Raw genomic sequence first — 144179 nt, forward strand, 5'->3', positions numbered from 1 at the left:
TGGATCATTTGGGGCTTTTTTTTGAAATATATATAAAAAGCAGCTATTATTTCTGTTCTGAACTTTTGACTCAAACCCGAGTATTTATAGTTAAGGCTGGAGCAAATCAATGGACTAGCTGATCTGCAATGATGTTGGCTTGGTGCCACATGTCTCCAGAAGTGTGTCCAAATGAAAAATCAGTTTCTCAATCCAAGTGTATCTAAAATACTTTTTTTAATTTTGCTTAAATTCACAAATAATACAATACTGAAGTGATTTCTTTTTTTTTTTAAACATATGTACAATCAGGATAGTTAAGTGTTTTACATCAAGGCACAGCACACTGTATAATACACATATGCCTTGCCAGGCAGCAGTTTAGTATAATCCCCGAGATTTGGCAGTAGGGCCAGGATAAGTAGCATGGATCACATAAGCTGGAAGATAAATAAATAATAGATGCTGTCACATTTTATTTGAAATAGAGTTGCATATAAAAAGAATATACAATAATTTAACTTTAATAACTAGATTCTCTTTTACTATACATAACAGAAGTGTTTTCATTTGTATTAAATAAAACATTTTAAATAGTAGGATGAAAAATTAATCTTTTTGGTGGTCTTGGTTTATGAAGACGACTTGCTTCCATTAGAAATTAAAGTTGAGTTTTCAGTTTCATTGCAATCTGTAAGAAAGAACACCAGAGTTACTGATACATTGATAATGAAATGTTGGTGGTAAAACAAGCAAACAATTCCAACCAAATTGCTGTGTTTAGATAATGCACTGTGAAAGTGGTTACCCAAGCAGAACATCTCCAAAAGCCCTTGTGCATGTGTCTTTGTTCCATTTGTAACATCTTTTTTCTTTTTACACTCTTACTCCCCCTGTCTTCTCAGACCACTGCAGGTCTGTTATTCCCCCCACACAACTAAAATGTTGGTGATGCCCAGGTTCTGTCTGGTGCCGTGCATTTACCATGTTCACATCACCATTCACCTCTCATATCTGCACGCTTCTTCTCCGCCTGCCGAAGGCCTTGGAGCCCACGTTGGTGGGGACAAAGTTGTTCTTGCCCACTGCCCCTGACCTGCTCAGGAAGTCTGCCAGGCGGTGGGTCACACAGGTGGCTGTGTTGCAGGCCCTCTTCTGTGCTGTTACACTGCTTTTCAGGAGGAAAAGGAAGAGTTAGTTCCTGCAGCACGAACCCTGCATGCAGTGAGACATCACCATGACTAGCAAAGGCCCTGCTGCAGGATTAAAAGTAGGCTGGCTGTGCAGCAGGCATTTGCACCTTCTGTGCATGGCTTTTAACTGCTAAAAGAAGCCTCTTTATGGCTTTCTCAATGTCAGGCTCACTTTATAAAAGCAGCTGCACTGAAGACTAAATCCAGGCCAGATTTTCAGCTACACCTGGGTTACTGTCTGCCTCCAGCCAGGCATTACGGCCATGAAAAGGAGCTGAGGAGGTTCAGATCTGGAGAACTTAAACAATCCCCTCTTCCTCCAAAAACCCACATTTGTATTTTGCTTGAGGTGTTCCTGAAAGGCAGTAGCCAACACAGATTTTTCACTTCTCACTCCAACACCTGTACTCCCTAACAGCCAGAAGAGACATGGAATTGCAGCATCACTGATCACTACAGGAGCTCTGTCAGTGACTCTGACCAGCTGCCTTCAGAGCTGAACCACACATAGACACTGCTTCCAGGTGCTTAGTGGGAATGGGAGAACCTCTCTTTACCCCAGCTAGACCTCTGTCTACCACAGAACTTCTCCATGGGGCAGTTCAGACTTTGACAGTATTAACTCTCTGCTCACAATCCAGCTTACAGCTAAGAGTTGTGCTAGATGGGGAGCTTCAAGGAAAATGCATTCACACAATCCCCACTTGAAGAATTTTCTACTAAAGCAATGAGTTTTTCTTGCAGTAGGAGGGATTTTTCTCAGCTAAGCATCACAAGGCAGTTTACTAATTTTAACAATGAAGAGTTGTTTTTACAACCAATGCCAAGTTTTTGAAAGAGGCCTCTAAATTCCAAGACAGATGCAGTGTTGCAACAGAACTGTAAAGAAATCTGGGTTTGGCTCCTAATGCAAGATAACCTAAGGCAGGTGAATTGTAAATCAACACAAATATTTTAAAGGTACGTAAGTTTAAAATATAGTGCAAAGGCCTAGTGTAAAATAAGAAAAGAAAAAGACCACAAAATTCTTACCTGGACATGTTCAGCACCAAGTTTTAAACAGGATTACATTTCTAGTTTGTTAGAATGAATATGTATGAGCCTCGCGTTTCTTTGCTGCTCAGGGTCCCTACCAAAGGATTGCATGCATGCCTGATTACAGCAGTACATAACAATTTATATGTATTTTGACATCTAAGTTCTCTTTGAACTTTTCTAGAAGTTACTAGCATTACTTCTCTTGAACATCAAGACAAGTTGCAAAAGGCTTCTAACCTCTTCTAGAAATCTCACATTCTAAAACAAAATGTTAAACCAAGCAGATCTAACCCTTATAGAAAAATAGGTTTATTGAACAAGTGCATGGGTAAGCACAAAAGAAAGAATCTAATTGTATATTTAGCAGCCAGAAATGATTTTTTTTTTTTAATCAACATCTAAGAAAATCATTTGGAATGTCAAGGCAGTGCTGATCATTTTTATTTATTTTTTCCCCTAGTTTGGTATGCATGTTATATTCTTGGTCTTCCTAACATTAGGTCCATCTCAAACATTCTCTGTCAAAAACAGAATCAAAAGAAGACAGCAAAGTTAGCAATCAAAGTTATATCCACATGCATCAGGTCAAAAAAGGGAAAGGGGGAGAAATAAGCATGTCTAGTTGTTTCCTAGGGGTTCCCCATAGTTTGCATAGCGTTCATGTTCCAGGTCACTCAGCACACTCCGTTTCTTGCCAGGAGTTCCAGCCCCGACGTCAGTGCGAGGGTAAGTTTGCAATTTGTGCAATTCTTGAGACAGTTTGCCCAGCACACAAGTACTCAGACTGGCACAGCGTTTGGAAATGGGTTTATCCAGGCTGCAGGGGGGAAAAAAAATAAAAACATGCCCAAAGGAAGAGTAACCTCAAGCATGCACATTCATGCATTTCTTCCCTGCACAAAAGATCTACTGTTAGGAAACTTAAATTCATTCAAAATAAATCCAAACCCTCCACATCACATTCCATGCAAGGCAAGTCCATACAGAAGCAGTCCGAAGGAAAACACCATTTGTTAATGAATCCAATTCTGTTGACAAGCAAGTCCATTAGCCTTTTTGGATACTCATACAGTCAGAGGTCAGGAAGTTAACTTCCCCCATATCCAGCATGCTGTTCAGTGTCTCATCCATCCCCATGCACTGCAATGCAAATCCTGTTAGGATAATGCAAATGCTCCTGCATGCCTTTGGTCCCAGGAGAGTGGCGCTGCGTGCATCAGGAGGAAAACATCCCTCCTGCCAGGGACTTTCCATGCCTTACAACAGCATGCACTTGCACGACAGAGAATCCAAGAGTGACTGAGAAGTGCCCTAACACTCCCACTGGGAAGACATACCTTTTGCTGCTATATTTTAACACAACCTATTCATTCAAGATCAAGTTGCCCTCCACTTTCAGACGTAAGAGATAGATAAGAGGCAGGTTAACTAGGTGGAAGCCATTCCCTTGACACCAACACTAGGACATCTCTGCAATATCATACTTTACCATTTAGCCATAACCTCAAGACAACAAAAAGATCTTGACCTGCAGAGGATCTGCTCAAATGGTTTTTGCTAAATATCAAACATATAACACTCCCACATTGCTTTTCTGCTGCCCAGGACTGCAGTCCTTACCTGTTCCCCTCGGAGGCTTGCTCCATCTCTTCTGCTGTCATCTGTATGAACTCTTTCACCAGCGCATTTAATAACCTCCGAGCTTCGTACTCATTGAGAGTCACTCGATCCGTTATGGACTCCAAGCCAGGTCTGGGCAGAGGCAAGGGAAACAGGGTGAGCAAAGGCCAGACTGCTGCAGGGAGAGGGGTTTGGCAGGCTGTGTGTCATTGACAGTGCCTTTCAGGGGCTGAATGAGCAAAGCCCGATGCGCTCTCCTCACGCGCAGCGTTGTGAGGTTTAAAGATGGAATCAAAACGCCCCAGCACAAAAAGCAGCCACCTTTCTCCTTCACCGTGGTCTGTTTCCCTCCTGGACCTCTCAAGAATATTAAGTATTTTCATACCATTCAGACAGAACACTCAGCAACAGGACCAGCTTCTTACCTGACTGGGGCTGCCTGGAAGCTGTCCATCTGGCACACAACCAAGGCATAAACAGCAAGGAAAGATGAAATCTTCAGCATAACCATGATTTCCTCTCTACAACAAAGAGGTACATCAAGCAATGGCTGTTTTCCAACTCTCTCAATCCTGCAAGTTCCACTAAAGAGGTCATTGCTTCCTAACCACAAGCAGCACAAATATGAGCCACTTTATATTTTAAATCCACCTTTTTGTTTATTGTTATTATTGCTACTGTGCTTTAGTTTTCTCAAAATTTTATTATAGCTTGGCTCTATTACAGGGCAGAAAAACGTGGCTTTTAAGAGCTTCAGTTATTTGCATTCAACTTAAAGCAGTTTTCCTCAAACTGGCAGAAAACGCGTTCCTGTGACTACTGCACACAATGTCACAGACCATGTCCGACACGGACAGATACAAATCACAAGGCAAAACAATAAGTGTTTAACATTTTTGAGAACAAAGTGCCCTTGTCAGCACTTTACCTGAAGCTGCTTGCCTCTTGCCAGCCAGCACACTAACACCCCCGTTCAGATTACACTAAGAATTAAGTGGTTTAATTTCAATAAATACTTCTACACTGAAGCCAGGGAAGAGAATAAGTTAAAAATCAGTCGTAAGCACAAAACCTGTAAAAATAGCTATTATTGAAAACATGATATACACCTCTCTCACAACATCAGTATCTCGGACTCCAAGAAGCACATCACAACCACCACATCATCCTCATGTCTGCCAGCTCCCAGCACTCGACGGGGACTATGAGCCAGCTTCCAAAGGATTCCCCTCTTCCCCGCGGCGCCCCGGCCGTGACCTTTGCCGCAGCACTTAGTCCTGGCCGGACACGCCACGCCGCATCGGCGGGAGAGGAAGCGACCGAGCGGGGAAGGACCGACCCCGCTGCCCCGCGTACACGAGCCCACCACCGGCGGCTCCAAAGCCCCCGGCAGAGACGCGGGGCTGCCGCCCCCGGCCCGCCCGGCGCGGGGAGGCGCGGCGCGGCGCTTACCGGGGTGCGGAGCGGAGCGCGGGCGGAGGAGCGGGCGCGGTGCCGGTGTCGCCGCCGAGCCGCGGTGTCACGCACTGCCCGCCGCCCCCTTTTATACCTGCCGCCGCCGCCGCCTGCGTGGGCGCCCGCGCGCGCCCGCCAGCCAATCACCGCGCCGGGGCCCGCCCCTCCATTGGGCGCCGATTGGGCCCGGCGGTGACGTCATGGCCCGCTCCTTGAGAGTCCCATTCACAAAAAACGCGGCGCGGGGCGAGGCGCGGCCCGGGCGCTGCGCAGGGCGGGGCGGGGGGGCCGCTGCCGCCGCTGCACCGCTCACGCGTGGCGACCTCTGCAGCGGTGGGACCGCATTGCAGAGCGGGGCCGCTCCCTCCCCGGGAATTCCCGCCCCTGCCGGCGCCCCGACAGCCGCCGCGTGTGGCTGGCGGGGGTTCCGCACCGGCGGGATGTGCAGCGGGGCAGGGACAGGGCGGGCGGCAGCGCCGATCGCTGCCCGAAGGGAGCACACCGCGGCCCCCTCAGCTCCTCGGCAGAGGGAGCGCTGGCGGCGGCACCCGCCGCTCCGCACCGGGGCAAGGGACAAGCGGCACCTGCGAGATGCCCCGTGGCGGCAGCGAGCGGCTCCCGTGCTCTGTCTTACCGGGCCCGGGGCGGCGGAGTAACTCCGCGCTCCGAGAGGAAACTATCAGCAACACCAGCATCTCCGCCGCACAACTTCAGGGGCAGGTGCGGCGCCTTTCCGCGCACGGAAGAGGCGCCCGGGAAGGGGGGCTCGCCCCCGCGCCGCCGGCGGGGATTAGCGGGCAGCTGCGCGCCGCCCATGCATCACCCGCCGAGGACCCTCTGTCACGGCAGCACCTGCCCGCTCAGGATGTTTGCCCGCCCGGGTGTTTGCCCAGGCGCAGCGAGCACCGGCCCGGCGGGGGCGGGGAGACTCGGCACGGGGGCGGGGGGGACACAACCGTGCTGCCGCCGGAGCGAGAACGGGGAGGGGGAGAAGCGGCGCGGGAGAGATGCTCCGCAGCGCCTGGGCGCAGAGAGCGCTTCCAGCGCCCCCCGACAGGCCGGGAGCGCCTTTCCTGCCCGCCCCAAGGCGCTGCCGTCTGCCGCGCACGGCGGCCCGCCGGCACACGGGCTGCCCGGCGCCGGGCGGGGATGCGCAGGGTCCCCGACCGTCCTCGGGACCCCCGGTGTGACGGGGCCAGTCCCCGCCCCTGCCTCGCTGCCCTGCAGCGCTTCCCAGCTCCCGGCGGCTGCGGTGGGAGGAGACGCCTGTGCCGCTGTCGCGGGCCCCGGCGGCGAGCGGAGCCCCGCGCACGCTGCGCGCACTGCGCGGCCGCAGGGAGCGGGTGACCGGCGCGGCTGGATGGCGCTTTCGCCGTTCCTATGGATGGGGAGCGTTCCTGGGAACATCCCGGCCGCTCCTCGTTTATGTCTCTGCAGCCGCCGATGACAGGGTCACTCCCGGCGGCAGGAGCGCTGTGTTCACCGGGAGATGGATCAACCTGGGGAGAACCGCGGGGCGGGTGATGTTCTGTTGATGAGATTTGAGCTGGGAAGTTTAGAGAAAAACCCACCAACATACAGAAACCACTGGCGAGCGGCTGCCGTCCGGGGAGGGATGGCTGTGTCCCTCGCCATCCGCCTTTTGGGGTGCCCCGGCCCCCTCCCCTCCCAGCGTGGGGGCGGCCGCCGCGCCGCTTCGGCCCCATCGTTTTGCAGAACGACGATTGCAAAACCCTCTCGGGTTTTGGGGTCTGGCTTCTGCTTTTTTTTCCAAGTGACAACCCAAACCACTTTTGGGTCTGGGTTGATTTCTTCCCCCCGTCCCCCCCCTCTTCACGAGCGGCAGCTCTCGAGGGGGTGGCAGAGGGGATGCTGCCTGGAAGGTTGTCTCCTCCCGCCCCCTCTCCGCCAAATTTGAAAGTTCGTTTTAAATAGCAGCCCCCTCGCACGTATGCTCACCACGGGAATCCCCCGGGAGAAGAAGTCTAAGTATTTGATTTAAAATCTATTCCGTTTCCACGACTTCTGGTTTTAAGGTAGTTTTTCTGAGGATGTATTTACAAGATTTAGGCAGCACCTAAAGGAATGGGTCGATTTTGGTTTTGCTGTTTTAATATGATTTATACAGGTACACCAACGGAAATAAAGTGCAGAAATTTAAATTACTGGGCTGCCAGTTTGATATTTCTCTCTAACTCCACTCTTCCTCTTGTCTTCCTATGCTAACAGCTAATTGTTCCCATTTCCTTTGGGGAATTATTTACTCCTTGTCCACATTGAATATCCCCGGGATTAAAGTTAAAACAATAAAATTCCAGACGATTCTTTTGTAAAAGCATATTTCAGTTTCCTCCTTCTTGGAGGAAAAAGCTAAATTTTGCCTTGTGGCTGATTGCAGACAGTTCAAGCCCTTCTCCTGCCAGTGTGGCTCGGTCCGGGGCTGGAGGATTTCAGGTGCCAACATTTCTACTTTCAGCTTTCACAGGAAGGAGTGTAAATTTCAACCAACAGGTACGAATGCCAATAGATCCACTCCTGTGCACGCAGAGATGATGTAGCACTTGGATGTTGGCAGGCACTTGGGCTGCTCCTTGCCAGCGCTAATGGAGGGACTCCCAGCTGGAACGTTTGTCCTATTTCCCCCCTCCCCCTTAGCTATATGTTATCCGGTCTCCCCAAACGTATTTTCTTTTTGCAAATTTCTCTTGGAGGTGAGATGCAGAAGAAGGGCAGTTGAGCGGTTTGTCTGTTTTTGAAGCTGGAAAAAAGAGACAGGATTTTCACAGGATGACATTCTTCTGTTGCTTGATAAATCCAAAGCTAGAGGTGAAGTGTTCGTGCAAAATCTAGCAGAGAAGGGTACTCGGCAGCACTGCCTAAGAAAGTGAGGCATTTACTGAAACAATCTGTTCTGCCTTTTTCCATGCTGGATATAGATTCAAAGCAGATTAAATAAAAACCAACAGAATTATGGGATTTATTTGTTTGTTTGTTTCAAGAAATCAGATTATCTAATACAACCCCCAGCTCAAAATAAAATAAATTTCATCTTCAAATAAATTTGTTTTAATCTGTAGACAATAAGAAAAAAACTGGGCTATTTTATAGTGACTATCTCTACACTAGATGCTACTTTTTACATTATACTCTTTAATATAATTTAACCAATACATTTAGAAGTGTGACCATTTTTTTCTACCATAAATATTGCCATTAAGTTGAGAAGCCACAGACACTGTAGTGAATTTCTGAGATGCTAGCAGATGGCATGCTGGTAAACAAAAATATCACATTTATATATTATGGTGCAATTTTTGGTCAATACTAAAATGTAATTCTTCAATAAAGATAAGACTGTGAGCTAAACAAGTAAAATCTTCATTCCCATGATTGGTTCATATCAAAGTGGACCCTACAAAAATGAAAGGGGAGACAGTGATGAGGTGACAGTGATCCTCAAGCAGAGTAAGTTCTCCACGAGGGAGGTGAGTGTGATTGAGGTCTCTGCTCTCTCTAAGTTTGTTCTTCATAACAGCTAATCGAGATTTTTCAGGTAAGGACAAGTTATGGTAAAGCCAGCTGTAAAAATCACATGCTCTTTCTTTACAAGGAGAACATGGGGAGTCACTTCTCTGAGTTTTTGGTGGATGCTTCTTCTTTGTGGTCCAGGATCCTGCCTCATGAACAGCCAGCAAACACTGCTCCTTAAAAAGACTCCACAAGCCATGTGGGGCAAGGTGCACAGGGCTAACATTCTAATGTTTCATTGTAACTCATTCTGCAGAAAATGAAAATAGCTTAGCCAGAGTTCATGGGGTTGTGCTGCTGTAAAAGCAAGCTGTCTGTTAGCAGGAGCATCTTGTTTGAGTCCTGGGAGGTAACCCTTACACTTTGCTTTTTGCTAAGAAGATCTAGATCAAAAATACTTGGGCAAGTTGGAGAAAGTCCAGGAAAATGCCAGTAGGGATTATTAGAGATCCCATATAAGGATTTAGGGAAACAAGCTCAAAGACCAGGGAAAGGTAACAGAAGGAAAGACCATGGAGAAAGATTATAACAAAAATATAAATACTTGTCCTGAAACAATAACAACCTGCAATCTGCTACTATATTATATATATGTATATATATATAGTGTCTTGAAGGGCAACAAAGGAGACAGGAGAGACATCACACATGAGAAAAGCTTTCTACAGCTTTTTTTAATGACAGGCAAGACTAGGCTGCATTTCAGTTATGGCCCTGAAACCTTCTTCAGTGGAGGAATTCATGGCGTGTTACTCTTAACATCTGTCAGGAGTGACATATATGGGTGAGATGCTCTGGGAAAGGAACATAATCCCTTACATTTGTTCTCTTCATGTCTTTCTCTTCCAATTTCTGTGACACCATAATTTGATAAACTGGAGAATGGCCTAAACTCTGAAACCAACACCAAAACTTTTGTAGGCATTTTGTTTTGCAAAAGTTGCATCCCTAATTGGTCAAATTATTTCCTCAGTCATGCTCCCATAGTCTCTGAAAAACCATATTCAGATTTAGCATAAGCTCACATCAAGCTTATCCACATAAATAATATTGTACCATACTATCTTGTGGTTTGGTTTGAATTTGGCCCAAAAAAAAGAGCTTCTTTTTTATAAAAATGCAGTACTTTCCTGAGAACCAGAACACTGATATAAATCCCAACACTAAAGCATTTCCTTTTTAATGGACATTAAATCTGGATTTAGGCTGCTTCAGTGCCTGCTTTTGAGAAAGTGGAACTGCTGTTGAGCTAATTAGTGAAAAATCTATGAATCACTGTGGAAGCAAATTTTCCTCCAAAATGCCTTAGAAAACACCAAGACTGATTTATGAAAGACATTTTCCACAGAAGATCAGGGTTGCATTGGTTTAATCTCCTTGAAATCTTCTTATCGCACAAAAACCCCCAAAGATTCTGTAGGTTCTGTGGCAATTTTCCTGGATATATTCAAAATCCAGTTTGGAATAATCCTTTAAAGCAGACTGGACCACACTGTCCTGCCCTGAGGTTGGCTTGGCCAGGCAGCAGGGGCAGACCACAGGGACTTTTGCTATGGCTTTGTCATCTTCTGTGCTGCCTTAGCACAGCTCAGCCTCCAAGCTGGTTACTCCAGTCCCCTCCTGCCACCTGGAAACTCATTCCCTGCCTCTGACACCTGGCACAATTCCAGTTCTGTCCCCAGCTACACCTCCAGCAGGCTGACAAGGAGAACCTCTCACACTCAGCTGAGCCAAGGTCAGACTTGCAGCAATTACCAGGGTAGCATTGAGGGGATGCACTACAGAAGAATATCTCACTCTGAAAATGTTTCAAAATCAGCACCTACTTGCACTATTTTTTTTTTTTTTTTGCATTGAGCAGGTAAAATGAGAGTTGAAAAAACAACCTAGAACAGAAAACTAATCCTGTTAAACAACAGCATGGTTATAAAACTTTGATTTCATTGCTCGCACAAGTTCTGTGATACTATCTTATATATTGTCAGAGCATGTCAGCGAAAATAGGGTGAGAAACTTTCTCAAGCCCTCATGTTAATCCTTGCTTGTTGTTTACAGGATCTTAGAAGAGTGGAACTCCTCCTGTCATCATTTCAGCCTTTGTCTTGCCAGTACTGAGGGCTGATGAAGCCACAGGGTAACTAAAGAGTTTTCCTCAGTCCCTCCCAGAGCTATGCAGTTCTCCTGACAATGTTAGGTCCTACAGCACTGATTTAGCCTCTGCTTTCAGTGAAATTTGGGGCTAAAAAGACCTCTCTCCTTTCAGTGCTGGTAAATAGTATGTGAAGGCAAAGGCTATTACAACATAATATTTGCTAATCTACTTTCAGCAGAGTTTCTCGGAACCCATAGTCATATGAGACCATCAATTAAAAAGATGAATTTCTAAATTTATGCATAGAATTGACCTAAGTAATACTCTGAAAGAACCAGAAAATACAACAAGCCAAAACTATTTTTCAACTTAAGCCAGTCTCCAGCCTTCTGAGTCTGCTTGACAGACATGAAATGTTTAGGCACAGTAGGACTGTGATGAATAAAAAGGATGTGACTAAAGGAAAAGGTGGGGATTTTCCCAGTAAACAATCACCAAATTCACAAGGGAAAACATCAGCTGTGGTTTTCTGTTTTAGATAATATGTAAAACACCAGCTTCATTGCAGGCTTGGCTCAGGAGATAATTGTGACATGGAAGTTGATCATTCACTGTGATGACACAGGTTAAAAAGAACTTTGTGAGTGTGACAGATAACATCTGCACACTAATCTAAACTTGTCAGTGGGCTTGTGAAATCAGTTGCTTTCATGACAAGCATGCTTGTTTTACATACATCTGTAAATATCTCTCTCTTTTCCCCAATCCACCATCAAAGGCAAGCAGCAAAATCTTTACACATCTGTCTATAAAGTTGTTTTCCTGCACTTTATAAATCATGTCATGATTTCACTGAACAAGAGACATTACTATAAGGATGGAAAACACTTTAACCTGATAAAGGTTTACCTTGCTCCAGCTACAATGTCAGCTCTGAAGAACAAGAAAACCAGAGCTTGTTTCAAAGTTGTCACTAAATAAAATTTTGTGAGATTTTTAATGGAACTTGGAAACAACTTAATTTTTCTCCCCAGAGTTATCACCAAGATCTTAACATTGCTATTCAGAGGACAGCCACACCTGGCTGTATATTTCTTCAAAAGTCAATGTATACATACATATATAAGTATGCATAGTCAAAGAATACAAAGCCAAATAATTGCTCTCTGATTTCCTGAGAAGACAGAAACACAATAATTTCCTGTTACTCCAACTTCTGCTTATAGAATTTCCAGTGCAAAGTAATTGTAAAACTTGATGACTAGAATGTTTTAGAATTTAATAAAGATACATGCTTTAATGGGTTTCTTTACTCAGCCGTCATTTTTATAATTGAAATAAAAAAACCTTTATTCATCCTATGAGTTTGCTCATTTGATCATCCATGATTAAGATGAGTAAAACGTTCCCAAAGAAACGATTCAGCACAAACTGCCCACACACTTCTGAAGGAAAGAATGAATGAATGAATGAAAAAAAAATTGAAAATAAAAAGATCAATCAGAAACTGGCAAGGAATCCTATGCTTGGACAGCAATTGGAGTCTTGCATCCCTAAACCTGCATCCTTAAGTGATTTCATCTGTCTACAAGAGTTTATTTATCACTTAGTTTTGACAAGTTTCAGTCATCTTTGTCCATGCTGCTGCTTTTTACTTTCATTTAATCATGCATCCTTTAGAGGTTCTTGGATCTTTAATCTTGGTTGACTCACTATCTTTTAGCATTTGGCTTGACCAAAATGGATTTTATTTTTCTAATCATGCTCTTCAGTTTCCCTTCCTCTGTTACAGTGGTTAATATCACTGTCTCTTCTCCTTCCCCACGGCTCAGACACTGTGGTAAGGTCAGTTTTGATTGTTCTCTTCTCTGCTTGAAGAGAATTGTCAAATATTGTTGGCTTTCCCTCCACTACGTCTATTCCTCTATTTTTTTGTAAAATATTTGGACTTTTCTTCTGTATCTTTTTTTCCCCCTCTTCTTGGGCCCTTCCTATACTATTTTTTTCCCTTTTCCCCCCTTCAAAATGCTTGCTGCCAAAACTGTTAATTACCTTTCTTTTCTTACACAGATGCAGTGGAAATCATGATCATCTAAAACTTTGAGTATTTAACACTTAAATAGCAGAGCATTGAAGATAAGCTGTAAAAATAAATCAAAGCAATAGCACATCTTCCTATGTTTTCTCAGATACTTAAGCACGTGCACATCTTACTGAATCCCTTGGCAATTTCTCTTCATTCTTCCTCTGACTGGAGCCAAGCTGAGTTCCTGAATATTTGGTGAGAATTCTTTAGGCACTGAAAATACTGTTTTTTTCTGCAAATATGACCCAAATATCACCATTATTAAGACATCAGCCGGTATCACACTGAAATAAAGGATGAAGAAATAATTTGGAAGAAGAATGAAAAAAAGAAACCTCCAGTAGGACTGAAGCCACTTTGTATTCTGACAAACTTGGTAAGATTTTGATGCAGGATGCTGGCATTGACACAGATTATTAATGAGCTCCATCAGCATAAATTCCTCATCTGTTTAGATCTTATCAATGTTCTTAAAAATCTATGTACAGCTATTAAGATGAATTCAACAAGAAAGACATCTGAGCTTAGAAATACATGGCACAGAAAATTGTAATGGGCCAGGAATGCTCCTGTTATTCCTAAAATTGCCTGTAAGATAGTAGTAACGTAATAACAAACCCAATGTGAATGGAAACAAATCTGGGTTTGTTTATGAAGTGTTCTGCCAAGAATATCACATGGCATAGCAACATTGCTCTCTGACCTCTGCCTTACCAATCTTGGCCTCTTCTGAAGCTCAAGCGCTCGCTCCTGAGCCATCATCCCACTGGGTAACAACAACCTTTGCACACTCACAGAATCACAGAATCACAGAATCACAGAATAAGGAGGTTGGAAGAGACCTCTAAGATCATAAAGTCCAACCTGTGCCCTAACACCACAACTAGACTATAGCACTGAGTGCCGAGTCCAGTCTTTTTTTTAAACGTATCCACAGATGGTGATTCCACCACCTCCCTAGGAAGACAATTCCAGTATTTTATTATTCTTTCAGTGAAAATTTTTTCCTAATATCCAACCTAAACCTTCCCTGACGTAGCTTGAGACTTTATGTCAGTCAATGGATGCCAGTCATTGTATGTGTGATCTCCGCGCTGCTTGGTCCCACGGGCTGGGGACATTCACACATCCCTCCGTGCTGCCTGCGAGGGCAGGGACCCTTTCCTGCTGCTGTCCGGCGGGGCCGTGGCCGGGTCAGGGAGCCCGGGTGAGGCTGTGCAGCACGGGGAGCCACGGGCAGGCCAGCGGGAGATGCGCGCAGCCAGCTGCTGCCCCAAACCCGTGCGCTGCACATCTGCCGGGGCAATCACTGCGGGCTTCACCGGCCCAAGGCTCCTCAAGCCCGAAGTGCGTCCGGGAAAGACACCTGGAAAGTGCGCGTCGGAGATTCTACACAGACTTAACAAGGAGCAAAGAACTGCTGGTTCCTGTCTCCGCTCGTCTGCCATGGTCGGCGTGCGGGGCGCGCAGCCAGCGGTGCGCTCCGACACTGCGTAAACCCCGAGCGACCAGCCCCGTGTTATTCCAAGGGAAAAAAAAAAATAAAATAAATAAATAAATAATTAAAAAAAAAAAGAGAAGCGCTCCTGACGCGGCGGGCGGAGCCTCCGCGGGCCAATGCTCGGCGGCGGGACGGGGCGAGAGGAGGAAGCGGCGGCGGCGGCGGGGCCGATGCGGGTGGCGGCGGCGGAGCCGGGGGCGCGCCCGGGCGCGGCGGCGGCGGCAGCGGGCAGCGGCGCCTGGCTGCTGCCGCTGGCGGCGGGGCTGGCGCTGCTGCTGGCGCTGGTGGTGCGGCAGCTGCTGAAGCAGCGGCGGCCGCCCGGCTTCCCGCCCGGCCCCGCGGGGCTGCCGCTGCTCGGCAACATCCCCGCGCTGGGCTCCGAGCAGCCGCACGTCTACCTGCGGCGGCAGAGCCAGATCCACGGGCAGGTACCGCCGCCCCGGGGCCCGCGGGAGCGGGGAGGGCCGGCCCGGGCGGCCGGCACGGGAACCGCCCGCGGAGCTGCCGCCCTGCCCGGATGCGGCGGGCGCAGCGCCCCGCCGGCAGCGGAGCGCCGGCTCTGGCGGAACCGCGCCTCGAAGCACCGGCGGCGCGGTAGTTGAGATGCTGACAGCCCTGTAGCGAAACTATGTAAAAACTAACCCTTTTCTTTTCCTTTGTTTCTTTTTTTTTTTTTTTTTTTTTTTTGTACTTCTATATCGGGCGTTTCTTTCCTTCACCCAATTTTAACCGGCCAATCTCCTCTTTCGAGCTTCGTAAAAGTTAACTCCGAACTAGATCTAACATGTATTTTGGTGACTAAAAAAAAAAAAAAAAATGTTCTTCAAGCAAAGTACTAGGGTAAGTAAAATGGAAATAGGAAGGAAAATGTGCTGTCGAATTAAGCAAGATTTCTACTTGCCTGGAATGCTGTATGGAGTTTCAGTCATCTGCTGTCAGAAACAATCCTGTAGAATTTGAGGGAAGCAGCATATTAGGATTTGGAGGGCTCTGGAAAATTATCTGGGGACTCTGAAAAAATACAGTCAAAGGTTTTTGTTCGGTTTTTTTTAATCATGTATGATATAAGAACAAAGATCACTAAGTTAGACCAAAGTATACCAAACTTACAGATGGTTTGCAGAAATACACTGGGACTGTCTTCTTGACACATAAAAAACAAGGGCCATTATAATAGTGAAAATACCAAGTTTTCTAAAATAAAATAGACTCGTAGAATCATTTAGGTTAGAAAAGACCCTTAAGACCATAGAGTCCAACTGTTAACCCAGCATTGCCAAGTCAGGCACTAAACCATGTCCCCACATGCTACATCAGCTTTTAAATGCCTCCAGGGATGATGACTGCACCACTTCCCTGGGCAGCCTGCTCCAGTGCCTGACAACCCTTTGGGTGACAACCCAGCTGTCACAGAATGTATAATTAGGTTAACACAGTTTCATATTGTGGAGGTCACCAGCTTTGACATGGAAAAAAAAGATCTAAATATTTGTAATGGTAAAAATACAGATTTCTAATGCTGAGGGAATGTATGGAAAGGAATCTAAGGTTTCAGTCTTAACTTTAAGATCAGTTTTAATTTTTAAAATGTAGATTCAGATTTAATTTTTTTTATCCTGTATGTGCCTTCTGCAGGCTGTATTGTGCCTTTCTCCAAAGCACCTTGTGCTAACCACTTGTGGAAAAGGAAGCTGGGCCTAGCTGAGCTCTGCTCTCAGTTGTTGGCTGTCACCTTGGCTCTCACTCCTCTCTAGGGACTACATGAAGGTGTCCCCAGTCCTTAATTTGGAGGGCTGGTTTCTTTAGCAGCACAGAAAAGCACAGAATGTAGTGTGGGCTAATTAATTTTATCTTTTATCAAAGCAAATGAACTTACCACAGATTCTCCTGTTCAGTGCCACAGCTGTCCCACCTCTGGTCACCTGTGTGCCCTGCTGAAGGTTATTCAGCTCTGCATTTCACATTGACTTTGGTTTAGTGTCATTTCACTTTTTCATTCCTCGTTCTCCAGACTGGGGTGTAATAGCATTTGACACTTTTTATTCCTTTTTTTGCCCCACCTCAAAGATCTTCAGCCTTGATCTCGGGGGTATATCTGCCGTTGTGCTGAATGGCTACGATGCAGTGAAGGAATGCCTTGTCCACCAAAGTGAAATTTTTGCAGACAGACCATCTCTCCCCTTGTTCAAGAAGCTGACAAACATGGGAGGTGAGTGCTAATCTCTTTTGTATAAAAGCGTAATTTTTTGTCCCATAGATGAACAAATCACATGAAGCATCTGCTTTAGCCATTTTCTTTACTTGATGTCCTTTCTTAAAGTACTTGATGCTTCCTTAAAGATATTATTTGGAAAGGAATGTCACTCATGGACTGTGTTCCATAGCAAGACGTCCAAAATATTTTGTCTCATTTTTTGTCTTGTTGAATAATTTTATTATCTTATGGGGGAAGAAAAATAAAGCATTGCATAAAATACTGTGTCAAAATATTTTTTCAGGCTTACTGAACAGTAAATATGGCAGAGGATGGACAGAACACCGCAAATTAGCTGTAAATACCTTTCGAGTTTTTGGATATGGTCAAAAGTCCTTTGAACACAAAATTTCAGAAGAATCTCTGTTTTTTCTTGATGCCATTGATACATACAAAGGCAGACCCTTTGATCTTAAGCACTTGATAACAAATGCTGTTTCAAACATTACTAATTTGATTATTTTTGGAGAACGTTTCACATACGAAGATACAGAATTTCAGCACATGATTGAGATTTTTAGTGAAAACATTGAATTAGCTGCTAGTGCTTCTGTATTTTTATATAATGCTTTTCCTTGGATTGGTATCTTGCCATTTGGGAAACACCAGCAGCTGTTTAAAAATGCAGCTGAAGTCTATGAGTTTCTTCATGAGCTTATTGAACGTGTCTCTGAAAATAGGAAGCCTCAGTCACCTCGACATTTCGTAGATGCATATTTAGATGAGATGGATTGCAATGGAAATGACCCAGAATCTACATATTCAAGAGAAAATTTAATTTTCTCCGTTGGAGAACTCATCATAGCTGGGACAGAAACCACAACAAATGTTTTAAGATGGGCAGTGTTATTTATGGCTCTTTATCCAAACATTCAAGGTAAGAATTTTGACATTTTGAGGAACTGATTCACTTTCCTATTGCAAATTTAAAATGCTTTTTCAAAGTGGTGCATTGATCCATAATCATAACCAAAAAAAGCTTTACATATATATATTATTATATTACTAAACATACTATGGACAGAGGTGGAAAACTTGTTTTAAATGCAGACAAAGAGGATATCAAAAGTCAAGTGTAATGACAAAATTTTACACATATTATTTTGTGAATATGCTTTTATGAAGCTTTAATACTTTTAAGTATTTCTAATATATTTAGGTTTAGCATTGTGATGCATGATCTGTTGTTGGCAGATGTACTAATCTATGTAGTTAATAAATAATAAGAAAATGTAATTAAATATGAAAGTAATAAACTAAATTAAAAATGTACAAGTGCCAGCAAAAATGTAGATCACGTTGTGGCTAACAAGTTAGGTATAATTCTTTTTATCTTAAGTGCCCCAGTTCACAACAGATTTACATATGGTAGACAGGAATACTTATACTTTTGGAAGAACAGAAATGGCACTTAAAAATAAAAAGATGTGTTACAATCATTGTGAAGTAAGACAGCAATAGATGTCTGAGTGTTAGCCCAGACACTGAGGAGAAGTTTGGATTCTAGAAGTGAAGAGTCATGTTTCTGGTTTCACTGCCTGCACTTCACTTTTCCTGCCAAAACCTTAGCAGTGCTTGGTTCAGTGCTTGGGGCTTCCAGGAGTTGGAGGAAGAGAGGCTCAGGTAACTTAGAAAATTACTGCTGGTACTTGGACCAAAAAATATCACTCTAATATCAATTTCACCATTGCTTCAGAATGGGAATAATAGCAGTAACCATGGATAGGAATATAGAGTCTAAATTTAAAAGCTTTGCTACTGGTTTTTATATAAGGTATACCATGTTTCAGTATTCTTTTAAAATGTGTTTATATACAAATATACTTTAGCATAAATTAAAACGTAAAGGCAATTACAAAATAAACCTCACCTTTTATTCCTAACAGGGCAAGTCCAGAAAGAAATCGACCTTGTCATTGGCCCAATCAAAATGCCCACCTTGGAAGAGAAGTGCAAGATGCCCTACACGGAGGCTGTCCTGCACGAGGTGCTGAGGTTCTGTAACATTGTCCCCCTGGGGATTTTCCACGCCACTTCCAAAGACACTGTTGTGCGTGGGTACACGATCCCTGCAGGCACCACGGTCATTACAAACCTCTACTCTGTCCACTTTGATGAAAAATACTGGAGCAATCCAGAAGTGTTTTTTCCTGAGAGGTTCTTGGACAGTAATGGACAGTTTGTCAAGAAAGATGCGTTTATTCCTTTTTCCCTAGGTAAGAGCAATTCCTTCCACTGTTCTTTTTCACAAATCCAGAGATGTGTAAAGTGTAAGGGATGGCAATACATGGACAGAATGATATCCTCAGTTCTGATTTAAAGATATCCAATATAATTCAATTTAAAGATATTCCACATAATGTGCTCTGGCGAGAACAAATTTTAACATAACATCTTTTATATAGATGAGCTCAGTTTTATATGTAAACTAATAAAAACCCTGCTTACAAAATTCTAATAATTGCCAGTTAATAATGACTGGCAGTAGATTTAATTAAGAAAATAGTAGGGGGCAAAGGCTAAAATTCACAATGTCATTTTTTAAAGCATTTTCCATCTAGATTGACACTTCAAGACAAGATATAGTAAGTAACAAGTGTATCTAAATCAATTTGACAGAATTGGTGTGAATGGCATTTGTGAGCAACAAATTCTCTAAAATCAGTTTCTCAGGGTAAGTTATCACCTATCCTTCTTACAAAATACTGCCAAGAGGTTCACACAGCACTCCTAGAACACCGAAATGAGCATTCCTATTCATCATAGGAGCAGAAATGTGACTGAAGATACCTTAAACCTTTTTAGAACCTTTTTTTTTTTTTTAAATTCAGGAAGAAGACATTGCCTCGGAGAGCAGCTGGCTCGAATGGAAATGTTTTTGTTTTTCACCTCGTTGCTACAACGATTTCACCTGCATTTCCCCCACGGGGCGATCCCGGAGCTGAAGCCCAGGTTAGGGATGACCCTGCAGCCGCAGCCGTACCTGGTCTGTGCCGAGAGGCGCTGAGGGCTGAGCTGGGCGGGTGGGCACAGCGCCCCAGGCTGCAGCCCAGCACCCACTGTGCCTTCCATTCCGAAACGTCTTCCAGCCAACATGATGACAATTGAAAGGACTAGTTGATTTTTTTTACTTGGTTTTCACAGGAAAGAAAAAAAAAGGAGCTGTCGGTCTCAGATTCAAAGAGAGAAACTGAGAGTTTCTAACCAGGCAGAAGCCTGGGAAAGAGGTGGAGAAGAATGTAAATAATTCTTTATCTCTCTTGCTGTTCACATTGTTTATAGTTAAGTTCTATCACTGTGCGTCAAGCACTCTACACCAATGGTGTGGGTTTTCACTTCACAACCAATGGAGTTGGTCTTTATGAAGCTCTGTATAAAAGAGTGGTGTATTTTGAATAAATCAGAGTTTTACTCTCAGCAGCCTTCTCTGAGTCAGTCTTCTCATTCCTGTCCTGCCTCAACAGCGACATCGAACCAAAGGTGTGGAACACAGCCTGATGTTTTCACTCCAGAACACTGTATTGACTCTAACTACTGATACGGTTTTTAAATATTTAATTACTTAGCAAGCCATTTTACTTTGAGAGGATGTTTTCATAAGCATGGAGAATATGGTTCAAAATGTTTATGCTTGAATTCATCCATGGAAATAATCATTTGCATTATTCCAGCTAAGCCATTCTTTATAATTATCCACTAAATTTTCATAGCTAAATGGGCCCTAATATGTATCTATTTAAATACCTGTAACCAAGAATAAACTATATTTTCCAGCCTTGAAAAACAGATTGTCTTTTAAAGCTTTTTATCCTTCTTTCTCCTTGCCCTGTCTTCCCAGTTGGTCATAATTTTCCAGTGAATCAGGTAACCGTGAAGTCACTTTTAGGACCTTTTATGGCTTGCTTCTCACTTAGCAGCATACACAAAGTGTTCAGTTATTGCCATACTCCTGACAATAACAGGGCTTTTTTTCTTCAGTAGATTGCATTTCCAGACCCTGTCCTCCACTGCCTCCCAATACAAAGTACTCTGTAATGATTAATCTCTGCTTAAATAGTCTGAAAAAGTATTTGTGTTACCAGAGTCACATGCAACTATACTATGAATAAAGGAAAATAAACTGCTCACCCTTCTGACCAGAGGAGAGACTTTCTGGGGAGGGCAAGTGCAATAGGATGGGGAGAAACAGATTTTAAATTAATTTTAAGCACAAATCTTAGGTGTAAGGGCTACACTTGACTTCTGCCAGCTTCATTTATTATTCTTGCCAGCTCTTGCTTTGTGGTTATTGGTAGATAAAGATTTGTGTCTGCAGACCATGCAGGAGCAGGTGAAACTCCAAACACAGTATTAGGTCCCTCTGTATGGGGAGAGGGGGCCTCAGGACAGGGTTCAGAGCAAAGCAAGCAAGCAGCTGTTGAGTGAGTGTTTGACCTGGCTTTTTATACAGATTATTTTACCCACAGGTCCAGATTATTTTACCCACAGAGAGCAGCTCTAACACGAGTTCCTGTTTCTCTGAAGAGGCTGGGCAGGCTACTTCCTGAAAAAGTGCCTTTTGTAGAGAAGATTTAAAACTCAAAAAATAGAGGAAGGAGGCAAATCTGATTGCTGTGCATTGGGCACACCATGAAAACTGAATGAACCACTGGCAAGCAGTGGGGTTAGGAGTCATGATCAAGGTTTTTCTGGATGATGCCAAGTAGATGTGTGCTTGTAGAATGCCTAAGGAGAAATTGTAGAATCTACTGAATTTAGGAGCTTTCAGCATGAGGCAGCCCTGAGGAGTTCAGCTCTAGTTTTGGACTCATGGCAATTCTTCCTGTTCCCAGCCTTGTGCTCTCAGATCAGACAGCCTGAGTTTGTTTAGTCTTGCTTTTTGGGTTGCAAGAACTCCAGGCCATCCTTTGGTTACAACATGGCTCAAATAATGCTAGTTGAAGTGGAGGGAGGAATAAAAACCATCAAGAACCAGTTCCTGCAGGGACCCATGCTCAAAATGCAGCTAACCAGTTATAATTCCCTTTAGCTGAGGTATTTTGAGATCTAACTCCTGGCTAGTCTTTAATCCATTTAATGAGAACCATATTGATTATATGTCATTCTGGTTTCTAAATCAAAATGCCTTATAAAAGCCTCAGAATATCAATCCAAACTTTTACCATTATCTGCCAACTTATGGTCTCATTTAAGCAATCAAATACGTTTGACAAACTGTCTTTTCTCTAAATCTGTATCAGTATTAGTCATATTTACATGTTCCATTCTCTATCAACTTTTTTATTTTTTTCCCTCTGACTTAGAATTATCCTAATGATCCAATTTAATAATTTGAAACATTGGCATAACTGTAGTTTTTTCTAGTCCTCCAGAATTCCTCCACTATATCAACATTGATTACAGTAGCCAGCCAGATATTCAGAATTTCCTGGTGGGATGTTCAGATAATTCCAGCTGAAATAGCTAGGATAGATAGCAGCTGGCTGCTATTTAACATTGTTTGGGGATTAAGGGTTGATACATTAACCAGTGTATCTTCATAACACTGCTGCAAGACTTGCAGTCAGAACCACCATAGTGTTAAATCCTCCTTTCCCAATCCCTATAATTACATTTAAGTTTTTGGGTTGTTTTTGGCCATAGCAGCATCCCCAGAGACTGGAAAGGGAACAGTACAAGCATGTCATATATGACACTGAAAAAGTGCTGAGAAGAAATCTCACTCATTAGCACTTAATTTCCTGAACTTCCAGCAGTTTCACTGGTACTGATGAACACATCCTTAGTATGAACCTAATAAATGCAGGAAGGTTCATTAATTAATTAATTCCGAGATTAACTACATGAAGGAAGATTTCATCAAAGTTCAAGGATCATTACTGCTTCTCTGAAAATAAATAATATGAACTTTCTGTGATATATTTTTTATGTATCTGGAATGTGTTCAGCCTGAATTGAGCTTAAGGGTTTGTGCAAGCACTAGAGAGTAGATGAGGCAGATTATGGCATCATGAAGAGAGCAAGTTCATGAGAAAAGCAGCAAGCTCAGAGAAAAACACAATAAAAAATAGTGAAATCACTTAGAAAAAATGAATGAAAATTAGATTGTGTAAATTTCATAATAATGCATTGGATATGAAAACATAAAGACTAAGGATAAATGAGGGGAGGGTAAAATCATAATGGGGAATATGCCAGATCAGAATTTGCCTTTGGTTGACAGAGATGGACGGATGAAAACACATGAAAACATGGCCAAGATCAGAGGACCAGTAAGATTTTGAAAGGAACTAAATATTCCCAGTACAAATTGCTCTGGGAAGGTACACACAGAATACACAGAAGGTTGGTATGTATTTTCATAGCATTGAGTTGTCCCAGGTGTTTTTTTGGCATTGGGCCTGACAATTCAAACCCTCTGTCTAATAAAGATCAAATTAAACTACACCTCTGGAAATCTGCCTTCTTCTGTCCTTTTACAACAATGTAAATTGGGCATCAGCAGATTCTCCCCATTCTAAATCATCCCTTCAGGCATTTTTGAAGGCTGTCAACTCTTTCCATGTCATTGGAATTAGGCAGAACCCACACTCGGAGTAGTTATTCCTTAGGAAGACTGCCAGGCTTCAGGAGATGCTACATTTGTTACATTCTTCAGAATAAGTAACATTCCAAATAGATTAAACCCATTAAAATAATGGGAGCATATCAGGAATGTGCAATCTAATCCAATATCTTGCTATTACTGCAGCAGATGGCTGCTTGCCAAAAATTTTACATGTGATGTAGACCAGCCTATAGCAATATTCCAGAAAACAGAATAAACTTACTGTTCTTTCTGCTGCTGGTTTCAAGTGATGACTTCCTTTTCTACACTAATAAAAAAAAAAAAAAGGAAGGGAAATATTTTTAATTTGTGTAAACTATGATTTATCAGAAGCATGGAAAAATATTGTGTATTAAAAAGCTTTTTTTGATATAGATTAGGAAGTTAATTTATTTTTTTTTGGAAGTATAAAAATTGCTTTATAAAGCCACTTCAGGGCATTTTCAGATCTTCTTCCATTTTATTGTACATTCTCTAAAGACACATATGTACAAGGAATGTACAGTATAAACTGCCACACTATAGAGAGAAATGCAACACAGCTTAATATTGCATTTATTTTACAATTTGTAGGTGTAATCTATAAAATGCTCAAGCTCTTTGTGCCATAATGAACTTCATGATTATATAGAGACAGTAAGAATAATTGTTGATGGGAACAAAATTTAGTGCTAACAGCTAAAATTTGTCTAAAAATCCCTACTCACTTATACTAATTTTTTTGCTAAGTATATGAATTACATCATCTTCTGAATCATCCAACACCTCTCAATGTCTCAAGTATGCACTTTTTTAAAATCTAGAAAGGCCCAAATAGCTTGAAAAATATTTAAAATACAATTATCTTTAGCAAAATTAATTTAAGATAATCATATTTCTAAAAAAATATTTATTCACATTCTGACAATTAGTCAGATTCTTATCTCTGGCTGAGGTTCAAATTTTGTCTAGTTTTTCAAAAGGATTCTAGCTCTCTCAACAAATAAAAAGACTCTTTCTGGTGGGAGATGAATTATGGGTCAAACACATTTAAAATAAAAAGGTTTTAATATTTACTGAAATAAATGAGTTGATGTCTCCAGTTCTTATTGTTTGAATGTTTCTATTATTTCTATAACTGTGCACATTTTCTTCCTGGTATTTAAAGTTTCCATATCAGACCTCTACTCTACTCCTAGCATTTAAAAAATAGGTTCAGAAAGGATCTCAGTAAGTTCTGCAGTTCACTCATCTCGGCCACTAACAGTTTTACTAAAAGCTGTTTTTCAGACTTTTTTGTTTGTTTTTTTTTTCAGAGACTTTCTTAATAGCCCAAGACAATCTATTTCAGTGAGTCAGAGCCCTCTCAATCCTTAGACAATCAGTCATGTTTGAGCCTTGCCACCTAAAGGTGTTACTTCTTGTCCTAAACACTATAAGGCACTTGTCCTAAACACTGAAAGCATTATTCTGATTACTCTTTGAAACAGTCTCACAAGGTAACCTGAGAACATCTCACTAGAGACTCACTTTCTCTCGACTAGGAAAAAATCTTTGTAATTAATTTTATCTTTCTCCTTTTCCTTCTCTTCAGGCCACGTCGTCAGCCTCACTGATCTGTACTGCAATTCTGTAAATCTGTCTAAAGGACAGGTATTTTTCCTGGGGTGTGGCATCTGAAATTAGAAACAGTATTTTGGTAATGACTTAGTTATGATGAATTGAATTGAATGATTACAAACCCATTCTCAAAGATAGAGCTGCTTACTTATCCACTTTTTTTGACTGAAAGAATGCTTAGTTCATATGAGTCAGATAAACTGGCAACACTACAGATTAATAAATTCTACTAGGATGAATGTCATGAAAAAAGAAAGGGGCATGCTAAGCCCATTTGAATGACTATATATAGGAGCAAGTTTTCACATCTGTGTGGCACAGGGGACAAAATCTGCACTCTGCTCCTCATGTGCAATAATTAATGTCAACCCTATCCTCAGTTTTTTTGGTACAACACCTGCATTTTAAGCTAAGCATTACCTTTTGCTTTATATGCAATTAAAATGAAGATATTTTGATCTCACTCAAGGTGCAAAGGGTTCTGCTGATCCAGAGAGATGAGTCAGAAGTGACTCATCACCTGTTTTTTGGCAGGATGTTTAGAACATGGACAAATCACAAGGTGAATGGTAGGGATCATTTGAAACACCGTGGTCTCTCACCAGTACTTAAAGGCTGGTTTGGTTAAACATGACCTTTTATTTCCCTTCTGAAACCTCACAGATAAACCAGCAGACAGAAGGTTTCAGCTCACTAGACTTTTACTCTATGAGATTCCACAGATGGCAACATTCTGCCAGGTAGCACAACCTACCACAGACACCAGCAGCTGCCACCTGTGATCTCCTGAAGTCCAGAAATCAGAAGATGACTCATGGTATACAGATACCAAAAGAAACCTTCCTGTCAAACATTTCTGGTTGTGTTGTGCCCTTTTTAAAGGGTGTCTGAAGTGTCACACAGAACCAAGTAAGTGTCAGTCACATACCTAAAGACAAGTGCAATGCAATGTTCACCCTGTAGCAGCTTAGTCCACCAGCTTTCTTTCCTCTAAAATTGTGTTATTCCTTCTCATTAAGCAGAGGACAAATAAACTCATTGCTTATAGCCCTATTAAACTAAGATCAGATAGAGAGCAGTTAAAAATTGTGTCCTTTTCTCAGCTTCATTCCTGAGAATCCACAGTATAATTTTATAGCAAGTTAAAGACTTACTTTGGAAGATATTGAAAGGAAAATTCCTCATTGGAAAAGTGAAAGTAATTAATTACCTCATTTACCTTAACATAGACATGTCAGAAGTAGCACATTGTCCAGAGTCACAATTCTGAAGAAAGCTGGAAGAAAAAAGGCAAAACAAATACTGTCTTGATCATGTTTCTTGTACCTCATTTAATCAACTTTGTATATTTGTTTTCTCTCATCTAATCTTTATTGGCCACTAAAGGATCAATTTCCTAAAACTTGTACCACAGCCGTGATAATTGCATCATTATTTCCATTATTATTTTAATTTCTAAAAATCCAAGTATTTTTACTTGATAAAGACATACTGTTTCTATAATATTTTGAACACAAACTGGCCTGAGACAATAAACAGTATCTCTCTTCTGAATATTTTGGTATATTTTTAGGTCTGTGCCATCCTTACCTCTTCTTTGTAGTTCTCATTTTCCAAGTTAATTCCATCCTTTTAGTCTAAAACATCTCTCAGGCTGGAATTCCTGCTCTCACACTCGCCAGTGTATGAGACACTTAAAATTCTGCACATCTCAAATGGTTGTTTGGACAAAAGGGGAAGCGCTGCCAAGGGAGTGTAGGAATTACGGGATGGGTCAGGCTGGGAGGGACCATAGGGGTCATTGCTGTGCTCCAGCAGGGCCATCCCAGAGCACATGGCACAGGATTGTGTCCAGGTGGTTCTGGAATATCTCCAGTGAGAGGGACCCCACACCCTCTATGGGCAATAACACACTCTGGATTACCTCAAACTCTGTCTGTGCTTTCAAAGGATCCAGAAGCTAAGATTCAACTACATCTACACCAGGAGCAAACACCAAAGCTAAAACTCTGAGCTCTTGAATTCTGCTAACTCCTTTTGCCGATTCACCTGTCCCTGGCTGTGGTTAAAACTGGATGCAAACAACAAGAAATGTTTCTATGCACAGCACAAATGAAGTCTTACACAAACTTTGTTAGTCTGGACTTACCTTGAGCAATGCTACACCGTTCCTTTCATGTTGAACCTTACACTCACCATTTAACTTTGTCATGGAGGAAGAACTCACAGAAAGAGATTCCAAGTTATTAATTTTGACTGGTTTAGCACCTCCTTCACATCCAGAGGACTCCAGAAAGCACAGAGAGAATTTTGTCGTTATAGAAAACTTGGTAGGTCTAGTTCTGTGTGCAAGTAATCCAACACATGTTGGAAAAGAAGGCACTGAGAACATGGGAGACTCAAACCTGAGAATATTATACATAAAAATTGTATTTCTGAGTGGCATAAACTTCAGTGCAGGTTAATTTCATCCACTTCTTGGGAAAAAAAAAAAAAAAGGAAAAAGAAAAAAAGAGGTAGTATTGCAGTAGAAAGTGTTTTAAATGCATTCCTTTGTGTGGTTTTCAGAACTACTTAGTATCCCCTGGTAGTTGTGAATTCCTGAAGTGTGATCACAGATTTAAGAGTGATATGCCTTATATGGAGGGATGTTATTTTGGACAACACCTCAATCAACATTCAGAGAACCCTCCATTCCCATTTTTGGAAGATTTAAGACACCTTCAGTTACAGCCACATCCACTTCTGCAAACATTCCCTGAACCTGTTAACTTTTCCCCAGTCTTTTCCCTTTGCTCTTAGAGTAACAATTAGTCACATACTGCACACACATTTTTAAAAAGGCACTTTTAAGTGGATTTAGGACACATTCATAATTAAACATGTCTTTGAAGCAAGCAATTGTAACTTGGAAATGTCTAACTGGAAATACATCTTAACATTATAGTTTATTAAACACTGGGGTTTGCTGCTTGTTACTGGATTTTAAAATTGCTTCAGTATTCCTAAAGAGTTCAAAAGAAACCTGAGATTAGAAAGTTACTGGCAAAGATGTCACCACATATAAATCCTGCCAGTGCTCTAATTTTTACCTTGTTATACATTTGTTATTTTTTAAATAATGACATTTTTAGGGAAACTAGAAATGGAAACTTGTCATGTAAAATAACAGAACAGTAACTTTAGACAAACTAATTAGTATCATTTTTCAGACAAAGCAAAATGATATTAAACAATATTAAAATGATATTTTATGTACACAAACACACTAAACACAGAATGCTGAGAATACAGCAAGCTGAAAGAATCAGAATTTTTCTAGTCTTCACATTATGTGTAAGAAGAATATATGACCAAAGAAATGTCAAATACAGGTGTATGACCAGTGAGTGCCAGCTTCAATAGTGCAACATTTTATTAATGACAGAAATATCTGGTTTAACACTGCTCATGTTACAAAAAAACTGCAGTGACAGTGAGAATGGCAGCAAAGGGGAATTTGTCACTGAAGATATAGCAAAAGCTCATTTCAGTGGTCTTTTAAGTGCATCAACAAAAGGCTTATTAGTGAAAAAAGCAAAAAGAAAAAAAAAACCAAACCTTTCAGTTATTTAAACTGGCCAATGAAATAGCCGAATGAAAATCTGTGTAAAATTGTGTAATACAGTTTACACAGGGTTATCTTTTTTTTTTTTTCAAGTCAATTGATGCAAACACAAATATGCTGAGACACATTTAGAAATAGCACACGTGCATTTGGGTTTTATTCGGTTCAACTACACAGCATTTAAAGGTTTAGTACTAAAAGGAGCACTTTTAAAACTAGGCTTATCTGTCTTGCTTACCTGTAGCCTGATTTATGACTTTTTTGTTTGTTTGTTTAAAAATTAGACCTACAATGGTAGTGTTTCTAAAAATACATTGGGGTGGAATGTGTAAGTTTGTTATTTTAAAACTCAACAATCTATAATGTGGTACAGTACAGTGATTTTTATCTTATATCAGGTTTTACACCAAGTTTACACCTTCTGGTTTCCGTATTTGTATTTCAGGATGTACGTCAAACTTGAGGGCAAAAAAAGCTGTGTCTGTGATGAAAAAAAAAATGTGTGGGGCAAATTAAAATAGCCATTTTGCAACAGCAGTTTATGTCTTTAAAAAAAATCTTTAATTCTCCTAAAGATTTACATACAAAGAATAAATGAGATACGATCTTATTTCCTTAAAATTTAATATGGGAAATGGGTGCAAGATAAAAATCTATGATGTGGTTGACTTGTTTTTAAAGTGAACCTGAGTAAGGGCAGGAAATATAACATTACTTATGACTAAAAGAATAAAATTCCTTCATAATTTAAGTAGCTGAACAGGTTTTTAATGTTCTACCACAAAACAGCAAGGCAACAGATGAGAATGGCCTTGTATTCAATGAATTATCATGAACATCCACTGCAAACCTGAATATTTTCTGCAAAAATAAAACATCAGATTATGCACAATAATAAAAAGCATCAGAAATAGATGCACCTGGATTTTCTTTCCTCTTTTTAAACCACAAATATCAGAATTCAGCATTTATGTCACAGTCCTCGAACAGTTGCTCTGAGATGACTACATGAAGCACACTACTGCACTAAGTAGACACCCCACAACAGGCTTGTACTGCAGCAGTAACATAGCTTTCATGTAGGCACAGACTTTTTTCTCATTCATGTTCAAAAACAACATGAAATAAGCAACTCAAGACGACATTAGGATTCATCCCGCGGTTCCTTGTTAGCAAAAAGTTCTTGCCACTTTGGTAATCAAAGTCACTGAATGTTTTTTTTAAAAACTGCAGGTACCTCAAGGAAAAGAAGAGTTCCATATTCAGCAAGGCAGCATTATATCAGGATATTTTATACCAACTAAGGCATAAAGAACTTTGCATCAGGGTATACAATATACTCAATCTCTGAATAAAGTTCCGTATTCTGTGTGGCAAAAGTGCATAGGAGTGGGATTCCACCAGAGCAAAAAGAATCCTCTCACAGTATTAAGGCCTTTCGATTTTATGTGAGCTGAAGTCAGCACAGTGGAAAGAAAACATAGGCTGTCATCACACTGGACACCACTGGAATTCCCTTAGCACGCCTTCTCTTCTCCCAGTTGTCGTTCATCATCTTCATCAGCTTCCTCAATAACCTGAATGTCATCTGCTTGAGGTAAAGATGAGATTTCAGTCAGCAGTTTGGCTCCTTCTGCTTTGCTCTTCTCTTCCTCTTCGATCACTTTCTTCCATATTTTGTGATTTTCACTGAGGTGGTGTATTAGCTGGCAAAATATCCGTCTACCTTTTTTTCTTTGAGTTTCTGTGAAATTATAAGCACATTGGATTGTTTGGCATTCTGAGTAATTGTATTTTACAGGTACAAAACCAATGGCACACTGCAAGCGAGATGTAAATTCCAGCAAGGCACATGGATGATTATTCTGAATGTTTAAACAGTGACATGGCAAAGAATATCAGCAAGTTTCTGTTTTAAATTGCAAGTTTTCTGGTAGAAACAAAATTTTTGTTAAAAGAGGGAAAAGTTATGAAGCAGCATAATAGGAAAATCTACAAGATTTGTACTGCACAATTTCAACTCTCACTGCTACGTCTGAAGCTACTGAAGGATAACTAAGCACCAGCTGAAACACAGAAACTTACTTAAAATAAGATCATCTTCCATTTCTTCATCATCACTCTCTAACTGTGCACCATCATCATCTTCAGTGCTTTCTGCATCCTCCTCCTCTTCATCAACCCACTGCCCTGGTAGCAACCCAGCTGCATTATAGGAATTACAAAGGGGGCCAACTATGTGAGTGATGAAAGATTCCTGCAGTTTTGCAAGCTGGGGAGAAGAACGATCCATGAAGGGGCTTATAGGCAATCCAAGACTTGCTTCCTCATCGCCCTGAAAAAGAAATGAAAAAACTTATCAGAATTTCTCACAAAATTAACTTTAAATTCTTATTTTTAAAATTACTTTTAATGAACAAGTAACCTCCAGCTTCCTCACCAGGGGAAGCACATGGCAAGGCACTGATTTCTTCCCTCCAGTGAGCAGTGAGAAAATCCAATGGAATGACATAAAACTCTGTCAGGGGAGGTTTAGGTTGGATATCAGGAAAAGGTTCTTTACCCAGAGAGCGTTTGGGCACTCAAACAGTTCCCCAGGGCAGTGGTCACAGCACCAGCCTGACAGAGCCCAGGAAGCTTTTGGACAATGCTCTGAGGCACATGATGTGATTTTTGGGGTGTCCTGTGAAAGGCTAGGGGTTACACTTTGATGAGCCCTCTGGTTCCTTCCAACTCAGGATATTCTGTGATTCCATGAACCATTACATGGATTGTATATTTTTATTGGGGAGAATAATTGTATGGACTAAGTGAATGAAAATGTAATTAGGCTGATTTAAAATAAAGACACATAATGGCTCAGACTTGCACAGTCCATAATCCTCCCTCCAGCTTTGCTTGTGTCTGGATGGAGAACTAGTACTACTGGAGCTTCTGGTCCTCTACCTTTACAGGACAGATTCAGAGCAGGCAGAGACTCAACTTCAATTGCTGAGATGATGAACAGGGAAAGTGGCACAGTAATCAGCCATAGCAAGGCATGCTGGTAATGGCATCCCCTGCAAGGCCACAGAAGAATGAACTGAGCTATGACATACAGAGTACAGTAGTTTGTTTTGCTGTTTTGTTGTTTGTTTTTTTTTTTTCCCACCATTTTATCATTTTATAAACTGGAGAAGATAAACATTGAACAGTTGCTCATTGAAAAATCTGAGCTGTAATTACTTATCTCAGCACTTCCATGGACCTGAGAGCTTTAGAGCTAAGCATACACTTTCAGTCTTGTGGATTTTGTACATATTTTTTCACCTAGAAACACATCTGTGAACTCAACTTCTGAAAGGGAAAGAAGTTATTTTGATTTGTCAGCATCATCCTAAAGAAAGAAGTTCTCCCGGTCAAGAATCCCCTGATATCTGAAAAATTGATAACACTGGCTGGGCGTTTGTTTTCTAACACAGTTATTAGAAACTAAAAGATCATGCTAATAAGTTACATTTCAGTATTCAGAATGAGAAGATGGAAATACCTTACCTGAATATTTAAAACAAGGAATAAAGCTTAATTTAGTTAAACCACTGGCAAAACAAAGAATCAATCATCTGCCCATCATTAAACAAAAAGAAAATTGCTCTTTCCATACCCACCTGCTCATAAAATTCGTTGACAATGCCTTCAGTCCATTTCAGATGCAGGTCTCTGACTTTGGCTGGGCCATTGATATCAGCCAGTTTGATGCATATTTGACAGGCCAGCAGGCGATCGTTCTCATTGCTCCATTCTATGCCATTGCTGTTCATGTCATTGACCTGGGGTAGGCACAGACATCCAGTTCAAACTCTTCAGCCATGGGTTCATTAGGCAACCTACAAACCATCTACAGCTGATTTGTACAAAGGAAATACTCTATTTGCATTTTTAATAGCTTAAATTTTAATAATATAAAACTTTAAATGCAAGTCATTAAAACTAACAATTACTGAGAAACAATGATAAAATCGGTATGTCAAGATCAGATCAGTGCAGACATGAAACTGGATGGAACAAACCTTGGCATTAAATTCTGCAAGGAAATCAAAATGTTTCTTGAGGTCTGTGGCAAGGATTGCTTCAATCACTAAGAAACGAAAGCGCTTGAATTCCACGTGATCAAGGTTTGATAAAAAGTTGTATTCTGGTCGTGATAAAAAAAGATTCCAGGCAGATGCAGCATGGTGATTTTCTAAGACTGATCTGTCATTGTAGAGAACAGCCTACAGGAAAAAAAAAACAAGTAAAGAATCGTAAATGACACAGGGAAGTTTTAAAGTTATCATTAAATATTCTCAAGTTAAAGGGTTAGTCAGAAACAACACTAGGTAAAAATAAAAAAAAATAAGTTTTGTCTTCTAGTTTTGGGGTTAAAGTGACATAAAAATTACAGATGAGGGAAATAGCCCCCAAAGCTAACAATTAGCAAGGTTCTTTTTTTCTTTAAAAGTCCTTAATGATGTCTTAGTGAAGCTACATTCAGACCATAGGCACACACATAAAAACCACTTAAGACTTTGCACAGTGTATGTGTGGAGCACTGTGTGTTTTATGTCACACAGTTATGTAAAAAAGAAAGCAAGAAATAAAATAAATCTAAGTATATGTTTTTAATTACTCTTAATTGTGTTGGAAAAGCAAAAACAACAAAACCCCCAACCAAACAAAAACAAAGAAATAAACAAAATCCCCATAACAAATAAAAAAAACCATCACAAAAAAGACTCCAAAACACATAAGAACTGTTATAATGGCTAATGCTGCAAAATATTGCTGGTTTTCAAAGGGCTATGTTTAATGCTGATGCAGAAATTTTAACTGTAAATGAGCTAACTAAATAAAAAAACAGTAGCAGATTTTACTCTCAGCTTCCATGATTATAAAAAACACCCTAGAAAATAATTAGTCCAATATAGATTAAACAGAACCTGAAAAAACTCCATTTTGCCAATGTTTTTGCAGTTTTTTGAAGAATGATTATTTTTGAAACTTAGTGATGGATGTCTGTGTAGTTTGGTTTTCTTCCTCCTTGTATGCTGTTTTCAGCAGAAATATGTGAGTGCCTACATACTAAACTCCCTTTGTAATAAGGACATAAGGAATTGTTGAAAACTGATTAGAAAGTTTATTTGCAAAGTCTTTATCTCCTAACAAGCTGTACCAGTTGTTGTTGTTGATGTTGTTTTTATTATTTAAGTTTTTCTTCTGCAGCTTACTGCGAGATCCAAACAGCCATCATAGTTGATTAGAAAGACCTAGGGCCAGCTTTCTGTGAAATAATCCTTTGCCTTATCCTGCACTGGTTAATGGTGCTGTTTTCAGTTTTGCAAATTGAAAGTTGTTTCTGCATGCATACACAACCAGTACATACAAAACACATCAGAATTTGACAGGCAAAAAAACCAAGAATATTACACAAGTATAGTACATGTCCATTTCCCCATTTCTTAAATCAGGCCTTAAATACTTCAATCCTAAACAACTTACTTTATGGATCTAGAACATAAAAAAATTCTTTATACTGATTTCAGACAGAAAGAAGTGATTTTCTGTGTGAAGAGGTTTGTACCTGAGGTGCATTTGTGGCCACTAGAAAAGCATTTGTACGTCCAGGATGATCATAGTCGTGCATGGCAGCTGCTACATACAAAGCCATCAATTCCAAAGCAGGAATGTTTGATGCCAGACAACCATAACTGTCATCTGTAATAGGACAGCTTTTTGAAGAGGTGTAGCTGACTTGAACTGGGGCAATAGCACTGGCTTCATCTAAAAAACAAAAAAAAAAATTCAAAGTACAAAACCAGAATATTTTTTTAGAACAACATTTCATTCATATTTGTAATGCATTATAAATATGTATAAACAGCCAAACACTGTTGCAAACACAGTATAGTTATGCTGTCATGAAGCTGAATAATTGTCAAGGACTTATATTTTAAAAAAGACAAATCAATGGTAATTTTTACAGATTAACAATTTTGAAGAAAAGTTGTAGTGCCGTTGAGTTGCAAATTTGTAGCACTAACAGAGCATTCTACTATTTGGCTCCAAAATGAATTTGTATAAGAAAAGATTAATCAGAACCTTCCTTAGTATTTCTATAATTTTCCCCTTTCTTGAACTTGCAAACCTACAGGACAACCTGGAGGGGGGCAGTGGAAACTACTGCAAAAGGAATTAACTCCATTAATTTAGAAATATTTGCATGATAAGAAGATTCACAGTTTTATTATCCTCTTTTCCATGGACAAAGTCACTACTTTTAAAAATAAGGGAAAGGAATAGCACTTATTTCATCCTTGCATAATATAAAGTGAACTCCTTTGCCTTAATAGAATAAGCAAGGATTAAAAGCCTGAAAGTATTTATACTGGGAGAGTTTCCAAGCAATAAGATTATAATTTCTTATTTTAATTTTTCTTTTTTTTTGTAGAGGAGAATAAAATTATTGTTATCGCTTTTCTCCAGTTAAGTCTCCAGTCCCAACCCATTTAACACTTGGAGAAAGAAAAGGCAATAGGGTACAATCAAGAGATAGGGACAAACATGGAAAAAAGAGAAAATTCCAGCCCTTTAAAAGCCCCATGACTTGTGTCTTGTCTTTTTCTTCTACACATAAAAAACAGAGTTCTTGGAGAGTCCTTGATACCCATTTTCATTTTTCTGAAATACAAACCATTTAGCATCTAAGTTTATGTTTACAATATTTTTTTTTATTCTTTACTTGCAGGATACAATTTGGTAAAAATTAGAAATTCTAAATTTAAAAGTTAGTTCTATGAAGTCACAGACAACACAAAAGCAAGCTTCACTGCAAGGAGCTTCACACAGGAGGTATAATTAATTTGGAGGTATTATTTCCTTTTCAGAGATGCTCTTATGCAGTTATTGTTGGGGTGGTCACTTCACTGTTTGAAAGTCTGCATGTAATACCTAACTGAAAATTCTAAAATATTAATTTTTATACTAAAGCCATTAAGGAGAACTTCAATTAAGTTAAATACTTTGGTATTTTTTCTTCGGTCTATTTAACTTTGCAATAAAGTTAAGAAATATTATCCTAATGTACTTCAAATGCTAAAAATAGCCTGACTATGGCAGAATACAGAGGTTTCATTCAGCACAGAAAATTTATTAAGTGAACCGGTTTTCTTGGCTAACAAACTAACCATTACTCATCTACTAATTTTTCTAAAAGTCAGTTGCATGATATTTCTGAACGTTATGTGCTTTGTGATATTTCTGTACTGCCTTATATTAAAGTAAAAAAAAAAAAAAAAATTAGTCATAAGAATAATTAGATATTTTCTTCCAGAGTAATTTGTTTTACCTGCTGTAGGTTCATTATAACATTCTTCAGCAAAACAAAAATAACCTGGCTGAATACACACCTATATCACTCTCCATCAGGTGCTCACTACGGATTTGCTGAAATCCAGGAATGGGCCGTGTGGTCAGGTACCACACTGCATGGAGAACATCCGTGGCATGGATACGATTGTGATCTGAAAATCAGGCAAGATACAAGAAAAAAGTTGTTATCTGAAGTGGCATAAAAAGGAATAATAAAAAACAACAACAAAAAAAGAAATGTACAAAATGTATTGTAAGTGAGATCTTGATTAAATATAAAAGGAAAAATAGAATTTAAAATTTTAGTGGTAGGTCTATGTATCACTGAACATTTTTAAGAAGGCAGTTAGATAAACATCAAACAGTGTCTATGTACACTTCATCCTACCTGGGCCTCAGGAAGGGATTAAATGGCCTTTTAAATCAATAATGGGGAGAAACAAGCATGGCCTGCAATCTGATACCTACAAGCACCCGGGTTGGGCAAACAGCTGTGGAGTGGGGAAGTGTGGTTTTTGTTTTGTTTTCCAATAAACTTGGCTGGCCCGCACAGCGAGGTGAATAACTACTATCAAAATGCTCTATTTTCTTCTCATTTTTTTAAGGACCTGACCCAAAATTCTGTTAAATCAACAACTATTTGATCAGAGTGTTTGATTCAACCACTAATTCAAATTCTCTAAGATTATCTTCAAACTCCAAATTAACAAATTCAGTCTTAGAGACCACCCACTTTGTCCTGCAATTCATCAGCCCTGTTCTAAGCTCTGCCAAGTGCATTCACTAAAAACACACTAAGCTGCCCACAAACACAAAAGCCCACACCAAAGGAGAGCCACTGACATCAAAATTCCAGATGTAACCATGGAGCACTTACAGGGAATATCCCGGTAGCCGTTTTCTAGCGCACGGAAGTAATTCATGAATTCTTGAGTGGGGATTTTGAAAATTTCAAACAAGCCAGTGTCTTGAAACAAGGCATAAGTAACCTAAAAAAAGATTAAAATTAATTTAAAACTGAAAGACATACTAGTTTGTATGTTCTGTTTTTTCAACTTTAAAAATATTCTTGCTTTTTAAAATTTTACTTGCCGACAGACAGGGAAACCACTGAAATTGCACAAAATAATTATTGGAATGGTATTGTCATAGAGATATATTTAATACCATTTTAGCACAAAAATGTGGATTTTTATGATAATAAAAGCTTTTATTTCATTACAGCTAATTCTATGCACAACTGATTTTTAGTAATATACCCCCAAATTTTTTATAAGGCTAAATAAGTAATCTATTCCATTAGTGACCTAAAAAGTAGAAATTTATTTTCAGACTCATTATTCAAAACTTCAAGTTATTTACTTATAACAGCAAAGCCATTAATAACAAAACAAAACAAAGACAAACAAACAACACCAGCTCCCCAAGTTGTTTCTGAGACTTTGGCAAAAAGATGCTATTTCTCGTATTTATTATGATTTCTCCTGAGTGTTCTAACAAAACGAGCTGCTAAATGAAGAAGTATCTCAAAAAGATACTGAGAACTTCCATATATGTATATAAACCATATATTATGGTTTATATGTAGAACTTAGTGTACTTCAAGGCCTAATCGCCCCCACCCAAGGCTGCAGATATTAAAAAAATAATTTAAAACAAGTCATTTCTAGTCATTTTTATAACTTTTTTTCCTAGACACAAGAGAGGAACAAGAAGTTCTGAAGCGTGGGAGGTGCTCAGAGGAACAGGAGCTGCAAAATTAGGGGGCATCACTCCAGGGTGGAAAACTAAGATACTGGAAATAAAACTGTTTAGCGGTCAGATCAGAAGATCCATGATTGCTAAATCCACTCTAAAGAAGGAGGCAGAAGCTTCCGGACGACCTTGATAAATGGGAGAAGCTGGGGAAGAACAAACAGAATCCTACTCTTGCACCTGCCAGCAGGTTTGGCTTCAGCAAACATGAAACTGCACGGAAATTAGTCAGAAAGAGATAAAAGGGACACTGTGTGCAGAAAGCATCATGGAAAAAAATCCCACTGTTTGTAGGATCAAGGGGGAAAACACTGCCTAAAAGATCTCTGCCCCCATAGGTGGAGTAGAAATATTTTACTGAAATAAAGAAAAAAGCAATGGTTGTCTAACAGAGTAGTAATTCTGAAAGCAGGAGATCATTCTGCAAAGGAAATGGTAGATTATGGCAAAACCTAGTTAGTCAGTGTGGGTTTAACCTATTTATATTGAGAAAAATATTCAGAAAATCTGGAGCATGTTCTCTATAGATAAACCATTTTTATGGTTAACAATGACATGGAGTTCATGAGAAGTCATACTTCTGCTTTTGAAAATATTCACATAAATGTAATTTCAAGTATTCACATGAATGTTGATTGCAAAACTTCTTCATGGTTTAAATAAAGGACAGCTTTACCTACTGTCTCTCCTATAATAAAGGACAACAAACCTGGCTGAGGATCCTTCCAGACTGATCTCCCATTTCTTTTACAAGGTCAAAAACTTGGAAATTCCAATTGTTCATCTTCTCCATTAGTGAATCATGGTCTAATAACATTGTTTCTAATGTAGAACTCTGTTCCACCTGTATGAGATTAAGATACTTTATCATCTCTAAAATAACAATGAAAATTAATTTATCAGTTGTGTTGGCAAAAAAAGCCTTGAAAATGATAAATCATTAATGAATTTATTGAATGGTGTTGCAACTATGGCTATGAGAAAATCATAAATCAATATCACAAATAGCACACTTAAAGTCTTGAGTTTTCCTGTTTTGGGCAGCAGATTCCAGGGCTGTCTAAGATGGTGCTAAATTTTCCTTCTCATTTATTTTTAGACAAGATGAGTTAATAAAACAAAGCTAAAATATGCATAGGCTAAAACGAAAGATTTACTGAGCTTTAAGAATAGGTTAATTGGACAAGTTTTAAAAACACCTGATGCATAAACCCAAAATTTTAATAGCACTGTACTGAACATTTGTCTGTCTCACTGCCACTCCTGCATCTTTCATGAAGTTCCAAAAGAAAATAATAGTCAGTGTTTGAGCATACCCTCTTCAACATTAAATCTACACAAATCAATATTGATCAACAAAATCAATACAACCACAACCTTTCCTGTCATTTGCTGCTGACATTTATGCAAGACAAACAATTGTTAAAAGAAAATTTGAATTCCAACCATGCACCATGACCCTTTAGAAATTACTGTTTTAGCAACATAAAGGCCTCTTCACAGCAAGTTAGAAATGATAAAGAAATACTGAATTGAGAAAAGTTATTGCAGGTTTGTTTTTTTATTGTTGTTTTTTTTGTTTGGTTGGTTGGTTTTGGTTTTTTTTGTTTTTTTTTTTGCAATTACATGCTTACAAGCAGTGTATCTTGTGTTTGATCAATCATTTCCTTCCTTTCATCTTTCCTCTTCTCTGTATGGTGGAAAGATTCTTTGGAGACATTAGCACTTGCAATTTCACCTTAAAGAAAACACACAGAGAAATACTATATCAGTAACTGATTTGTAAATTACTACTGTCTAATAATTTTTTAACTGATCATACATATTTGTCACAGAAATACAAGTAATAGCTTGTTTCTAACACATTTTATTTAAGAAATATGCAAAAATTCATAGAGGAAAAAATTTATTAGAGAAGACCTATTTGAAGATTAAGAGAAGCTAAAAGCATAGTTTTTATTAGGAAAAATAAAAGGTTCAGTGATTAGTTTAGCTTAGTTGGTAGAGCACTTGTTTAGTGCATGGAGTACAGAACTAGAAATGTATTAGTGGAAGCCTGTTTCCTTACTATGAAGCAGGAAATATTTAATCTAATTTTGATTATTCTAAAACACAAAACAAAGTAAAATACATACATAGGTTAAAATATAGGAACAATTATGTAGAAATAGTGAAATTTTAATTAAACCGGCTTGAAAAAAGAGCAGTAAGTTGATATCAAGTATTTGTCTATTTTGAAATCCCACCTGATTTTCTGTCTCTGTATTCTGCAATGTCTGGTTCTGGTATTGGAACAGGCTTGAGTATCTGACGTCCACAGCTTACAGAATACATGAAAAATATTGACAACATTCAGTAACTTTCTTCTTTTGCTACTGCTGTCTTCTACTGAAAAATATCTGTAGATTACTTTTTTTAAAAAGGCTCGTAAAGGTTCCTCCAGCAACTGACCTGAGTATTTTCTCCTAAATTTGGCACACATAGATTTAGTCTGTCCTTAGATAATAATCAACCATCACCTCCCCCCAAAGTTAGACCCCTGAATTATTAAAGTAGGGCTCATAGCTGAGAAAGTATTCAGAAAGACAGAATCCAATTCCCAAGTAAGAAACCCTCCTTTTCTAAAATTCCACAAAATATTGCTCCTCTACAATAACAGCTGGTGAGAAAGATGGACCATGTCAAACTAGTGACATACATTCAGCATTCTTTATTCTGCCCTGAGTAACACAGTTACAGATGAGATTTATGCCCTTTTTCCATCCTAGTAGGGGAACAGGACTTGATTTTTTGTTGTTGTTGTCGTTGTTTTTATTTTAATTGCATTCTTTTCATCCCATATGAAGCAACCAAAATTATAACAGAGTTTACAGTACCTGCTACACATATAACCTACAGATGTTTTAACTGGCTGCTGGAAATCTGGAGAGCTAGGTGTGTGTCCTGGAGGCTTGTGTATATTAATGCTTGGTTTTGTGAGGAAATCAGCAGTGTCAGGGAACTCTACAGGTGACCAGTTGCTGAAAGCCCCGCTGGACACAGATCCATGGCTTGGTGAACCCACGGGACTCAGGCCAGGAGAAGCACCTTCCAAAACAAACATGACATGGGGCTCAGATGACAATAACGTCTTTGCTGTTTACAAAGAGAGGATTTAAACAACGAGGGACATGCTGATGTTATTTTAGTTCTATGTTTACATAAAAAGCACTGTGATGTTGTCAGAACTCAAAATGTCCCTCAGACATTTTTGGAGGTTCCGGGCCCAGGTCAGAAGCATTTGAGACCCTGGCAGGCAGCTGGAAACAGCTGTGATTTTGGATTTGAACCATGGAATGATTTACCAACCTTGCAGGAAGAACAAGAAGTCAAAAAAGTTGAGATATTATAGTAGAAGTAGTCCCAAAGGGAAGAATTTTTGAGTGCTGTACAGGGGAATTTTAGGTCTTGTACATGGGGGTCAGAGGTTTTAAGATAGAGGGATTTGGACCTGCCCTGTCCTCCCTCTTTCTTCTTCCTTACCTCCATGTTCTTGATGATGTTGGCACTCACAGATTGGTTTAGAGTAGAAAGGCACCATTTAATATAGGCAATAGGCATTGGGGAAAAACTATAAACATGTAACACATAATGTACCATATGAAAGACAGCAGCAGCCCTTGGCAGGGAGAGAGAAGAAGCAGTCAGGAGTCAGAGAGGATGTCAGGGTGTGTGTGTGCCTCTGCCTGAGCTGCTGAGCAAACCACAGCAGCTCAAGAAGAGAATCTTTTAGATAACTTGCAATAAACTACCCTGAGACCGGACAACAGAAGAACTGAGCCTTTCTTTGGAAGCTCGGGTTGGAGGAGAGACTTTTCCACCACATGGAGCCACCCGTGACCTAGGGTGAGCTCTGGCATGATGTGCCATCGTGTTACTGTACAAATTGCAGGATCCTACCTGCTCGTCTGGGAGCCATGTGATGAGCCAAGGTCACAGAGGATGATCTTTGCTTTGGTATTGTCAGCAAGTTTGCACCAAAAGACCCATTTGAGTGAGATCCTTGGCTGAAAAGAAAACAGTAAGGATTTCTTTTTGTTAGTTTCCTAGTTTGTCTTCCACTTGTATTAATTAAAATGCTTTTAAAATAACTACACAGCCCTGTGACAGGTCCACCACAATTCAAGAAAAATACTACTTAACCACTGAATGCAAAACCAGCTAGAAAATATATGTTAATTAAGTGAAATAAAAACTGCTGTGTACTGATTGAAAGCAACAATACTTAACACAATCCTAAAATGATGCAGTAAATATAGTCAGACTAGGTATGATAGGTTTACTTTTTAACATGCTACTTTCCTTGAGCATTTGAGGCAGGCTGTTTCCTAACAGATGTGAGGATTTATTACTTTAGAAATACAATTAATTAAAATAAAATTAAAACCTTACACAGCCACATAAATTTAACCTATTTACACTTTTTAATATATACATATAAATAATTTATTATGTAATTATTTACAAATGCTTTATTTAATATAAACTTAAAACTAAAGCTGTTTTGGACATCAAAGCGTGTTTTGCTTCAGTGGCCAAGTCCTTAAACTCAATTGCTCAATCCTGCCATCTGCTGTTCCAGAGACAAAATTTCACTCCATGATTTAAAATTATATTTCCTTTAGGGAACAAAAATGAAATGCAATTAAAAATAACTGTATGCGTTTACTTCAGAGTGAAAATAGTTAATGTAAAACTATTTTGCTTCAGGAGGGGAAAGTAGTATTTACCAAAACATCTTAAGCTGATGGCAACAAAAGACTAATACAGAAATAATACTTGATCTCCTATCTCTAGTTTAAATACATGAATATGAAAAACGAGTTCAAGAATAAACATGGATTTATTTCTGTGTATCTCCAGCTACTGGAAAGGGTCCAGTGGAGGCCATAAAAATGATGAGGGATCTGGAGCATCTCCCATATAAGGAGGGGCTGCAGGAGCTGGGCCTGGTTAGTTGAGAGAAGGCTGAGAGGGGATCTCATCAATGTATATAAATAACTCCAAGGTGGGCTAAGAGGATGGTGCCAGACCCTTTTCAGTGGTGCCCTGCAAGAGGAGAAGGAGCAATGGCCATAAACTTGAGAAACATGAGAAACTTCACTTCAACATGAGGAAGAACTTTACGTTTTGAGCTAGCGTTGGAATGAGAAACCAAATTAAAAATCTGCATACACCTAGAACAGAAGTTCCCCAGAGCTGATTTTGAATAGTAAGGAAAGTGAGGAAACCCTCTTTAAATGTATACTGAGACTGCAGCAGGAGGGCTGAGCCTCAAATTGGAATCCCAAGGTTGGTAAGGTCAAAGCAATTTCTCTGGTCCCTGGTTATTTCCAGTGGATACAACTGGGGAGGTTCATCTGGACACCAGCAACCAGGTCAGCATGAAAATATAATCTTTTAATGATTACTACTGTTCATATCAGAATCTTCAATTATAATTCATTGTAATTGTAATTAATAAACCACAATTAAGTTTTACAATGTAGAAACTTAAAGATCATGTTTTATCCAAGGGGGGAAAATCACTGAAAGGGCAAAATTATTCAAGTAGTTAATTTATTCAATATAATACTGATAAGTAAATTACTGGACATGTGTATATAAATTTCCAACTACTATTAATAATTACCACTTATCAGCATAACTCATGTTTTCTTTTTTAAGAATGCATCTGTTATACTTTCCTTTGACCTATGTTAGAACCACTTAAAGAAAACAAACAAACAAAAAACCAAAGAACCAGACAAAAACCTAAACAAACAAAACCAACAAAACAAGAAGAGCAAAACCACAAACATTTTTACAGATTTCAGAAGCAAAGGCATACTCATCTATACATTTAAATAAAATTAAATGTGTGAATTTTCACTAATATACAACATTATACAAAAGGAAAAAAAACATTAGTTTTAATCTTAATTCAGGATGTTATCATCTTAATTCTGGAAATAAAAGCTCTATTTGCATCATATTTACTAACAAGCAGAGAAGAGATTACTACCTCAATGTAACTTAAAACTTGCTTGATGACTGGAGGAATAATAAACATTATAATACCCACAAGAGCAGCTACCAACCACAAGAAAATTGTCTCACCTTTTTAGTTATGCATGGGTATATGGAAGTTGGCAAGTGATACATATATTAAACAAAAATAAAGAGGCAGCCAGTACAAGTCTAGAGACTAAACTAGTTTGTTTTGCAATCATGTATGCTGGACTTTTTTTTCATTTCCTACTCAAGCTTGTATCGAGGCCTACTTATTATGACAGAGCACATTATTTAACCTCAGAATGACCTGATTTCTACTTAAGATCAACCTGAGTTACACAGCATAGTACATAATTAACTTTTCCAGTTTATGCTGGCAGAATTTGGAGACTTAATTCCCAAGACTTTACATCCAATACTTCTGCCGCCAAGTTCCAGCATTATTATTGTCCTTAAAACTCTGTTTAGTGCTTACCTTGCTGTGTTATATTCCTGATGGGATCTCTTGCTAATGCTACTCCTTTCCCATCTAGATGATGTTGATTCCATGGGTGACAAGCCAGAAACTCCTGAGGATCGTCTCAGCTGTGGGGTTGGCAGGCTGCTCCTGCTACTTAATCCCTGTTGAGTAATTTGACCATGGTTAAAGTCCATGGAAGGAAAAGCAGATGTTAAAATTTTATTTATGGTTTTTAAGGGCTATTTATTGCTAATCTTCATAGATAAACAGTTGATGTGGTACCTTACCACGGGTATGGTCTCTTTCTCCAAGTGGAGGTCTCCCAAGGCAAGAAGGCCAGGACATAAGAGATGTGCACACACAGGGGTTTGCCTAGACAACTTTTACTTGCCTCAACTGTGAAATCTTTTAAAATCATGACTGTTAATAACAGCAGAAATCCACCCATCTGGCAAGCATTCTACTGTCAGACACTGGGAGATCTGGGGACAGTCCTAGGGACAGTCCTGATGGAAGTGGAAAGTGTTTCTGTTGCAGAGTAGCCTTGCAATGCTTTTTGTCTCATATTTAATTTTTTTTTTCTGAATACTGGGAAGTTCGCACTTCCAAGAAACCCAGGTGGAAGGGCTAGCATTAGATAGGCAGTTATGACTAGCCCAAGGTCTGAAGCCCAGTTTCATTCTTTTCCCTGTTTTTAATTCCTTTCCTATAGAGGAGAGCAGGCAGCTTCACCACTGAATCATGGAATGGTCTGGGTTGGAAGGGACCTTAAAGATCCTCTAGTTCCAACCCACCCTGCAGTGGAGAGGGACACCTTTCCCTAGACCAGACTGGTCACAGCCTCATCCAGCCTGGCCTAATACCCAACCTAACCCTGGCCTCATTCACTTTGAAGCCATTCCCCCCCGTCCTGTCACCACATCCTTGTGTAAATAATCCCTCTCCACCTTTCCTACAGGCTCCCTTCAGGTACTGGGAGACCACAATTAGGTAACTCTAAGGCATTCTCTTCTCCAGGCTGAACAATCACTGTAGGAGAGGTGCTTTAACCCTCTAATCAACTTGATGACCCCCTAATCAACTTGAAAATTATAACTGAACACACTTTGGAAGCCAGTTAGGGAAGAGAAATTAAAATGTACATAATCCACAGCAAAAAACTACAGAGGAGATCTTTTATATTTTATATTCCAAGTCAGGGAAAGAGAGTGTGGGAACCTTTTTAAATCATCCTTTTTGAAGAAATACTTTCATAATATTTTTTTTTGCTGTGTTATAACCTGGAATTTTTGCTCACTTACCTGGTTTTTAAAAGCAAAAGAATTCTCTTGCAGTAACATACATAGAGGCAAATATTTGGCCTTACTCTTAAACATACCAAAGCCAAAGCATTACTGAATGCTAGTGGCAAGCACTGGGGAAATTTCTATACAGAAAATCTCCAAAATTTGAGGAAAAAGTTACTTTTTAGAAAGGAGAAAAAGAGATCAGCTGTGAAAAACCATATTTCAATCTCACATACTCTTTATAACTGGTCTCCAGCAATGAGTATTTGTCATTTCATACTATTTTGATTGCCTATAAAGAAAATTTAAAAACCCAAAGGTATGCCAATCCTTAGAAGCTTTTAAAGAAATCCACAAAGAAAAATATGCTGAATGACTGTGATCCCTGCCCATCTGATTTCTGCAGGTATCCAATGTGACATTACAAGGAATTTCATACTGCAGTGGTTCTGCAGGATCATCCACAGAGTAACCTGGTTAGTAGACACTGAGTTTTTCCCCAAAAAATATGGTTCCAAACAGATATTTCATAAACTGAATGAGGCTCCAAAATACTAAGCTAACCAGATGATCAGTTTGGGACAAGTTGCCCACTTCCTGGAAATGTAAACACCTACAGGGCACGTCCCAGAGTAGCCTCCACAATAATCAGCCTCAAGCTGTAAATACTGGTCTGGAATTATTAGCTCTGGTGCAGCTGAGTTTCTATACTGTAATTTTTTTCCCAGTACATTCCTTAGCATTTCATATAGTAACTACACTCTTGCTTTCACCTATTAACCCTGAGTAATGGAGAAATGATAACTGGTCTCATAAAGTGATTTGCTGAAGAAAAAGAAGGGATATTTTTCCTTTTACATAGCTGATTTGTTTCTTTGTGATGGCTGGTTTCCTGTCCACAAAAGTAAATTTCATGGGGAAAAAAAGTCAATTAAAAAGCCACACTGACAGTAATAGTTAGATAAAGAATATGGAAGAATCCTCTAGAATTCTTTATCTACAGCAACTGGCAGAACAAGAGGACACAGTCTCAAGCTACATCAGGGAAGGTTTAGGTTGAATATTAGGAAAAAAATTTTCACTGAAAGAATAATAAAATACTGGAATTGTCTTCCTAGGGAGGTGGTGGAATCACCATCTCTGGATATGTTTAAAAATAGACTGGACTCGGCACTTGGTGCTATAGTCTAGTTGTGGTGTTAGGGCACAGGTTGGACTTGATGATCTTAGAGGTCACTTCCAACCTCATTATTCTGTGATTCTGTGAATCAAGAACAGCCCTGCTCGTCCCATATCATGAGACTATAAAACCTTCAGTTTATATTTGCTGTTATTTTCAGGAATGTTGTGGTCAGGGTGCAGACCAGTACTTGTATCTGTCTATCCATCAACCACTTGAATTTGCATTTTAGTATCTATCTCCATTTAATTCAATGTTTTTTCACAGCTGCTCCCTTTTGACCTTAAACATTGTCCACAGGTACTCACTAGAGAACCTGCTATGCACACAGGAGCATTCCTTATCTAGGAGAATTTATCCTTTATTTTTTTTTAACTGCAGCACACACGCAAATGCAAAGAAAAGCCATTAGACCTTGAGCAGCTTCCGATCTTTTTCAGCAGGATCCTCAATTTCAGGACAGGGGAAGAAACCAGGGAAGGGTGTGAATGGGCTGGCCTTTGGCCTGCAGGCTCCTGAGAAAGCACCAATGAGGCTGTTAATGCTTCGAAGGGAAGAGATCACATGTGGTGGGAGACATGGATCACTCAGGAGCTCCGTCAGCATGTTCCGAGCCTCGTTCAGCACGGAGAGATCAACTCCGCTCCCACTGCCGGCACTCTGGAATAGATGGAAATGTTGCAAACTATTAACACGTCAAAACACTTCATGGTGTTCTCTGTTTCAAGTAAGTACCCTACGCATTGCAAATTTAACAAAAATAAATTTTAAAAAATCAAGGCAACATGATTTCTTTGAAAGAAAATATATATAGGTGTTCAGACAGCGGTGTCTGCAGGTTTTTGTCACACAATAATAAGTAATTCACAATTCAACATTAACTTTCAGTCTTTTTCTCTATTTAAAATCTGTTGGCAATTTTAAAATTTCTATTTTCATTACTTTGTCTCAGCATTAAACTTACTATTCTTTCTCTTCCAACAATATCAACAAATTTTGACAGTCAAATTGTTAGAGCCCCTTACAGAGGTACCATTTCCACAACCTCATAATTTTTATTAACCCTTATTCTACTGAAAGAAATTATAAAAAATTTGTCCAAACAAAAGTGATTAGTTTTCATTTTGCATAATTCTCTGTACTACAATATAAGAGACAGAGGGAAAAATAGACAAATACAGCATCAACAGAAGAACTGAAATTTTATCGTTTTGAAATCTGTACTCAATCACATTTCACAAAAAAAAAAAAAAAAAAAAAGACAATTAAATTCACAAAATACTGACCTGGTAATAGGGCTTGTACCATTGCTTCAAATCCCAATCCCAAAGTATCATCTGTAAAGACAAAAAAAAGAATAAAATATTAATAAAAGGTAATGTGTTAATGGTAATTAATGTCTAAAGGTAATTAATAAAAGGTTATAATATGTTCATGTTGAAAAACAGCAGTGACATAAATTTTGATTATGTGATGCAATGAAAAATGCATCACATAATCAAATCCCTTTGTTTTTTCAAATGTACTTTGGGCCATATTCTCAGTTAATGCTACCCAGCAAGAGCCCTAAAGAAAAGTTTAAATAAATTGCATGCAACAGAGATAGCATGACGAGAGAATAATATGGCCTTATTTCAATATTTTAGGATTGCTTATAAATCATTCAACATACACTTTAAATCTGATGGTGATGCTGCTTTCCTGCTCCTATTCACTTCAACATACAAAAGCAAATCTAGCCTAAAACCTCCAAAATATTTTTTCTTTCAGAATTATGCAAACAGAAGCAATTTTTGTGAAGAAAACAATACATTAAATCACGTACTTTTAAAGGGGGCAAAAATCTCTCCAAAGAGAGGTTAAAATTTGGTATTTTTAAAAAGATTTCCTTCAGGAGGTTTTGTTAGGCTTTGCTTGAACATGGCTACAAAGCCCCATATTCTGAATAAGCTCACTAAACCCACCAAACCCACAAAAGAACGTCAGCAACACAATCTGAAGATGCTATCAGCTTCAAGTACGTCAACAGCACTCACTTAATTTGTCTTCTATACTGACAAAAACTGAAAACAACATACAAGAAATGAAATTCAGATGTCTGTTCTGTTTCAAAAGCTTTCAGTCTTCGTGACTTCTCAACAGATTCTAATTATTCTCTGATAAATTAATCCATTTGCAAAATGTGTATTCACAAATTAAACATAGCTTTTCACTCTTTTACATCGCTACAGAGCACAGTTAACATGCCAATACCCCACTTGGCAATTAATATTTTGCAATCCTGGGAGCTGCTCTTCTTAATTTTTTAGGTGAGAACTAGGTATGTTTTTGTTCCTCTGGGACTAACAGCACTTCCATAGAGAAAACACAATGTTCCAGTCTGGTGCTTGTCCAGAGGAAAGTGCAGAAATGTCAAAAAAAATCACAGGTGGGGACGTGTCAGCAGTGCCTAGGCAAGGGAGGCACTTAAAGGCTCTTTTTCTCTTCAGTTGTCTTCACAGAGATGCCACTTAACCCTGTTTAAAGTTAATAGTTATGACATCTACTTGCTAGGAAAAATGAAGAGATCTACCATGAAGCATGTGCTTGAACTGGGAGTAAGTTGTGCTCTATCAGAAAATTGTACTGGGTAATACTGGGCAAAGCAAGCAGATCAAAATCAAGAATTAAGAATTTAGGTATTTGAGAGTTTGGGGGATTTTTTAAAGTGAGTAATCTAGCTACCATGTATTTTTTTTTTTTTTTAACTATCACTGACAAACAGTAAGATAATGACCAACATTCTGTGCCCATACTCATTTTGCCATGATGTGTTTAGTTTTAGCAACATCTTGCCCAACCGGGCTACTTCTTTTCATTTGTTTGTTTGTTTGAGTGGTTTGATTAAATTTTCTTCATTGTGAAGCATCTCTTTCTAGATTGACGTTTCCTTACTGTATTGAACATCAGTAAATCTTTTGGTTTCATTCTGTCCCCGCACACAGGGACTGCATTAATCTGCTTCATTAACTTTTGCCTCAATCAGCAGCAAAGATCAGCTGTCCACATGGGTTTTGTTAGTTGTATTAGTAACCTTTGATACTAATGGGCCACAGAGTTGCGTCAGCTCGCTCGTAATCTTGCAGCCTCCATTAGGGGACACAAAAGAGGTTTTTCTCTCAGAGTAATTTATTTTTCTTTTGAATATGTGGTATGTTAACTGATTTTATTTATTTGCTACAAATGAGCTCACAATGATAATTTAAAAAAAACACACAACTAACAAACGAAATACCAAACCCATAAACATCTTGCTTACTCCAGAAAATTTCTGAACCAAACTATTTACTGCAACTTCTTTATTCATCCTTTAAGCCTCATGTACACGTACACATGCTCACATGAGCTACAATTTTGGGGCTCAATCTTGGTGACTGAAAAGGTTCAAAACCGTCCTTTTGGTTTTAGCCGTGCTATGGTAAATAAATAGGTTCTAGTGACCCATGCTCACCCAGTAAGCACAAGGCAGAAAAATCTTCCTAACTATTTTCATAATTGTTTGATATTTTAAATGGCGGAGCATCATTTTATGCAGAGTTTTATTTAAATTAAAAATTTCACAGCTTGAACTTATCACTGAAAATTTTCTGTTGTCATTTAAACCAGAAGATTTAAGCTTCTCCACTGATACCAATTTTACAGCAGTGAAACAAACAGTTTTGAAAGGAATAGAACTTCAGTTTACATGTACTTTGCTATCAGATTTTTCTTTAATTCATTATAAATCACAATGAATTAGAAACCATATCTCCTGAGAGAAGACAAGGCAATATATTAACACAGCCAGCAGGCTACCACAGTCTGTCACATTTTCAGGGGTCATTCCCTGTGCTACACATCAAAATAATTAAAATGAACTGATGATAATTTTAGGTACAAAGTAGCAATTTCTGCTGCTAAGCACCACTGGGGGAAAAAAAATACATCTCTATGAACAATTACTATTTTTCTATGGTAAATCCAACTTGGTACAGCTCTGCACTAAGTAAATCCTCGCAGGTTAGAAGTGAAAGGGGGATTACCTTTCCTTAGGTGCTTAGAATGCACCACAAGATGGCACTCAAAATCCAGAAAGCCTCTCCTACAAAAACAATTTCTGGAGAAAGCAGCAGGATATTCCTTAACACACCTTCTGCAGAATGGCCAGGGCTTGAAAGACAAGCAGGGTGATGATTTTAAAGGTTAACAGCTGATAAATTCTATTTCTCCCTTTAAAGAAAAATTTTCTCCTTTGCACCAAGAAAATTCTATTCTTTCTCTCACTACCTACCAGACTTAGTTTAATTAGCCTAACTCCTTGTTTTGCAAGTTAAATCTGGAATACTAAACAAGCAGCATTTCTGGCATGATTTTTTGTTGAGAGCTTAGTAGTTAAAGTTTTATTTAGTTACTGTGCATCAAAAAAACTTACAAAATATTCCCAGAGTCACACTAATCTTACAACAGGAGTGAAAAGACACCATTTATTTTGACCTACTGTGAACAGACCAAGAAAACTTAAAATAGGTCTTAGGCACAGCCTCAGCAATTTCTGATTTTGCAACCATGAGACTTGTTGCAGAAAGATCTGTACTCTGTAATACTAAGATTTTGTAATCCATTGCACATAACGTTCTTCCCTCACCTCCTCCATCAAGAAACACCTTATCTAGGATGGACTTGAGTCATAAAAGTTCCAAGCTTCAACTTAGACTTCTGCTTAGTAACCCACATGCTTCAGCTTTGAGCGTCCATGGGCAGCAGCAACAAAACAGCAATCTCCCATATCGGAGCTCCTCTGAAAATCCAACTTCAGTGGGTTCTGATATTGCAGATGAACTTCTGAAAAGTGGCAAATCTACAGCCATTCCCTCCAGAAATGTGTGTAGGACATTACCAGTCAGACTGGAGAAGTTCTCCTATCAGCCTGACTCCAACCCCAGAGTTTTCCCAGTTCACCCAGAGAGCCATGAACCTCTTTCCTGGTCTTGTATAATTGCCTGACAAGCAGATCAGGGGTTTGAAGGACAGCTTCAATAAAAAATAGCTTCAAATAGAAAAAAAACTAACCAAAACAAAAACCCACACATACACCGTGCCTTGTTCTGTAACATCAGGGTCTGTATTACTTTGAACTATAACAATTGATTCTATTTGGTCTCTGAAATAAATTTCAAGGTGGTTAAAAGAAGACAAGCCAGCTTACAGAACCCGTTTAAGTACAAGTGACTTTTTTGGCCATCATCAGCCAGTGTAGGTCAAACTGAAACTCGTCACTCAAAACAGGCTAAGAGCCTCAAGAGAATGAATTTGCATCTCTGAAAATAAGTTTTTTAAGGCTAAAAAGGTTGTTAAAGCTCAACAAATTCTTCCCAAAGTTGCTGTTTTGAACAATGAACACTACATATATGCAGAAAAATTGACAGTAGGCATCAGGCCTATGTTTTCTCAGACAATAAAAGCAATATTCCCATGTAGTTCAGAAGAGATCCCATGCTAGCTGAACACAAGGATATCAACCTAACCATCACCAACGCTTAAGGACAGAACTTTGGCAAAGCACACATTGTTAGCAACATCAGAAACACGCTAAAAAAAATAAAAAATGGTAACAGAGGCCTTCCCTAAACCAGCTTTGAGCTCCAACAGCAGCAGCAAGGCAACACTGTTCTTCACAGAATAAAAGGCAGTAAGTGCTCCTCTGAGAAGTTTATAGTCTAAGTAAAGTAAAAACAGATGAGAAATGGGAGAAGACAATCAAGGCGAACCAGCAGGGCTTCAGGGGGTGGTTTGGGTTTTAATTCCTTTTCCATAGGAAAGGTTATCTTTCCTGTGGCAGTGCACCCAGTGGTTCCAGGGCCAGGAATAGATGTGTCTGTCAGAATAGTTGATGCCATGGAGGGCGGAGGCTTTTTAGACCTTCTTTGTACAAATACCACAACTCCATTTGTCTAAAGACCTGTTTGAGGAGTATTTTCAACTTCCAAAGGCTTAAGCATGATAAAAGAGTATGGATTTTACTTTTGTCAAGCTATAAACCACTGAAATTGCTGTACACTAAGCATTTTTAAACCCTTTCTAAAAAATTTTAATCTTAAAATATATTTGACTAGACAATTGTACAGTGATTTTTCTTAATAGTTTAACTTATAAAATACAAAAACATATCAGTTTAGTTACTCTAAAATTATTTGCTAGTAAAAAGTTATAGTAAGAACAATACTAATGCTTATGCAGAGATTTAAAATACACAGCTGCAAGAAAAAAAAAGTGTTTCAGAGCTTTAGAAATCTAAAAATCAATTTTAAAAGCTGAATAAAACCAACACTATTCTTCTTTTCCCAAGCTGAAGCATGCACACTGTCTAAAGCCACACACAGTGTTAAAATTTGTATCATTGCTGTATGATTCCCTAAACCTAAAATAGGATTTTGTTTCACTGATTACACTTTTTGGGAGATTCAATGTGTGCTTTAATGCTTATAAAGAAAATAAACTTGTCCTATTTGAGAACATCCATTCCATTCCATGCTCCAAAATTTTAATGGAGAAAAATGAGCACAAAATTGAGTTTCTACTTCTGAGTCTTTCATTGATCAAATAGAAAGGATTCTTAGTTGCCAGTAGCATCTGTTTGACACCATTAAGCATTAGCTCCGTAAATAAGTATTTCCATAGCAACCAAGCATAGAATTAACTAAACAATGAAACGAACACCACAGCAACTTGATTCAGAAATCAACTCTAAGAAAAATCACCTCATTCAAAAGCCAAATTCTACAACTAGATGAGAAATAAATTTATTGCAAAATATGAAAAAGGATGCGTTACATACCCATTTCTTCTCATGGCTGTCTTTCAAACAAGACTGATCCATTATTTTTATTTCTAGGTTAGTCTTCTGTAGCAGCTTACAATCAATTACTGTTTTTCTCCATGTAATTTAATAACACAAAAAAAACCCAAAAAAATCCTAGAGCACTATATGATCTTGAAGTTTTAGGGTCTTATTATTATTAGAGGTCTTTTCCCTCTCTGTAGAAAAGGTAGATTTTGAAAAACAGTATGTTATTAAGTAGTTGAATTTTATTCAGTACGAACTAAAGGTGATGCAACCAAAGAATGACTCTCAAAGTAGAGGCAGCATTATTTAGATAACAAAGGCAACGTTCTGTTGTGAAATCTTGCAGGCCAAAACAGCAGCCACTTGTGTAGATTGTTGTGATCAAGACAAAATACAGCCCTCAGTACCATACCCTGGGCATTTAGAATCATCATGGTATTTCTCCACTCCCTAAACCTTCCCATGAAAATAAACGGAAGAGGGGAAAAAAAAACTATGGTATTTTTGGAACCCTAATACTTATCACTTCCTGACTCTATGCACAATTTATTTATCCAAGGGTGTAAAATGGTCAATGGGTTGTGAAGCCTGCAGATAGCCACAATCTTTGAACAGAAGCTATGTGTGCTTTCATGGTTCTGAGGTTTGGACACATATCCTGACGGAAACAGTCACATCCCGTATCCAACGACTCGCTTGTTGACTCTGCTGCACTCTTTTATGAAAGACACTACTTTTGCTCTTTCAAGAGCCCTAAAATCTTCCTTCAATGAAAAGAGATTAATTTCTCCTTAATTGCTCTAATTAACACTTTTCTATTCACTAAGTAGGACCTGCAATATATTTGGCTGGACATGTAAGAACAACACTGGATCATGCAGGTGTCTCGCCACCATAACATTTCCAGCAGACTCCAAGTATCCTGATCTCCCCTGCAAATACACATCTTTGACAAGAGCTGCACCTAAGTAAGCTTTAATAAGTCACTTTAGAGTTTCACAAGCTTAGTTACTATTTTCAGTAACTTTGCCCTCAGCACAGATACAAAAACAGAGCAAAAATGCTCTAGTGTATGCTAAAGTTTAAAAAAAGCCTTCAGCAAGCTCATTCTTACAGCTAATACTACTCCCTGCAAGCAGAATTTTTTTTTTTTTTTTTTTTTTGTTTGGCTGGGGTTTTGTTTCTTTTTTTACATGTTTGTTTCATTTGGTTGTTTTTTAAAAAGACATGTTACTTCTGCTTTTGTACCCAGGAGTATCAGCACGACAGTGTCTACTTTGTCTGCTGGAGAAAGTTCTCAGTTCTTATTGCTTGTTTTATTTGATATGATCTTCCTTTTAGATATTTTTTTTTTTAAGATCTTTAAATGTTTCCAAAAGGTTCTAAAAGGTAGAAAGTAGAGAGTTTTTTTTCTTATTATGTAGGTAATGAAAAAAAACTGTCTAAAACCACACTTAGATCATTTCCTGTTCCTTCTAGGTTTTGTCAGACTTGCACGTCAGAGTAAAGGCCAACCAGTAATTTATGACAACTGGGGGAGGGAAAGCAGAGGGGAGAAAAAAAGCCTGCTATGTGCAGATCCTTTAATTGCCCATTATAAGCATTTTCCTTTGGAGCATGTGGTTCTAATCACCATCAAAGGAAAGCAATAGTGCTAGGTGGATTACTGCTCTGCTCCGGTGCAGTTGCTTTGGTGTTCTGGCATCCTGCACCACTTTTACTGTCATCCAAAACCCAAAGCCCTTTTTTTTTTTTAAAGTGGTGTTTATTTTGCAGAAAGCAAGATCTAGAAATTGCTCCCCAAACATCCTTTTCCCATTTACCTATTGGCATTATTTTACAATTATACACAGTAAAAGCCTTTACTGCTGTGTTGACACTGTTAATGCATCATGTTGGAACAGACAGAGGGAACAACCTTACCTTTTATCTTCCTTCAATAGAAGGATGTGCAAAAATCTTATGCTGAAATGTTTCACTGTATGCTGATGCATTCTTAATGCAGTAACTAGAAACACTTAGAGATTGTACAATTTCTCCTTCTTATTACTTACATTTTTCAATCAATTCATGTCTTTCCACCTATTACCCTGAAATGCAGGTATGGATCTTGGAATTTTTCTTATCAGCAAAGAGAAACTATTCCATATGAACACCAGTGGGGTTTTCAGAAATGAGCTGGAAAATGGGGATACTGAATTTTTTCTCTTTAAAATCTCACACATGTATAAAAATACTCATATTTTCATCTTTCCCTCTCTAAAACAAGAAGCATAAAATAAAACTTACAACTCTCTTAGTCAAAAATTACCATGAATCTGAGAACGGTTAGCATCAAATTAATTAGACCAAATGATCACCTAGTCCAGTATCTTGTCATAAGCAACAGCAGCCACCTCAAGATAAGGATATTCTTAAGTAAACAGTAACACAGGCCAAGAAGCCATAAATTACAACGTATATTGCATGTATATTGCAGAAGTCACTGAATTGTTCACCTTTGTCTTTCTGAGATCTAACATAACATTCCAGCATCACAGACAAAGGCATTTCAGAAGTTAAACACAGACTGTGCGAAGTCCCCTTTCCTTCTGGATCCGTCGTACAGTGAGGAAGCAACCAACCAGCAGCACTTTCATGCAGTTCACCCACTGAACAATTTGTTTTTGCAAAAGCTCTGAGTTGTTCTCCAGCTGAGCTCAGGCACAAGACAAATTTTTTCAGACTATGAGGCTGCATTTTCATATCCCTCAGGCTACTTCAGAGACACAGCACCTTCAGCAGGACAAATCTCTAAATCACCGAACACTTTTCATTTGATTGTGTTAATTGCAGTTTTAGGGTTGGTTTTTTGGGGTTTTTTTTTTTGGCAAAATTGCCACAGGGTACAGGCTTTACACAAATGAGTGTTTTCTTTCAATGATTTGAGGGTGACCCAAAAAGAAATATTACAGGGACTGGAGTTAGAGAAGTAAGCTGAAAGAAGCTGGTCAAGATGCCAAAGAAGATATTATGTCATAAAGGAAAGCAAATATTGCTGCAGTGCTTTGGTTGGAAGTTATACACTGGAGCTGAACTGACTCCATCTTCAGTTGCTGAAGCTAAAGCCTTAAAAGCAATAATTTAAAGCCAGATGAGAATATAATTATGAGGCTGATTACAAGAGCAAATACGTTAGTGAAAGTTAAATCAGTATTAAGAAAAATATCTTAATGGACAAGTTTCTGGCTGAAGTGCCAGGAAATACAAGATGATATCTCTTAGCGGGAGAAAAATATTGAAACTCTGAAGAATGTAATACAGATTGCACTCTGAAAGAGAGGGGAATGCAAATTGCTGCATTCTACAGAAAGTGCCAATTTACTTTTCTCTAATGTATTCATGGTAAGTAGTACTTTAGTTGGCAGCTTCGTAAGCAGCTGAGAAAAGAATCAAATGACAGCAGATTTGAAAGAAAGCAGATTCTTTTTCCCCACATAGTAACATTGTGATGCTGTTCTAAATGAAAAATAACAATGACGCCTTCCCACTTGTTGTAGCATTGGTGAGTAACTTAAACAAAATGACTTGGGAAGATCCACTTTGTGCCCAAAATGCAAATCTTGCATAGACATTTGTTTATCTTGCACGTGCAATGTGAACAAAGGAATTACCACCAGCAGTATGGGAGGGTCACAAACATCATTGCACCTTGCCTCATGATCAATTCATCGAAGAAAATATGCAGTCAGACTGCTCTGGTAGTGGTTCCCATTTACTCACATGGTGAAAGAGTTCTCTGTGAAAATACTGAGGGATGAATGGGCTCAGATTTCAGCTAAAAGAGGGAAAAAGAATCCCAACCAGCCTCAAACTCCAGAAGTCATTGTGAAATACTCTGAGTTTAATAAGGTTTAGTAGCACATCCTTCTTACTGCAATCCCCTTTCCAGAGATGTAAACTGAATTTCACATTCGGCTAAAGTGGTAACTAAAGGTGCCTTCCACAATTTTTATTTCCTAAATCAGGCATTCTTTTCTTTGCTGGCTTTTTACATATTATGTTCCATTCTGCTGTTTCACATTCTCCTGTATCACAGGACTCTCACACATTTGAAGAAGACACAGCTGTGCAACCTACTAAACAAAAAGGTAGTGGAAAATTGCATCCAAAAGCCTGTTTCCAGTCCATTGTTTTGATTTACTCTCCAAGCTACTTTGCTACCCTATTTGTAGAGCACAAGTTAAAAAAAAAAAAAAAAAAGTGATGCTGGCTCATTCCCTAGTTTTGTTTATATGTTTTCCCACAATTTTGATGAGTAAAATCCTAATCCAGTCTCCTCTCCATTAAAATATTTTTTTTTTAAATCAAACTTTTGTCTCTATAACATATCTTACTTAGGATTTTAGTAAGTAAAATCATTACCCAAACCTCCCACTCCCCTCCAAAAAAATAAACATTTTATAAATGCCCAGTCTCAATGAATCTTTTTTTTTTTTCCCCTTTCATTTTGGTAGCATGACTCAGATGGAGAAACTAATATAAAAGGAAGAGGTCAAGATGGGTCAAGTGTCTTCCAGTGACTGTAAGATAATGAGGAAAGCTTGCCAGTTTTTTCTATACAAGCAGAAAAGCATTGGAATCTTCTTTTAAACTGCAAGACATTTTTAGCAAAATCATCACAACAGTGAAAGTTACATAAACATCTACAGAGAACAACATTGGCAGTGAGAATATAATTTGCCATTTGGGACAAGTATTACTTACAATAAAGTTGCAGTGTAGCATGCCCAATAAATCTATCAAATTTTATAAATGCATGCAAAGGAACTCCTCCTTGGGGAACAACATTAATTTTTTCATTTCTCAGCCTTTTTTTCAACAGTGTTTAATGTGTTTGCTCTGAAATCTCTTTCAGACTGTGTTTTCAAAATACTTACTAACAAGATTAACCTACAAAAAAAGAAGTCTATACTCATCTGTGACTAATTCTATGTTCTTATCAACAATTTCATCTCTCAACCAGCATCTCATAGAACTTGCATATGTTTTGACTTATTTTCTCTAAAGCAGAAAAGGGGAAAATACCAAGAACTGTAACCATAGAAAAACAATGGGATGCCAAGACTCCCAACAATATCTGACTAGAAAAATACTGTCCCAGTGAGAAAAGCAGGAAAGCTTTGACAAAACTTATCAGACCATTCTAATTTGCCATTCCACCAAAAAAAAAAAAAAAAAAAAAAAAAAAAAAATCCCCAAACCCTCATATTCTCTATTAAAAAGGCAAATATTTACGTAGCTTGGGGTTTTTTAACTGAAAGCTGTGCACCTCATGATTTATAAACAAATTATTTTTTCATTTCAGGAATTATAATTTTGCTCTCAAATTAATACATATACAAATATCTTCTACAGCATTTCATTACTAAATTTAAACTGATATAAGCAATTAGAATTTTTTCTCTATTTGATGTTTCAACATATGAGTTAATTTATGATGTCCAAAATACATATGTTAATCAAATATTCTTGCAAAACACATACAAATTAAAGTAGGAGAATGTCTGGACAAAACAAATAATCAGGTATTTAGTCATTCAAGTAAGATTAGATATTTTCTAGGAACCTTCAAAGGAATAAAATCTGTACATTGTGTCAAAATCAATCACAGACTATGTCTTGTATCATAGCAGCAGAAAATGGCAGCTACACCATCAGCTTTTAAAAGGATCCAGAGAAATGTGATGAAAAGGTCAGAAAAACTGGATAGAAACTGGGGAGGTGAGATAGGGACAGAACCCTACAAAATTAATTTCTAGCTACACCATGTAAATGTAATATTGACAAAAACCAGTAGGGTTTTCTACACTAATACCTTGCCAAACAAAACTACTGGACTTTTTTAAACAGACTGCAGACCCCAATAAAAGTGGACCAGCCAGTCAGTGTGGTTTGATTTAAAAAACACAAACACAAAAAACCCACAATGAACAACTTTGATATGGTCTCCCTTTAATGATCCTAAAGAAATGACATTTACATGGGAAGAAAGGAATGGGTCTCCTCAGGATGAGTGATTTGTTAAAACATAAAAAATAAAGAATGAAAGTAGAATGTTCACAAAAAATACAAATAAATTCCCAATAGGTACTTCCTCCAAGATTCAAGCTGGGATCTATCCTATGAGCCCACTCAAAATTAATTTAAAGAGCAATAGATGTCTAAAGTGTCAATATGCATTGACAACACAAAATTCCTTAGGATATTCAGAAATAGAGTTGATTGTGAAAAAACAGCAATACGCCTTAATATAGTGATTAAATAGGAATAAAACATTGCTAAAATTCTGCACTAATGAGTAAATGTTAAGAACAAAAATTAATTTAAAAATATTTATATAAAAAGCTGGGCTTATATTACAGCAATAACAACCAGAAAAGAGATCTTTGAGTCAATTGCTTCAGCCCAATCCTCAAAGATGCTAAATGAGATATTAGAAAAGGAACATCAGACAATACAGTCAAAACAACGCCACTGCACAGATCTGAGCAACGCCCACAGTCCGAGCTGCAGAGAGACAGAAGTACTGAAGAAATAAAAGAGGGCAGGCTAATAATGAGAGAAATCAAAGGGATGGAGCAGTTTCTACTGTGAGGAGCTGCAGAGGCTGTGAGACTGGGATCCCTGAAGCGTGAGGAAAACAGGGATTATTACAATGCTCTCTAGTTACCAGTGGCATGGAATGGTTGGTCTGTGCTGTTCACAGGCACTAGAATGGGGGCCATGTAATTAGACCATCTGGCAGCAGGCTTAAAACAAGCCTAAGGAGGTATTTCTCACACACTACATAAATAAATTATTGCACTAATTGCTGCTGGTTTTTACAGAAAAAAATGTAACCAAAGATGTTAAAAAATTTCACACATACTCATCAATCCATGGCTACTCACCACGGCCCAGATGTATCCTCTAGCTAAAGATGGCCCAAACTGTGATTTGACAGAACATGGCAGAGAACCCAAGAAGGGAAAGGGCCACTTCAGAAAGAAGTGCCACTACTGACTATTGCTAAAGATAAAAAGCCTGGGCTGAGCAGGCCAGTTTGCTATTATCTCCAATGTAAATGCAAAGAAATTAATTATAATGTAAAGTGATTAAATATAATGTAAAATGTAAATGTAATGTAAATAAATTAATTATAAAAATAGGCCCATGTTAGAAATCTTCCTAGTTGCATGAAACTGGACTGTTCTTTATATCCTTGGGAAGTTTCCTACTGAGGCCTGCTGATAGAATTGCTCCTCTCATCCATTTCTGTCTGCAACAGAGGTCTCCAGCCTCTTTCTGTAAATCTCCCAGACTCACAGAATAGTTGGGTTGGAAGGGACCTCTGGAGAATGTCCAGGCCAACCCTACCAAGGCAGGGTCACAGGAGCAGTGACACAGGAGCTCATCCAGGTGGGTTTGAATGTCTCCAGAGATGGAGACTCCACGGCCCCCCTGGGCAGCACTCCCAGTGCTCTGTAACCTCAGTGTGAAGAAGTTCTTCATTTTGAGGTGGAACTTCCTTTGTTTCAGTTTATGGCCATTGCTCCTCATCCTGTCGCTGGGGACAACAAAAAGGGTCTGGCACCATCCTCTTGACATCCACCTTGGAGATATTTGTACACATTGATGTGATCCCCTCTTAGTATTCTGTTCTCCTGACTAAATAGGCACAGCACTGTTCCTCCACTCTTGTAGTTTGGAATATTCTTCCCTTCTCCCCACCCAATATGCTGCCAAAGGCAGCAGCAGTCTCCTGCTCCACCCAGAGAGTTCCACATGACCCAGTCATTCACTGTAAAAGAAATATACTTTTATAAAATATATATTATCCACCTGATTTGTTTATATTATGGCTCAGATATTATTTAAACCATTTGTCCATTTGTTCCTTTTGCAGAATAAGTGACACTAATGATCTAGCCTTCCTCCAGCAATAACTAAGTATGTCGCTTCTTCAAAACTTAAATATAAAACAGATCAAACAGCTTGGGAAAGCCTAATTACATTCCTTTTCAGGCTGTCCATATTTTTATATACACATATGCATATATGTATATGTATGTATATGTACACATGTATGTGTACACAAACTCTACAAAAAAGGGTATATTAATTATCTAATCACATTAAAAAGCTCTTTAAAAATATAATTGCACTAAGAGTATTATCATCTCTGTCACACTAGAGCATCAGCAAACTCAGTAACACAATAAATGAAGAAACATTAAACCATCACCCTGCACAATGGTCAGAAAATGCATGGGAGAAGTATGCTACAGAACTTTTGCTTTTTCATGCAATGCATCTCATCTCTTTTATTTTTCATTACACTTTCAAAATGTGAACATCTGGCAGGCAACTAAAAATAATCAGGAAAGTTCAATAGACACAAATAGGGGGAAGATCAGCACTTGCAGCAGCAGAGATTTCAGCTAAGAAAATCTTACCCAGCACCAAATATTAAACACAAAACTGAACCAAGTGCAGACAACAAGGGAATAGAGATGAGAACTTGCTTACAATGATACTGAACTAATCAAACACATTGATCAATCTGTTTTCACACATCCAATTAGAATCTCCTTTTTGGAGATCAGAGGAAATTGCAGTCTAATCCGAAGATGACAGGCACTGTCACAACTGTAACTATAGCCACTGTAAAAGGCACAGGGTACACATCTCTGAACATCATCACTGAACAGCTTAAAAGGACTAAATTTGGAAAAGATGTGTAAGAATCCTTTAGGAGATTAGCACTTTCCTTAAAACTAGCTAGAGACCTTCAGAAGCTGCATTTGAAATTTGAATGTGTTCATTATAATTACATTTCTAAATCACAACAAGTTCAGTTCTTTCCCCATTCTTTATCCTCTAATAATTTTACTATTACTGCTTGGAAAGAAATTAGATGAACAGCAGCAAAGGGAGAAAAGGAGGGCAAAAAAGAAATAAGGAAGGAAAATATTTTTGTGAGATCTTAAATTACTATTCCTTAACTTGCTATTTTATTTCAAAAGGATTACTTAATATTTTAGTAGTATTTTACAGTCTTCTCAGACTGTCACACAAAGGTCCATGAACTTCTCTATCTACACAAGTGATTATTTTTTTATTTGATGGTGATGGCTGATGACCACATGATCCATAAGAAAGAAGAGAAAAATAACAAACTGTATATGGAAAAAGTTAAATTTATGCTAATGAAATTGGAAAGAAAAATCACAAAAAATCACTGACTTATAATTTTATACACCATAGACACCACTGTAAATAAAGACCTTTTGCAGACAAAAGGTTAAAATTAGACAGCCATAAATTCAGAAATGTAAAAACAGATGTACAAAACCTTGTCTGAAATATATGGAAACACAGAATTATTTAGTCTATAGCACCTTTTCTACTTTCCTCCGTATTTTTTTTTTAATTCTTTCTTTTCAATCTGCCTTTTTATGCTGCCTAACTTTTTGTATTTGTTTCTGTCAGCTGGCCAATAAGGTCAATTAGATCAGCAAGACATCACACAACTGCTATGCATATTGCCAGGGATTTTGACCCAAATATCAGTCAGGATGAAGTTGATGGGGAAAAAAAAAAAAAAAAAAACACTCTCAAATTTTAAAGAAGACAGACTTAATAAAAAATTAAAAAAAAAACCCTAATCCATTTCACCTGAAAATTATCCACTGCATTTACTGCTTATTTTTTTCCCCCTGCTTTCATACTTTTACAATAAAACCCCATTAGGGTTTGCCCTTCTTTCAACCCCTTCTCTCCATCAGGCCATTAAGATTTCAATCCTTCCAGGCCCACATGGGCAGTGGTTCTCTCCTGGTCAGAGAAGACAGTTACCATGGAATCACAGAACCCCCTAAATTGGAAGGGACCCACAAGGATCCAAGTCCAGCTCCTGGCCCTGCCCAGGACACCCCAGGAGTCACAGCCTGTGCCTGAGAGCATTGTCCAAAATCTTCTCAAGCTCTGCCACGCTGGTGCTGTGATCACTGCCCTGGGGAGCTGTTCCAGTGCCCAAAAACCCTCTGGTGAAATCCAAACCTTCTCCAAATATCCAGCCTAAATGTCCCCTGGCAGAGTTTCAAGCCATTCCCCTGAGTCCTGTCACTGGTCACCACAGAGAAGAGATCAGTGCCTGCTCCTGTGCTTGCCCTCGAGAACAAGCTGCAGATTTCAACAAGGTCTGCCCTGTCTCCTCTTCTCTGTTACACAGTTATCAGTCAGAAATGCTCATTAAAGACCCATTACTAATTCCAGGTGAAATTGGACAGGGAGGACACTCTTCTTCCTTTGGAGCTCTGTGCTGGCAGTTGCCTCTGCTCCCTTGTGCTTCAATTATGCCATTGATTGCTGAAAGTATCTTTTAACACTGAGGAAAAGCAGCCACAGCAGCTTTAACAGCAGATGACAAAGCAGGATACACAAACACTTACGAAATATTAAGCCCAGAGGGACTGATTTTATTCTTTAATTACATAAAACAGAGCAGAACATAGTAATTTCTGCACCCATCCCGTAACTACCAACTGGTCTGCTCTAGAACCTATTTTTAATGATAATGTCTGGGTCTTATCACAGAAGTTAATTTTAGTTGAAAGAGAGTATGTGTGAATGTGAGAATATGTGTGAATGAATTTAAATATTTACTCTAGATTATGTCATATGCAGTATTATTGCATTAAATCACCTCACCTCTCCAGATTACATGGGAGCAGGGAAAACTCATCCCCAAAAATTACTGTTAGTTTAAAATCTAATTCTGTGTTGAACAATTACAGCAAGAGAGAGTTTATATCTCTCTTCAGATTCCAACCTCCTACAGTATCTTTTGCATGTACAAGGAGGAGTCCTGTGACAAGCTCAGCAGAGCAGGAAGGTCAGTGTTACACTTCAGCTTTCCCTCTCAGGAGTAAAACAAACAAATCTTGCATTTCAAGACCATCACAAATACTGGGGGGCTGAGGGATCAACATCTGCCATAACCACAAAAGCTAAACTATTTAAATGCTTTAACAACTAGAAAGCAATTTATAAAACACATAATGATAAAGACAGACAGACTTTGGTTCTGTGGGCAGTTTGTGATCAGAACTGCTCCCAGGTGCTTCGCAGTCAGGCAGTAAAGCACACATTTGACAGCAGTCTATGTACAAAGGCAGACTGGACCAATAGTACAGATCAAAAACTTTGACACAGCTCAACTTAAGAGACTTGCTTCCTCAAGGAAGAAGCAAGAACTCTTTTCTTCAAGTTGAATTTGGATAGAGAGCAGTTCTTGCTCAGAATGTGTTGCCCCCTCATTTAGAGCAGGTCCTAACTGAGCCTGAAGTAGATTTAGAAACCTTTCCAATTTGCCACCAGATTATGAAAGTTTAGGACTTCACTGGAGGAAATTATTGGTGTTTCCCAAAAAAATCCTTCAATTCCTGGGGACGAGTCCAGATCAAATATCACATTTGATAGACAAATATCACATTTCACACAAGCCTAATTGCAAAGGTGCACACAGAGACATCCAACTCCGGAGCAGCCTCCATAATAAATGTGGTTCTAAGGCATGGTTAAGGGTAAATGAGAATCTTTGAGTTACAAACTAGAAAAGACCAAAAACAATTTGTTTTAACATATGTTACTGCATGGGAACAAAAGATTAATCAGACAGCAAAAGTAGTGATTTGCTCGGGCTTAAAATTGGTGTGCAGTTTTAAGAAATGGTGATTCTAGGATTAAACTTTAGGATTAGACTGGTTTATGCCAGTGAGAAGACACAAAGAAAGGCAAGGTTTGTGTGACTGTCCATAGGTCCTGATAGGGCAAGAATTTTTCCAGTCTCCAAAGCAGTAATATATGTGCAACTATGGAATTTAACTATGGATGAATAAGCATGATAACAGAACTCTTAACTAGAAGGAAGCTGCACAAGTCTCCTACTACTCTTTAGAAGGAGTTTTCTAGGATTCTGGCTATTAAAATTCTACCTGTGAGCATGAACTCCAGAAGAAAAATGTTAGAAAAATATCTAAAGCACTTGAGTAGAGCACTGAAGTTTTCCTACTGTATGCTATTCCATTTCTTCTCTTGCTACAGCCTTAAAAGTGCTCTTACTCTCATTATATAAAGGCTATTTCCTCTTTCTGATATAACTTCTTTTTTTCACTACCTTCATTCATATAGACAGCATCACCAATGTTTTTTTAATATAATTTAACATTTTCATGCTGCTTACATTGTAGTGCCTGCACGGTCCTACAATTCTTACTAAAAAATAGAGATGACTGTAAAAGGTGCTATTTAGACACTTCCAAAGAAATGTGGCAGGGTGTGCAAAACCCACTTTGAAACATCATCTCATCAGGTTTGCTCTCGCAGAATAGTTTGAAAAAAGTAGCAATGGCCTAATTTATGGGTGCTTCTCTCACAAGCCATCTGCCCCGAGCAAAACAGCTGCCAGTGATGCATGCTGGGAAAGTGGCCAACCTGGCTCACGTGCAACTATATACCCAATAGAGCAATTAATAAGTCACAAAACAGTGCCCAATTATGCAAGAATTTCTGCATCTTGGGGCTCAGAACAGGGCTGAGAAAGTATGAGACAGCCTGAAAGAACCCTCAGCATTCAACTCCACTCTATGGATGCTCCAGCACCACCTGATCTTCCCTTCCTAATAGCTTTCTTCAAAGAAATGAACCCAGATGCCAATATTTAAATTGCAGGAAATATCTTAAATAATTGCTTAAACCCCAAGACCTGCATAATGCTACTTTTCATTCAAAAAGCACAGGGTACTTATTCATGAAAAATGAGTCAATAATGATTTACACAAGTGACATTATTTTACCCTACTTATGTGAGCAAATTAGAACATTATTTCTATTGTCTTCTTCCAAATATCACCATCTGAGTTTTGTATATTTTGTTTTTTAAAAGAATTAATAATTTAAAATTGAATAAACAAGTCTTCTCCAGACACGAACTGAAATGCAGCCAGGGTTATTTTTTGGCAGGTAAAAAGCAAGATTCAAGCTGAGTACATCTGAGCAAGTTTTGACAGTTGTGTCATTTCAAATTAATTTTTCAGTGCTCCTTTGTTCACAGCAAGTTTCACTAATTGTAAAAATATAGGAAAATTAAGGTCTACACATGTTTCAGTCTCTGGGGGCCCTCAACAGGAAGAAGTCAGGCTATGTTAGAGCTTTGTGTTTGTCCAGATTAACTGGAGGAGCTGTGTATTGTGAGGCTATCTCCAGGTTTATTAAAAAGAACACAGACTGATCCATATGCATAATGTAAGAATCAAACCAGAAATGTGATTAAATATGTAAATATGCCTTGTTTGGTAGCAGTGTCCTGTTTTGTTTCCTGACAGCAGGGATACTTGTTTGTCAAAATATTATTGCAGTACCACTGCTTGGCCACCATCACTACAAAAGGAGACAGGCTAAAATGAAGAATACAATTATACCTCTGCTATGAGCCCTATCCCAACATTACTTCCCCAAATAAGAGTATAAATTAAATTAGTCTGAAATATAGACAAACTGAGAAGATACCTAAATCGCCCATCTCTCTTACTTTCTCTCTCCCCCCTGCAAAACATGCCAAATTAATCATAAAACATAGCAATTTGTTCACACTTGTGCAAAAATCAAAAATTATCCATCATGTTCAATTAAGCAGAACATTAGAAATCATAAGATCAAAATCAATTTGGCAAATTTTAACTCCAATATTGTAAACATCTTCTAAGAGGTACATAGAAGTCACATGCTTACTCAACCAAGCTACTCAGTTCAACAAGACACTTTTAGAGTAGACAGGGAGCAGCAGGGGGAAGACTGAACCATAAAAAAATTATCTCTAGAAACCTCAGGACAGTGAGGCAACAGGGAAACTCCTGCTTGATTACCTGACACCTGCAATGTAGTTAAAGATTTACTGAAAGAAACTCTGTTCCTTGTAATTTTAGCAAATCTCTTGGAAGGGTCTCACTTCAAGGGAGAAAATCAAGAATCAAAAATTCAAGACTGATGTCTCAAAATTCATGTAATGAAATATTGCATGGAAAAAGAGCAAAAGGGGACAGTCAAAAATAATGCACCAAAATATTGAATCAAAATTAAGATTGCCATGCATTCACAATGCTCATGAGGTCTTTCTCCCACAGTAATCCCTATCTGGTAAAACACAGACAGGAGCTTGTCATGAAATCATTAATACAAATCCCAAAACTTAAAGGAACTGGATCATCAGTCAAATATCTACTCCTTCATCAGTTTCTTTAAATGATGTAACACATCCAAAAGCTGGCAAGCAGGAGGGGACAGGTGTACAGGTAAATGCAGACAGCACAGACACTGTCCTGCACCCTTCTGCCTGCAAGGCAGAATCACATGAGCTTCATTTCCTTTGGAAACTGAGCTAAAACACATATTATATTCCCAATACTATTTACTGAATAAACATACCTCTTCCTCCAAAGGAATTGTTCTTTCTGCTCCACTAACTTCTAAAAAAGAAAATACAATAGTTCAAATCTATCGGTTGCATGAATCTAGAATGACAAAATTGTGAAGGGCAAAAAAGTGCCAGGCAACCTCTCCAGAACATTGAAGGGATGCAAAGGAGCTGTGTCTCTCCGGCCACTGCACAATCTCTCCATTCCCACATCACACAGAAGTGCTGAGGCCATGGGGTTGCTCCTCAGACTTAGATAAGGTCAATATTTATCTCTGACCTCAGCCCTGGCATAGTTTTGTTACTTGCACCACCCTAAATTTAGCTTTGTAAGCCTCAATACAAAGTGCACTGTCAATACTTACAAATGCCTTTGTCACCTTTAAGGAGTGAAACAAAAACAATCAAAACCTTTACAAAAATATTTAGCTAGATAATAACTCCACAAACTTTTATGACACAGCATTTACCCAACTAATAACTGGTTTAAAAAAAAAAAAAAAAAAGGCTTCCTATTACCTCAGTATTTATACACAGAGGATAAAACTGACAGGACAGAACTGCCTATCTGGGGCCTGCCATTTACTTAATAAAGTCATGATATGAGGTACAAGGCAAGGATTGACCACTTCTAAAATCCAGGAGGCATCTGTCACACACCAACATCCTGCAAGTGCTCCAAGGGCCTGACCAGCATCTCCAGTCAGCCATACCAGGGCACAGTTGTGAAATTTTCCATTCCACTGCACAATACTCCTGATTTTATGGGAAGTTTAAACCCATAAACAATCATTTTGCAGAATAAGTAAAGAAAAGAAAATGCATCTTTATGCAATATAAATGTGGTTTGTGTAATCTGTAAAAAGAGAAAGACTTCAGTTTTTGTAATGCGGTCTGTTTGAGCAAGGACCAAATTTAACTTGAAAAGTGAAACAAAAGTTACATGATTACCACATAACAATAAGACTAAAATGTATAAAATGGCTAAAAAATTGTTTACTTAATTTTTTTATCCATAATAATACCAAACTCTTTTTTTCTTAGTTATATTTTTTCTCTTTATTCCCCCTCCTCTGCCATAAGCACTTGTGTGTTTAAAGAAGTTAAAACAACGACAAAGACATTTGCAGGCAAATCAAAGTGCTACAAACTGAGGAAGGTCAAAAGTGTGACGTCAGAACTGAACTTTACTCTACAATGACACCTTTTACACCTCACTATCACATTTCAACACACCACTTGAATATATTTTACCAGTTAGTTTTTCAGTGTAATACCTGATAGTTTTTAAAAATCTACAGACCTCCAGGGTCCTCTTCAACTTCAACCACTGTGATGGGCACATAGCAAGTCTAGAGTCCCAAATGAGGTAAATCGTATTTTTAACATTTCAAGAAAATGCTAATATTTTTTCCCATCATCGTATCACTTTGTGAAAGAAAACAAAAATTTGCTTGTATGCTCATGTCTAGATACACTGAATAACTTTAGAATTGGGATAGAAGTTGATTTCTTAATTATGCTTAAATTGGAGCTTTTTACCTTGTTTGCTTTTCTATACTAGTTATTACATTTTGAAACAAAAAATGAGACTATATAAATACTCACTGTCAAAACACACACCAAATACAATCAGTAGAAATTTCCAGGGGTATGAAAGTAAACAGAAAATTCACACAGGCTGAATTCTGCATCATCAATTTCCTAATTTTAGTTTAAAATTTCAGTACCTCCTCCTGCCACCATTCCTCTTCCTTTGTGGCAATGATATAAAGTAGAAGGGGTTTAAAAAACAGCTTAACAGCTTATAGTTATTAGATCTACATGGTTCACACTATGGCTTTTCTATCCTTGAATGAGCCTTTCTGGTAGCAGGCTAATACATGTCTTTCCCAAAAAAGCTCCTGAAAAACTTTCTTATTTCCAAACAGTCAGAGCTTCTGATAAGACCAAAGATAACACCATGCTGGTCATAATTTTATACACAACTACTGTGAATTCAAACAGTGTCATTTGAAACTTTGAAAGGATTAAGGATGCAGCCTATTTTCAAGTTACCACTCTGACAAATATCAGACACCACAAATCAAACAACTCAAGAGGCTTAATGCTCTCTCTGAGCTCCCCAGCAGGGTGCTGAGGCACTGAACAGAGGATGCTAAAGCAGCTCCTGCCTTCAGTCAGCTCAGGTAACAGCCCTGCTGCAGCAGAGAGAACTAAACTCATTTAAAACCTTTTACCACAGCTCTGTCATTCCATACACACACGCCATCATGGCCAATAGGGAATTTCAGAGAGCTTCAAGTTGCCCATATCTACACGGCGCCATGGTTTTGTGCTGAGCTGTAGCATAGAAGGCCCTGAGTTTGGAAAGCAGTAAGATCCTAGATCTGTAGGATCCCTAGATCCACACAACCTGTGGAAATGTTTCAGGGGTATGACAACAGGAGGACAATGTGCTTGGATTACTGAGCACCTGATAACCAAGGGCTGATGATCTTGCTCCTCAGCGATTCCTCTTTATGGCATCACTCCAGCCTGATTATGTACAATGACTGTCAAACACAAAACATGTGCTCAGTGCAACTACAAGATTGGCCCATAATTACAGAAAAAGTTTATGTACTCCATCAGTTTGGCACATTGCATATGGAAGAAAAGCTTTTTTAAAAGGAGACTATTTTGTCTGGAAGATACTTTCTATGGAGTGCCACCCTTGACTTGTGGTGGTTTTTGTGACAATAATATGAACTCATGGTCATCTTGGTTTTCTAATTTTATTTTTTAAGACAACTTGTGCCTTCTTCCCCTGAAGAGTTTAAATTCCCAAAACATCTTCCTTAAAATCCAGGATTAAACTGAGAAAGTGCAAAATAATCACATAAGCACCACCCTTTTTTGGAACTTTCAGACAGGCTTTTTTTCTTTCCACTCAGAGATAACTTGAGTTGCATTTTATAATATTATGATAGAGCAAAGGCTACTTAAGTGGACAGATTGACAGATAAGAGAAAACAAAAATATTTTTCCTTTGAGAAGACACCAGTCTGCACTTGGACAATACCAAAAGCCTCTGCCAAGGAGAAACAAGTTAAGAGGTCAAAACCTAGTGCCAGTTTTGCTATCTTGAACAATAATCACTGTATCCAAAGAATGCCTTTGCTGCTGCATTAATATTTCTTCTGTGATGAAGGAAAAATGCAGACTGGACCTCATAGGATTGCCAGATGTCCTCTATAATTAAGAAGTTCTGTTCTCATTGCCGAACCTATAGCCTTATGAAAAGCCTTTATGAGATGGCTTTTCCTGCATTTCTGAAGTAACTGTTGTTTTTCCAAACACACAGAAATCAAGGAATCCAGAAGAAGTGGTTATTATGCAGATAAACTGTACTTTCCATGCACAGCTAATCTATGTAGGCACACTTTAGTTCTCTGACATCGTCCCAGTTTTTAGCATCTTAACTCTGGCAGCCCTAAGACATTGCCAAATTTCTACAGACAAAGAAAGAGTCTGTTTCAGCTCCAGATGTGATTGTGGCTAAGGAGCTACTTCTGACCCCCCTCCTCTCTCCCACTGACCTTGGCAAAATACTTGTAAAATGGGACTATTTATATTCATGAGTTGCCCTCTCAGAACTGGTTTATCACTGCATCATCAGTCTGTATACAAAATGATTTCTGGGGGTAAAAGATGCAAATTTGACTTTTCTGATAGTATTAACACACAAATGTGGAACCAAATTGCTACAGGCTGGTAGGAAAGGAAAAGAAGTCAAACTGCTGAGAAATCAGCATTTTATATAGTGAGCAGACACAAGCTGTCATTCTGAAGAGCAGAATTTGCACTGATGTGGGCAGGAAAAGCTGTGAGATGGCTTCTCACAGTTTAAAAAAACTTAAGAGGACAGTGGAGTAAATGACAGAAATTGCCTGTCACAGAAGTAGAGACAGCTTTTCAACTAGATATTCATTTGACTTCATTGGTTTAAACCTAAATCTTCAGAATGTATGTCATATGATGGAATCTTAAAAATATCTACATACCTCAGGAGACTTTTATCATGTATGCAAAACTGTCAGTCACCTGTGACACTGTGAAACTATTAGATAGAAATTGTTAACTCAACCTTTAATAAAACAAAACAGAAATGCTGAGATTCCTCACATTAATGTTGTAATAAATTCAATCAACACATTTAACTTTCTTATATTTGCTGTGCAAGAAGTATTCCAAATTTTTTTTGAAGTATTGTAAATAAAGTGCAAAGTAAACACTTGGAAGTTATGAGTAAAGTAATTAAAGCCCTAAAACCAAAATAAACTCTTGAAGCAACAGGATGAATCCCAAACTCTCAATATATATATACCCCTCTTAATTCTAGGAAATGGGAGTTAGCAGGTTTCTCAAATGGCAGAAGCAGGGTGCTAATGCCTGACTCAATTGCTGCAGTTCACATGGAGGTGACTCTGCCCCAGCTCCCTGGGACATTTTCCTAAGCATTAGGGCCCCTCAGACACAACCATTAGCCAAACAGAGTGGCAGAGCTGCTACTTTACAAATGCTCTAACAGGAGCATCTAAGTCTTTTTAAAAACCAAAATACTTCAAGTTATCACCCCTCCGAGATAATACACAGGGAATGTCTAACTGCACTGGAAATAAAAGCAAATCCACGGGCAATTACTGCAGAACAGCTGATGTACCATAAACCAGCCAAGCCATGGCAACACACCCACCCACACAGCTACACCACCACGGGATAAAAGGTTAACTTAGACCATTTTAGAGTAAGGAAACAATTTAGTATTTCTTTCTATTCCACACTTTCAGTGTGACCTCATACGTTCCTTGCTGTAAGCCTTCCAAACGGTGATGAAGATTAATTTTCTAATGTGTTTTTTATTATGATGTTTAAAACAACATTTTCTCCAAGACAGATGAAAGCATTATGATAAATACTTTAAAGACAAAGACAGAAAGACAATTGAAATAGACTGGTAGCAGCATAACAATGCTGTATCAGGCAAAGATTCTTTGTCATTCATTTTTACAACCACAAAATGAACCCTCTGTCACCATATTTTCAACTCAAACAAAACAAGGCATAGCTCTTAAAAGTCTCATCAACTATAGAATTTATTGCATATCTCTAATTACCAACACTGATTATTTTCACTGAACGAATCCTGGTTGTACCTGGAAAAGACAAAAATGATAGCTGGAAAAGGAAAGGTTTTATGATAATCCTTTGCAATGGAAGGGATTTGAGGGCTGTTAGTATGCTAGCATTTCAGGCAAAGCTGCAAAGCATAAATGCATGACATGCTTTACTCCACTTAAAACGCCAATATTTGAATTGAAATAAATGAAAATCCGCTATACAGTATAATCTAGATTGCATAAAATACGTCTATATATATGTGTGTGCTTATATTTTTTTAAAAATTATAGTATATAAGCAGCACTGAACATTGTTCTAGACACTAAAAACATTCCAGTTTTTTGTTTTAGAATCACAGTACCACTGCCACGTGCTGCTGCATTATTAACAAAGATTTCAATTCATGACTGGCAGAACTGGTTCTATTGCACCAGAACAATTGATGAGCTGTCACATTCCTTTTTGGTGATGTGTTTGAGTAGTTCGTCATCACTCCAGCAACCGGAAAGCGTTTGTCAAAATTCCATGGAGATAATGTATCTCTGAAGTTCTCAGTCACATAAGGCAGCCTCGAGTTTGATGCAATGATTATGTTTGGGAAACATCACCCAAAAGTGTGTGTCTAAATAGAAAAAAAAAAACAAACTCTCCCAGTGTCAAAACACTAAGACTTAGTTCTAAGGGACTTGCAGAAGGGCAAATGAGGTAGAAATTTTGTCTGCCAGCAAGGATTACAGCAAGTGTGAGCTGTCACACTTGAAAAACAACAGATCAGGCCTACAGAAAGAGCAGAGTACTCTGCTGCTTTATTGTTCAGGGTACAGCCTCAAACTTGCTGACTACAGTTGGAAACTACTCAACCATTTTTCTTTTCACTTCCTCTGCTTTTGGTATAGTGCCTCCCATGATAACACCTGAATATTCACACACATTCTTACAAAAATAGTAACAAAATGCCTACAAAATATTGCAATACCTTACTGATCAGTACCTCACATTTAAAATAAATAAATAAATAAATGATCTTCCCAAATTTGGATGCCTAACTGAATATTCCGTTTCTTTCATCACAACTTAGACTTCAGCCACTCAAAGTAGGATTGATGGACTTCAGTTACAGCTGATGATTCCTGTTACTGCAAAACAGATCCACATTCACAAAACACAAAGCTAACAAATAACAAAACTGAAGCACACACAGGCAGTTAGGAACCACTTGGGAATAACAAGATTTTAGTGAAGCGCCAAGGATCTCACACACACAAAGAAATTTTCGTGACAAAGTCAGAATAAAATTCAGTTCTCCAATGTAATGCTCAACTGTCTCAAGCTAAGTCCATCTATTCTTTTTTTTTTTCTGATCTCCAACTCAATTGTTCACACTTAGGTCACAGAACTAGGAACTACAGTAAGGAAACAAAATAAAACAAATCTCTCATTGCTCACTATGATGTACAAATTTGGAGGATTTGGAGGGAAAAGGGGGACAGAAGAGTTGTGTGGAATTATATATTTAGAAGTGGCAAAATCATAAACGTTTTTATTTCCAGTATTATTTATTTTTTAAATCTTTCAGAAACACAGTCCATCTTAACTTTCTTGCTGCTAATTCCTAATTGTTCTCAAGGCACACCAAAACTCCCAAATACCACCATTTGTCATCACACTGGTGGAATGACAAGCCAACAGATCTGTCCCATTGGAGCAGGGAATGGCAGAAGTCAGGTTAGGTATTAGATAGCACCAAGAGCCTTTCTCAGGAGCTCTTGCAGCAGAAGGAGATGGTGTCATCCAGGTTCCTGATGTTCCTCAAGAGACACAATCTTCAGCATGTTCTCTCAAATACAAGATTTATAGCCTCATCCCTTCAGCATTAATCCAGACACACCCCATCCCTCCTTATTCCAGTTTCATTCTTCAGGTATCTCCAGCTATGTTTACTTCCCGACCTTCTCACCAAAACCTCCTTGTCTGGCATGTCAATCTCATTACTCCAGACATAAAATTATCACACTCTCATTCAAGCTCAAACCACCATTTGAGTCTCCTCTCCTTCAGTCCCAACTTCTTCCCCTCTGCTTGCCAAAGTGTTGGACTTATTTTCTTCTCCACACCCACATCCCATTCTTATCCCTTCTGCAATCAAACCAGGCAAGACAAGGCAAGGGAGAGACAAAGCACAGAGGAAACTGTCCTCCTGTTCAGTTCTGGGGCACAGCCCAAGCTCAGAGAAGAAACTACAGGCCAAGTCCATTTCAGATCAGATCATACACATTAAGTCCCCAGGTACTCTGTTATAAAGATAAAAGTAAACGGAGCATATGGAAAAAAAACATTTTTTAAAAACACAGCTACTCTGAGAGCAGAACTTCAGAAAGACAACACCCCACACATCCTTGCCATAAAGGCCATTTCTCTTCCAGTTTTGTCCTACAACAGAGGACTTTGAGACAATATTCAACTAATGATGGAAAAAGAAAGAAATAAAAAGGTAAGTTTAGTCTATGTGGCAATTTAGCAGCTTTCAGTTTGGAAAAGGGAGGCAAAAACAAATTAGATTATAATTTAGAAATCAATTTACTAATCAATTTTGGCTAGACAGGCTTAACAGAAGCTTGACTTCACTTCAGAATCCTTTATCTAACCTAACAAATGTGATGTCCTATGTGCAGAGCTAAAAAACAAACCATACAAACATTTACTCACATACATCTATGTTCAGCCCGGGTTTTACATTTTCATGATCCATGGCATTATGTAAAAATGAGCTTTACATGTTTGTATTTTGAGTTGCTCAAGAGAGACTCCATGCATTCATACTAAAAAAGTACATAAAGTAAAAGCAACTTGTGGACCTACTGTATATCCTGTAATTCTTGCTGTCACACACCAGCTGCCCCTGTCTTTGGCATTTCAATCAAACCACGTTCTTCCAGCTCCTTAAATTCCTAATAACTGGTAATTCAGGTGACAAAGCAGAGGGTGCACAATCTTTTAGAAATCCAAGCAGACTGTAGAAGATGGATCAAAACAAACTTGCAGTTCCTTCAAAAAATTCTCACAAGCTGGTTTGATGTAAGACTCAAAGTAGCAGTGTTGATTCCTCCCCAAAACATCTTTCTCTGAAGTGAGTCATTTAACATTTGTTATGATTTCTACCAATTTGCCTGCTATGAAAGTCGTAATTATTGGCCAGCAGTTCTTTAGAGCTTTCTTGGAAACTTTCATTACATGACTTGCATTGGCCAACTTGCAGTCAGCAGGGACCTAATCAAATTTAAGTAAAAAGCTGAACATTACATTCATCAGTTTGGGTGGTTTTTCCTTAAGTGTCTTGAGAACCTTGGGCATGCATCATCTGGTCCTGAGAGTTTGCTGTTCTTCTGTTAGCAAATGTATTTTGCAACACTTAAATTTGACTTAAAGCCTCTGAAACATTGCCTGTAAACTTCCAGCATAGGCATTTTCTCCAGATTCTCCCACAATGAACTTCCTCAAAAAGAATATTTTATTTACCTGCTGTGGCCTCTTCACTGGATGGTTCCTCCTGTTTTTGAGACCCTGCTAGTCCTACAGGCATTCTAGGAGGCTTCCAGCTTCTAATCCATTTGTACAAATACTATTAATTTTTTTGTACATTTTCTGCAAGTTGATAGATTATTTTTGATCTGCCTTGAATTATTGCATTTATTCTGTCTGTTTTAAATACAATTATTTTAAGAATACTTACTGTTCCTATAACCCCTTTTTAGCATCCTCTTTAATCATGGCATTTTTCTTTTTATCTTTACATCTTGTTCTGATAAATGGCATGCATTTGCCTCAAGTTTCCACTGTGATGCCTTGCCTACAGGTATTCTACTTCATTTACTTTCCCCTTTTATTTTAGAAGTTTTTTCTGAGCCCAGGTGCAACATATATTTTGCATTTCACTGCTCCAACATGAATTCTGAATGATCATTGACACTGCCATCATTATTGTAGAAATGTTCTCTGATTGCTATTTTGAAGGAGATCCTAAATGTCTTCCTCAGGAAGAAGTTAACACTTATGTTTCCTTTCCCAGCTGGCTGCTCCAATAAACAATCACTGATGTTATCTAAACATTTCATCCTAGGTCCCCATCTTCATGCAAAATCTCCACTATCTACATAAAGATATGTTTGATTCATGTAGCTTTAGGATTTTTAAGGTACCACAAAATGCAAGACCTCAGAGGGGAGAAAAATCTTCAGTTCAAATTAATATTGATATTACCTCCGACTCTTTCAACCTCCAATCATTTTATAATTATCCGGATTCTTTAGATTGTGAGATTTTTCACTATTCTTAATTCAACGTGAAAGGCAACTTGTAAAAAAAGGGCAGTGCTCTTTATTTTGTTCAGATTCAAACTATGCTAGTGTGTTATTTTTGCCCATAATATCACTCTTCATTTCTAACTTTTTAAATAAAGCCTGGTGTAAGGGACTATGCAACTTCTTAAATCCTATACCATAAATCTAGTTACTACTGATCTAATGAGGAATTCTTACAGACCTTAGAAGCATATTATTCTGTTACAGAGTGTTTAGTAATGATCTCTTAGTGGTCCAGTCCATCAAACAGCTGCTTCAACCCTTATAATAATGAAAATATTAACAAGCATCAAAAACTCAAGCCTCAAAAATGATGTCAGTACCCTCCTCTGATGGAGGAGAATGACATCTAGCAAGGACCTTTGCTTGTGTGGTCAAGTTTTGGTAGCTGGGGGCCACAGGGGTGGGTTCTGTGAAAAGCTGCATGTGTGCAGTTTGTTCATCCTATATTACATACTCCATAGTGAAGGACAATAATCACATGGTCTCACTTCTTTCTCCAGTTTAAGAGTTGCAAATTCCTGATAGTTCTACATGGAACATTTAAAGGAAGGCACAAGTTTATGCTGTTCAGCAAAATATACTGCAAAGCTCATTTTATCATGACTTCCAAAATCAACAAAAGTTTCACATCAGGATGGGACTAAAAGAACTGAATTAAAAATATCCACAAGAGGTTTAATTTTTGGAAGAATTCAGTCATTGACATTAAATACAAATAATACTGCAGTTAGAGGGCATTGCAACACAGAGTTAAAGCATATGAACATTTTCCTCCAAAACTCACAAGTTTTAATCAAGATGCTGAGGTAAATATCAGAGCAACTAGAAGTTTGTGCTGTGTTATCAGAAGTATTCAGGTTTTAATGATATTTAAAGGCAGAATGTGATTTGAACACAAAGTTGCTCTGTTGAGCTACAGAATGAGAAAATGTTAAAGGCATCTTAAATGCCTCTTTCAGAACACTAAAGATTTATTCTGCTCCCACCACTTTCTGAAACACAGATTTAATATGTGCTGATAAGTTTACACTAACACCATGAGCTAACAGACTGTTCCAGGTTCCTGGTTATAGCAATAAGAGTCTGGTTTTTTGCAAGTTTAATCCCATGAACAGAAAGATGGGATATGGAATGAAATGTGGCCTATTTCTACAATGACAGGAGAGTTATGAGCAGTCATCAAAGGTGCTGAGATGCTTCCAGTTCATTCATAAAGCTAGCAAGGAGCATGCTAGAAAACTAGAGACCTATAAGCTAAAAAGCTCAGGCAGTACTAGCTCAGTAGCCACTGAGTGGCTGGAGTTCAGCATTGACTCAATATTTAAATATTTGCTCAGCTCCTTTCCCAGGATTCACAGTCTGAGAAGAATTATGTGCTACTGCAAACATGCCCTCAGCAGTACCTGCACTAGTTAGCTGTATCTACACAAAACTTCACACTAGCAGGTACAGTCTTCCAGGATGATTCTGCTTGAAAGGAGCCTCAAGGGGTCACAGAGTCATAGTGTGTCAATAGCAGACGTTTTCTGTGAAAGAATAAATGTTATCCCGTATTCCAGTCTCACCTTGGAGTAGCTGCCAATTTTATTTCCCTTGTGATAAGTTCAATTTCAAGCCTCATTTCTCTCAGGGTTAGAACTCCAAATGTTAATGAGCAGTTAAGCTTTTACACCAGGGATGGAATTCCCTTCGCAACTGCTGTTACCCAAAGTAGGATGACAACCATTGGTCATCTGAAGTAGTTCAGGAAGAAATTATGTACACCACATAAGACAATCAATATTTTTTGGCCAAGATGAACAGTCAGTTTCTGGAATAAGGCAGCAAGGCAAAGCTACCAAGAGCAGAGAGAGGGAATAACTAATATTTCAGAAAATATGCTGTGAATCCACTCTAGGAACACCACATAAAACAGCTGGATCCAAAAAAGCACACAGCAAAAGGAAATCACAAAATAAAGCCTACATGTCCAGATTGCCTCCAAAGACTACACTAGGAACTAACATACTGAGCTGAAACAAATTCTTTCAGTCATACCTAGCTTAGATACAAACCTTTCCCTGTTTTTGGCAGCCATATGTCAACTATCCCTCACAGAAGTGTTTATTCTGGGCTGCAGAGACAAAAATCATCTTCAGCGCTTATTTACAAATACATTTGATTTGTAACTTCATAAATGCACACTTTTTTATGTGCCAACTTTTCTGTTAATTGTCTAACACACGCTAACCAAACCCAAGGTGTATCTGTTGAAGTCTCCTGGCCTTTCAAGGTGTTTCTGAAGACAAAATCTTTGTAACTGCCCAACTTTGTATCTGGAATAAAAGCAAAAGTCATATGAAATCTAGGAAGAAGACATTTACAGGATCAAAGATCAAATATATATTTTCCTAATCTCTGTATAAACAACAAAAAAAAAAATCTCACTGATAGCCAATTATCAGTGGGATATCATTTAAGTTCCAGCATCTCATACTAACATACACATGTTCACTAATTTTTATATTTCCTTATTTTAAAAAATCCAGCAAATAAGTCATCAAAAAGTCAGCATGGGTATTCTTGCAAATCTAGAGACAAATACTTCTCAGTTTGTCTATAAATCTACAGAGAGCAAGTTATGGATTGGAGCCCAGTTACAGTTTCACAAACCAACAGAACACAGAGGATGGTAACTAAGAAACCTGAGACCAGAAGGTTGTTATAGGCTGTACCGTAATTAAGAAATATAATAAAAGCCTGTTGCTTTGTCTGGATTTAAAATAATTATGGTTAAGTCACAAGTGTTCTTAAAAATTTTACTATTTTATACCCTTAATTCAAGAAGGAGTTACAGCAACTGCCTGGAATGTTTAACAAATTAAAGAGCTTCATTTAAAAAATCATTATAGAATTTAAATTTATTTTGTACATTATCCCAGGGCAGCATTTTGAAATTGGACTGTTATAAGATCCCAAGTCATAAAAAATGAACAAGGAAACAGTGACCTTTTCTGTCCATGATCTCCCAACACCAAATCAACATCGTTCCCCTGCAAAAGGAAACCAGTGTAATAGCATGGTATCTTAACTCAGTGGGTGGATTTCTCTGCTTTTCTTTTGTCTCCAGAGTTTTTCCATAGGAACATCTGCTATCACTGGGCAGAACTTTGAGTTGCATCAGCCTGCAACAAAAAAATCCTAATGGCAAATAGTTATTAACCTTCAGGAAACAGAAAATCTGTGTATTACTGCAATATATTCAGAATATAAAATCTCATAAAGTTTGCTGTGCCAAGAGAATTTCTGAAGCACCTTAAAATAATTTTTTAATCAATCATTTATTATCATTGCTAGATGTTATGCACATGGCTATGGCGAACTCATGATTTTTGCAAATTCTGCCCAAGGAACTGGTCAGCAGAAAGTTCAACACCTTAGAGTTCTTTTTTACAGCACAAAAACCAGATGCCATCGGCATGGGCTAAGGACAAGCCAGTCCAAACCAGAAAGAGACAGTTCTTCCCTAACAAGTAGGAAGTAGCCTGCTTTATCAAAAGATGCAAGGAGTTCAAGTATGTTCAACAGAACAGCACTCACAACTGAGTAACTAAACCACATCAGAAAGTCCCCCAAGGTGAAAACAGGTGGAAGTTAGGAGAGTGTGGGAAGGTGGTATGGGAGAAAAGAAAGAAGAGTATCATATGTGATCATATTTTTATCCTTCCATTGGCTTCTGATTACAGCTACTTTCTTTTCCCTCATGACCTTTAATGCACTTAATTGCACATTAGCCCTTGCAATGGACGGGAAGATGATAAGCAGCAACTTGTGATTACAGTTTTTATTGATTTTTCCCTTGGTGTGCCGCTTCTAGAGACACTGCAGTAGCAGGCAGATGCACTGGACAGACAAAAAAAGTTCTAACACACTCTTTGGCCCCAAAAGTCTTTAATATGACATCTTCAAGCCAAGGAGGTGGAAGTTATTTAACTGTTATAAACAGATGTTAAACTTGACTTTATACAAAGATCAGAGATTAGAGACAGAATATTAAGACAAATTAACTCTTAATCTGAGCTGTTTTATGTTTTAATACTAATAAAATTCAGAAGTAACTTCACCATTTGTTTAAGAGTGGTTTACTGAATTAAATGTCATTTCCTAAGTCTGCCATTCCTATTGAAAGCTGGAAAAACATCTTGTAGTAAGAATGTGGTTAAAGGGAGTGGTGAAGCCACCCTGTGAGGAGAGGCTGGGTGAGCTTGGCTCATCCAGGCTGGAGAAGCAATGGATTTATGGCTTTGGGGCAAAAGCCCTGCTAGTGTCTAACAGGAGGCCATCACAACAACAAAGCCAGGCTGTACTCTGTGGTGCAGAGTGTGGAGATGTGAGGCAATGTTGAACCAAGGAGTTCAGTCTAGAGGCAAGGAAAAAATGTCTCACTGTCGGGGCACACAAGCAGGGAGACAAGGTGAAGCAGAGTGCCCAGAGAAGCCGAGCGGTCTCCAGCCATGGAGGTCTTCATGGCAAGAGTGGATGGCACAATATAAGAGTACAGGATATGTGAAAGGTGGATGGGGCCTTCAAGATTGGCAAGATCACTACATCGGCCACATTCAAACTGGACCTTATTTACCTCGACCTTTTCACCTTTATTCTTGCTAATATCCTCCTACATCCCACACGCACTTTTTTTTGTTTTAATCTGATTTATTTGGAGCACTTGCCCTTTTATTTAGCTCTGAAAGTTGCTGCTTCTATTCTTCAGCCTGAAGAGGAGATTCCATGCTTTTTGTTTTTCTTCCTGTCCTATTATGCCATTCAGTACTACTACTACTACAAAAGCTTCACTTTTTGGCCTACCATGACTGCAGTCCAACTACTTTAATAAAAAGATTTTCATACAGAGAGGTTTTGCTATAGGTAATTTCTATTCATTGTGGGTGTGCTGCAAGTATATTCAAGTACAAAAAAAAATTCGCAAAGGTATTTTAGCCAGCCCCACTCCAACTCTATTTGACACAAAGGCATGCAGTAAAATATTCCAAGAGTATCATTCCAGGTTTTCCAAATGTATAGACTCTGGCCAAAAATCTCTAAGTAAATATGTTTAACTTAAACTGGAAATTGTAAGCCTGCTTTTGTTTCTAACAGTTCTACTTCTAACCTTGAGATCAGGTATGCGAAAGCTTCACGCTATGACACATGCTTCTTTTAAATTCTCATTCTAACTGTGCTGCAGAAAAGCAGCAAAGCAGCTGCCCCTTTAAAGCAAGAGCAAAGAGAATATATACCCCCTCCTTATCACCCCCTGCAAACGAGATACTGTGGCATATGCAACAGAAGATACAACTGCTAATCAAAATAAAATATATTCTAAAAAAAAAAAAAGGAAAAAAAAAATGAGCAAGGCATTGCAAACAGTACGTATGCTTATTTAAAGCAGTAATCTCTTTGGTCTAATCTAGTTACATACTTTCGTCTTTTCTAAGAGTCTGCCCACAGCAGATAAACACACAAACCTTCTTGTGCTGCACCGACTGACGTCAGCAGTCGCTTAGGAACCGCGTTTGGTGCAAAAGTGGTAGTACCGAAACTATGTTTACAATTGAAAAAGAATGAAGTATGCAAGGCTCACCAGAGCCTTGGGAAAAGAGGCACAAATTTATAAATGCAAACTACAAAAGAGCTCCTTGAAAAATTCACGGGGCTTTTAGAGAAATTTTATCTGCTTAAATACCTTTTAGTGAATACCTAGAGGAATAGATTTACTTTTTATATTTTCAATGGTAAAATTTTCACTCTGCCCAGAAAAAAAAAAATAGTAGTTGTCAGTTTTGTCAGTTTGGAATGCAAGCTTCGAGCTTCTTTCACTTCTGTATAATCTGTAAATGAAAATTCAAATCCAGTAACAACTTTATTGGGTAACTGTTTACAGAGACAAAGCCCTGTTGTTCCCACAGCGAGAAAACAAAAGATGGCACAAAACAACCTGCACCAATAGGAAAAATCATCCCGTTGCTATTTTCCAAGGAGTCAACTGTTTAGGAAGTCTAGTATTTAAGGAACTTAGAAGTGCTGTATTTTAAATAAGTCAGTAGAAAAATTATTTAGAAGACCCTGATGAATAAACAACATAAAACTACACAGATGCAAAGCTGTTTGAGACAACTTCCCAAATAACCTGAATTTACAATTACAGAATTTTAATTTTGAAAAAATGGGTGTGGAAACACTATGAACAGGCTTTCTTACTAGTCCAGCGTGATTTACAAGTAAAGCTCAAATTCTAAGTAACCAGATACTTCTCATTCTATAAAGTTTCTAACCACTTCTGGAAATCAATTGAATGAAAAAAAACCAAACTACATATGATATACAAGTTTAAGAAATGGCATTTAAAGTGCCAGATACAAGTATTATACCTCCAGTAAGCACTTTTAGCTCCAGTCTATGGAAATGAAGCAGTTTTCTCATCAGAGCTGGCCCTATTAGGAATGCACTGTAATGTTAGACATCATAACAGAGGGAGTCTGTATCCTGTGTGCTCACATTCCTCCTGCTGGCTCTGAGAAAACATGAAGGAAGAAGCTAAAACTCAAGTGGCCAAAAAAAGGACACTGCAGAGAAGAACACGGAATAATTTGAGTTAATATTATAAAACCCAGAATGCTTATTTTCGTATTCTTTTGACAGATATCCAATATGAACAGTCCCTCTCAAACCCTGAACTGTAATTATTTACTCAGACCTGAGAGGTGTTTTGTGCAGTTATCAGTTTTTTGCTACACACATCTCCAATCAAAAAAACAAAATTAAAAAAAATAAACAACAACAACAAAAAAAACTGCACAGAAAGAGAACACAGTCTGCCCGATATAACCATTACCATAAATTTAGGAAGGCTAACTGGAATATATATAACATCAAATGGAAGTAATCAAAATCAGGAACATTCTCCCTTCACTTCACCAAAAAAAACCCCACCATCCATATGCAAAGTGAAAAAACTATAGAAAAGGCAGTAAACAGGGGTAAACCTCTCTTTTAAAATACCTAGTTCTTAACACATAAAGAATTTTACCAATTCTCTAAAATGAAAACAAGCAAAAGAAGCAAGTAAAACCAACAGGATCTCAAGCAGATAATGATTGATTTTATTCATCTCAGTATTTTTTGGTCTTCTATCAATAGTGGGAGAAAGCTCTGATTCCAAGTTAGGGGCAATTCCAATGCACCCCTAAAGAATATTGTCTCTGGATAAAGCCCAGAGGTAATTTGGGCCAAGAATACCTATAGGATCCCAAACTGAAGCATTTCAACACCACCCAAAAGTCTAAGTAGTTTATCTGGAAGTAAAGCAGAAAGATCTGACAAAAAAATGGCTCTACTGAACTCAGCAAGTTTACTTACTTAGAAGTTTACTTACAAGTTTACTTGCTACCTTACTTACTGATCCAGATAGAGTTCTGAAATTGCCTCAGCTTGCTTTCTGATTTATTTGCCTGTATCTGGGCTCTAAGTCAACTTTTCCAGAATTCTATATTTACTTCCCATCACACCTCTCATCATGACAGCTGAAAACTGAGTTGTCAATCTTCTACCACCCTCAGAAAACAAAGCATTGCTTTTCTGCCACTGTATCTGGAACCAATCAAGGTGTTGAAGAGAACAACCTGCTGTTCAAATTGAGAATTTTAAGGGGCTCGAGCACAATTCAACCCTGCTTCCATGGGCAGCAGCAGCAGGAGAGCCTGTTCTCCCATGTCCCACTACTGGTAAACCTCCCAAACAGAGACTTCCAGAAGCCACCTGGATAATCTTTTCAATAGGATTTGGGATAGGAAGGAAAGAGTGAGAAACAAATGTCCAGTTGTTACCAAAACACAACTGTGCCTGTGCACTAAGCACACACCACACAGAATTCTAGTCAGAATTACACTCCCACAATGACAGCTTTGTGACCCACAAAGAGGTAAGGCTTACTGGAGGAATTATTTTGTTTTTCTAATAACTGGTCTTGGAAGTGGCCAAGTTTTAAGCAAGTGTCTTTTCCCTTCTTCACCCTCTCCTTCGTAAATGTTAGCTAGTTAATTTTAAAACAAACAAAAACATCACCTCACTGCCTAAACGGATGACACATGCCTATGAGCACTGTAATAAAGTATAAACATAAAAACCATCTTATATGCAAGCAAAATGTGAACTTGGAGATACAATGAGAAACATTCTTCACCAACACAAGTTCCATTTCTTAGAGCGGGGCAAAAGTAATTTTGAGCATCAGAAAAGACTGAAGAAAATGAGTGGTAAGCAATGTTAATAAATCTTCATGGTTTCTAGCCACTTAGTGAAGAGAAATTCTATGAAAACTCCTCTTTTGCTTGAAAAGCAAGCTTCTTTGCTTCATCCTTTTATCTGCTGTACATTTTACTACTCAGGGCTCCACAAGAATAGACTGTGACCTCTTATTTTATTTCTGAATAAATACAACACAAAATAAAATACCAGTGAGACAACTTACTTTTACCTCACAGCAGCAGCAGTGAATCATGCCAGATCAAAACTTGTTGAAGCTCATCCTCCAAAGAATGGCCATTGCCACTTCTATCTAGTAGCCTACTACACTGAAAAAGAAGTTGTAGACCAGAACAAAAGCACAGGGCACAAAAAAAAAAAAAAAAAAAATCAGCCAATAAATAAGTCAGTATTTCATTTATATTGGTGCTGTCATTGCTAGACAGCTCATTTCCATAACTGGTAAAGACTGAGGAGCAACAAATTAAGTCCTTATAACATTGCAGGAAATAAATACACTGTCATGTTTCACTACATAGAAGAGCATCTTCCCAAAATTTGAATAACCATCTCAACAAGGAGTATGAGGAAAATAAACACACTTTTCCAGTAAAAGGATAAGTGCCTCTGTGAGGAGAACAAATGATGAAATCCTTAGAAATTTCATCTTATGACTGGATTACCTGGCAGGTTGGAGTTGGATGTTTATCCTGTGTCAAATTTCACTGAAATAAGCAACGATTTCAAAGATACTAAGGATGAACACTTCAGGCTGACAAAGCTGAGGCTGATCAGCCTGGAGAAGAGCAGGCTGCATGGAGACCTCAGAGCAACCTTCCAGTATCTGAAAAGGGCCTGGAAAACCAGGGAGGGACTCCATCAGGCTTAGGACACTACCCTGTCCATGTAGAGACAGGACAGGGAAAAATGGCTTCAAACAGAGAGAGTAGGTTTCTATTAGATATTTGGAAGAAATTCTTTACTGCGAGGATGATGAGGCACTGGAACAGGTTACCCAGAGAAACTGGAACTGTTCAAGGCCACACTGGATGGGGCCCTGAACAACCTGGTCTAGTGGAAGGTGCCCCTGCCCATGGCAGGGGGGTGGAACTGGAACATTAAGGTCCCTGAACAACCCAAACCATTCTATGATTTTACAAATGATTGCATGACAGAAAGGTATTTGAATTAAATCACAATGCATGTGCACACAAACTATGTGTTGATATATAAATTTGTCTACATTTACATTAAGGTCAGCATTAAATAGAGGGTTATATCCCAAATAAATTACCCTAGTATATCAGAAAAGAAGGTCAGAACAGCCACTTCAGAGACAACCTGGAAAACAGACATCTGTGGTAAGGGAACAAAAATTCAGGTACATTTATAGAATCACAGAAATTTTAAGGTTGGGAAAGAACTTCAAGATGCATCAAGTCCAACTAGGTTTAGCACTACCACCATGTTCACCGTTAAACCATGTCCTCAAGTACCCTAACCACATGTTTTTTGAACACTTACAGGGATGATGACTACACTGCGCCCCTGGGCAGCCTGTTCCAATGCTTTACAACCCTCTCCATGACAGTATTTTTCTTAATCCAATCTAAACCTCTCCTGGGGCAACTTGAGGCCATCTCCTCTCATCTTATTGTTAGCTGCCTGGAAGAAGAGGTGGACCCACACCTGGCTACCACCTCCTTTTAGGCAGATGTAGAGAGTAATAAGGTCTCTCCTGATCTTTGTTTTCTCCAGGCTAAACACCCCCAGCTCCCTCAGCTGCTCCTCACAGGATCTGTGGTCCAGACCCTTCCCCAGATCTGTTCTCTGGACTCTCTCCAACCCCTCGATGTCCTTCCCAGACAGAGAGGTCCAGAACTGGACACAGCACTCAGGATGTGGCCTCACCAGTGCCCAGTGCAGAGGGACAATCCCAGCCTGGTCCTGCTGGTCACACCGTTGCTGATCCAGGCCAGGATGCTCTTGGCCTTCTTGGCCACCTGGGCACTGCTGGCTCCTGTCCAGCTGCTGTCAACCAGCACTTCCAGGTCTTTTTCTGACAGACACTTTTCCAGCCACTCTTCTCCCAGCCTATGGTGTTGCAGGGGGTTGTTGTGACCTGACAGGACAATGCCTTATATTAGAATTTAACAGGAAAATAAAATAGGGAACAGGAAATTATTTTTTCAAGACTTTTTGTCTTGTATCATAAACTTGAGGGATATATTTATGGCTTAGCTTCTTGAAAGGGCTATGATTTCAATAATCAGTGCAAGTTCAGAACTAAAGCTTCAATCATGAAAGATGTTCAGAGGAAACTCAACTTGAGAGTTCACAAAAACAAGCTGGTTAGACTAGAAAAAGCTACTTATAAAAGAAATGCTGAAACAAACAGTTCAATTAATTTCTCTTCAATGAAAAAAATCTATATTAGTACTTGAAAACATTGATGTAGAAACTTCAAACTTACTAACACCATAAGACTGAGTCACATTACCATGTTTAAACAATGTTGACTCCCACTTTCACACTGAAACCGTTTTAATTAACTGCCTCAGGCCACAGAAAATGAGCTACTACTTTGCAAACTAGAAAATGCAGTTTCCCAGCATGTATAAATGGTTATTAAAAATGATTACAACTGCTTAAACAAAGACATTCTGTGCAGTTCACATTGGTTATCAAACTAGTCAGAATACTAAGCAGTATGGTTTAAATGTCAAAATGCAAAAGCTGTTATTTAATTTCAATAATTTTGGATTATATTTTTGACATTGGCAAGTTTAATAATATAAAAGCTTGTGTAGCTCTCTTGAAATTATAATACTTCACTGTGAATATACAGGAAACGTTACTGTATTCAGTCATCAAAATAGTTCAGTCATTAAATAAACAGATCTGAAAATGGGATGAGGAAGGCAGGTATCTTCTGTGAATGCTGGACACTCTAATTTTTTTTTTCCTTTTACAAATTTTTTTAATTTTGGAGCATAAGGAGTTTTTTTAATTCAAGCTTCAAAGTAAATGTAGCAATCATTACCAAGTAACCAGCACAGCAGAATGCAACAATTCTTCAGTCAAATAAAACCAATAAAGCTACACAAAGAACTGACAAGAAACTGCAGAATGAATGGTATTAATTATCATGCCAATATTCATAATTTTCATATTGAAAATTTGAAACATTTTGAATACTTGGTTGAAATTTTCTGACAAAATATTGTCTTCTGAAAGTATTGTCTTTAAGCATTTTGTCAAAATAAGAAACCTTTCAGAGTGTTCCAAGAAAAGAGAAACTAAAATTCTCTTTTACATAATGAACCTAAGAAATGCAAATTAATTACAGGTTTTTTTACCATTTTAACAAAGCAACAAAAATCTGTAAGGTTATCATGAACCAAGCTATATATTAAATACCAAAGCAAACACTTAAGAGATTCTGAAGTCACTTCTGTTTTGATGTATGCTTCTGAGCAATAGATAAAAAGGTGACCTTTACTTTTCCTTGACTCAAAGGGCTGTAACCAAGCTAATTCATTAATTAAAATCTGCACACAGGGCATTTGCATTGAGAACCAAGCCTGCAATATATAAGAAAGACAGATTTTTGACTGGAGGACGCTAGACAGTGAGGTTTAAAAAATAAAGTAGGGAAATCAGATTAGAATTGCCTGGTCTGGCCTGGGGTTTTATCCCTGATGGCACTGAGCATTTACAGGAAACATTGGCTAAATTCACAGAGCACTCAACTTTTGACAGTTTGTCAGCCACAACAAGGAGATTTGGCAAAATATTTAAAGTCTTGTGGGCAACTTTTCCAAATATTTAATTTATCAGAAAGATTAATAGCAGAATGGAATTCAGCACAAAATATCCACCCATTGCCACCCAACTTCCTGAGGAGATTTCACAGTATTCTGTACTATTAGCAGCATTACATAGAGCTGGGTTTAGGGCCACCACAAAGAAGAGTCACTGTGCCCCTTTTCTTGAGAAAAGGGTCACTTATAGCTCTTTACAGGCATTATAGTGGATGACTGCTAAGAGGCACACTCCTCAAAGTTCTTGCCAAACTGACTCAGTCAATGAACAATTCTCAACTATTTCTTACAAAATATTTCTAATCATGTTTTCAATTGAAAAGTCTTTGTCCTATTTCAGCTCCTCAGTGTATTTCTGCCAACAAGCCATACTTACTGAAGACCTTACACAGCACATCCCTGGCAGTGTTCAAGGCCAGGCTGGATGGGGCTCTGAGTACCCTGGTCTAGTGGAAGGTGTCCCTGCCCATGGCAAGGAGACAGAAGAAGATGATCTTCCATTCTATTCCATGATTCTCTGATATTTTGGGAATTCCACTGACAGAGGACCCTGCACATCCTTCATACTTCACAGCACATTGTCTAGAACACATTAATATGTACAATCACTACCAAATAGACAAAGCCCTAAAAACTGCTTATTTGACATTCTAAAATTAAAGTGTTATAACTCCATCTTCTGGCTAGGAATAATTGATATAGAAGATCAAAAATGATTGAGTGAATTCTGCTTGACATTAGGCTTTACCTACAAACTTCAGGCTTCTAAAGTTTCCTCTTTGTGTGATTAAAGCTTTCTCTCCAGTTTACTTTTCACTTCCCTCTCAGTTCTCCCATGTTTGAGTTTGTCTTCATCTATGTAACAAACATTTTTGTTAATGTTTTCATTTAAAAAATGTGAACTTAATCAAGAGCAAATTTCCTCCTTATCTTCCTGGACATTATGTTAAAAAGTAATAATAATAATTAAGTGATAAATAATGGTCCTTGTGTTAAGAATGCATAATTAGTTGCACAGTGTAAAATTTAATATTTCAGATTTCAGAAAGGAATAGAGCTAACAACTCCAAACAGCAGGGCCACAGATGTTTTCACACAATTTTCTCTTTGATCACAAACCTCGAGCAAACAGTAGAAGAAAACACAAAAAAGTTCACAAAAGAAACAGATACCTAAAGCCATTTCTGTCTATTCCTCAGCAGCTGGACTTGTTCAAAAGCTGAAACGAGACACGTGGTGCTCCTGCTTCTGTCTCCACTCCCAATCCCTTCTGCAAAAATTTGCCTTGGTGGCTTAATGTGTCTTACAGTGGTGATTCTACTGAAGGGGTGACAGACAGAATAGATAAGCAGATAGCTCTACAAAATTAACATACCACAGATTAGGAGTTATTATAACAGCAGCAAGCAACACACAGTTGGATTGCTCAGTTCCACATTATAGAAAATTGCAAACTGGATGGAACAAAGGAACTGGCAGGAACAAAGTCATAGGACCTATTTTTCCCACGACATTCAGCCTGGGCTTGAAATATTAATGAGAAACTGACTTTTTTTATCATATTTTCCTATTTCTTGCTGCCACATATGCAAATTTTTGGCAATGTGAAAATTAAGAGCCAAGGAGGATTACTACAATGAGCTGGATAGAAGCTTCTTGACTGTAGCAACTTACTTATCTGGATCTTAGGTAACCACAAAAGTCAGAAAAATCATCACATAGCAGCATCAGAGGGACAGATGCTTGCTCAGTATGAGAGGATTTCCACTTTTGCACTCCCAGGTAATAGTTTTTCTTCACTACCACATTACACATTCAGTCCTGTAGATGGAAGCATGATGAATTGATGAGAGTCCAAGACTCAGAAGGTGACTCACAGAAGTGTTGTTACAGTTTCATAAAGTTTTCGTTTTATTTCGCTCCAGGAATTATGAAGAATTTTCACATAAACAGAACAGTATTAAGGCACTGCTGTAAAAGAGTGCCAAATATTCTGGTGTTTGGAAGAGACTAATTCACATGTGCCCTTTACCTGTTCATTCTGTACTGACATATCAGTGCAGTATGAGTCTGTTTGTGACCACACGGTCTCTAATTGTTCTTCAAACAAACCCTCTGCTCCATTTATGCACAAGTCTCACTTAAATATCTAAATTGCACCTTTCCATTCAAAGCCTTTGTGAAAACTTTGTGTAAAACGTTGTATGTTGCAAGCATGGTACCACATTTGCCTGCAACTGCTTAATTTTAAATACCTGTTTGCCATATTTCAGCATCCAATGCCAAAACGTTTTGTTCCTTTACATCAAAAAGACAATGCAGAATACATGGCTCACTTAAGACATGGAAAAAAAAATATAGAGGTTTTTGAGCATGAGGGGATGCTCTTTTGACTGATTTATTGGAAAGTTTTAAACACATCCATTCCTTACACATCGGTGCCATTAGTTCTCTTAAATCAGCACCACTTGGCATGGCCACAATAAAGCTGCAGCCCTGCCCTCCCTCTGCTGCTCATTCCCACCCCGGGTGACTTCCCCCCTTCTGCAGCAAAAGTCTTTATGCAGACACGTGGCAAGGAGCTACAAAAAAGAACTGATTACTTTTAACACGGATTAGTTCCCCAATTTAGTTCACTGTGTAGTCTCATGAATGCTTGTGTCAGCACAATGGGGGATGGTGCCAGGGCAGGAATGAGCAGACAGGGCTGCGAAGGACCACTCCTCTCAGTGTTAGTGCCATAAAGCGTTCAAGGGAATATTTGAGTAGAGGTTTTCAGATTAGTAACTTTATGTCCAAAGGTCAATAAAAAAAAAACAAAAAACCTTTTCGTGACTACAGAGAAAATAATCTAGATTTGACATAATTCTTTGCAGCAAAAACTTATGCTCTGACCTCAGAACTCATAATTTTAATCAAGACTTGCACTGCAATTGTACCTCCCAGCCAACAAATCCTGCTGTTGCACCATACACTTTACTTGGTTCTGTTGCTGGTATTATAAGCAAAAAAAAAGAGGCCAAAAAAACCACCTAAAGAAAAAACTCACCACTATGTGAAGGAACAATGAGGAAGACTGGGGGGAAAAATAGAGTATAGCAGAGACAAATGCAAGAGGTCAGCATTCCAAATTTTAAAAAGTAAATAAATAAAGGAGGGTGGGAAGAAAGGAAGGTGGTATAGAAAAGTTATTGACGGCATTAAATCACTTGATTTTAAAGGTCATTGCAGTCCAGCATGCATCTTATTTCATCTAAATAGGTACAGTATACAGAGGATAACACTTTAAGTAAAAAAATGCTTATAAAATTACTATCCCAGAAGGAAACTGTAGTGGAATATGAAGACTGAGAAAAATCACCTGCAACTGTAATCTAAAAGAAAGAGAAGAAGAAACAAGGTCTCTGCTCCACAGGATTTTAGCAAACTGTTACATTCTATTGATTAGTTAAGGACTCAAATTCTGTGTGGACACTAAACACATTGGGAGGAAGCCTAGCACTGAAGAAACTGGGAACAAGTTAGTTACTTGGACACAGCAAATAAATAAACTATGAAAATCACAAAATAATAAAGGAAAACTTTTGACATGCCAGGAAAATTTAGAGATGGCTATGGCATGCCTCTCTGTTATTATCCCTAGCTTTTATCCTCTGAAAATCCAAAACAAACAAAGAAGCCCAATGACAGGTTTACCACAGGCTGAAGTTGTGATGTTCTAGGGTGGAGATGTAGAGAAACTTCCTATTCATAAGAAAGAGGAAGATTTTATTATCAGGAGAAAGGGACTGGAGAACAGAAATATATCTACGTAATTTCCTCTGTTGATCTTAATGATTACATGGAAATAAAAAAAAAAAAAACATTCCCAGCAAAGATAGTTTGAAAATAAAAAGACCTGGAAGAAAGTTATTCAAATTAGACAATGGGAATAATAATAATAATAATTTCTAAAAGGCTGCCCATTTAAGGGATTTTAATTGTCATTTAGGAATATGATGAAGACACAAAACAAAGAAAACACCCCTTTGTGCTGCTCAAAAAGGTATGGAAACATTCCTGATATACAAAACTTTCCATGCAAGGCAGTCTAACTGCTGGCCATGTTAACTTTGCACACTTTAAAAAAAAAAAAAAAATTGTCAGTCATTTTCTTCATGTTTTCAGTGGAATTTTCTGCAAAACATTAATAAGAGTTGCAGAAACATTCTGCTGATTTGTAAAAATCACAATCAGAAGGAGATGGTAGAGACCTTAATCCCTTTTCTTTCATAGCACCCACCTATTCGACTGGTTCTGTTACAGAATAAACAGTATAAGACAAGTGGATTTGTCATGACACTGACAGATATAAACCAAATGTTTCCCCAGGAACTGGACAAAACATCACTGATTTTGCTGAAAAACATGCAGTCCCTTACTGTAATTCTTGAAAGATGAAATAGCCAAGTAGCATCCCGTTCCATCTGTTCTTACAGACTTATCTTTTGAAACATGCATGTATACCAAATAGTCTGGCTGAGAATCCACAAAACAACAACTGAGTATTTTCAGCTCATAAAAGCACTTTGAAAATAGCTAACAAGTGCCAGAATGAAGATCAAATACAGATAATTAGAAATATTAAAAGTTATGCAGAAACATAAGTATGTAATAATGTAATTCCCATTTCCTTCATTGAAAGAAAACTGACAAGGCTTACAGGGCTAAAATACTAAACAAGGATAAACCAAAATATCCAATATGCCTGATGTACTGCATAACTTGCAGGAATTGCCCTAAAAAATGGGCAGAATTACAGGACATAACCAAACCCAACATGGACCTGATGACACCATAGCCTCCATTTGACTGTCAAGAATTGAAGGGGTAAAGAAAACGAAGGACAAAATTCAAAATTGTGATTTCCACATCTTGGTTTGTTAACATCTGCACTAGCTCTTTACTGATCACCCAGATTTAAGTCCCAACACCCATTGACTTCAACAGTAAAACTTCATATCTTGCAGCTGAGCCAACACAAATCCACACCAAATACAGCCCTTACCAAGCAGTGGCCACATGCAATGTCTTAGTGAGGCTGGGCAAGGCAGCCAAACGACTCTGAAATATCAGCAAAAACTGGAGCTCTTCCTTTTTAATGGCCAATAAACCCCTGGTGTTTTAACCACTTCCACAATTTTTTTTTTTTTTAATTTACGTAAAATACAGTTGGAAAGAAACCTGGACAAAGGTCCCAGGCCACACAGACAGTGATCACCATTTGGAATGCAACCTCAGTGACCAGCTAACCATAAATGACACTGGCCTGCAGTCCAAAAAATGCCCTAAGAATATGGGCTGCCAGACTCCTACAGCCAAGGCAATTTATCATAAGTGTGCAGAAATGAGGGTACTCAATCTTTCCGAGCCTTGTATCCGAGGGTTTGGGGGGAAATGGAGGGGAATGCTTTTATGCTTTTAATATGCTTTATGCTTTTAATAAGAATTAAAATATTGGAAAACCCAAGTATTCAAGCATTTAACTTATACTGACTTTTTAAGCATTGCACAAACTGAGGAACATGTGTATTCTGTATTAACCTTGATGTTTTAACAACTCTGGCCTTCAGCTACGTACTATAATTCTAGTTTATTAAAACCTAAGTTTATTTGTGTGTTTGCCTACGTAATAAATCCATGGAGAAATAAAAAAACCGAACAATTCTGGTTTAACCTGTTGGTCACCTTGTGATTTTTCCCTAAAAAACCCAACTATAGCTAGCCATGAGACAATAGCCATGCTAACAATGTACATCAATATTAAGCCAGTTAGTGTAAATTTGTTTACAGTTTTTAAGTGAAATACAGGAGATATGAAGATTTTCGAAGATAAAACATGTACTGCTTTCAACACTAACTGGTTTATATTAGTGGCTAGGTAACCACCAGAGATAATTGAATTTAAATCAACAAAAAAAAAAAAGGATTTGGAAAAAAATTCCCTTGCTTTAGAGATTAAGCCTCAGGTAACATTAATTTTGAAAACTATGTTTTAGTATGTAGCACACAAAAAAACTTCAGATTAATTACTGGAATAGGTGGTGATATCCAAAATGTTGGTGAAATTTAATTTTGGCAACTAGGGAAGGTCATTTTCATCACAAAAATGTGACTGTACATTTTCGAGAACCAAGCACAGCTATAAGACCCTTTACAGAAACAGCACGGAAAGTTTAAATAAATTGAATTTTTTTTTTCCAAGCAGCGCTTTGCAAATTCTCTCGAGCGCCGTGGCCGCAGTCACAAGCAGAGGGCTTGAGATGGAGCCAGTCTTTGCCTTTGTAACAGGCGAGTTCAGCTTGCAACACTATCAAAAATAAAAGAACTGTAAGCTAATTGCTGGCAAGTATGACGCAAGCGGTTTCCTAGGGAACAGCCCAAGTTGCTGAAGTGCCTGATCCAGCATTTCCTCATCTGTTTGCACTCACACCAGCAGTCTGACAATGTAGTCACTGCATCCTGTTTCACTCAGCAGCCAGAGAAACGCTCAGCTTAACCCTTCAGTGACAGCTTTCCACTCAGCCCAGCTCCAACCAACTCCTTCCAGCCAGGCTCCGCGCAGGCGTTTGCATCTTCTCACAACCTGGCAGCAGCTGCCTTTTCTACTTTTAATTGAGAAGGAAAAGATGAGAAAGAAAACAATTTAAAATTAATTTATTTTTTTTAAAAAAAGCATCTTCTAATTTGTATTTGCACTACTGAAAGTTTTGGCTGCAAATTAAATTTTAAAATTTTAAATTTCAATTAGTCGCCTGCAGACTTTACATAAAACAATGAGTTATATGTATTTCTGATCATAGCTTTACAGCTACAGAATTTTCCTTGTTTTATACTATACTTAAATACAAATATCCAAATTATCTATCAAACTGCCTCTCATTCAATTCAAATAGATGTAGAGTCATTTATAAGTAGCTGTAGACTAATTCATAAGTAGCAAACATATTTTTAAAATGTATCAAAACCAGTATATACAAAAATAAAACAAAAATACATTTTGATCTAAAAAAAAAATAGGAATAAAACAAAAATCACATTTTGATCTAAAGAAATGTAGAGAGCATGGATCTCATCAGCATGCCGGGAAACTGCAGATCCCGGAGGAAAAAAAATTATAAAAAAGAACAAATGCAGGCCTTTCTGGCAATATATTTCACACACAAAAAAATAGATTATTTTACAGTTTACTTCTTATATGTGAATTTGAATTTGGTCACTTCAGGACATGAATAAACATGAAACAAACTATTTTCAGCACAGAGCTTTTCTGTGCTGACATCAGTGCTTATCCGGTGTAAAACACGACTGTTTTTCTGTACTATGGGAATAGTTGTGGGCCACAAAGAAAGCAAAAAGGTGAGAAAAAATTAATTATTTGTTGTTGCTGTTGTTAAAAATTCTGGGCAATTCTTCACCGAGGAAAAATGCACATAAAATTTACTGGTGAAAAAGGCTCCCCTCTTCACAGAGTGATCTCCTGAGTGCACTTTCAAATGGGAAATCCCCCTCGAGCATTCTGAAATGGGTGAAGCCAGCCAGAACAACCTGTCACAGCAGCTTCCTGACCACCAAAGAGAACTGGGTACCGAAAATGTGAAGGTGCAGGCAGGAGGCAGTGGCAGGGACTTTTCAGAATTCCTTTCCCCAAAGCTTACTCACTCAGGGGCCGGTCTGCATCACGCCAGAACTGCTCTGCAAGAAAACCTCTTGATTTTCCACTAACTGGCACTCTCATTCTTTCTAATGCACTGTGTTTCTCCTTTTTCTTGGGAAGCCTTCCTGCTCAAATCTAGCATCATATTGTAACAATATTCCAAAGCATAAAAGAACAAGTTTTATGCTAAAAAGTTCAGGGGTACAGAGAAAAGAGCAGCCTGAAATAAAACTCCTGAGAACAGTTATGCACTGTCACCTGTACTTCTGTTAAAAAAAAAGAAACCAAAAAGTTAACACAACAGGATCAATGCTCTGGCTTAGTCAGCAATTAACTATTTGCTAACATCTCAGTGGTGTATTTCTCAAAATACAGATGTTTCCATCAGTAGGCTTTTCTATTAATATAGATTTTTGTCTGCATCGCTTAGCTTCTTCCCATTCACTTGCATTCCTCTTATGTTATTCCTATGCATCACAGTACCCACATCGTTTGTAGGAAGGCAGAAGAAAAACAGAAATAAATGTTTTCTTCATCCATAGATAATTTTCCTCAACTGAATGGAAAGCCAGCTCAGGAAAAAAATAAAGGAAGTAGTCTGGTATGTGATTATGGAAATTCCAGAATGAGATCGAGCAGGTTCAGGGATGAGGAGCAGAAAACCGGGGACGGCATAAGGCATGCTGAGGAACCTTAATGTCCCTATAGGGGAGAGAAGCAAACCAGCACAGTCTAGCAAGATACAGAAGATTCCCACTCTAAATGCATTCAGCAGGGGATTAGGGAGCCCTGAGGAAAGTGATGATCCACTTGATGGCTTTAGCTTATGGGATTCAAGGTTCAGACAAGTTCTCCAAAACTAAAACATAAAGTGGTTGCCAAAGATATCTTTGATAAAATGAAGTTTTAGGTGAGTGGATTAGAACCAGGTGGAAGAATACCTACATACAAGTTTTGTCAGAGGGCACTAAAATATATTTATATACAAATACCAACAAAAGCCTCTGAAAGGGTTGGAAATCTACCCAGATACTATTGACTTAGCACTTTTACAATCCCCAGAATTATTGTCTGCCTTATCACAATCCACTGACTGGAACCTACCATCACAGTGTAGTTTTCTCCAGCTCTGTCTCCTGCTACACTCTGGGACACAAGAAGAAAAATACAGCTCTGACCACTGAGCTAGGTGACACCCCAAATAACGCTCATGACAAGAACAAGGCAGGGAACTAGCTGTCCTTTTTAACACTAATTTTTTTCTTGGCTTACCCCTCCTACTAAAATCTGCAGGGGTACCACTGCAGAACATCTCAGAGAGTGAATCAGGGTTGATGGGAAGCACAAGACAGACTTGGAACACAGCTGGGAATCTAACAGATAGTCTGAACCAAAGTATTATTCAGATACTGGAGATAAAGTTTGAAATTCCTTTTAAAAGAAAGAAAAGTTCTGTGAAAATCCACTTAAATGTGCAAACCTAAGGGAGGTAAATAAAGCTCAAGGTATCAGGATAAAAAATATTCCTCTGCTCCTACTGATGCTGTCACAGCACAAGCTGTAATCAGGACGAAACACCTCAGCCAAATTCATTGTCAGTACTATACAGGTCAGGAAAAGCTTTCCTGTAGCTCTCAAACACTGCAGGAAAGTACAATGACAAATACAAATCCTCTGAGTCTTCATCTCCATTTTCAACAGTGACGTGAAGGGAGGAAGATGTTCAGTATTTATTTTTTGAGGCACAGCTCATTCCATAGTATCATTTATCAGCCAGCTCCTCTTGCTACAACTGCAGCCCTTGAGTCAATACTATTCCTATTTCTCCCTCCCCACTTGCTTACAACAGGAGAGAGCAAGGCAAAACATAAACAAGATGTTTGGTTTAGTCTTCTTAAAAAAAAAAAAGCCACCCAAAAACACCAAACCAACCTAGAAAACCTTTGTCCCCACCATCCAGGAAATAAACAAACAGGGGATTGTTTTGAGTTTTGAAACTACTGAACACATGCAGATACTCTTTGGGCAGCAAAGAATAAGCTCCCAGCCACCAAAGCTCACATCTTAAGAGCTCAGATCTGACAAATTTTCAGTTGCACTTACGGAGAAGGAAGCAGATCAGTGAGTGCCTTGCATCTAACCTGCAGAACTAAAAGAGTAAAATGAACAAAGAACTCCACAACAAAATACAATATCAAGGTAAAAGAGAAGGTATGCATAACTGTAAAAAACAAATGTATGCAGCAACTTGAATGCAGTTGAATTGTGTATAATTTTTCAATAATAGACAGTTACAAGCAACAGATTCTAGAAACATTTTAATACTGTAACTACAAATAAATATTTAATTCCTTTGTGTTAAAAGTAATATGCTACAAAATGTTCTATAAATTTTTAAACAATAATTTGATTGCTAGGTTTCTAAAAGTAAAGTATTTTGAGACAGAACACTTTCATATCTCTGCTGAAAAAGACACTTGCAATTTTGTACCAAATTATGGTACTGATTTTATAACAAAGAAAGAGAACCCTGGTAAGAAGAGGTGTTCAAATTATTGTAAATGAAGAAAAGGTAAAAACAAGGAAAAAGAAAGAAAAATTATATTTTAAAAAATGACAAACAAATAAGCAATTTACTTCTGAACATTATTATGCTCAAAAGTAAAATTATACTCCTTGTACTTTTGAGGCCCAAATAATAAAAAATAAAAATGTGGCTTCTAAAGGCACACCAAACCTATCCATCAGCAGACAGGTGAAAGAAACATAGCTCTAGGAGTGTATTCAAGACTGTTAACACTTGTTAATGTTATAAATTACATTAAGCTCTGTGAATTTTTAAACAAGTAAGGACTATAATCTCAATCCTTAAACACTGCAAAACACATGTTCTTTTCCACTTGAAAGCTTAAGTGCTCTGCTGACTCTAGGGAGCTTCCTACTAGAACAAGTGTAAAGGCAAGCATGGAAGACTTACAAATCTTTAGAAAGGAGATCTTAACATTAACTACTCTCATAAAAGACAAATTACACAGGACTAAATGTACCTTTAGAGGTCCATTATTGAAGCTGTACTGACTTTTGCAGATACCAGAATTGGCACCTCTTTATTACATGCAACACAGTTCAAATATTTTCTAATGTTGTGAGACACTTTCCTAAAAATATATCCATTTCATGTTTACAGATGTAGTACCAGTTTCTAACTCAATTTGTCCTGAAATGTTATGCCTAAAAATGAGTTATGTAAATTTTACATGTAAGCACTGAGTTTTACTCAGTTTTAATAAGACTGTTTGAAGCTTAGGGTCTCTTATCTAGTTCTGATTTTTGCTCTTCATAAAAAAATTCTTATCCATCACATATAGGATATAAGTACTGTTTTTTTCATCAGAACATTCTGCAGATGTCTCTGACAGTCATTGCCTCAGAGGGTTTGAAAACAAAGACCACACTTAATGCAATAGCCAGCATCACATCTGCCTCTGCTCATCTAGTCCCATTTTCTTATTTTCATCTTGACATCATAGAAAATCACTTGCAAACTTATTATTTTCAAACTTCTTTGAAATTCTCTGTCATATAATGAACAGGCTGCCAGTTATGAAAAATAAATGAAGTAACAGCAATGACAAAGAAAAAGACTGGCCATTAACACAAAAGCTGTTCCAAACTCTTCCTTCTCAATCCAACTTGCTCAAGCAGAGACTCCAAATAAAAGGAAAAACTAGAGTTTCTGTATTATAAGAGCTGGAAATATTCTGCTGTGCTGAATAAAAACTAGCAAGAAATGCTGATAAAAATTGTAATTAATGCTTTCTACAACTGCCTAAAAATAAGCTAACAAATACTTACAATCAAAATACTTTCAACTGTGCTTTGCCATAACAGCAAAAAGCTGTCATTTACATCGTGTAATAATTCATTTTAATTTCAGACAGATATATTACAGTTCTTTAATCATTAGAAAGATCCTAAGTAACATTCCACAGCTTTTTTATAATTTAAACAAAAACAAACAAAAAAAAAAATTAAAACTAGAAGATGCCTAAACGTCTGTGTGTGAATAATCTCTGGAAATTCCTTCACTGCAAGGTTCATTTGAAATCTGCTTTGTGAGCATATTCCCAAAAGTGATCCCCAAAAGGATATTTGGCTGCCCCAAAAATGCAGTTAGCTGAAACAAGAAGAGAATGAGGACGCATGCAGGGTGGATAAGACAAGTTTGTTTGTGTTTTTTAGTTAAGATATGATATATACTGCTCCATCCTATACTAACTATCCTTGCTCTACCCTATACTATTATGTTAGGAATAATCATGTCATCATTAACGATATCTTTACATCTGTGTCTCAGTGCCCTTTTGTATGGACAATCTCAGTGGAAACAGTAAAACCTGGACCAATATTCATCTTTCCCTGAGCAAATGAAAGTCTGCTTCTTGCAGATCCAACTGGCCAAGAGGAAAGCTGTGCTAGCGTGCCTTTGCTCCTTCCAGTCTCAGCCAATTCCTTCAGGGCACTCGCTGCCAGAGCAGATGGTGTTTCAGAGGCACAGCAGGATCTAAACTTTTCCAGCCTGCTAATCACACCTTCAGGTTTCACCACAAACTTCCCTTCCTTTCTACTCACACATCGGAACATAACTGCTTGTACCTGCAGAAATGCAGTATAAATAAACTGAAATTTCATTCTATACTATGTAACAAGGGAGGGAGAATGTATAGGAACTAGGGAATTGCAAGAGCAGGTATGGAAGAGCCTGTGGGTGTATTTGCACATCACACTGTCTAGGTGGCAAATCAAATGAAATTAAGACCACTGTGAACAGTAATCAACATAATCACTTAAGAGTTCTCTCAAAACACATTCCTTTTTTTAAAGTTAGCATCATTAAACCACACTGACACTGGGTTTTATTAACTACTAACAACATCCTATGAAAATAGAGATCTATCCCTGCCTCAGAGAAAGCTCACAAAGTTCTAGAAGTACAAGCCTTGGCCACCCCACAGGCTTCACACAGGAGATAATGAGGTATCTGAGAGCCACTGTTGAGCAGTCATCGCATACTGAAAAACAGAAGGTGTGTCAAGGATGGAAACTCTGCTGGATAGCCAGAAGGTACTAGAAAAAAACTCCTTTAAAAACTGTGCTTCTTAAATTAGTAACTTTAGAGTACTCTGAAATTTAGAATTCTTTTTAAAGAATCAACTAGGCAGTATGAACAAAATTATATTCTTGAAGTGGCAAACAGGTATCACACAACAATACTTAGGAGAAAAAAATAAATATGTTGTGATTGAACATGCGATATCAACTGATTCTAAGAAAAATAAAAAGACCCTAAATGGAAACACAAGCCTTTAGTTTTAAGTCAAAGTAGAAAAAAAGTCATGCAGGCAGTAAACCCAGTAAAAGTATGTCTTTTTTACCCTTTAATTTAGCTCCTATCTTCTTAAAGGGCATTTATTAATCAAAAACAAATGAAGCATGACCAGTCATGAAGGTTAAAGAGACATGCTAATACCATAGTGCCTATGCAGGGAGTCATAATTAAGCTGTTATTTCAATAAAACTCAAGAAATTTCCCTCTGATAACTTAAGCTTTCACACACTTTTAGAGACGTTCACTCTATATTATGAGCTTTGCTGACAAAAGCATCCTGACAGTAGATATTAACAGGCAGGTGTGGCACAGGCTTGCTGTATCACCACCCCTGAGAGATACAGTTCTCCTGGGGTGGGGGAGCAGCACTGCCTGCTTTGGCAAAATGAATGAACTCACCCCAAATTAAACCCCATTCCTATTTCTGTAACCATCATCAGCATGGATACAGCTGTATCCAACATACCTGTAATGCCATTTCACACCAAAAAGCCTGGGACTTTCCTTATAAAAGAGGGAAGACCTCTCAAAACCAAATCCAAAGCACTCAAATACAGCCTCATATGGTACCCTTTCTACAGTATCTTGAATAGCTTAAAAATAGGAAATTATAGAGGGAAAATGTCATTTTCATACTTCATAAAACAAACTTTTATTTCTCAAATGAACAACAAATGGAACATTTGCTGCAAACATGCCTTTAATTTAGTGAAGGTATTTGGGTTTGCATAAAGGGACACTAAGGTTGGCAACCCAATACTGAGTAACAAAACTTGTCAACATTACCATTTGATCAGGCATTGAATTGGAAATATGCCAGTTTTTTTCACACACCCCTGTACAAACTGAAGTGAACACTGATGGTCACAAATGTTCTGCATAACAGCACTGTTATTCATAAATATTGAACTATCAAACAAATAGAAGGATATTAAAAAACTACTTGGGTATCTGTGCCCTGGTCTGGCCCACTCCCAATAAATTTGCACTTGTTTCAAAGGAATGTGCTACATACAAAAGCTCTGTCTGAAAAAGTGAGGATGGCCCAACACATCAAAACTTACTCCTCACCAGCTGCCCATATTGATATCAATGATGTCCTTCTCCAGCTGAATGATCCATTTTCAAATAGAACACTGCTCTGGAAGCTGACATTTTGTTTCCGCAGTCATGCCTTGTTATGGCCCTTCCAGTTCCTAGAACAGTTTGTTTTGCCACACTCATCAATAAGGCCATTCACTTCTCCCGTCTTCCTTAAGCACAGAGTTCCCTGACCTATTTCTTTCACAAATATCTGTAACACTTCCCTTCCCCAAATATCATCATCTGCCAGTTTACTTGTTACCCTGTGAACTCTCATTTATTAACATCCATGGCTCCTGTCTGTTTCGAAGGCTCTAGCACAATTTTACTGCCACTGGATTCCTAAAGTCATTGATCCTTTTTATGCTTCAGCAACCATAATTCAGATATTGCACAGTCTGCCCTGACTAATCCAAGCCTTAGCTTTAACCTTAAATTTTCATTTCTGCTACTGAGTTGCAGGAAATCCCCCCCTTTTTTTTTTCTTTTCCCATCATTAAACTTTATTCTGTAGTGTCGTTGCATCTTGTTAAGCATTGTTTTCAGCCACTGGAAAAGGCATGTGGAAATTCAACACTTCCTTTCACCCTCTTTTATTCTCATCTTCAACTATTCTTTCAGCTTGTTCTCCACACAGTTTTATCCTGAAAAATCAGTGAGATTCCAGGAAAATATTCTATGTCTGTAGCCTCCTGTGGTCTGTCCTCTCTTTTCTTTTTTGGCAGACAGAACTTTTCACATCAACAATAGAACAGACTACATACCCCAATTTCCCTGCCTATAATCCCCAATCTTTGTACAAAAAAAAACCAAGATTTACTCTTTCCCGTCTTCAGCAACTGGTATCTAATAGTTATATTTGGTTTTGTTGAGTGATTTGTTTTGAGGGTGGTAAGGCTGCATGAAGTCTTCATTTTATAGTATCAGAAAAGCCAGGAATAAAAAAGCTTTTTTAAGAAATATAAATTTCCAAACAAATGTCACATAAGGTCCAGGCTGTGACAGACTCCCCACCCCACCTGCATCATTCTGGTGTTCACTCATGACATGAGACACTGTCATGAGGATTCTGAGAGTTGAGCTCACACTGCAGACTTGCCCTGCATATTCTGTAGGGTTTCTTCACTTCCCATTCATGTTCTTTTCATAAAATTTGCAAGGATTTGATCTTGTAAGGCCAATTTACTACAATCAATTCCATTGCTCAAGTTCAATTATTAGAATAGTACTATCAGGCATATACATGCACAGACATACATAGTGTCAAAATATGAATTTTTCTCAGGAAAATATACCAAATTTCTTGCCATTCTCTTCCCTTTCATATTTAATCTTCCAGAATACACTGTTCACAAACCCCAGCATGGAAGTTGCCCCTCTTTTTCATTCTAGAAACTTTTCTGGGCACCTTTTGTTTCTCATCTCTACAAGCTTCTTTCATAAATTTAAAACATCTTCCTGGTCCAGGCTGAATATTAGTACTTTATGCAATTTATTCTGCTATTTTAATTCAACACAGTCAATCATGCAGTTGTTGGAACTGTCTCTCACAGCTTCTTTCATTTCTTTCTTACTAATGCTCTGTAACATGCTTCCCTCACCTTCCAACAAATTTCTCCAGCAGCGGTCTTTGATCTCCTTCCTTTCTCCAGTTATATTTTCTTTCCAGGAAAATGCACCTGAAGCAACATCAAACTGCTTTGCTACACAGACAGCTCAGAGACGCTTTTGCCTGCTTTGACTTATGCAGAATATAAACTGCCACCAAGTCTTGGATATCTAAAAACCAGCTTAAGCTCAACTTAGCTAACAGAGATCTTAAGGGCACTCAGTCTTCCTAAAACCCTTCTTGTCATTCTCAGTGGTCCCAGGTGAAACTGTGCTGGAGGATAACATCTTAACTCTGACCTCTCTACAGGCAAACCATGATTCAATCATCCTGTCTTTGTGATGTAATACCACAAGGGAGAGAGGGAGAGAGAGGGAGAGATGGAACTTTTACCAACTTTTACTTCTCATTTCACCTTTCATCTAGCTCAATATATTTTGCCAATGTCAGAGAGAACCAGACAGAAAAAAGAGAATCCCACTCATCCAAAATATGGTTGCAGAAACAGTTTTCCAAGTCTGTTTCTTTCGCCATGCAATCCTTGTCTTTGCATATTTCTCATACTCAGCTGCATCCCATTGGATTGATTCCATTCACAGCTGAACACACACTGCTACCTTGATTTTTTCCCCCATAAGACAAACCCCAGAGACAGGAAGATTTGGTGAACAACAGAAACACATCTTGCCATGTAGGTACAGCTGTGGTAACAGTCCTTGGATTCATGAGTGGGAAACTTCAAACAGCAAAGAACTTTGTCAAACACACAGAAAGGAGAATTATATTTTGTTACTGGCTGCACTCAACAGGTAAAGGTTCACCTGCTTCTGGGTTGCAAACAGCATCTGAGTGTAACAGATACTAAAAATCTGTTTCAGTATCAGATTATAAAGTACACATTAACAGACAGTTTCTACACTAGGAAGTCTATGCCCTGAAAACTTAAGGACAAAGTGTAATTTGTTTCACAAATAGGTAACAGACGCAGATGTAAATTTCATGACATGAGCAAATAAGGAACTGCATTAATTTCAAGTTACACAAATATTCCAGACTCCTGAAATCAAGTCCTGATGTTCCTAAGGTAATACATCAAAGGTATGATATAGCTTGGAACAGAAACTGGGGAGAGGTGGTGGTCAATCCAATTCTAACCACAAGACAATTCTTCCTGTAATTAACAGAGTGCAACATGAAAGCAGTCTTTGTCCATGAAATATTCCAGCTTTCCTGCGTGTTTGAACCTAGTCAGATAACCAGAAAAAGTGTGTGTCAGTTCTGTTTGCAGACTGTTTTGGACATGTATCATGTGTATTTAATTAGGAAGGCCTATTCTTTACTCAAGGAAAAATATGAATAATCTGTCTTAATTCTGAGAAGCTCCTATATAAGATTTCCTACACATAGGTGTTTGCTCTCATATACATGTCCACTATCAAGTTAAGGGGAAAAAAAAAAGTCTTACTACGATATTTTTCAGGACATAGTGTTTACAACATCTGCAATACTGACGAGCACCTTTTAGATTCCCTGATTTGGCTTTCAGACCAAAAAAATATATAAAATTAAGTGCTAAATGTGCAATAGTCAATAAAGATAAACCCTTTGATATCAGTAGCAATAGGTAGAACTAACAGATTACCATCCAATTAATACTTGCAGTCAAAATATGATGTACACAAAGTTTGAAATACCAACTAATACTGCAGTCTTACTGCAATTCCTCTCTGGGTCTGAGATGAATATTGAAGTAAGAGCACATACTGCCTGTTTACTGCTAAAATCCTATCAATTTCTATTGGCAAAAGTGTTAATGTAGTGGAGCTCAGAAAAGGCACTGCCTTTGCAAAATTTTTAGCTGTAATTTGAGTCATATTGTTTCCCACAATGTGTATTCATATGTTTTGATATTGACATTTAAGTATACTTACATAAAAACATAATCTGTTCAAGTTTATTTCCTCCCACCTCAAACTAAGTTGCTAGACATACATACTGCAGAAGAGACACACACAGCATGAATTTAGACACTTTGATTGCTAAAGTAGATATAGATACTCATAGAAATTGTAAGAATAATCTAATTTTATCAACTTTCCAGCCTTATAGTGTCCATACCTACTGAAGTCCAGAAAGCAATATCTAAGTATTTGCCAAGAAGATTACTCAAATTTGCAAGCTTTTTCAGGACCATGCTTACAGGGCCTCTTTCCACTTGTACCCCAGAAAAAAGATGATCATTCCATCTAATTTCTGTGTGCATGTGCTGCTGGTTGTACATTCCCCTGTGTGTTAGTATTCCATCCTGTTCCCACCCCCTCCATGCACACAGACCCCTTGTTGGCTGAAAAAAAACCCAACACCCAATCAAATAAATATAATTATTTTCTTGTATACTTAAGTAGATAGAGAGTACATAGAACCTCAAATCCACGTTACTGAAAATTTAAGGTCAATACTAACATTCTTTATTTTCATCAAATAATACCTAAAATCTACACAAAATTAGATTTTTTTTTTTTTTTAAATAAGAACAATCAGCCACTGGAATAATCTCCCCAGAGAAGTAATGGATTCCCCAACATTGGACAAGTTCAAGATTTAGCTGGACAGGGTGCTGGGCCAACCTGTCTAGGCAGTGATTTTGCCAAGAAAGGTAGGCCCAGATGATCCTTGGGATACCCCATTGACCTGCTGTTCTATATTTGACATAAACTTCTTCTACATGTAAGAGGTTTGTGACAATCACACAAAATACATCTAATAGAATCACAATAATAACTTATCTCTCATTCATTAAAGTATTTCTGTCATGGTGGACCAGCAGCATCTTCCTAACTATGTTCATTAAATTCCTTGAAATATTAATATTGGAAAAGAACCACTGTACTGCTTTATAAAGATTTGCAAAATGTGTACCCAGCTCTTAAAGAAAAGCCACACAATAGATGCTCTCTGAAAAGCATTAAGTACACACATTCCTTCAGTTTCACGGAAGCAATATGAAAACCTTGTATTGTTTATTCAAATAAAGTCACACATTATGGGTTTACTTCTTCCTACCCCTGCCCAAACAATTGATGTTTTATCAGCTCTGCAATGTCTGAACTCTCTCCAAGTCAGACAGGAGATCAGAGGATTTAACCGGTGTTATCCTTGTAAAATTGCATATAAAATACAGCAGAGAACATGTATCTGTGGATCTCATTTAAACTGTGCTTAACAAAGCACAAATATATATTGTAAAGCATAACAGATTATTAGGAAAATTAAGAACTTCATATCTCTTTGTTGTTCACATCTAGTGATAACAAAGGTATCAAATTCTGGAAGTCTACCAAAAAGTTACATCTTATTATGAACATGTATGATTTAAGCATTGCCAATAAATCCTATGTATTTAGTTATAGCTGACATTTATGATATTGCTTGAAGAATAATGAATGCCCTAACTTGAAATATGCACATGCCTTTAAGAAGTGAGCCGAACGTCAAAGGAAGCTTTTAGTAACTTGCATATGAACAAATATCTTCTGTCATCTAGAAAGGTTAATTAAATCACATTTTCTGAGATTTCTGTGCTACAGACAAATGTGACAGCAAAGGATTGCATTTACTATCCAGAAAGGAACAGAGAAAATAAATTATTATATGATAGTCCCTACATATCTTAACTGCTAGCAAAATATTTTAATGTTTCTTTCATTGTATGCATTAGATAATTTGCAACGTACTGAATGAGTTATTTCTGAAGACTGTCCCAGCATACTTGCATTTTAACCTTTTATGCAGAAACAATTACTGTATTAATCACTGCAAAAAATTACTGTATTAATTCTGTTGGGCAAACTCAGGGGGGGAAATGCTCGAAAACTACTCCACCGCTTCAGATTCACTTCGTATTTCCTCAGACCTAATTCACACTCAATCACAAGACCTGCATTATAGAACAAATGTCAAGGAAAAACTAGAAAATTTCATTTGGCACCGATGACAGTAACAGAAGGGGGATTCTGCAGCAACAATCACTTCGCAGAAACTGCTCACTTGCGCGTTTATTAAATACACTTCCCTCATTCTCCCTCCTACAACGGGCTGATAATCCACTTGCAGCAGCCTCGGGCCAGTTCCAACACAACTCGATGTTCCCGCAGTTGACGTGCAAGTGCCCAAATAAAAACAAACTCCTCCACACGCACGGGGGTTTACGCTACAAAAAACAAGACTCATTGAAAAGTTTTCCGAGAGGTAGAAACCAACAGAGTTCCATTCAAGAAAATTGAGCGTTTCGGGCATCCCTCCAGCCCCTACTGAACAGCTCTCTCTTTAGTAAAAAGAAGTTTCTTAAAACCCATCAACCCCAAAGTAACGTTAACTTAGGCGGAGCGAGGAGCGGGGGGTGAGAGAGGGAGAGAGGGGAACAAACGACAGTAATCTGCAGGGCAGAAGGACAGCTGCCACTCAAACAACGCCAGCACTCGATAAATAATATCCCTCAAAACCTGCTATTTCTTTAGCACTTGGTAATGGTTTTGTCGATAGAAAGCGGGAAGAACCAGAAGTGCCGGGCAGCATAGAAAGCTGTGGTTTCTCTCGGAAAGGCTGCCAGACGCCGAGAAGGTGGGGGGCTTCGGAAAAAAAAAAAACCAAAATAACACGGTAACTGATAGCTGAAGCTGACTGGTTTGAGGTTTTGCTCTAATCAATAAGAACGGCTGTTTAATAATTGAGAATGCATAAAAGCGAACGAGCCTTCTGCTCTACACAAATACATTATTATGATTTAGCACCCACGCAGAAATAAAGGGTTATATCGATTCTGCAGAACCGAGCTGAGAAACCCGCTAAGGGACTAACATTCTCCTCCATTCCTCTAGCAGGAGTTTGTTAGTGAGCAGACATCCAGCACAGACACACACAGCAGTCAGGAAAAGCTATGGAGTGGCGCTCATTCCTCCCAAAGTTTCTCCTTCAAGTTTCGGAGAAACCTACCTGCTCTCTGGAAATGCAAGGCAACGAGGGTCTCCTAAACATTTTGCAGCTGCCGTAGTAGCTGACCGAAGTTTCCCCTAGGGACACGCAGCTAGATCTCCTCCTGGGTCTGATCACAGGCACTTTTTCCTCCACGCTGGGGAGCCGCGGGTGGCGGTGATGCTGGTGGTGCGCTCCTCGGCTCTGCGCCGAGAAGATGCCGTGCTCCCCGCCACAGAGTGCCAGGAGGCAGCCTGCCACCCCGACCGTGCCGGCCAGCAGCGGGCCGAGCGCTGGGGGCAGCGCCTGGAGGCTGCTGAGCGACACCAGCCACACCAGGCTGCAGAACAGCAAGACGAGGAGGCTCCGGCGCAACTTCAGGGAGCTCTGCGGCAGGGTCAGCGCAGCCACCGAGATAAGCACCGTCAGGAGCCTTCCTATGAACATCTGCGGCTCCTCTTCATGCCCCTCCGCGGGCAGCAGCCACTGCAGCGCCACGAAGTCCCCCGAGTAGCAGCACAGGGGCAGCGCCAGCAGCCACCAGCGGGTCGTGCCGCCGCCGTGCTCCCCGCGCCGGCCGCCGACCAGGTAGCAGGTGAGGAAGAAGAAGGCACAGGCGATGCTGAAGAGGGGGCTGAGGAAGCGGGTCAGGCACAGCAAGGCGTGCAGCGGCCGCGGGCTCCGCCAGCTGCTCTCGTCCAGCTGGTCCCGGGCGCTGCCCCTGCCGGGAAAGGCCAGGAGCGAGAGGGCAGCGGCGGCGGCCAGGACGCCCAGGGCGAGCCGAGCCCGGGAGGAGGAGGCGGTAGGGAAGAGCAGCAAGGAGAGGAAGCTCTTCGGGGGGTCCTGCCGCAGCGGGGTCGCGCAGCTCTTCACGTATCCGTTCCGCAGGCTCTCCGCGCTGCCGGGCAGCGCCGCGGGGGCGGCCGCCCCGCCGCCGTCCGGCTGCGGGCAGTGCTGCGGGGCTCTGCCGGCCCCGGCGGGGGAGGCGGCCGCCGCCGCAGCTTCTCGCTCTTCCCTCATGGTGGTCGGGGACGCGGCAGGGGGAGGACGGCGGAGAGGCGCGGGTCGCGCTAGCTGCGTCCCGGCCGCGCCTCCCGCATCCCCTCAAGAGAAGGGCGCCGGGCTGAGCCGCCGCTCGTCCCCCGCGGGCAGCGGCGTCCGCGGCATGGTGGGTGAGGACGGGAAAAAGAGAGAAAAGGTAAAAGTCTGGCTCGCCCGCTCGCGTTCCTCAAACGGCTCCGGCGGCGCGCACTCGCTGCCGCCTCCCAGCGCCCAGCGGCGGCAGCGGCCGCGGCCGAGCCGGCGGGGTGGGAGTGAGGCGGGAGCGGCCCCTCGCCCGCCCCCCTGCCTCCCCTCCCGTCTCCTCCCCTCCCTGCCTCCCGCCCGCCGTCCCGCCTCCCCCGGGCCCCGGGAGCCGCACTTCCCGCGATCTTTTTTAAAATATAAATCTGTGTGTCTGTGTCTGCCCGGCCGCCCCCCGGGGCAGCGTGCGGGGCTCGGGCCGGCCCCCGCCAGGCGCCGCAGCAAGGGACGATGAGGAAGCGATGGAGGGGCAGGAACGCTGAACTGGCGCGACTTTGTGCTTTATCTTGTCATCCAGCTTCGAGATGCCGCGGAAAAGTTGTTCGTACGGGCACAGAGTATCGAAGTGTTTTCCCTCTGAGGCGCATCACTTTTCCTTTTTTATTCCTTTATTTTTATTTTTTTTTTAGCACCCGAGAAGTAAGTATGGATCAGAGTAATTATCTACTTTTTTTTTTTTTTTTTTACTAAGTTACAGACTGGACCTCATTGCACGACCAGGTTTATTTGCACAGCTAATACCTTTGGAATGGATCAAAATAATAATTTTGGAACGGATCGTTGGAAGTGTTTAGACTGCTGTAAGGGAAAACAGGCAGCTAATGGGATTTTGAGTAATGCCTTTGCTCATTTGTTCTGTTTGTTTTTTTCTGGAAAAGTAACTGCTAAGCACTTCTAAATTTATTATACTTGTGCATGTTTACCTTGTTACTTAGAACAAAGGTCCTTTGAGCCACGTTTCCACAAAATATTGTACTGCTTTACTTACACCGGTTCAGAAATCAGTTTGAGTAAGTCAGTGGTTGCCCTTTTTGCTTTTTTTATTGAAACAAGGAACTCTTGAAATTATTTGGTGCCATTGCTTGTAATTCCCTCCCTTTGAGCAACCCCCGAGCAGCAGCTGGTTTGTGGAAGCTGTGGGTTGGCAGGAAGGGCTGCTGCAGGACACGGGCCTGAAAGCTGGCCATGAACAGAAATTGTCAAGTGTGATTCCTGACAGAAAATGCAGTATGCAATGGCAAATAGAGTAACTCCTGTACATGGGAGGGAAATAAGTAGTGATTTTTTTTTTTTAAAGGCAGATCAATCTGGTGGAATTTTAATACTATAGTGCATCTTCCTCTGTTAGAAATACCCATACACTCTTTTTCCAACAAAAAAAGAAAAAAATTCTCTACTGACTTGGTACAAGTAGCAAAGATTCTGTGCCATCATATTTGGTTCCAAAAAGTTTTTGAAAAAGGAGAATCTGTAGTTCCTTTGGGATTATATTCTTACATTTTCTTGTATTCATATGTTAGTGATATCAATTGGACCACAATCAAGTATACTTGTAAATGCTTTTAAGGCTGAGAAATACCTTGCTTTTATGCAAAGTCTTTAATTTTTTTATTCCCTTGAATTCAGCTGTAAATAAATGCATTCCAGAAATAAGTCGCTGGTGTAATCTTCATTTAAACACCTTTGAGTATGTGTAGCAGTGGAGACTGGGAAGTGCCTAAGGAAGACTACAGAGACAGGAGATCACATGATCCCTAAATACCATGGATGCAACCATCTGTGGCTTTAGCACGTTCTGAATCACAAGTGGTGTCTTATTCCTGACAGTTCTTATTAGGTTTTTAATCGTTTTTAGCATCTGCAGAATAGTACAAGAAAAGGTCCTTACTCAATGCAGCTTGACTACGCAAGTGTGAAATATAGTTGTGTTTTTAAAGTGTCCTACCTGTCTTAATTGATATTCTTCTCATTCTGATAGAAACAATGGACAGTTGCACTCTAGTTGCCCTGTTTCTTGAATTCATGATTTCATATCTTTCCTCAGTCTTGCATTTATTTTCTAAGCTGAAGAGTTTGGGCACATTTTTTTCAGATTCATGTTACTATTTTTTTTTCTTTTTTTGAGCACCACTACATGCTTTTGGAGCAGAGAAGAACAGAAGTTATACCCAGTATTCAAGACAGAAGTTCAGTCTAAATAATGCTTTCTTTCCTTATAATTCTTGTCTCTCGTTTGTTTTGGTTTGCTAGGGAAGTGAGACAGCAGATAAACCAAGCATTGTTGAAAGTGGTTCTGTTGGACATTGAACACTGTTTTCACAGTGTTAAGTATATAGATTCCAGGCTCTGTGCTCTGATTGTTAACATCTACATCCACTAGAGAATTTTATATGTAAGATTAGGGGATTTTTCTGTGTTTACATTACAGTTACCTACAGTAAATTTCACCTGCCTATGAAGTCAGCGCTGTGAGGCTATAAGCACATTCCCTCAGTCAGTAACTTTGTATTAACAAAGTTGTATTAAGTATATTTTACCACATTTCTATCTTTTTTTCAGTTCATTTATCACTAATTAATTAGCTTCAATTTCAGTGATGTGTGTGCTGAAGAAATATATACATTCCAAAATGTAATGGGAATATAGTTGTTCTTTAGTAATGTCTCTATTGCCTAACAATGCTCTTCCTACCACATTACAGGACGCTGTCTCGAGGAGTTTCCAATCTAATAATGAATTTCAATATAAAGAAAACTTGGTTTGAGTACTTCAATGTCTGTTCTAAATTAGAAGAGCATTAAGTAAATTGCTCCTTTTAAGAGAATAATTTTTAGAATAAGGAAATAACTTTTTTATTAGCTATTTCTTAAACAAATACAGAAAAACATCTTGTTTTATTAAAGTTGAAGACATTTATGTCAGGGGAATGTAATATTTGTTTTTGTCATCCTCCAGTTTCAGTACCAAAACAAGATGGGTGGCTTAGTGATTTGAGTCAGGTTGGCTGTCTCTGACTATCTAATAATAATACATACTAATGTAATTAAATATTCATTTTAAATTGTGATAAATAAGATTTTCCAAGTTAAGTCTATTTCATTGGTGACCTCTCTGTCGTTATGCTAAGGCAGTTTTCTTATTCCTGCTTTTCTTATTTTCTCCTTTTCCTCCTGAGAGGAGGGAATGAGCCAATGTCTCTGGGTGGAAGTTTAGCTGCCAACAAGAGCCAAGCCATGACAACAACCATGTATACTCAGCCCTGGAGATCTGATCAGGAAAATACTGTTAAATCTTAGATTGTCATTGCAAAGACTGACCCTGCTGCCATCACTGTGTTTTAATAGAGAATCTTCATTTGTTTGGTGAAACTCAAAACCAGACTTAATTTTAAAGTGGAATTCTTTGTGGATGAGACTATTAAAATATGGTGTTTATACCCACAACATACTCACAGTAGAACAGAACAACTCATAAATGATTTGGCAGTAAAGACTTATTTTTTCTTCAGTAAATCTATACTAGCAAAATTCATAAACTGGTTGGATCTATCTCTACAGTGGAAAATATTTACTGACTTTATTGAAAGTTTAATATACATTGTCAAGTTGTGTTTGTTAGTTTCTGTTGATCCTGAGACACGTGGAGTTCCTTTTGCTTCCTACATGATTAAACTTGCAAACACTTAAAATCAGATTTTGGGAAGATGGGTGTATATTACTTTGTAATTCACTTTGGAAAAGCATAATAATGATTAATATTTCAGATAGAAATAATAATAGTTAACATAAGAATATGAACTAAAAGCAGTCATAAAACAGTTAATTTAAATTCTGCTACTTCAGAGGATAACTATTTTTATAGCTTTGTTTTGAAGGTTTGGGGTTTTTCTGGCTAAGGAAATTACAACTACTTATTTCTCCAGCTACCTCCACATTTTCCACTGTCATTATTCCCAGTGATCCCTGCAGTGATAAGTGGTCAATGACCCTCACATTGGATGAACTACAGGAGATTTACAGACCTGCCCATTATTCATCACAGTGGTAGAACAACTGCAACAGCACAGTGACATTCTGCTAAAAGCCCACATTTTCCCCAATAGTTTATTATACAGGCAGAATAAAATGCTTTCTTAAAAACCAACAATATCTTTTCCCCACCTAAAAACTCACTTTTGTTTGGCTTTTCCTTCATTTGGTTAAAGAAAAAATCAAAAGGAAACTACTCAAAAACCTATCACATGGTAGTGCATCTGTGTCAATGTCCCCATTTAAACATTCAAACTTCCACCTAGACACCTTAAACTAAATATAAAATGTAGATTAGCAAGTGATGTCAACAGATGATTATTTTTCTCCATGTTTTCTGTGCTGTTTTAATATCACTTCAAAACATTGTCAATAATAAAATAAAAGTGTATAAGCTGAAGGAGTAATTTTTGAAATTATAAAGCTGATTTGTAATCATTCTCCTATTAGACTTGTAGGAAAGGGTAAGCTATCAAAATTAGCATTTCATACAAATTGCTCTATCATAAAGTGAAAAAAATTTGCTGTAATAAAGGATGAAATATCAAGAGAAAAAAGAAGGTGGAAAAAAAAAAGCTGAACTTTATTCAAATTGACTACTCCAAAAATATAAAATTATGGGGTGGGAAATCTATATGGGGACAACATTATACCTAAAAAATCTTAACAATATCTTGGAATTCCAAGTCTAAGAAAAACTTCATATTGGGAAAAAAGTTTTCAAAAAGTCCTGGATAACATATGGCAACCTAAGGTTAACAAACCGGATCTTCACTAAAACGTAGAGTGGGGGACGTGACAGTGCCCAGGCTGAGCACTGCTCTCACATCCCCTTGCTCGGCTCTGCCAGCCCAGAGGTGAGCTGGAGCTGGGGACCTCCGAGCTGAGGGGAGAAGTGCAGCCGCCTCCTCTTCCACAGGCCCCATTTTGCCGCTCTCTCCTACCGGCGCCTCTGCCGAGAGCTGAGGCGCAGGCACAGCCGCATCAGGGCACGGCTCTGCCTCTGCAGCTGCAGCAGCTCCTTGCTGCAGCCGCGTCCCTGGCAGCAGCACCGCCCTGCAGAGAGCGAGGGGCTCTGGCGCTTCTCCTGCAAGACACAGAATGGGGAGAGCGTGGGGCTGAGCCCTCTTGCCATCACTTTGGACGCCCCAGGAGACACTCTGGCCTGGCCCGGCTGCCCCGGGCTGAGGCTGCAGGGGGAAGAGCTCTGAGCAGCTCAGCCTGGTGTGCCTGGGGCTCAGCCCCTGGCCCTGATTCCCTCCCTGGGCCGCAAGTCCCCCTCTGCCCTGGGGCCTTGGGCAAAGTGCTGCCCAAGAGGGCCAGGACCCTTGGGATCTGACCGGCTTTTCTCCTCCATGGAGGCTCTCGTGCCTCACCCGGTGCAGCCTTGATTCAAGGCCATCTTTCATGCTTAGCCCTGCCCCAATCCCAGCTGCCTGACACCCCTCCCTCACCTTTCTCCACCATCTCCAGAGCCTTCCGCCCAGGCTGTGGACAATGGCCGTCAGCACCATCTCCACCACTGAGGCGACCAAAGCCTCTGCCACCGCCGTGACCCACCAAGGGGTCGTCTCAGGGCTGGCGACCTGCTGCTCCGTGACCTGGGGAAGCTTCTTCAAGGTGCCCAGGTCCCCCTCAGGTTTGCTGGAAGGGCTGAGGGGCTGCACCAGCATCAGGAGCACGCAGGCGCCCAGGAGCCAGCAGGAGCCGTAGCCAGCCATGGTGCTGCTGTAGCTTGAGCTGCCACCGCAGCACCACTCTGGCCGTGTCTCCGCAGCAACTGCGGATCCAGCTCTGGGCTGGGGACAGTTCCGTGCCACCCTGCTGGCGCAATAGGCTGAGATGTCACAGAACCGTGGAATCAATTGCCTTGGGAGAGCCCTGTGACATCACTGAGCCCAGCTGGGGACCCTTCCCCAACATGGCAACCCCAGCAGAACCCTGAGGGCCACGCCCAGCCTTTCCTTGAACCCCTCCCACAATGGGGACCCCACCACTGCCCCAGGCAGCCCATTCCCATCCATGATGCCCCTCTCTGGGCAAAAGTTCTTCCTAATGTCCAACCCACACTTCCCTTGGCACAGCTTAAAATCTTGCTTGGCATTTGCTCTCTCCTGCCCTTCTCATCTCCGCGAATGCTCTGGCACTGTCTCATCAGAAAGTTGCCTCTAGGCAGGAGAAGAGGCTTGGCCCATGGTTGCTGCTTAACTTTCTGACCATCCCAAGGGGCTGCTTCTTCTTTTTCTTTGATGTCTCTGGCATCTTGGCACTTGGAGCACAGTGCAGGCCCAGAGACGGCAATGGTGCTCAGTGAATGCTTGAGGCTGCCCAGCAATGCCAGGGGTGAGCCCCAGGCCTTGGTGGCAGCGCCAGGTGGAGCAAGTGACCCTGGCACAGGAGGGAGCTGGAGCCTCACCCAGAGCCCAGCAGGAAGCAAGGACTGGCCTGGAGCTGCAGGGGTTCTTGTGGCCCAAGTGCAGGAGACAGCCCTTGGTTCTCTTGAACGTCCTGCCACTGCTCTCGGCCCAGCCAGCCTGGCCAGGTGCCCCTGCAGAGCCTTCCCACCCTCCAGCACGCCACGCTCCCAGCCCAATTGGTGCCCTCACCCATTTCCTCATGGGATACTCAGACCCTCAACCACACACTCAGGACAGAGATGCAACAGGACTGGGCCCTGCTGCACTGATCCCTGGGAAACACTTCCTGCACCCAGGGGCATCAACAGGAGGGATGCAGCACCAATGTCTGGCACAGCCTGAGCCTGGCCAGGAGCCACTTTTAAGCCAGCCCAGAGAGATTCACTGGTCCTGCAAGCACCTTCTCAGGCCACCCCACACACCTTCCTCCACCTTTTGGGGCCCCAGCATAAGCAAAGACTCCTTGGAAGAAGTAGGCGGTGGATCCTGCCCACCCCCTTTTCTTTCCAGATGCCCTCCATACTCTCTCAAGACCTGCTGGGACACTCAGGCTTTCCATTCCAGCTTGGCTGGAACTACCACGTATGACCATCAGTCACTCTGCCCCTACGTGGATGCAATATCAAGAAAATAAAACAACAAGGTGGAATAAAAGCTGAACTTTATTCAAATGAACTACTCTAAACATCTATAGCTATGGATTGGGAAACCTACATGGGGATAACCTCATACCTAAAACAACTTGACAACATCTAACAACTATAATGCTAAGAAAAACTACATCTTGGGAAAAAGGTTTTGGGGAACTAAGGGCTAAACTATGGGAGGCTATGAATAAAAAACGGGATCTTATCTAAAACCTAATGTGGGGGACGTGGCAGTGCCCAGGCTGAGCACTGCTCTCACATCCCCTTGCTCGGCTCTGCCAGCCCAGAGGCGAGCTGGAGCTGGGGACCTCCGAGCTGAGGGGAGAAGTGCAGCCGCCTCCTCTTCCAAAGGCCCCATTTTGCCGCTCTCTCCTACCGGCGCCTCTGCCGAGAGCTGAGGCGCAGGCACAGCCGCATCAGGGCACGGCTCTGCCTCTGCAGCTGCAGCAGCTCCTTGCTGCAGCCGCGTCCCTGGCAGCAGCACCGCCCTGCAGAGAGCGAGGGGCTCTGGCGCTTCTCCTGCAAGACACAGAACGGGGAGAGCGTGGGGCTGAGCCCTCTTGCCATCACTTTGGACGCCCCAGGAGACACTCTGGCCTGGCCCGGCTGCCCCGGGCTGAGGCTGCAGGGGGAAGAGCTCTGAGCAGCTCAGCCTGGTGTGCCTGGGGCTCAGCCCCTGGCCCTGATTCCCTCCCTGGGCCGCAAGTCCCCCTCTGCCCTGGGGCCTTGGGCAAAGTGCTGCCCAAGAGGGCCAGGACCCTTGGGATCTGACCGGCTTTTCTCCTCCATGGAGGCTCTCGTGCCTCACCCGGTGCAGCCTTGATTCAAGGCCATCTTTCATGCTTAGCCCTGCCCCAATCCCAGCTGCCTGACACCCCTCCCTCACCTTTCTCCACCATCTCCAGAGCCTTCCGCCAAGGCTGTGGACAACGGCCGTCAGCACCAGCTGCACCACTGTGGACACCAAAGCCTCTGCCACCGCCGTGACCCACCAAGGGGTCGTCTCAGGGCTGGCGACCTGCTGCTCCGTGACCTGGGGAAGCTTCTTCACGGTGCCCAGGTCCCCCTCAGGTTTGCTGGAAGGGCTGAGGGGCTGCACCAGCATCAGGAGCACGCAGGCGCCCAGGAGCCAGCAGGAGCCGTAGCCAGCCATGGTGCTGCTGTAGCTTGAGCTGCCACCGCAGCACCACTCTGGCCGTGTCTCCGCAGCAACTGCGGATCCAGCTCTGGGCTGGGGACAGTTCCGTGCCACCCTGCTGGCGCAATAGGCTGAGATGTCACAGAACCGTGGAATCAATTGCCTTGGGAGAGCCCTGTGACATCACTGAGCCCAGCTGGGGACCCTTCCCCAACATGGCAACCCCAGCAGAGCCCTGAGGGCCACGCCCAGCCTTTCCTTGAACCCCTCCCACAATGGGGACCCCACCACTGCCCCAGGCAGCCCATTCCCATCCATGATGCCCCTCTCTGGGCAAAAGTTCTTCCTAATGTCCAACCCACACTTCCCTTGGCACAGCTTAAAATCTTGCTTGGCATTTGCTCTCTCCTGCCCTTCTCATCTCCGCGAATGCTCTGGCACTGTCTCATCAGAAAGTTGCCTCTAGGCAGGAGAAGAGGCTTGGCCCATGGTTGCTGCTTAACTTTCTGACCATCCCAAGGGGCTGCTTCTTCTTTTTCTTTGATGTCTCTGGCATCTTGGCACTTGGAGCACAGTGCAGGCCCAGAGACGGCAATGGTGCTCAGTGAATGCTTGAGGCTGCCCAGCAATGCCAGGGGTGAGCCCCAGGCCTTGGTGGCAGCGCCAGGTGGAGCAAGTGACCCTGGCACAGGAGGGAGCTGGAGCCTCACCCAGAGCCCAGCAGGAAGCAAGGACTGGCCTGGAGCTGCAGGGGTTCTTGTGGCCCAAGTGCAGGAGACAGCCCTTGGTTCTCTTGAACGTCCTGCCACTGCTCTCGGCCCAGCCAGCCTGGCCAGGTGCCCCTGCAGAGCCTTCCCACCCTCCAGCACGCCACGCTCCCAGCCCAATTGGTGCCCTCACCCATTTCCTCATGGGATACTCAGACCCTCAACCACACACTCAGGACAGAGATGCAACAGGACTGGGCCCTGCTGCACTGATCCCTGGGAAACACTTCCTGCACCCAGGGGCATCAACAGGAGGGATGCAGCACCAATGTCTGGCACAGCCTGAGCCTGGCCAGGAGCCACTTTTAAGCCAGCCCAGAGAGATTCACTGGTCCTGCAAGCACCTTCTCAGGCCACCCCACACACCTTCCTCCACCTTTTGGGGCCCCAGCATAAGCAAAGACTCCTTGGAAGAAGTAGGCGGTGGATCCTGCCCACCCCCTTTTCTTTCCAGATGCCCGCCATACTCTCTCAAGACCTGCTGGGACACTCAGGCTTTCCATTCCAGCTTGGCTGGAACTACCACGTATGACCATCAGTCACTCTGCCCCTACGTGGATGCAATATCAAGAAAATAAAACAACAAGGTGGAATAAAAGCTGAACTTTATTCAAATGAACTACTCTAAACATCTATAGCTATGGATTGGGAAACCTACATGGGGATAACCTCATACCTAAAACAACTTGACAACATCTAACAACTAGAATGCTAAGAAAAACTACATCTTGGGAAAAAGGTTTTGGGGAACTAAGGGCTAAACTATGGGAGGCTATGAATAAAAAACGGGATCTTATCTAAAACCTAATGTGGGGGACGTGGCAGTGCCCAGGCTGAGCACTGCTCTCACATCCCCTTGCTCGGCTCTGCCAGCCCAGAGGCGAGCTGGAGCTGGGGACCTCCGAGCTGAGGGGAGAAGTGCAGCCACCTCCTCTTCCAAAGGCCCCATTTTGCCGCTCTCTCCTACCGGCGCCTCTGCCGAGAGCTGAGGCGCAGGCACAGCCGCATCAGGGCACGGCTCTGCCTCTGCAGCTGCAGCAGCTCCTTGCTGCAGCCGCGTCCCTGGCAGCAGCACCGCCCTGCAGAGAGCGAGGGGCTCTGGCGCTTCTCCTGCAAGACACAGAACGGGGAGAGCGTGGGGCTGAGCCCTCTTGCCATCACTTTGGACGCCCCAGGAGACACTCTGGCCTGGCCCGGCTGCCCCGGGCTGAGGCTGCAGGGGGAAGAGCTCTGAGCAGCTCAGCCTGGTGTGCCTGGGGCTCAGCCCCTGGCCCTGATTCCCTCCCTGGGCCGCAAGTCCCCCTCTGCCCTGGGGCCTTGGGCAAAGTGCTGCCCAAGAGGGCCAGGACCCTTGGGATCTGACCGGCTTTTCTCCTCCATGGAGGCTCTCGTGCCTCACCCGGTGCAGCCTTGATTCAAGGCCATCTTTCATGCTTAGCCCTGCCCCAATCCCAGCTGCCTGACACCCCTCCCTCACCTTTCTCCACCATCTCCAGAGCCTTCCGCCAAGGCTGTGGACAACGGCCGTCAGCACCAGCTGCACCACTGTGGACACCAAAGCCTCTGCCACCGCCGTGACCCACCAAGGGGTCGTCTCAGGGCTGGCGACCTGCTGCTCCGTGACCTGGGGAAGCTTCTTCAAGGTGCCCAGGTCCCCCTCAGGTTTGCTGGAAGGGCTGAGGGGCTGCACCAGCATCAGGAGCACGCAGGCGCCCAGGAGCCAGCAGGAGCCGTAGCCAGCCATGGTGCTGCTGTAGCTTGAGCTGCCACCGCAGCACCACTCTGGCCGTGTCTCCGCAGCAACTGCGGATCCAGCTCTGGGCTGGGGACAGTTCCGTGCCACCCTGCTGGCGCAATAGGCTGAGATGTCACAGAACCGTGGAATCAATTGCCTTGGGAGAGCCCTGTGACATCACTGAGCCCAGCTGGGGACCCTTCCCCAACATGGCAACCCCAGCAGAACCCTGAGGGCCACGCCCAGCCTTTCCTTGAACCCCTCCCACAATGGGGACCCCACCACTGGCCCAGGCAGCCCATTCCCATCCATGATGCCCCTCTCTGGGCAAAAGTTCTTCCTAATGTCCAACCCACACTTCCCTTGGCACAGCTTAAAATCTTGCTTGGCATTTGCTCTCTCCTGCCCTTCTCATCTCCGCGAATGCTCTGGCACTGTCTCATCAGAAAGTTGCCTCTAGGCAGGAGAAGAGGCTTGGCCCATGGTTGCTGCTTAACTTTCTGACCATCCCAAGGGGCTGCTTCTTCTTTTTCTTTGATGTCTCTGGCATCTTGGCACTTGGAGCACAGTGCAGGCCCAGAGACGGCAATGGTGCTCAGTGAATGCTTGAGGCTGCCCAGCAATGCCAGGGGTGAGCCCCAGGCCTTGGTGGCAGCGCCAGCTGGAGCAAGTGACCCTGGCACAGGAGGGAGCTGGAGCCTCACCCAGAGCCCAGCAGGAAGCAAGGACTGGCCTGGAGCTGCAGGGGTTCTTGTGGCCCAAGTGCAGGAGACAGCCCTTGGTTCTCTTGAACGTCCTGCCACTGCTCTCGGCCCAGCCAGCCTGGCCAGGTGCCCCTGCAGAGCCTTCCCACCCTCCAGCACGCCACGCTCCCAGCCCAATTGGTGCCCTCACCCATTTCCTCATGGGATACTCAGACCCTCAACCACACACTCAGGACAGAGATGCAACAGGACTGGGCCCTGCTGCACTGATCCCTGGGAAACACTTCCTGCACCCAGGGGCATCAACAGGAGGGATGCAGCACCAATGTCTGGCACAGCCTGAGCCTGGCCAGGAGCCACTTTTAAGCCAGCCCAGAGAGATTCACTGGTCCTGCAAGCACCTTCTCAGGCCACCCCACACACCTTCATCCACCTTTTGGGGCCCCAGCATAAGCAAAGACTCCTTGGAAGAAGTAGGCGGTGGATCCTGCCCACCCCCTTTTCTTTCCAGATGCCCTCCATACTCTCTCAAGACCTGCTGGGACACTCAGGCTTTCCATTCCAGCTTGGCTGGAACTACCACGTATGACCATCAGTCACTCTGCCCCTACGTGGATGCAATATCAAGAAAATAAAACAACAAGGTGGAATAAAAGCTGAACTTTATTCAAATGAACTACTCTAAACATCTATAGCTATGGATTGGGAAACCTACATGGGGATAACCTCATACCTAAAACAACTTGACAACATCTAACAACTAGAATGCTAAGAAAAACTACATCTTGGGAAAAAGGTTTTGGGGAACTAAGGGCTAAACTATGGGAGGCTATGAATAAAAAACGGGATCTTATCTAAAACCTAATGTGGGGGACGTGGCAGTGCCCAGGCTGAGCACTGCTCTCACATCCCCTTGCTCGGCTCTGCCAGCCCAGAGGCGAGCTGGAGCTGGGGACCTCCGAGCTGAGGGGAGAAGTGCAGCCACCTCCTCTTCCAAAGGCCCCATTTTGCCGCTCTCTCCTACCGGCGCCTCTGCCGAGAGCTGAGGCGCAGGCACAGCCGCATCAGGGCACGGCTCTGCCTCTGCAGCTGCAGCAGCTCCTTGCTGCAGCCGCGTCCCTGGCAGCAGCACCGCCCTGCAGAGAGCGAGGGGCTCTGGCGCTTCTCCTGCAAGACACAGAACGGGGAGAGCGTGGGGCTGAGCCCTCTTGCCATCACTTTGGACGCCCCAGGAGACACTCTGGCCTGGCCCGGCTGCCCCGGGCTGAGGCTGCAGGGGGAAGAGCTCTGAGCAGCTCAGCCTGGTGTGCCTGGGGCTCAGCCCCTGGCCCTGATTCCCTCCCTGGGCCGCAAGTCCCCCTCTGCCCTGGGGCCTTGGGCAAAGTGCTGCCCAAGAGGGCCAGGACCCTTGGGATCTGACCGGCTTTTCTCCTCCATGGAGGCTCTCGTGCCTCACCCGGTGCAGCCTTGATTCAAGGCCATCTTTCATGCTTAGCCCTGCCCCAATCCCAGCTGCCTGACACCCCTCCCTCACCTTTCTCCACCATCTCCAGAGCCTTCCGCCAAGGCTGTGGACAACGGCCGTCAGCACCAGCTGCACCACTGTGGACACCAAAGCCTCTGCCACCGCCGTGACCCACCAAGGGGTCGTCTCAGGGCTGGCGACCTGCTGCTCCGTGACCTGGGGAAGCTTCTTCAAGGTGCCCAGGTCCCCCTCAGGTTTGCTGGAAGGGCTGAGGGGCTGCACCAGCATCAGGAGCACGCAGGCGCCCAGGAGCCAGCAGGAGCCGTAGCCAGCCATGGTGCTGCTGTAGCTTGAGCTGCCACCGCAGCACCACTCTGGCCGTGTCTCCGCAGCAACTGCGGATCCAGCTCTGGGCTGGGGACAGTTCCGTGCCACCCTGCTGGCGCAATAGGCTGAGATGTCACAGAACCGTGGAATCAATTGCCTTGGGAGAGCCCTGTGACATCACTGAGCCCAGCTGGGGACCCTTCCCCAACATGGCAACCCCAGCAGAGCCCTGAGGGCCACGCCCAGCCTTTCCTTGAACCCCTCCCACAATGGGGACCCCACCACTGCCCCAGGCAGCCCATTCCCATCCATGATGCCCCTCTCTGGGCAAAAGTTCTTCCTAATGTCCAACCCACACTTCCCTTGGCACAGCTTAAAATCTTGCTTGGCATTTGCTCTCTCCTGCCCTTCTCATCTCCGCGAATGCTCTGGCACTGTCTCATCAGAAAGTTGCCTCTAGGCAGGAGAAGAGGCTTGGCCCATGGTTGCTGCTTAACTTTCTGACCATCCCAAGGGGCTGCTTCTTCTTTTTCTTTGATGTCTCTGGCATCTTGGCACTTGGAGCACAGTGCAGGCCCAGAGACGGCAATGGTGCTCAGTGAATGCTTGAGGCTGCCCAGCAATGCCAGGGGTGAGCCCCAGGCCTTGGTGGCAGCGCCAGCTGGAGCAAGTGACCCTGGCACAGGAGGGAGCTGGAGCCTCACCCAGAGCCCAGCAGGAAGCAAGGACTGGCCTGGAGCTGCAGGGGTTCTTGTGGCCCAAGTGCAGGAGACAGCCCTTGGTTCTCTTGAACGTCCTGCCACTGCTCTCGGCCCAGCCAGCCTGGCCAGGTGCCCCTGCAGAGCCTTCCCACCCTCCAGCACGCCACGCTCCCAGCCCAATTGGTGCCCTCACCCATTTCCTCATGGGATACTCAGACCCTCAACCACACACTCAGGACAGAGATGCAACAGGACTGGGCCCTGCTGCACTGATCCCTGGGAAACACTTCCTGCACCCAGGGGCATCAACAGGAGGGATGCAGCACCAATGTCTGGCACAGCCTGAGCCTGGCCAGGAGCCACTTTTAAGCCAGCCCAGAGAGATTCACTGGTCCTGCAAGCACCTTCTCAGGCCACCCCACACACCTTCCTCCACCTTTTGGGGCCCCAGCATAAGCAAAGACTCCTTGGAAGAAGTAGGCGGTGGATCCTGCCCACCCCCTTTTCTTTCCAGATGCCCGCCATACTCTCTCAAGACCTGCTGGGACACTCAGGCTTTCCATTCCAGCTTGGCTGGAACTACCACGTATGACCATCAGTCACTCTGCCCCTACGTGGATGCAATATCAAGAAAATAAAACAACAAGGTGGAATAAAAGCTGAACTTTATTCAAATGAACTACTCTAAACATCTATAGCTATGGATTGGGAAACCTACATGGGGATAACCTCATACCTAAAACAACTTGACAACATCTAACAACTAGAATGCTAAGAAAAACTACATCTTGGGAAAAAGGTTTTGGGGAACTAAGGGCTAAACTATGGGAGGCTATGAATAAAAAACGGGATCTTATCTAAAACCTAATGTGGGGGACGTGGCAGTGCCCAGGCTGAGCACTGCTCTCACATCCCCTTGCTCGGCTCTGCCAGCCCAGAGGCGAGCTGGAGCTGGGGACCTCCGAGCTGAGGGGAGAAGTGCAGCCACCTCCTCTTCCAAAGGCCCCATTTTGCCGCTCTCTCCTACCGGCGCCTCTGCCGAGAGCTGAGGCGCAGGCACAGCCGCATCAGGGCACGGCTCTGCCTCTGCAGCTGCAGCAGCTCCTTGCTGCAGCCGCGTCCCTGGCAGCAGCACCGCCCTGCAGAGAGCGAGGGGCTCTGGCGCTTCTCCTGCAAGACACAGAACGGGGAGAGCGTGGGGCTGAGCCCTCTTGCCATCACTTTGGACGCCCCAGGAGACACTCTGGCCTGGCCCGGCTGCCCCGGGCTGAGGCTGCAGGGGGAAGAGCTCTGAGCAGCTCAGCCTGGTGTGCCTGGGGCTCAGCCCCTGGCCCTGATTCCCTCCCTGGGCCGCAAGTCCCCCTCTGCCCTGGGGCCTTGGGCAAAGTGCTGCCCAAGAGGGCCAGGACCCTTGGGATCTGACCGGCTTTTCTCCTCCATGGAGGCTCTCGTGCCTCACCCGGTGCAGCCTTGATTCAAGGCCATCTTTCATGCTTAGCCCTGCCCCAATCCCAGCTGCCTGACACCCCTCCCTCACCTTTCTCCACCATCTCCAGAGCCTTCCGCCAAGGCTGTGGACAACGGCCGTCAGCACCAGCTGCACCACTGTGGACACCAAAGCCTCTGCCACCGCCGTGACCCACCAAGGGGTCGTCTCAGGGCTGGCGACCTGCTGCTCCGTGACCTGGGGAAGCTTCTTCAAGGTGCCCAGGTCCCCCTCAGGTTTGCTGGAAGGGCTGAGGGGCTGCACCAGCATCAGGAGCACGCAGGCGCCCAGGAGCCAGCAGGAGCCGTAGCCAGCCATGGTGCTGCTGTAGCTTGAGCTGCCACCGCAGCACCACTCTGGCCGTGTCTCCGCAGCAACTGCGGATCCAGCTCTGGGCTGGGGACAGTTCCGTGCCACCCTGCTGGCGCAATAGGCTGAGATGTCACAGAACCGTGGAATCAATTGCCTTGGGAGAGCCCTGTGACATCACTGAGCCCAGCTGGGGACCCTTCCCCAACATGGCAACCCCAGCAGAACCCTGAGGGCCACGCCCAGCCTTTCCTTGAACCCCTCCCACAATGGGGACCCCACCACTGGCCCAGGCAGCCCATTCCCATCCATGATGCCCCTCTCTGGGCAAAAGTTCTTCCTAATGTCCAACCCACACTTCCCTTGGCACAGCTTAAAATCTTGCTTGGCATTTGCTCTCTCCTGCCCTTCTCATCTCCGCGAATGCTCTGGCACTGTCTCATCAGAAAGTTGCCTCTAGGCAGGAGAAGAGGCTTGGCCCATGGTTGCTGCTTAACTTTCTGACCATCCCAAGGGGCTGCTTCTTCTTTTTCTTTGATGTCTCTGGCATCTTGGCACTTGGAGCACAGTGCAGGCCCAGAGACGGCAATGGTGCTCAGTGAATGCTTGAGGCTGCCCAGCAATGCCAGGGGTGAGCCCCAGGCCTTGGTGGCAGCGCCAGCTGGAGCAAGTGACCCTGGCACAGGAGGGAGCTGGAGCCTCACCCAGAGCCCAGCAGGAAGCAAGGACTGGCCTGGAGCTGCAGGGGTTCTTGTGGCCCAAGTGCAGGAGACAGCCCTTGGTTCTCTTGAACGTCCTGCCACTGCTCTCGGCCCAGCCAGCCTGGCCAGGTGCCCCTGCAGAGCCTTCCCACCCTCCAGCACGCCACGCTCCCAGCCCAATTGGTGCCCTCACCCATTTCCTCATGGGATACTCAGACCCTCAACCACACACTCAGGACAGAGATGCAACAGGACTGGGCCCTGCTGCACTGATCCCTGGGAAACACTTCCTGCACCCAGGGGCATCAACAGGAGGGATGCAGCACCAATGTCTGGCACAGCCTGAGCCTGGCCAGGAGCCACTTTTAAGCCAGCCCAGAGAGATTCACTGGTCCTGCAAGCACCTTCTCAGGCCACCCCACACACCTTCATCCACCTTTTGGGGCCCCAGCATAAGCAAAGACTCCTTGGAAGAAGTAGGCGGTGGATCCTGCCCACCCCCTTTTCTTTCCAGATGCCCTCCATACTCTCTCAAGACCTGCTGGGACACTCAGGCTTTCCATTCCAGCTTGGCTGGAACTACCACGTATGACCATCAGTCACTCTGCCCCTACGTGGATGCAATATCAAGAAAATAAAACAACAAGGTGGAATAAAAGCTGAACTTTATTCAAATGAACTACTCTAAACATCTATAGCTATGGATTGGGAAACCTACATGGGGATAACCTCATACCTAAAACAACTTGACAACATCTAACAACTAGAATGCTAAGAAAAACTACATCTTGGGAAAAAGGTTTTGGGGAACTAAGGGCTAAACTATGGGAGGCTATGAATAAAAAACGGGATCTTATCTAAAACCTAATGTGGGGGACGTGGCAGTGCCCAGGCTGAGCACTGCTCTCACATCCCCTTGCTCGGCTCTGCCAGCCCAGAGGCGAGCTGGAGCTGGGGACCTCCGAGCTGAGGGGAGAAGTGCAGCCACCTCCTCTTCCAAAGGCCCCATTTTGCCGCTCTCTCCTACCGGCGCCTCTGCCGAGAGCTGAGGCGCAGGCACAGCCGCATCAGGGCACGGCTCTGCCTCTGCAGCTGCAGCAGCTCCTTGCTGCAGCCGCGTCCCTGGCAGCAGCACCGCCCTGCAGAGAGCGAGGGGCTCTGGCGCTTCTCCTGCAAGACACAGAACGGGGAGAGCGTGGGGCTGAGCCCTCTTGCCATCACTTTGGACGCCCCAGGAGACACTCTGGCCTGGCCCGGCTGCCCCGGGCTGAGGCTGCAGGGGGAAGAGCTCTGAGCAGCTCAGCCTGGTGTGCCTGGGGCTCAGCCCCTGGCCCTGATTCCCTCCCTGGGCCGCAAGTCCCCCTCTGCCCTGGGGCCTTGGGCAAAGTGCTGCCCAAGAGGGCCAGGACCCTTGGGATCTGACCGGCTTTTCTCCTCCATGGAGGCTCTCGTGCCTCACCCGGTGCAGCCTTGATTCAAGGCCATCTTTCATGCTTAGCCCTGCCCCAATCCCAGCTGCCTGACACCCCTCCCTCACCTTTCTCCACCATCTCCAGAGCCTTCCGCCAAGGCTGTGGACAACGGCCGTCAGCACCAGCTGCACCACTGTGGACACCAAAGCCTCTGCCACCGCCGTGACCCACCAAGGGGTCGTCTCAGGGCTGGCGACCTGCTGCTCCGTGACCTGGGGAAGCTTCTTCAAGGTGCCCAGGTCCCCCTCAGGTTTGCTGGAAGGGCTGAGGGGCTGCACCAGCATCAGGAGCACGCAGGCGCCCAGGAGCCAGCAGGAGCCGTAGCCAGCCATGGTGCTGCTGTAGCTTGAGCTGCCACCGCAGCACCACTCTGGCCGTGTCTCCGCAGCAACTGCGGATCCAGCTCTGGGCTGGGGACAGTTCCGTGCCACCCTGCTGGCGCAATAGGCTGAGATGTCACAGAACCGTGGAATCAATTGCCTTGGGAGAGCCCTGTGACATCACTGAGCCCAGCTGGGGACCCTTCCCCAACATGGCAACCCCAGCAGAGCCCTGAGGGCCACGCCTTTCCTTGAACCCCTCCCACAATGGGGACCCCACCACTGGCCCAGGCAGCCCATTCCCATCCATGATGCCCCTCTCTGGGCAAAAGTTCTTCCTAATGTCCAACCCACACTTCCCTTGGCACAGCTTAAAATCTTGCTTGGCATTTGCTCTCTCCTGCCCTTCTCATCTCCGCGAATGCTCTGGCACTGTCTCATCAGAAAGTTGCCTCTAGGCAGGAGAAGAGGCTTGGCCCATGGTTGCTGCTTAACTTTCTGACCATCCCAAGGGGCTGCTTCTTCTTTTTCTTTGATGTCTCTGGCATCTTGGCACTTGGAGCACAGTGCAGGCCCAGAGACGGCAATGGTGCTCAGTGAATGCTTGAGGCTGCCCAGCAATGCCAGGGGTGAGCCCCAGGCCTTGGTGGCAGCGCCAGCTGGAGCAAGTGACCCTGGCACAGGAGGGAGCTGGAGCCTCACCCAGAGCCCAGCAGGAAGCAAGGACTGGCCTGGAGCTGCAGGGGTTCTTGTGGCCCAAGTGCAGGAGACAGCCCTTGGTTCTCTTGAACGTCCTGCCACTGCTCTCGGCCCAGCCAGCCTGGCCAGGTGCCCCTGCAGAGCCTTCCCACCCTCCAGCACGCCACGCTCCCAGCCCAATTGGTGCCCTCACCCATTTCCTCATGGGATACTCAGACCCTCAACCACACACTCAGGACAGAGATGCAACAGGACTGGGCCCTGCTGCACTGATCCCTGGGAAACACTTCCTGCACCCAGGGGCATCAACAGGAGGGATGCAGCACCAATGTCTGGCACAGCCTGAGCCTGGCCAGGAGCCACTTTTAAGCCAGCCCAGAGAGATTCACTGGTCCTGCAAGCACCTTCTCAGGCCACCCCACACACCTTCATCCACCTTTTGGGGCCCCAGCATAAGCAAAGACTCCTTGGAAGAAGTAGGCGGTGGATCCTGCCCACCCCCTTTTCTTTCCAGATGCCCTCCATACTCTCTCAAGACCTGCTGGGACACTCAGGCTTTCCATTCCAGCTTGGCTGGAACTACCACGTATGACCATCAGTCACTCTGCCCCTACGTGGATGCAATATCAAGAAAATAAAACAACAAGGTGGAATAAAAGCTGAACTTTATTCAAATGAACTACTCTAAACATCTATAGCTATGGATTGGGAAACCTACATGGGGATAACCTCATACCTAAAACAACTTGACAACATCTAACAACTAGAATGCTAAGAAAAACTACATCTTGGGAAAAAGGTTTTGGGGAACTAAGGGCTAAACTATGGGAGGCTATGAATAAAAAACGGGATCTTATCTAAAACCTAATGTGGGGGACGTGGCAGTGCCCAGGCTGAGCACTGCTCTCACATCCCCTTGCTCGGCTCTGCCAGCCCAGAGGCGAGCTGGAGCTGGGGACCTCCGAGCTGAGGGGAGAAGTGCAGCCGCCTCCTCTTCCAAAGGCCCCATTTTGCCGCTCTCTCCTACCGGCGCCTCTGCCGAGAGCTGAGGCGCAGGCACAGCCGCATCAGGGCACGGCTCTGCCTCTGCAGCTGCAGCAGCTCCTTGCTGCAGCCGCGTCCCTGGCAGCAGCACCGCCCTGCAGAGAGCGAGGGGCTCTGGCGCTTCTCCTGCAAGACACAGAACGGGGAGAGCGTGGGGCTGAGCCCTCTTGCCATCACTTTGGACGCCCCAGGAGACACTCTGGCCTGGCCCGGCTGCCCCGGGCTGAGGCTGCAGGGGGAAGAGCTCTGAGCAGCTCAGCCTGGTGTGCCTGGGGCTCAGCCCCTGGCCCTGATTCCCTCCCTGGGCCGCAAGTCCCCCTCTGCCCTGGGGCCTTGGGCAAAGTGCTGCCCAAGAGGGCCAGGACCCTTGGGATCTGACCGGCTTTTCTCCTCCATGGAGGCTCTCGTGCCTCACCCGGTGCAGCCTTGATTCAAGGCCATCTTTCATGCTTAGCCCTGCCCCAATCCCAGCTGCCTGACACCCCTCCCTCACCTTTCTCCACCATCTCCAGAGCCTTCCGCCAAGGCTGTGGACAACGGCCGTCAGCACCAGCTGCACCACTGTGGACACCAAAGCCTCTGCCACCGCCGTGACCCACCAAGGGGTCGTCTCAGGGCTGGCGACCTGCTGCTCCGTGACCTGGGGAAGCTTCTTCAAGGTGCCCAGGTCCCCCTCAGGTTTGCTGGAAGGGCTGAGGGGCTGCACCAGCATCAGGAGCACGCAGGCGCCCAGGAGCCAGCAGGAGCCGTAGCCAGCCATGGTGCTGCTGTAGCTTGAGCTGCCACCGCAGCACCACTCTGGCCGTGTCTCCGCAGCAACTGCGGATCCTGCTCTGGGCTGGGGACAGTTCCGCGCCACCCTGCCGGCCCCAGAGGCTGTGATGTCACAGAACCGTGGAATCAATTGCCTTGGGAGAGCCCTGTGACATCACTGAGCCCAGCTGGGGACCCTTCCCCAACATGGCAACCCCAGCAGAGCCCTGAGGGCCACGCCTTTCCTTGAACCCCTCCCACAATGGGGACCCCACCACTGGCCCAGGCAGCCCATTCCCATCCATGATGCCCCTCTCTGGGCAAAAGTTCTTCCTAATGTCCAACCCACACTTCCCTTGGCACAGCTTAAAATCTTGCTTGGCATTTGCTCTCTCCTGCCCTTCTCATCTCCGCGAATGCTCTGGCACTGTCTCATCAGAAAGTTGCCTCTAGGCAGGAGAAGAGGCTTGGCCCATGGTTGCTGCTTAACTTTCTGACCATCCCAAGGGGCTGCTTCTTCTTTTTCTTTGATGTCTCTGGCATCTTGGCACTTGGAGCACAGTGCAGGCCCAGAGACGGCAATGGTGCTCAGTGAATGCTTGAGGCTGCCCAGCAATGCCAGGGGTGAGCCCCAGGCCTTGGTGGCAGCGCCAGCTGGAGCAAGTGACCCTGGCACAGGAGGGAGCTGGAGCCTCACCCAGAGCCCAGCAGGAAGCAAGGACTGGCCTGGAGCTGCAGGGGTTCTTGTGGCCCAAGTGCAGGAGACAGCCCTTGGTTCTCTTGAACGTCCTGCCACTGCTCTCGGCCCAGCCAGCCTGGCCAGGTGCCCCTGCAGAGCCTTCCCACCCTCCAGCACGCCACGCTCCCAGCCCAATTGGTGCCCTCACCCATTTCCTCATGGGATACTCAGACCCTCAACCACACACTCAGGACAGAGATGCAACAGGACTGGGCCCTGCTGCACTGATCCCTGGGAAACACTTCCTGCACCCAGGGGCATCAACAGGAGGGATGCAGCACCAATGTCTGGCACAGCCTGAGCCTGGCCAGGAGCCACTTTTAAGCCAGCCCAGAGAGATTCACTGGTCCTGCAAGCACCTTCTCAGGCCACCCCACACACCTTCATCCACCTTTTGGGGCCCCAGCATAAGCAAAGACTCCTTGGAAGAAGTAGGCGGTGGATCCTGCCCACCCCCTTTTCTTTCCAGATGCCCTCCATACTCTCTCAAGACCTGCTGGGACACTCAGGCTTTCCATTCCAGCTTGGCTGGAACTACCACGTATGACCATCAGTCACTCTGCCCCTACGTGGATGCAATATCAAGAAAATAAAACAACAAGGTGGAATAAAAGCTGAACTTTATTCAAATGAACTACTCTAAACATCTATAGCTATGGATTGGGAAACCTACATGGGGATAACCTCATACCTAAAACAACTTGACAACATCTAACAACTAGAATGCTAAGAAAAACTACATCTTGGGAAAAAGGTTTTGGGGAACTAAGGGCTAAACTATGGGAGGCTATGAATAAAAAACGGGATCTTATCTAAAACCTAATGTGGGGGACGTGGCAGTGCCCAGGCTGAGCACTGCTCTCACATCCCCTTGCTCGGCTCTGCCAGCCCAGAGGCGAGCTGGAGCTGGGGACCTCCGAGCTGAGGGGAGAAGTGCAGCCGCCTCCTCTTCCAAAGGCCCCATTTTGCCGCTCTCTCCTACCGGCGCCTCTGCCGAGAGCTGAGGCGCAGGCACAGCCGCATCAGGGCACGGCTCTGCCTCTGCAGCTGCAGCAGCTCCTTGCTGCAGCCGCGTCCCTGGCAGCAGCACCGCCCTGCAGAGAGCGAGGGGCTCTGGCGCTTCTCCTGCAAGACACAGAACGGGGAGAGCGTGGGGCTGAGCCCTCTTGCCATCACTTTGGACGCCCCAGGAGACACTCTGGCCTGGCCCGGCTGCCCCGGGCTGAGGCTGCAGGGGGAAGAGCTCTGAGCAGCTCAGCCTGGTGTGCCTGGGGCTCAGCCCCTGGCCCTGATTCCCTCCCTGGGCCGCAAGTCCCCCTCTGCCCTGGGGCCTTGGGCAAAGTGCTGCCCAAGAGGGCCAGGACCCTTGGGATCTGACCGGCTTTTCTCCTCCATGGAGGCTCTCGTGCCTCACCCGGTGCAGCCTTGATTCAAGGCCATCTTTCATGCTTAGCCCTGCCCCAATCCCAGCTGCCTGACACCCCTCCCTCACCTTTCTCCACCATCTCCAGAGCCTTCCGCCAAGGCTGTGGACAACGGCCGTCAGCACCAGCTGCACCACTGTGGACACCAAAGCCTCTGCCACCGCCGTGACCCACCAAGGGGTCGTCTCAGGGCTGGCGACCTGCTGCTCCGTGACCTGGGGAAGCTTCTTCAAGGTGCCCAGGTCCCCCTCAGGTTTGCTGGAAGGGCTGAGGGGCTGCACCAGCATCAGGAGCACGCAGGCGCCCAGGAGCCAGCAGGAGCCGTAGCCAGCCATGGTGCTGCTGTAGCTTGAGCTGCCACCGCAGCACCACTCTGGCCGTGTCTCCGCAGCAACTGCGGATCCTGCTCTGGGCTGGGGACAGTTCCGTGCCACCCTGCCGGCCCCAGAGGCTGTGATGTCACAGAACCGTGGAATCAATTGCCTTGGGAGAGCCCTGTGACATCACTGAGCCCAGCTGGGGACCCTTCCCCAACATGGCAACCCCAGCAGAGCCCTGAGGGCCACGCCCAGCCTTTCCTTGAACCCCTCCCACAATGGGGACCCCACCACTGGCCCAGGCAGCCCATTCCCATCCATGATGCCCCTCTCTGGGCAAAAGTTCTTCCTAATGTCCAACCCACACTTCCCTTGGCACAGCTTAAAATCTTGCTTGGCATTTGCTCTCTCCTGCCCTTCTCATCTCCGCGAATGCTCTGGCACTGTCTCATCAGAAAGTTGCCTCTAGGCAGGAGAAGAGGCTTGGCCCATGGTTGCTGCTTAACTTTCTGACCATCCCAAGGGGCTGCTTCTTCTTTTTCTTTGATGTCTCTGGCATCTTGGCACTTGGAGCACAGTGCAGGCCCAGAGACGGCAATGGTGCTCAGTGAATGCTTGAGGCTGCCCAGCAATGCCAGGGGTGAGCCCCAGGCCTTGGTGGCAGCGCCAGGTGGAGCAAGTGACCCTGGCACAGGAGGGAGCTGGAGCCTCACCCAGAGCCCAGCAGGAAGCAAGGACTGGCCTGGAGCTGCAGGGGTTCTTGTGGCCCAAGTGCAGGAGACAGCCCTTGGTTCTCTTGAACGTCCTGCCACTGCTCTCGGCCCAGCCAGCCTGGCCAGGTGCCCCTGCAGAGCCTTCCCACCCTCCAGCACGCCACGCTCCCAGCCCAATTGGTGCCCTCACCCATTTCCTCATGGGATACTCAGACCCTCAACCACACACTCAGGACAGAGATGCAACAGGACTGGGCCCTGCTGCACTGATCCCTGGGAAACACTTCCTGCACCCAGGGGCATCAACAGGAGGGATGCAGCACCAATGTCTGGCACAGCCTGAGCCTGGCCAGGAGCCACTTTTAAGCCAGCCCAGAGAGATTCACTGGTCCTGCAAGCACCTTCTCAGGCCACCCCACACACCTTCCTCCACCTTTTGGGGCCCCAGCATAAGCAAAGACTCCTTGGAAGAAGTAGGCGGTGGATCCTGCCCACCCCCTTTTCTTTCCAGATGCCCTCCATACTCTCTCAAGACCTGCTGGGACACTCAGGCTTTCCATTCCAGCTTGGCTGGAACTACCACGTATGACCATCAGTCACTCTGCCCCTACGTGGATGCAATATCAAGAAAATAAAACAACAAGGTGGAATAAAAGCTGAACTTTATTCAAATGAACTACTCTAAACATCTATAGCTATGGATTGGGAAACCTACATGGGGATAACCTCATACCTAAAACAACTTGACAACATCTAACAACTATAATGCTAAGAAAAACTACATCTTGGGAAAAAGGTTTTGGGGAACTAAGGGCTAAACTATGGGAGGCTATGAATAAAAAATGGGATCTTATCTAAAACCTAATGTGGGGGACGTGGCAGTGCTCAGGCTGAGCACTGCTCTCACATCCCCTTGCTCGGCTCTGCCAGCCCAGAGGCGAGCTGGAGCTGGGGACCTCCGAGCTGAGGGGAGAAGTGCAGCCGCCTCCTCTTCCAAAGGCCCCATTTTGCCGCTCTCTCCTGCCGGCGCCTCTGCCGAGAGCTGAGGCGCAGGCACAGCCGCATCAGGGCACGGCTCTGCCTCTGCAGCTGCAGCAGCTCCTTGCTGCAGCCGCGTCCCTGGCAGCAGCACCGCCCTGCAGAGAGCGAGGGGCTCTGGCGCTTCTCCTGCAAGACACAGAACGGGGAGAGCGTGGGGCTGAGCCCTCTTGCCATCACTTTGGACGCCCCAGGAGACACTCTGGCCTGGCCTGGCTGCCCCGGGCTGAGGCTGCAGGGGGAAGAGCTCTGAGCAGCTCAGCCTGGTGTGCCTGGGGCTCAGCCCCTGGCCCTGATTCCCTCCCTGGGCCGCAAGTCCCCCTCTGCCCTGGGGCCTTGGGCAAAGTGCTGCCCAAGAGGGCCAGGACCCTTGGGATCTGACCGGCTTTTCTCCTCCATGGAGGCTCTCGTGCCTCACCCGGTGCAGCCTTGATTCAAGGCCATCTTTCATGCTTAGCCCTGCCCCAATCCCAGCTGCCTGACACCCCTCCCTCACCTTTCTCCACCATCTCCAGAGCCTTCCGCCAAGGCTGTGGACAACGGCCGTCAGCACCAGCTGCACCACTGTGGACACCAAAGCCTCTGCCACCGCCGTGACCCACCAAGGGGTCGTCTCAGGGCTGGCGACCTGCTGCTCCGTGACCTGGGGAAGCTTCTTCAAGGTGCCCAGGTCCCCCTCAGGTTTGCTGGAAGGGCTGAGGGGCTGCACCAGCATCAGGAGCACGCAGGCGCCCAGGAGCCAGCAGGAGCCGTAGCCAGCCATGGTGCTGCTGTAGCTTGAGCTGCCACCGCAGCACCACTCTGGCCGTGTCTCCGCAGCAACTGCGGATCCAGCTCTGGGCTGGGGACAGTTCCGTGCCACCCTGCTGGCGCAATAGGCTGAGATGTCACAGAACCGTGGAATCAATTGCCTTGGGAGAGCCCTGTGACATCACTGAGCCCAGCTGGGGACCCTTCCCCAACATGGCAACCCCAGCAGAACCCTGAGGGCCACGCCCAGCCTTTCCTTGAACCCCTCCCACAATGGGGACCCCACCACTGCCCCAGGCAGCCCATTCCCATCCATGATGCCCCTCTCTGGGCAAAAGTTCTTCCTAATGTCCAACCCACACTTCCCTTGGCACAGCTTAAAATCTTGCTTGGCATTTGCTCTCTCCTGCCCTTCTCATCTCCGCGAATGCTCTGGCACTGTCTCATCAGAAAGTTGCCTCTAGGCAGGAGAAGAGGCTTGGCCCATGGTTGCTGCTTAACTTTCTGACCATCCCAAGGGGCTGCTTCTTCTTTTTCTTTGATGTCTCTGGCATCTTGGCACTTGGAGCACAGTGCAGGCCCAGAGACGGCAATGGTGCTCAGTGAATGCTTGAGGCTGCCCAGCAATGCCAGGGGTGAGCCCCAGGCCTTGGTGGCAGCGCCAGCTGGAGCAAGTGACCCTGGCACAGGAGGGAGCTGGAGCCTCACCCAGAGCCCAGCAGGAAGCAAGGACTGGCCTGGAGCTGCAGGGGTTCTTGTGGCCCAAGTGCAGGAGACAGCCCTTGGTTCTCTTGAACGTCCTGCCACTGCTCTCGGCCCAGCCAGCCTGGCCAGGTGCCCCTGCAGAGCCTTCCCACCCTCCAGCACGCCACGCTCCCAGCCCAATTGGTGCCCTCACCCATTTCCTCATGGGATACTCAGACCCTCAACCACACACTCAGGACAGAGATGCAACAGGACTGGGCCCTGCTGCACTGATCCCTGGGAAACACTTCCTGCACCCAGGGGCATCAACAGGAGGGATGCAGCACCAATGTCTGGCACAGCCTGAGCCTGGCCAGGAGCCACTTTTAAGCCAGCCCAGAGAGATTCACTGGTCCTGCAAGCACCTTCTCAGGCCACCCCACACACCTTCCTCCACCTTTTGGGGCCCCAGCATAAGCAAAGACTCCTTGGAAGAAGTAGGCGGTGGATCCTGCCCATCCCCTTTTCTTTCCAGATGCCCTCCATACTCTCTCAAGACCTGCTGGGACACTCAGGCTTTCCATTCCAGCTTGGCTGGAACTACCACGTATGACCATCAGTCACTCTGCCCCTACGTGGATGCAATATCAAGAAAATAAAACAACAAGGTGGAATAAAAGCTGAACTTTATTCAAATGAACTACTCTAAACATCTATAGCTATGGATTGGGAAACCTACATGGGGATAACCTCATACCTAAAACAACTTGACAACATCTAACAACTAGAATGCTAAGAAAAACTACATCTTGGGAAAAAGGTTTTGGGGAACTAAGGGCTAAACTATGGGAGGCTATGGATAAAAAATGGAATCATATCTAAAACCTAGAGTGGGGGACGTGGCAGTGCCCAGGCTGAGCACTGCTCTCACATCCCCTTGCTCGGCTCTGCCAGCCCAGAGGCGAGCTGGAGCTGGGGACCTCCGAGCTGAGGGGAGAAGTGCAGCCGCCTCCTCTTCCAAAGGCCCCATTTTGCCGCTCTCTCCTGCCGGCGCCTCTGCCGAGAGCTGAGGCGCAGGCACAGCCGCATCAGGGCACGGCTCTGCCTCTGCAGCTGCAGCAGCTCCTTGCTGCAGCCGCGTCCCTGGCAGCAGCACCGCCCTGCAGAGAGCGAGGGGCTCTGGCGCTTCTCCTGCAAGACACAGAACGGGGAGAGCGTGGGGCTGAGCCCTCTTGCCATCACTTTGGACGCCCCAGGAGACACTCTGGCCTGGCCCGGCTGCCCCGGGCTGAGGCTGCAGGGGGAAGAGCTCTGAGCAGCTCAGCCTGGTGTGCCTGGGGCTCAGCCCCTGGCCCTGATTCCCTCCCTGGGCCGCAAGTCCCCCTCTGCCCTGGGGCCTTGGGCAAAGTGCTGCCCAAGAGGGCCAGGACCCTTGGGATCTGACCGGCTTTTCTCCTCCATGGAGGCTCTCGTGCCTCACCCGGTGCAGCCTTGATTCAAGGCCATCTTTCATGCTTAGCCCTGCCCCAATCCCAGCTGCCTGACACCCCTCCCTCACCTTTCTCCACCATCTCCAGAGCCTTCTGCCAAGGCTGTGGACAACGGCCGTCAGCACCAGCTGCACCACTGTGGACACCAAAGCCTCTGCCACCGCCGTGACCCACCAAGGGGTCGTCTCAGGGCTGGCGACCTGCTGCTCCGTGACCTGGGGAAGCTCCTTCAAGGTGCCCAGGTCCCCCTCAGGTTTGCTGGAAGGGCTGAGGGGCTGCACCAGCATCAGGAGCACGCAGGCGCCCAGGAGCCAGCAGGAGCCGTAGCCAGCCATGGTGCTGCTGTAGCTTGAGCTGCCACCGCAGCACCACTCTGGCCGTGTCTCCGCAGCAACTGCGGATCCTGCTCTGGGCTGGGGACAGTTCCGCGCCACCCTGCCGGCCCCAGAGGCTGTGATGTCACAGAACCGTGGAATCAATTGCCTTGGGAGAGCCCTGTGACATCACTGAGCCCAGCTGGGGACCCTTCCCCAACATGGCAACCCCAGCAGAGCCCTGAGGGCCACGCCCAGCCTTTCCTTGAACCCCTCCCACAATGGGGACCCCACCACTGGCCCAGGCAGCCCATTCCCATCCATGATGCCCCTCTCTGGGCAAAAGTTCTTCCTAATGTCCAACCCACACTTCCCTTGGCACAGCTTAAAATCTTGCTTGGCATTTGCTCTCTCCTGCCCTTCTCATCTCCGCGAATGCTCTGGCACTGTCTCATCAGAAAGTTGCCTCTAGGCAGGAGAAGAGGCTTGGCCCATGGTTGCTGCTTAACTTTCTGACCATCCCAAGGGGCTGCTTCTTCTTTTTCTTTGATGTCTCTGGCATCTTGGCACTTGGAGCACAGTGCAGGCCCAGAGACGGCAATGGTGCTCAGTGAATGCTTGAGGCTGCCCAGCAATGCCAGGGGTGAGCCCCAGGCCTTGGTGGCAGCGCCAGCTGGAGCAAGTGACCCTGGCACAGGAGGGAGCTGGAGCCTCACCCAGAGCCCAGCAGGAAGCAAGGACTGGCCTGGAGCTGCAGGGGTTCTTGTGGCCCAAGTGCAGGAGACAGCCCTTGGTTCTCTTGAACGTCCTGCCACTGCTCTCGGCCCAGCCAGCCTGGCCAGGTGCCCCTGCAGAGCCTTCCCACCCTCCAGCACGCCACGCTCCCAGTCCAATTAGTGCCCTCACCCATTTCCTCATGGGATACTCAGACCCTCAACCACACACTCAGGACAGAGATGCAACAGGACTGGGCCCTGCTGCACTGATCCCTGGGAAACACTTCCTGCACCCAGGGGCATCAACAGGAGGGATGCAGCACCAATGTCCGGCACAGCCTGAGCCTGACCAGGAGCCACTTCTAAGCCAGCCCAGAGAGATTCACTGGTCCTGCAAGCACCTTCTCAGGCCACCCCACACACCTTCCTCCACCTTTTGGGGCCCCAGCATAAGCAAAGACTCCTTGGAAGAAGTAGGCGGTGGATCCTGCCCACCCCCTTTTCTTTCCAGATGCCCTCCATACTCTCTCAAGCCCTGCTGGGACACTCAGGCTTTCCATTCCAGCTTGGCTGGAACTACCACGTATGACCATCAGTCACTCTGCCCCTACGTGGATGCAATATCAAGAAAATAAAACAACAAGGTGGAATAAAAGCTGAACTTTATTCAAATGAACTACTCTAAACATCTATAGCTATGGATTGGGAAACCTACATGGGGATAACCTCATACCTAAAACAACTTGACAACATCTAACAACTAGAATGCTAAGAAAAACTACATCTTGGGAAAAAGGTTTTGGGGAACTAAGGGCTAAACTATGGGAGGCTATGAATAAAAAACGGGATCTTATCTAAAACCTAATGTGGGGGACGTGGCAGTGCCCAGGCTGAGCACTGCTCTCACATCCCCTTGCTCGACTCTGCCAGCCCAGAGGCGAGCTGGAGCTGGGGACCTCCGAGCTGAGGGGAGAAGTGCAGCCGCCTCCTCTTCCAAAGGCCCCATTTTGCCGCTCTCTCCTACCGGCGCCTCTGCCGAGAGCTGAGGCGCAGGCACAGCCGCATCAGGGCACGGCTCTGCCTCTGCAGCTGCAGCAGCTCCTTGCTGCAGCCGCGTCCCTGGCAGCAGCACCGCCCTGCAGAGAGCGAGGGGCTCTGGCGCTTCTCCTGCAAGACACAGAACGGGGAGAGCGTGGGGCTGAGCCCTCTTGCCATCACTTTGGACGCCCCAGGAGACACTCTGGCCTGGCCCGGCTGCCCCGGGCTGAGGCTGTAGGGGGAAGAGCTCTGAGCAGCTCAGCCTGGTGTGCCTGGGGCTCAGCCCCTGGCCCTGATTCCCTCCCTGGGCCGCAAGTCCCCCTCTGCCTTGGGGCCTTGGGCAAAGTGCTGCCCAAGAGGGCCAGGACCCTTGGGATCTGACCGGCTTTTCTCCTCCATGGAGGCTCTCGTGCCTCACCCGGTGCAGCCTTGATTCAAGGCCATCTTTCATGCTTAGCCCTGCCCCAATCCCAGCTGCCTGACACCCCTCCCTCACCTTTCTCCACCATCTCCAGAGCCTTCTGCCAAGGCTGTGGACAACGGCCGTCAGCACCAGCTGCACCACTGTGGACACCAAAGCCTCTGCCACCGACGTGACCCACCAAGGGGTCGTCTCAGGGCTGGCGACCTGCTGCTCCGTGACCTGGGGAAGCTCCTTCAAGGTGCCCAGGTCCCCCTCAGGTTTGCTGGAAGGGCTGAGGGGCTGCACCAGCATCAGGAGCACGCAGGCGCCCAGGAGCCAGCAGGAGCCGTAGCCAGCCATGGTGCTGCTGTAGCTTGAGCTGCCACCGCAGCACCACTCTGGCCGTGTCTCCGCAGCAACTGCGGATCCTGCTCTGGGCTGGGGACAGTTCCGCGCCACCCTGCCGGCCCCAGAGGCTGTGATGTCACAGAACCGTGGAATCAATTGCCTTGGGAGAGCCCTGTGACATCACTGAGCCCAGCTGGGGACCCTTCCCCAACATGGCAACCCCAGCAGAGCCCTGAGGGCCACGCCCAGCCTTTCCTTGAACCCCTCCCACAATGGGGACCCCACCACTGGCCCAGGCAGCCCATTCCCATCCATGATGCCCCTCTCTGGGCAAAAGTTCTTCCTAATGTCCAACCCACACTTCCCTTGGCACAGCTTAAAATCTTGCTTGGCATTTGCTCTCTCCTGCCCTTCTCATCTCCGCGAATGCTCTGGCACTGTCTCATCAGAAAGTTGCCTCTAGGCAGGAGAAGAGGCTTGGCCCATGGTTGCTGCTTAACTTTCTGACCATCCCAAGGGGCTGCTTCTTCTTTTTCTTTGATGTCTCTGGCATCTTGGCACTTGGAGCACAGTGCAGGCCCAGAGACGGCAATGGTGCTCAGTGAATGCTTGAGGCTGCCCAGCAATGCCAGGGGTGAGCCCCAGGCCTTGGTGGCAGCGCCAGCTGGAGCAAGTGACCCTGGCACAGGAGGGAGCTGGAGCCTCACCCAGAGCCCAGCAGGAAGCAAGGACTGGCCTGGAGCTGCAGGGGTTCTTGTGGCCCAAGTGCAGGAGACAGCCCTTGGTTCTCTTGAACGTCCTGCCACTGCTCTCGGCCCAGCCAGCCTGGCCAGGTGCCCCTGCAGAGCCTTCCCACCCTCCAGCACGCCACGCTCCCAGTCCAATTAGTGCCCTCACCCATTTCCTCATGGGATACTCAGACCCTCAACCACACACTCAGGACAGAGATGCAACAGGACTGGGCCCTGCTGCACTGATCCCTGGGAAACACTTCCTGCACCCAGGGGCATCAACAGGAGGGATGCAGCACCAATGTCCGGCACAGCCTGAGCCTGACCAGGAGCCACTTCTAAGCCGGCCCAGAGAGATTCACTGGTCCTGCAAGCACCTTCTCAGGCCACCCCACACACCTTCCTCCACCTTTTGGGGCCCCAGCATAAGCAAAGACTCCTTGGAAGAAGTAGGCGGTGGATCCTGCCCACCCCCTTTTCTTTCCAGATGCCCTCCATACTCTCTCAAGCCCTGCTGGGACACTCAGGCTTTCCATTCCAGCTTGGCTGGAACTACCACGTATGACCATCAGTCACTCTGCCCCTACGTGGATGCAATATCAAGAAAATAAAACAACAAGGTGGAATAAAAGCTGAACTTTATTCAAATGAACTACTCTAAACATCTATAGCTATGGATTGGGAAACCTACATGGGGATAACCTCATACCTAAAACAACTTGACAACATCTAACAACTAGAATGCTAAGAAAAACTACATCTTGGGAAAAAGGTTTTGGGGAACTAAGGGCTAAACTATGGGAGGCTATGAATAAAAAACGGGATCTTATCTAAAACCTAATGTGGGGGACGTGGCAGTGCCCAGGCTGAGCACTGCTCTCACATCCCCTTGCTCGACTCTGCCAGCCCAGAGGCGAGCTGGAGCTGGGGACCTCCGAGCTGAGGGGAGAAGTGCAGCCGCCTCCTCTTCCAAAGGCCCCATTTTGCCGCTCTCTCCTACCGGCGCCTCTGCCGAGAGCTGAGGCGCAGGCACAGCCGCATCAGGGCACGGCTCTGCCTCTGCAGCTGCAGCAGCTCCTTGCTGCAGCCGCGTCCCTGGCAGCAGCACCGCCCTGCAGAGAGCGAGGGGCTCTGGCGCTTCTCCTGCAAGACACAGAACGGGGAGAGCGTGGGGCTGAGCCCTCTTGCCATCACTTTGGACGCCCCAGGAGACACTCTGGCCTGGCCCGGCTGCCCCGGGCTGAGGCTGTAGGGGGAAGAGCTCTGAGCAGCTCAGCCTGGTGT

At 42.6% G+C, this 144179-nt stretch overlaps 3 protein-coding genes across 6 annotated transcripts; 1 reads left to right on the forward strand and 2 right to left on the reverse strand.

Annotated features, from left to right (window-relative positions):
- Positions 1–197: 197 nt before the first annotated feature.
- CALCB (calcitonin related polypeptide beta) lies at positions 198–5352 on the reverse strand. Of its 4 annotated transcripts, none has more exons than XM_021525665.3 (5): positions 5283–5352; positions 4256–4351; positions 3831–3962; positions 985–1147; positions 198–670 (listed from the first exon to the last, which is right to left on the reverse strand). In XM_021525665.3, the coding sequence occupies exons 2-4, from the start codon at positions 4339–4341 to the stop codon at positions 988–990; spliced, it is 378 nt and encodes a 125-aa protein (XP_021381340.1). In that variant the 5' UTR covers positions 4342–4351; positions 5283–5352; the 3' UTR covers positions 198–670; positions 985–987. The 4 variants fall into 4 exon arrangements, with proteins under 4 accessions (XP_021381340.1, XP_021381339.1, XP_077639904.1 ...); XM_021525664.3 differs by having other exon boundaries at positions 985–1150; XM_077783778.1 differs by having other exon boundaries at positions 964–1150.
- A 9827-nt stretch (positions 5353–15179) lies between these two features.
- CYP2R1 (cytochrome P450 family 2 subfamily R member 1) lies at positions 15180–19981 on the forward strand. The gene is made up of 5 exons (XM_021525662.3): positions 15180–15332; positions 16560–16701; positions 16991–17623; positions 18633–18962; positions 19578–19981. Exons 1-5 carry the CDS (start codon positions 15309–15311, stop codon positions 19751–19753), a joined length of 1305 nt encoding a protein of 434 aa, XP_021381337.2. The 5' UTR covers positions 15180–15308; the 3' UTR covers positions 19754–19981.
- Positions 19982–28349: 8368 nt separating this feature from the next.
- PDE3B (phosphodiesterase 3B) lies at positions 28350–111635 on the reverse strand. The gene is made up of 16 exons (XM_021525581.3): positions 110416–111635; positions 47946–47996; positions 47074–47319; positions 44209–44354; positions 41640–41746; positions 40577–40787; positions 39947–40020; positions 39335–39438; positions 38410–38544; positions 36823–36934; positions 35984–36097; positions 34159–34358; positions 32609–32812; positions 32207–32368; positions 30645–30894; positions 28350–30303 (listed from the first exon to the last, which is right to left on the reverse strand). The coding sequence occupies exons 1-16, from the start codon at positions 111412–111414 to the stop codon at positions 30077–30079; spliced, it is 3342 nt and encodes a 1113-aa protein (XP_021381256.2). The 5' UTR covers positions 111415–111635; the 3' UTR covers positions 28350–30076.
- Positions 111636–144179: the final 32544 nt, after the last annotated feature.

Source organism: Lonchura striata, chromosome 6 (assembly GCF_046129695.1).
Source record: "Lonchura striata isolate bLonStr1 chromosome 6, bLonStr1.mat, whole genome shotgun sequence".
Taxonomy (NCBI): Eukaryota; Metazoa; Chordata; class Aves; order Passeriformes; family Estrildidae; genus Lonchura; species Lonchura striata.

Bases quoted from the DNA above. Each gene is read 5' to 3' on its own strand.
- CYP2R1 (XM_021525662.3), top strand. From the start codon at position 15,309: ATGTTCTTCAAGCAAAGTACTAGG. The intron at 16,702-16,990 runs GTGAGTGCTAAT...ATATTTTTTCAG, and splicing joins GAAGCTGACAAACATGGGAG to GCTTACTGAACAGTAAATAT. The intron at 17,624-18,632 runs GTAAGAATTTTG...TATTCCTAACAG, and splicing joins TCTTTATCCAAACATTCAAG to GGCAAGTCCAGAAAGAAATC.
- PDE3B (XM_021525581.3), bottom strand. From the start codon at position 111,414: ATGAGGGAAGAGCGAGAAGCTGCGGCGGCGGCCGCCTCCCCCGCCGGG. The intron at 41,747-44,208 runs GTAAGCACTAAA...TTTTCTTTTCAG, and splicing joins CAGGAATATAACACAGCAAG to CCAAGGATCTCACTCAAATG. The intron at 30,895-32,206 runs GTGGGTATGGAA...TTTCTTTTTCAG, and splicing joins TCAACGAATTTTATGAGCAG to GGCGATGAGGAAGCAAGTCT.
- CALCB (XM_021525663.3), bottom strand. From the start codon at position 4,341: ATGGTTATGCTGAAGATTTCATCTTTCCTTGCTGTTTATGCCTTGGTT. The intron at 3,963-4,255 runs GTAAGAAGCTGG...GCCTCTGCCCAG, and splicing joins TTCCAGGCAGCCCCAGTCAG to ACCTGGCTTGGAGTCCATAA. The intron at 3,028-3,830 runs GTAAGGACTGCA...TCCCCCCTGCAG, and splicing joins CAAGCCTCCGAGGGGAACAG to CCTGGATAAACCCATTTCCA.